Below are 115,476 nucleotides of genomic sequence, written 5' to 3' on the forward strand. Positions count from 1 at the left end.
ATTTATTTATTTATTTATTTATTTATTTATTTATTTTAATAATAATTTTTTATTATGTTATGCTAGTCCCCATATAGTACATCCCTAGTTTTTGATGTAATGTTCCATGATTCATTACTTGCGTATAACACCCAGTGTACCATGCGATACGTGCCCTCCTTAATACCCATCACCAGCCTATCCCAATCCCCCACCCCCTCCCCTCTAAAGCCCTCAGTTTGTTTCCCAGAGTCCATAGTCTCTCATGGTTCATTCCCCCTTCTGTTTATCCCCCCTTCATTCTTCCCTTTCTTCTCCTACTGATCTTCCTATTTCTTATGTTCCATAAATGAGTGAAACCATATGATAATTGTCTTTCTCTGCTTGACTTATTCCACTTAGCATTATCTCCTCTAGTCCCGTCCATGTTGCTGCAAATATTGGGTAATCGTTCTTTCTGATGGCTGAGTAATATTCCATTGTATATATGGACCACATCTTCTTAATCCAGTCATCTGTTGAAGGGCATCTCGGCTCCTTCCACAGTTTAGCTATTGTGGACAATGCTGCTATGAACATTGGGGTGCAGATGGCCCTTCTCTTCACTACATCTGTATCTTTGGGGTAAATACCCAGTAGTGTAATTGCTGGGTCATAGGGTATCTCAATTTTTAACTTTTTAAGGGACCTCCACACTGTTTTCCAAAGTGGTTGTACCAACTTGCATTCCCACCAACAGTGTAAGAGGGATCCCCTTTCTCCACACCCTCTCCAACATTTGTTGTTTCTTGTCTTGTCAATTTTTGCCATTCTAACTGGTGTAAGGTGGTAATTCAATGTGGTTTTGATTTGAATCTCCCTGATGGCTAATGATTTAGCCCACGGAATGGGAGAAGATATTTGCAAATGACACTACAGATAAAAGATTAGTATCCAAGATCTACAAAGAACTTCTCAAACTCAATACACGGGAAACAAATAATTAAATTGAAAAATGGGCAGAAGATATGAACAGACACTTTTCCAATGAAGACATACAAATGGCTAACAGACACATGCAGTGAACATTCTTTAAGTTACTTTATCCCCATATAAGGAGCCAGTACAGTGAGCTCCACTGCCTTCTTCTCCGATATTGTTGGAAACCTGTTTCTCCTGCTACAAGTTCACATTAATTTACTCAGTCTTGAAAAATAGTTTCCAGAGTCTTTGCATGATGAAAGATCTTCATTCTGAGTTTCCAATAACAATTTTAAAAATTAACTCTTCCCATTTTCTCACTAAATCCAGAGATCCTCTAACCATACATCTTAATAATCATACTAGCTACTGGACATTCTGTTTTTTTCCTGTATATAACTAAATACATAACATTTTACATGTTAACATAGTTAATTTCCACAACAACCTTGTAGAAAAGGTATCATTATCGGCATTTTATAAATGAAACCGAAGGTTGGAGAGATTAAGCCACTTGGCCAAGATTACATCTCTAGTACATGACAGAGCATGTGTTCAAACAGCTCTCTGATTCCAAGCCCATCATCTCAGCTGCAAGGATTCACCATTTCTATCCAGGGCTGGGCAGCACCCATACTTCCTGATTTCCAGGGTATTGCTCCTCTACTACTCTTGTGAAGAACTCGCTCTAGCTTTACTTAAATGTGGAACCGATGTGTTGTTTTCTTTCCACAGCTTACCATCGATACAAAGGTGATTCAAATCATAAGCAGACACTGAAAAAATGTTATGCAAATACACGAAAAGATTTAGATAAGGTAGGTTTTAGGAAAATATGAACTAATCAGACTGACATAAGAGGTAGAAAACCTAAGTGGCCCAATAACCTTGGAAGATATTGAAAGTGATATTAAAATGTGAGACAGGAATCCATCAAAATCCTAGAGGAGAGGGGCGCCTGGGTGGCACAGCAGTTAAGCGTCTGCCTTCGGCTCAGGGCGTGATCCCGGTGTTATGGGATCGAGCCCCTTATCAGGCTCCTCCACTATGAGCCTGCTTCTTCCTCTCCCACTCCCCCTGCTTGTGTTCCCTCTCTCACTGGCTGTCTCTCTGTCAAATAAATAAAATCTTAAAAAAAATCCTAGAGGAGAACATAGGCAGTAACCTCTTTGACATTGGCCGTAGCAACTTCTTTCAAGACATGTCTCTACAGGCAAGGGAAACAAAAGCAAAAATGAAGTTTTGGGACTTCATCAAGATAAAAAGCTTCTGAGCAGCAAAGGAAACGGTCAACGAAACTAAGAGGTAACTCACGGAATGGGAGAAGATATTTGAAAATGACATTACAGATAAAGGGCTGGTATCCAAGATCTATAAAGAGCTTCTCAAACTCAACACCCCCTCCCCAAAATACTAATAATCCAGTCAAGAAATGGGCAGAGGACATGAACAGACACTTCTGCAAAGAAGACATACAAGTGGCTAACAGACACATGAAAAAATGTTCAACATCACTAGCTATCAGGGAATTACAAATCAAAACCACAATGAGATACCACCTTACACCAGTTAGAATGGCAAAAATTAACAAGACAAGAAATAACAAATGTTGGTGAGGATGTGGAGAAAGGGGAACCCTCTTACACTGTTGGTGGGAATGCAAGGTAGTACAGCCACTCTGGAAAACAGTATGGAGCTTCCTCAAGATGTTAAGAATAGAGCTCCCCTATGACCTAGCAATTGCAGTACTAAGTATTTACCCCAAAGATACAGATGTAGTGAAAAGAAGGGCCATATGCACCCTAATGTTCACAGAAGCATCGTCCACAATAGCCAAAGTGTGGAAGGAGCCAAGATGTCCTTCAACAGATGAATGGATGAAGAAGATGTGGTTCATATATACAATGGAATATTACTCAGCCATCAGAAAGGATGAATACCTGCCATTTGCATTGACATGGATGGAATTGGAGGGGATTATGCTAAGTGAAATAAGTCAAGCAGAGAAAGACAATTATCATATGGTTTCACTCGTATGTGGAACATAAGGAATAGCACAGAGGACCATAAGGAAAGGGAGGGAAAACTGAATGGGAAGAAATCAGAGACAAACCATGACAGACTCTGGACTCTGGGAAACAAACTGAGGGTTACAGAAGGGAGGGGGGTGGGAGGATGGGGTAATCGGGTGATGGGTATTAAGGAGGGCACGTGCAGTGATGAGCACTGCGTGGTATATGCAACTAATGAATCGTTGAACACTACATCAACAACGAAATGATGTAATATATATTGGCTAATTGAACATAAAAAAAAAGTTTTGCCAAAAACCAACAGGGCCAGACACCCCATCAACATTTAAGAAATAATTAAATAATTTTAGAGCATAGGAAAAGCTTCCCAATTTATGCACATTTCACTCAAACCTGATAAAGAATCAGCAAATATTTATTGACTATCTAGTACATCCCAGGTAATCTGCTCTGGGCCCTGAGGATTGGAGGAAATAAAATATATAAATTTCTTTGTGGCTCTCATAATCCCTCAGAAATAAATCATGTCCCTAGATGGGAAAGCTCAATATTATAATGTTGTCAATTTTCACATATCAATCTCTAAATGTTTTAATTTAAAATCCCAAAGAGTGTATGTGTGTTTATTTGATAAATTGATTATAGGTTTTGTTAAGAAAAATACATCAGTGAAAGTAATCAAGGAAATATTTCTTAAGAAAGGAAAAGTAATAAAGACATGTCCCATGAGATATCAAAAATGTTATATAAAGGATTTTCTCATTAGTGGAAAATAATAGGAAGTTCAGAAATACTTTTGTATTTATTGGAATTTATTTGTTTTTTTTCCTTCAAGCCAATGGTTTCCCTTAAATGATGCACTATTTTTCTTTTTCCCATATGTCAGTGGGTATTCATGATTCAGTACTTGTACAGGTCAGAATTTTGGGGTCTTCAGGCAGTGATGGAAGTAGGAAGTGGATGGTAAGTTGATGTTTCTCCTCCAGGGGATCAGAAAGATTTCCAGGCCAATTTTCAGGACACTCTAAAATGGAAGAAAAAAAAAGTTATCTCTCAAGGGAATAAAACATGTCTTAGCTGTTAGACAAGTTGTAAGGTATGAGAATTTGGGGGATCCTGAGGATTAATTATTATATAGTTGGTAAGACTCTCTTAATCTTCCAGAAGGATCTGGGGTTGGGTTATCTTCCCTTCTGTATGCCAGTGTATCTCTTTACTTATCAAAGGAGAATGAATGAGGGGTAAACACCATTAAATGTAAAAGATGCAGATGGGTCCATTGTTTGGGGAGTAATTCTGTTGATGTCAGCTCTATAGATAAGGACTATAGACAGGTGAGTCCTATCCTGAGTTGTAACTCTGTGCACAACTGATAGTAAAGCATCTGGGTGGAGCCAGGTCAGCAAACTGAGGAAGTGAGACCCATTAGGACCTCTACCAACAAGATGAATCTGAGGCAGGAATCAGGTCCAGAGAAAGGAAAATAATAAAACTCGGGATTTATTGAGCACTCTCCATGTGCCAGGCACATGTCTGTGGAAAGTACTGGATAAGTTGACAAAATAAGAAAACTCTACTAAAAAAGTCTAGTGTGGGGGGGTCAGACACTTGAGAGGCTGTTGATGAGCATCCCAGGTCTGGCTGTTGCCCCTGCTGAGTGCTCCCAGGGCACCCTGCAATATTTCAGTCTCCCCCACTAGTCTCTGAATTCCCGGAGGGCAGGGATGGTGTCTCAGTTTTTGAATCCCAGTATTTAGCATAATACCTTCACACAGTAGGTGTTCAAAAACTGCATGTCAGTGTGGATGCCAGCTTCCAAAATGGCTTTCAGTGATTCTTGCCTGCCCGTTCCCTCCCACACTGAGTAAGACTGGCCTGAGTAACTACTACAATATTGTGGATATGTTGGAGTGGGACTTCCAACGTGCTCTTCCTTGGATCACTTACTCTGAGAGAAACAGCTGCCACTCTAGGAGCCCTAAAGAGAGGTCCACAGAGAGATACTGAGACCTCCTGCCAACAGCCAGCACCAGCTTGCCAGCCATGTAAGTGAGTCAACTTCAAAATGGATCCTCTGGACTCAGTCAAGCCTTCAACGACTGTTCCAGCCAATATCTTGACTTCAGCCTGCAGTTCTTACGATAGAATCCAATCCAGAAAGACTAAGCCAAGCTGCTACTGAACTGCAGAAACTATATGAAATAATATATATTTCTTATAGTTTTAATAGCTAAGTTTTAGGATTAAACCAACCAACTTTTATCAAGTGCCTAGCTTGTGTCAAGTTCTAGGGATCCAAAGATGAATTTCGCTTTGGGCATATGAATCAGCTCCTTCCAGAGAAGGCGGTGAGATGCACGGAGCCAAATTCTTGGCTCAACCTGAGGATCTGCCTCCAGGCCAAGCTGGCAGTGGCCCCTGCACCTGTGTCCATTCTTATCTGCTGGCCTGGCTTAGTCCCAGTTCTAAGGGAGCACAGCTGCTGGCAGTAGCAAATCTATGGCCTCAGGGGCATCAAGGTGAGAAAAAACAAGCCCTGACACCTGCATCAAGGGAGGAAAAACAAGCCCCGATGCCTGGGTAGCGCTGACCATCCTCCCCATCAGCATACTTTGCCCTCCCCTGATCTGTTTTTCCTAGGGAGTCAGGCTCTACCCAAAGTACGTCACAATGTTCCTTACACCCCACTGCCACTACCCTTCCCAGAATGAGGAGAAGGGGGCATAGGTACAAGGTGCACGTTTCTCTGGTAGCAACTGCCCTCTCCTTATCCTTGCCCTGGGCTGGAATAAGGGAAGAGGTTGGCAGCTGCGGCATCCTGTGGCTGCCCTGTCTTTCCCCTCCAGAGCTGTGGCAATAGAAGCAAAGGGTACAAGGAAAGAAGATGAGCAGGCCTAATTGTGCCCTTTCCCTGAACTGGATCCCTTCTAGGACCTTTGCTACTGACCTTGAGTGTAGGGCCCAGTCCTGCAGAAGGAAAATTACCTTCCTCAATTAAATGCTTCAGTATCTCAACTCAGCCCCTCGTGGGCTTTCCTGGCCCTGGGCCCTGGGCTTGGGACCATGATTCCCAGCATGGTGCCCTTCATTCTCTCCTTGGGCTTCCACATCCCTAAGGGGACTTGGCCTCAGTGCTGAATTAATACCTCCAGTTGTAAGCAGTTGTGTCAGAGTAGCCAGGCCTGCTGGGGAGGGGGTTCTGTTGGCTTTCTCTCCCCACTGTGGGGTCAGTATCTGTTCTCATGAATGTGGGATGGGTGGAGATATGAACGTGAAGGCCTTGGGGACCTGTGGTCCTGAGATGGTAGCTATGCTGCTCCCACAGGGATAAAGGGGTCTTCTCATCTATAGGGCTGAGCAAGAAAGCTGACCATGATCAAGGGAGCTGGTGTGGAGGCATGGTGGGGAAGATGCTGCTCTGGGGCTCTGAGTCTCCTAGTTTTTTCACCCTTCTTCCTTCCCACAGGCAGGGAGGGGGCGTTCCCTAGAAATGGGGTGGAGGGCAGGCATATGTTTCCATGAAGCTGCTACATGGGGTCTTCCCCATACCATGCCCTGGGCTCTGAGTAGAGGAACTGGAAGTCTAGACTTGGGAATGATAAAATGGAGCCCTGGGAAAGGCCACCAATAAATCCAAAGGCCCTTGAGCTTTTGACACCTTAGAAGTCTCCTGGGTGGCAGCAAGCCCCAACTGGGAAGCCTGTCTGATGATTCTGTTTTTGTTTTTTGTTTTGTTTTTTTCAGGAGTGGTTATTTAACAGCATGCATAAGGAAAGAGAAGAAGAAAAAGAAAAAAGAAGAAATAGGGTGATCAGAGGAGTCTTCTCAGAGGAAGTCACATTACCTTTGAGCTGTGAAGAATTAAATGGAATCAGGCATGCAAAGGACAGGAAGAAGAATTTTCTCAGGAAATGGCAACTAGCAACAGCATCGGCAAAGGCCTTGAGGCAGAAAAGAGCTTAGCAGGGCCTATAAAACTGGGAGACAAGAACTTTAAAAGGGAGGGTGAAGTCACAATAGGCATAACAGTTCTTGGACCCTCTGCCAGGAGTTCCTCGGCCTTCTCTCCAGAATTGTCATTAAATGTAACTCAGATTCAAGGATCTTAGTGTCTGTTTCTCTTTGTTTCAAGTTATACTTCACCAGAACCTATCCCTGTATTTTAGGGGCTATTTCCAGAAATGTGGAATTGCTATGAACTGGAAAGTAGCCCAAGAGGCACTTAGTATAGAAAATAGACAATGAAGGTAGCCAACAAAATCCCCTTCTCTTCTCTCCCCTGGAAATTCTAGAGGCTTTTGAAGCTGAGGCTAAAGAAACAGGGATACCCAGACTGCTTATCACAGCAGCTGTGTCTGCTGGTAAGGGGACCATTAATGCAGGATATGAAATTGCAGAGATTGGAAAGTGAGTGCACTGGGTCTCTCAGGGCCCCCAAATCCTGGAGAAGAGATTCCTAAGCTTTTTGGTGGATAGTACCCCAAGTCATCATGTAAACATTGTAAAAGGAGATTTCAAAACAGAACAAGCATGCCTAGTTAAGAGAGTCTCTTTGAAAATGGGGTCGGGAGGCCATAAGGAAGGAGGAATTTGTCCAAGTCCTCATCAGAAGAACCAAGAACTTCTTGGCAGCTACAAGCCCTCAGCCTGGACTTAACTTCCTCTTCACCATATTCTTCCCTTGAACAGGAGCCAATGAAGTTTAAGAAATTTCAATCCCTCATTGCACAGTAACCCAACCAATCCCAGTTAACCTAGTTTCAATCCCTGTTTCGCATGGAGACCTAAGTGAGAGAGCCGCTCTCACGGCCTTTCGCATTTACAACTCTGCCTCCTCTTTGTCTTCCTCAGAACATGAGTCAGATTTCTACCTGAATCTGTGTCTCCTAAATTACAATTCTAATTGCCCAAATAAATGCCTTTTTGCTTAAATTGTCAGTGAATTCTTTCTTGGACAACAACACGATGTTAGGGAAGTTGGTACCTTTAGTTGCCATAGAGTTTTGGGAACTTAGTGACTGAAATATGGCAGTGGCCCCTTTAAATCGTCAAATGCTGGACTTTGGGGAGAAGACGAACAAGACTCAAGACCATGGCAAACCCTTATACTAGCGATCCTCATTAGCCATCTCTTGGAAAAAGCTGTAAAATCAAGAAAGCTACGATTGACAAAGCAATAGGAGAGCTACTCCCCTGTGATTCCCATGGCCCTAGAGACATGTTTCTGAGACACATTTCCTAACCTTCTGCTTTGAGTTTGCCCTGTTTCTCTCAGGCAGGTAGAGGAGACATTCTGTTTAGCCCTATGGGGGTCACAGAAGATAACCTGTTCCCTGGAGGCCCTCAGGAAGCCACATTGGTGGAGCCGTTTGGATATCTGCTTGACATCATGAGCTTCCCACTGCTATAATTTCCTCCTCCTAAATAGTCTATAAGAAAATGCCACCAGATCCTGATGGCTTAAAACATCTTGTTCCAGGCTCCTTGATTTAATCGTGTGATGACCTATGACTTCCACAGTAGCTGGAACAGATGTGCAAGACACAACAATTCCCTGTTATGTAGGATCCAAGGATCAAAGTGGCATGCATTATTTCAACCGCGTAACAAAGAAAAGCCTCAAATCATATGTAGAGGGGATATAGGGAGGGGATTAGGGAGAGCTTTTGTTGTAGGGAAAGAGGCTTTCTCTTTGGGAAATTTTGTTAATTAAATGGGACAATGACTGGCAAGGAAATAATGCCTCATTATTCTTCAGGAATATGTCTAAAGTACTGGAGAAACTGTGGCTTCCCTGCAGAGAAGCTCATTATAGGGTTTCCTATGGGTGGACCTTCTGGCTCAGCACTTCTAATCCTCAGTCTGTGTCCTAGTCTCTGGTCCTTACACATGGGAGGCTGCCTTCTGGGCTTACTGTGACATAACTGGCATGGCTAATGGAAGCTTAAAATACACTGAGGGCAATTCTGTCATTCTCTAAGTCATCTTGCTATCCTTTTCTTAAGATACAATATCCTGGCCCCTCACGGCTCTGAACAAAAGCAGCCTAGGAAAAATGGTTGTGGAACACTTCTCACTAAAAAAATAATATAAAAATCCATCTGAATTTCCTTTTTGGGTTTTGAAGTACACGGCCATCATCTTTCCCACAGCCCCAAAGCAAATACTGAATCCTATTACATCCATGTAAACAGCTGGAGAAGGATTTCAATAGTCTAGCCCAGGAATGGCAAATGATTTGATGTTCCTTCCAACCTAAATTGATTGCATTCACTCAAATTCTGTGTGGACAATCCAGAGAGTATTGTAATACTAATACTAATGCTTTTCTGTAGTCACTGGCCGCTTCTCAGTGTTTGGTATTCAGATATATACAGACTTGCCACCTTTCCGCTAATGACTAAGTGGGCACTAAAGACCTTTCAATTAAAAGATAAGATAGACCACACTTAGTGCTCACCTGAAGGAATTATACTTGAGTTATTTCAATTAGTGTTGGAAGGAAAGGGCCTACCTCTCAGGCCAGAGTGTCTAGATAAGTACTTTGAAGGTGGCTGCTGTGTGTTCTGACCTTTATACCTCTAGACTAATGTGGAAGCCTTCTGGGGATCATTCGGATTGGAGAGCAGACCCAGTCCACTAGCCTTCTGGGGAGGTCCCCGCATACTTTATGCCAGTCTAAAGAGCCAGTAAAGGAGTTTATTTTGATTCTGGCTATGTCTCCAGCTCTTGCCACTCTTCCTGACACATGGTAGGAACTCAATTTATATGAAGATTGACAAACGAAACAGATTATATAATGGGAAATTGGGAATCTGGGGTTCTATGAATTTTATGTTAATCTGGGAAAGAAAGGCAAAGAAATCAGGACCTTCCTTCCCACTCCACACCAGGACCTCAGAAACTTGAAAGAACTGGTTTTTTTGTGTTTTTTTTTTTTTAGGATTTTATTTATTTATTTGAGAAAGGGAGCATGTGAGAGAGACAGCATGAGCAGGGACAGTGGAAGAGGGAGAGAGAGAAGCAGACAGCCCGCTGAGCAGGGAGTCTGACGTGGGCTCGATCCCAGGACCCAGGGACCATGACCTAAGCTGAAGGCAGACACTTAACCAACTGAGCCACGCGGGCGACCCAGAAGAACCCTTAAAACATGTTTTCCTCTCCCTTCAAATATCCTCCATTTGTAGCAAGCCCAAATACAAGCCCAAACAAGCCCAAATCTCATTGAAATCCTTGATATGGAGAGGCCAACAGCCCCTGTTCCCAGGGCTAGTGGTAGAATACATAAAACTGGGACCTGGGAATTAGAGCACGAGGACAGAGACCCATGAGAATTTCAGGAAGATGGAGCCACCCCACTGAACACTGGGCAGTGTTCATCTCCGTATGTATACGACAAACCACCACATGGACACAGAGCACTCTGAAGTAGGCTTTCTGTTCTCACACAGTAGTTACGAGCCCCTTCCCTCCCTGGGCCCTGTGCTGGCAGACAAGAGAGCACAGCAGTGCAGGGGGGAAGAGCAGCTCTGTCCTCAGTCCTGGATCCGTGGTCAGGAGGAGCCCGTGAAGGTAGTCCCAGCTCCTCAATTGTAAAACAGGCTTAGGTAGGCCACACGGTTCCGGTGCTTTCTGAAGTCCTTGTCGGTGGCCAGCTGCAACGAGGGAATGTTGTCTAGGGCAATATTCTAATGAGAATCCTCCACTTCCTGTCCTCCTGGCTGTGCAATTAGAAGTGCACATCACCGCTGTCGTGGCCCAGCTGAAGCCCACCCCATAGGAGCCTAGTCTTAGGATTCTGTCAACGTTTGCATGTAGAGCTACTCTCTGTCATCTTACTCTTGTGTCATGCTAGGACTTGGTAAATCTCCAAGTATAACTGGTAAACTTCTCAAAACCAAAGATGTGTGTTTGATTCCCGACTGTTACTCATAGGTCTAGCATGATGATGTTGATACATGAGACATTTAACAAAGAGCTGTAGAATTAAGGACGCCTGGGTGGCTCAGTTGGTTAAGTGTCCGCCTTCGGCTCAGGTTATGATCTCAGAGTCCTGGGATGGAGTCCCACACTGGGCTCCTTGCTCAGCAGGGAGACTGCTTCTCCCTCTGCCCTCCTCCCTGCTCGTGTTCTCTCTCTTATGACAAACAAATGGATACAATCTTTAAAAAAAAATAATTGTAGAATTAATCCAAGTTTCCTCTTAAAAAAATGGCACCTCTGGGATTATGATGGCTCGCATGGATTGAGCGTTTATTATGTTATAGGTACTATGTTAAATGCTTTTCTACATTAGCTTGATCTTTAAAACCTTATCAGATTGATTCTATTATTATATTCCTTTTAAAGAAAGGAAAACTGTGGCTTAGAAAAATTGTCCAAGAAAAATCACCCAAGACTCTTTGCTGTGTTGGACATAGTACTTAGAATGGACACGGAGGCCAAGATTCAACACTTTCACTTCCTTAATGCAACCTTGAGAAAGTTACACTCACTTGCTGATCCTTGGATTTCTCAGGAGCAAAACAAAGATCTTGACCCTTTGCCCCACAGTTCCACACACGCTAAATGGCTTCCTGAAGCACTCGGTCTACAAGGGCCACGTGTTCAGCCCCGGCCCTCCTCCTCTGTTTTCAGTTCCTCCTTGCTCTCCACACTCTAGCCACACCAGCCTCCTCCTTGTTCCTCTCACCAGTCCCTCCCCAGCTTACAGCCTTTGAACTTGCAGCTCCTCCTCCCTGGGAAGCCCTAGCCCAGATCTTCACAGGGCTGGCTCAGTCTAGTCATACAGACTTTCAGATCCAGTGTCATTTCCCCTAAAGACCTTTCTGGATATCCTTGCCAAATAGCACCACCCATCCCATCACCACCTCCCTGTTCACTGTCTTCACAGCACATCTGCTGTCACCACACTGCCCGGTGTGCCTGTGTCAGTCCTGGCTCATGGCTACTGTCTTGCCATAATTAGTAAGCTCACTCTCAGAAGTGGCACTGTCTGACTGCTAAATTATATGTAACCGTCCTTATTACCATTGATTTTTTTTTTTTGAGTGTATTTGCTTCTCATCTATCTGGATTCAAGACTGTAAGTTCCAAAGAAATGAGGAGCCTTGTGTAATGGGTTTAATGCAAAATCTCTGGATGCCTTGAAAGTGCCTGGCAGATTGATAACTATTGATTGAAACCACTATGATTTAGAATTCTATAATGCCAGAGATGTGGAAGGTCAGAGGTAGGCTCTTTAAAGATGGGTGGGTGGTTCCTTATTCAGGTGGCATGGTCTGGATGGAACCCCTCCTTTGTACAGCCTTTCCTATTGCTGCTTGATGAAGTGCTCCTGAAGAGGGGAGACATACCCAGGATAATAAGCGTCCTTTGAGTATGTCCTAAATTGAGGCAACAAGACATTAAATGGAGCAAAATTTTGTTTGTGTATTTGCTCCTGAGGATTTGCAGCCTGGTACATGCCTGGGTAAAGCATCATGACCTATTTCCATGAAACAAGTCAACAAGTAAGCTAGAGGGTGATATATACATAGATATAAAGCCTCTAAGTAGATAAAACAGAATCATCTTTCTGTTGTTGGGAAGGAACGATTTTTTCTCTACCATTCAAAGTCTTCCATCTGGACTAAGAATTAAATTTACATGAAACAAATTAACAGGAATAAAATACCCAAAGTTTTGCTAAGTCACAGGGAGGCCCCATAATAAGATTGAGACCTAAAGAAATGATCAAGGCAGGCAGTGTTTAGACAATGAGAAAATAAATTTGTGAGGAATTGATTGGATAAAGAAAAAAGGTGTTCAGAAACCTGAATTAGGGGATTCTAAGCAGAATTTAGGCTGAAGTAGTAGATTAGAAAAAAAATAACAAGGTTTATTTTTACAGTTTTCTGAGCTTTAAAGTCCCTATCTCTGGTGATAAGGATTTCTTTTTACTTCCTAGTACAGGGAAGGCATTTTTCATATGGGAGATTGCTTTTCTGCTTCTAGGGGGACAGAGGAGTGTCTGAGTGTCCTTGTACCAACTGTTTCTTTTATTTAAAATAATCGATATGCCAAAGTGGCACATTTGGGGGCAACCTGCCCTTGGCCCCCACACTGTTCATGTATCAGCTATGATTTCACTACCCCAGCTATAGAAATAAGCCTACCATAAGGAGAAAACCAAGATGAGGGTGGGGTTCAGCTATCTCAAGACACATTTGCTGAGGTTGTAGAAAGAGACCTACAGGAGGTAAAGGGCCAGGTGACTTGTTGCACCTGCTGCTCCCATAATTCCACCCAGAGATATTTTATAGCCAGTATCCCTTTCTTTGAGCTCGAGTGTCAGGAAAATGTCCAACAAGAGATTAGGATCCTATGCTGAAGACTTTCAGACCTCAAATCCAATCACACAAAATGGGAAAAAGCAGGAATTTGTTTTTAAGTGACAAGATAATAGGATGCATGTAAATAAAGCTTTGGTATTTAACGTTAGCTGTGTCAGGCCTGAATCCTGCCTTGGTACCATTTCTTTTGAGAATTGTTTCCCATTCTCCTGGGACTCTCATACACATTAGAGATTCCAACACCCAGGCTTCTCAGATAGACTTCCTAGTAGCTTTTGGCTAAATATCTAATTTTCCTAAGATCAAGGGGCCCTAGGACCCTAACCTCTGATGAATTCCTTGTCTCTGATGTGCTCTCTTTCCAGATGTGTGCTCTGACCCAGACCTCATATCCCTGAGTGAAGAAATTGAAGAATTTTTCATTTATAAGGATTCTAATAATACCTGCTAAACCCTCCCTCCATCCTGACTGTGTAAACTCTCAATTATTGTGATATGAACAGATGGCCATGACAGTGGTCTTTGTAGACTGTGATCACTTCCCACAGATATGTGGCACATGAGACATAATTTACTTTGGTCTGAAAGAAATGGCATTTGCCAGAGAACAATGTCAATACTATGTCTCCTAATAGACCCAGTACCTTGAAGGGAGGGTCCCTGAGCACTCCTTGAATAACTGCAGATGGAAGCCTGTGTATCCTGCTACCCTCTTCCCTCTCCTGGTAGAGAAATCTGAGTGATGAATCTGAGTGGAAGGCGCTGTGCTGAGCACAGTGGGTTTTATCTCAGGACCCAGGCTTCTACAGGACTTCAAACGCTAGTGGAAGAAAGAAGACAAGTAGTCAAATGATTGATTTCTGATAGAAATGAGAGGTTGCCCTGTGCTTCACAGACATGTCATCTCAGGCTGAGGAAGGAGACTCAGAGAGCTTATGTACTAATGTCTCACTGCAAAGGAGACTTGGTAAGCACAGTAAGACAGCCTGCAGTGTTAAGGGATTGACAAGGGGTCAGAGGCACAGATGTGTGAGGGACAAGTCCCAAGAACAGCTGGCAGGTTAGACATGGGTGGACAAGGGGGCAGGACACAGGCTCAATGGGCACGACTAATGAGCAGGCACCAGTTGTCTCCACACAGGAAAGTGAGTTGTGGACATGCTGTTAGGAGCTTTTGTCACTTTCTCCTTGGACTTTAGGAGTCCCATAAAAGTTCCCAGAACCTTGTTTTTGTGAAGTTAGGAATGTTGCCACCAGGGGGCAGCAACGGACAGGGTTACATTTTCTATGCAGGCAGCAGACAACTAGGAGAGTGGAAGAAAAGCAATTAGAATCCCTTCCTACAGAAAATTAAGTCACACATACATCTCTGTCATTATCGTTAAAGCTGATGCCTTTGAGCACATTAGGCAGAGAGAGCGTGAACACCCCAGGCTTGGAGGAGGAGGCTGTGCTGAGATACAGGTTGAGTCCAGGCAAACAGGACTTGAAGTCCCAGCTCTGCCTTTGATTAACTATGTGATCACGGGGAAGTTAGATCAGCTCCTAAGGTTGTTACAGGGGTTCCATGAAATATGTGCCTGGTCCAAGGTCGATAAGTGGGAGTTGTAGTTATAAGCTTATCTTCTGTAGACCTTCCAGTTTCCCTCTAATAATTTCTTTCTATAAAGAAACATTAAATCGTGCATATGACACTGGAAACTCTTTGGGTTTGTGCCTAGCTCAAAGGCTTCAAGGTAGATTCATGACAACGTTCCAGTAACTTCTCTCATGCCTGCAGCAACTTTACCTAGGGAATCATTTTGTAAACTGGCCTCTTTCACCACATGCTTCTAGAAGGCTACAATCTAGAAACTAGTAACATAGAAGGCATTACGGGTGTCATTCCCTTGATTAAAGCAAATTAATGGCTCCTTACTGCTTAAGGAATAAAGTCCATGTTACTTAGCATGGCATATGAGGTCCACCTCACCATCCAGCCCCCTCCGTGTAGACACCTGGTACTGGGCTCCAGGATATTGATCCAGATGCTCCAGCATGTGCTCCACCAGGATAAGGTTCAGTAATAAATACTTTGATGGAATAGAAGTTAAAACACTGTGGATATTGAATACATGCTGCTTTAGTATAGTTTCGTAGAATCAAGAGTATTCTTATTTTAGCATTACAGTCTTTTCTACTGCAATGGAATCCTGAAAAGAAAATAATTTTCCAGAGCTAATTGTCATGATGAGGACGGTAGAGACCCAGTACAGGTTCTTTGGATGGGTCTTGACTTGTGAGGAGCCATGTAGAAAAGTGCTCTTGTGGCCACACTGGTCACAGTGTTCTCTGACTTCGTGACACCAACTGCACTCTCAGGAGCCATTGTTCAGGCTTTGCTTCTGCCTCCAGTGGCTTTTCCACTTTCCTCACTTTCTCGTCTACCAACCAGGAAGATCCTAACTCAAATGACCTCTTCTCTGAAGGCTTTTCCATCCCCCCAGGAGCTATCACTTCCTGCTTCTGCTTGCTTTATGAATACTGTTCTTATCACTCTCATTCATTCAACACACATTTGGATGCTACAGTGATCATATTGCCTTATAATTAGATTATGTGTCAGTCATTAGGCAGGATGCTGACTTTGCATACAAGGACCATTTCTGAATTTTCTTTGTACTCCCCGAGCTTAGTGCAGAAGCAAGCACAGAGTGGACATTCCATAAATGTTGGCTAATTGTAAACTAAGAAATTGAAAATAAAGATCAGAGCGTCATGGACCATGAGAATTGCATCAGAAGACTATGGATGGGTCTGATGAGAGGAACAGGAAGGAAAAGGAGAAGAAGTGGAGAGTCTACTGTAAATCTCCAAACAGCACATGGACTTTGGAATCAAAGAACAAATTGTTCCATTGTTCTGGAAGAAGTTGCCAGCACCCATTTCACAGGAGATGTGGGCACCAGGAGCCTTTGTCTCCAGTGCGTTTCACATTTGTTATCACATCCTAATCTTTCGATTCCATCAGCAAAGCCATTAATCACTTTTTAAATTGACTACAGAGTGGATATTAAAGGCCATGATTCTTGCCAGGAGGAAAAACAAACAGAATCCATGGATGTGAAGGGGCACAGGTTGGTACAAGGCTAAGAAGCCCACGTGCCTACAGGTGAAAAGTGCAAGGAGATCAGGATATAAAAGAGAGACCCAATCTCTCTCTGTGTGTCCCAACCCTTGGGTGTACCACTGTGTCCTGGTGTGTCTAGAGGCCACTAAAATCAGCACCATGAAGATCCTGGTCTTGGTCTTGATTTGTCTACACCTCTCAGAGGGTGTGGAAAGGTGTGTATGAGGATTCAGCTTCATTTTGAATTCCAGCCCTAAGGGAACATCACAAGCTAGGGTAGAGAAAAGGCCTTCCCCCACAGATCTCATGGAAAGGCAGGCAGATTGTGTCTTGGTACACGAACCCAAAAACCACAGAGACCCTCGACTTGAAATGGATGATGATGATTATGATGATGATGATGATGACGATTGTGTGTGTGTGTGTGTGTGTGTGTGTGTGTGTGTGTGTAAAGGTGGGTTGGTGTTGTGTTGGCTAAGAAAGAGAGATACAGGAAGGACTTTGGATAAACAGAAATTTATGCTGTGGAAACAATAAGTAAGTAGAAAAATCCAAATATACGTTGTAGTGGATTTTCAGAATACTAAAGAGATTTGAAAACTCCAGGTCAGATCATTGAAGGGATTGCTACAAAGGGGAAGGTGAAGCTCACTCCTTTTGTTTGCCCTATTCTCTGCAGAGTCATTCTGAAGAAAGGAAAGTCCATCCGCCAGGTGATGAAAGAACGGGGTGTACTAGAGACATTCCTGAAGAACCACCCTAAGGTTGATCCAGCCGCCAAGTATCTTTACAATAATGATGCTGTTGCTTATGAGCCCTTCACCAACTACCTGGATGTAAGTGAAGGGGGATGTAGTATCCATGACCCTTGGCTAATAACCATCGTGGATACTTAGTTAGACCTCTCATCAGCTCTGATTTTGGACTTTTTACTAAACCTAGGTCTTGCCTTCCTATGAAAAGTATCTGGATAAATTATGAGTTGGTACCACTTAACACCATAGTATTCCCTTTCCTTCCTTCTTTCCTCTCATTACTGGCTCACTCTCTAAATCTCCATTTATACGGTTAAGAGATTCACAGTGGCCATATTCAAGTCAACTGAGAGAGCCAAAGAAAGTCCCAGTGATGGGCTACAGGGGAAAGAAAGAAAGCACATGCAAAGCTGCCAGGCAAAATCTCCAGCGGCTCGAGATGTCATACAGCTCTCTGCTTGGAAACATACACTGGTACTCAGAGCAAGCATTTGAGTGTTCTTGAGGCTGCAGTGTCTGCTCAGGGTGTCTCAACACACTGGTGTCCTATGGACTGTCCTTACTGAGATGTGACATGAGTGTCAGATTTAGAAGCCACCCTAGGAATCTCCTATTTTGACTTCTACTTTCTATAGATGATGGAAGAAGAGGCAGCTAAGTGAGAGAACTGGCCCAAATTCACTTAGAACTGAAACTGTGTCTCAGTGAAGTTCTCTTCTTGCTTTCCATGCTACCTCTCACTCTAGATTTCCTGGCACCTTAGCTCTTGTGTGACCAGAGGGAGGGGAATGGTGGGGAAATATCTAACATTGGAAGAGAAAGAAAGATTGTGTGTATGTGTGTGTGTGTGTGTGTGTGTGTGTGTGTGTGTGTGTGTGTGATGTGGGGAGAGGGGATGGACACTGGGGATGGAGAAAAAGTGATTGCTTCTCTAATTTTGCATGTTCTGGCATAGAATGATAAATCCATTGAGTACCGCCTGATACAAAATAGAAAATACTTTGGAAGAAGAGATTGTCTTGCCAGACTCAGCTCATCACAGGCTTGTAATTAGGGAAAAAATGGGGAATATTAAGAGGAATCTGGCTCCAGATGGGAAGAAGAACTTATTGGAGGAGAAGCCACTTATTCCCCCAAGGAAATGACTTGGGCAAAATGTAGCTTCTAGTGAGTCAACTACTTCCGTATTCTTAGGACAAGGTTGCCTGCTTAATGAGAGTGACAAACTTTTCTTTGCAGAACTACTACTTTGGAGAAATCAGCATTGGGACACCACCACAAAATTTCCTGATCCTCTTTGACACAGGCTCCTCCAACCTGTGGGTGCCCTCCACCTACTGCCAGAGCCAGGCCTGCAGTGAGTATACCACCATCACTACCCACTCCCCATGGATAGGAGCAGAGGGCTGGGCAGAGTCAGGATTGAGCACAATCTCACCATCCAAATCCAGAGTTCTCGGTGCATACCCATGATCTCATCCTCCTTAAATTCAGACCATCTGGAAATCTTGCCCTTGGTCTACATTCTGGAAAAAGACAACAGAAATAGACCAAGGCTTCCCTTCCTTTCTACACTATTAGTTTCTCTAAGCTCTCTCCTGTGGGCCCCAATTTCTGGCACTTTGAATTGATCCATCCCTCAGGAAATGGAAGGAAGGGGCAACATCTGTTTCCAAACGGGGGCAGACATTTCTGGGGCTACAGATTGTCTTCAGCACAAAAGATCTGAGGCTGAGGCCCAATCCCAGGTTTGGTCTGATGGTCTCAGGCCATCAAGAATAAGTGTCCTCCAATATTTTGGAAAGCCATGACTGCTGCTTATATTTCATTCTGTCTTTCTACAGCCACTCACAACAGGTTCAACCCCAGCAGTTCCTCCACCTACAGAAACAATGGGCAAACCTATACACTGGCGTATGGTTTTGGCAGCCTGACTGTGCTCCTGGGATATGACACTGTGGCTGTAAGTGCTCTTCTCATCCTTCTGTGGGTCTGTTCTTTGGCTCCCCTTTTCTAGAGCCTAAAGCTGTCAGAGAGACCCATGATTACTAAATAGGTACAAATTCCCAGAAGCTGTTGGTTGGAAAGGATGCTGAAGGCCATCTAATTAAACCTTTCTCTCAAGACAGGAATTGCTCTCACAGCAGTCCTGACTGCAGGGATCTCTTTACATTGTGCCTCCCCATGACTTTGTTCCCTGACCTTAATCTGCCCTCTGCAGCTACGTGGAACACATCTCCTTCCTCCTGCACACAACTTCATTCTAGATATTTGAAGACCTTCTTTTCACTATTTTCTTTTCCTTACATCAAGCACCGACAGTTCCTATGTCATTTGTGCACGTGGATTGTTCAATATAAAACCAGCCACTGTCCTTTCACTGTCTATGGAAGTGGAAACTCTAACTCCAGAACACAACAGCCTCTGCTTCCCCAACACCCACACTCTTCTTTCCAAGACATACATGGTTGGGTGATACTGTTGTCCCTTCATCTTCCATGCTCCACCCTATGATTGAGCTAAGCATGAAAGACGCCAACTTCCTCTCCCCAAAGAAGGGTCTAGATTCCATTCCCTGGGCACCTAATTCTGGGAAGGCTTTGTCCACCTGAATTGTTAATCTTTTCTTTCTGCTCGTCCCAGGTTCAGAACATCGTCATCAATAACCAGCTCTTTGGCATGAGTGAAAATGAGCCCAACTACCCCTTCTACTATTCATACTTTGATGGTATCCTGGGAATGGCCTACTCCAACCTGGCAGTGGACAATGGCCCAACAGTTCTGCAGAACATGATACAGCAGGACCAGCTCACCCAGCCCATCTTCAGCTTCTACTTCTCTCGGTGAGCACCCTTGCCCTGGGTGGGTCTCAGCAAATGAGGTGCTGTGGGAGCTTTCAGCAAGTCAACATCAGACAGGGCCAAGGTTTTAAAATTTCCTGATACAATGAGTATAACTTGCTATATGCAATTCATGCATCTCTGAAAATTAATTATTTCATTTTGGAAGGAATTTATTTTAAATACACTACAAGTATTTTTAATTTAGGCCATAATCCATAAGATGACTCTTTTCTTAAAAATGAACTACAGTCCCTCACCTTTTGATTAATAAATTTGAAGTTATCGTGTTAGTTTTGTACAATTGTAGAGCTATAGAACAAGCCTGATGATCATTTACTAGTAAAGAGAACAACAATGAAGTGATCACTGCAATATATGTCTGGCTTTCCAAAGTGTTCTCATAGTAATTTTCAAATGACATCTTAAAAATTCTATTGGCTTCTTTTTGCCAGAAAAGAAATGCAGGCTCAAGCACGTGTTCGATGTCGAGCAAAATCACTCACTAACTCACTGGTAGGCGTGAAGCCATGACTCAAATACAAATATCTTGGTCACAAATCCAGTACATTTCTATTGGCCTTGAGCTTTCATGGCAAACTTTACTTACTGATTCTTTTCCTTGAACAATGATCCTCAGGGTACTTGATTCCAAATGTCTTTCTTCAGTGAATGGCAGGCCCAAGGAAGGGAACAGAAGAGGCCTGAATCCTCTTATACTGTCCAGTTACTAACTTGAGAATGACTGGAGCATCTCCTTCACTGCACACTAAAGATCTTTCTCTGTCAGTCCCCAATTCGAGGCACTCTCTGAGGCATTTCTTGTTTTTCTCACTTTGTCCCCAGCAGGGCTTCCCTGGGATGGTTTTATAGTTTCTTTTCAGAGGCCTGATTTCCAATTCCATCTCCCCTTTTATGGGCATAGTTTATATTTCCATGCCTCTGAAACTCTGGGTGTTCCTCTGAAGAGGCTCCTCTCCCTTGTGCCTTGAGCCTGGTGGAGTCTGAAGAGCAGGTCAGAGGACAAGACCCCTCATCCCCGGTTCCTCTGTGTCTGAAAGAGAGAGGGATGCTAAGAGGGGAGGAAGGGGTTGCCTGATCATGTGTGTTGTGGAAACTCATGCACTTCTCCTTTTCTCCCCAGGCAACCAACCTATGAGTATGGTGGGGAGCTCATCCTGGGAGGTGTGGACTCCCAATTTTATTCTGGTGAGATCGTATGGACTCCAGTCACTCGGGAAATGTACTGGCAGATTGCCATCGATGAGTAAGTACTGAAGAAAGTTCCTGTGGATTATGGACACCCCTAGGATGTTCCTCCAGTGTGACAATATTTCCTGTTCTTGCATTGGCACAAACTTCTGAAAGAATCAGCAAACCCTCAGGCTGATTGTTATTGGCACCCAGTAGACTCTGGCATCTAGCCCTTGACTGAACTTTTTGACTTGGTCACTGAACCTTGTCATGTCAGCAGGTTGGTCATTCCTAGGCTTCTGTGAATCCACGTCTTTGTTTCTGGAAGCTTCATTATCCTTAGTAGCACAATCTTTACCAAGTCCTTCATCAGGAAAAGTAAGAGCTGTCATTGATGTTTTCTATGTGCCAGATACTATGCTAAATATTTTATATATATTATTGTGTGTATATTCCACTACAACACTATCAGGTGGTCAGAAGTATATTTCATTGCATAGATAAAGACATCAAGGCTCAGAGGTTCAGTAACTCATCCAAAGTCACACATTTCACAAATTTTAAGCCCAAGCATATCTGTTCCCAGAGCTCAGGACCATGAATCAATTATTTCTACACTCCAAGCCTTCAGGAAATCTCCATCACTGCTAATTAAAGATATACTTTTTTGGCCTTTACTCAAGACCATACAACAGATGGGCACTATTTATTGGTACAGCCTTCCCACTATTTCCTAATGTGCCGCACAGACTTTGCCATGTCCTTGCACCGTGCCATGACTTTCTTGCTTCTTCTCTTTTGACTATATCACCTGAAGCCCCTCACGTCCTGTGTGCATCCTTCACAGCCCAGATGAATTCCTACCTCCCCTGAAAAAGCCTCTCAGGGGCCTAATCTCTCTTTCAGTCCCATAGTATTACTGGCTTGTGTCCCAACACATATCTCCTCATCTGTGGGTAGACACTGGGGAATCAAGCCCAATGTGCATGAGTAGAGAGAAAGGTAAGCAGCTGGATGTCTGACAAGTAGTTTTTTGTGCCTGGAATAGAGGGGTCTTTTCACCTGGACCAGTTACACTCACCCTTTAAGCATCTCTTCTCAGAATAATCCTTGTCTGACCGACTGCCTCTCACCACCAGAGCAGATCAAGTCCCCGCCTCTCTGGCCTCTTGCATTTCTTTCATGGCACTCAGCAGGGCTGCAATTAAACACCATTTGTGCATTTGTGTTAAGTTTGTGGTGTCTGTCTTGTTCACCATTACGTCCAAGTACCTTGATTCACCAACAGTACCCAAAATATAAACGAACTGAAGAGGAAGAGCAGAGCAGCAGAAAAGCCTGGATGAGGGATCAGGGACTGAATCACATAGGACTTTATGGAGATCACCAACTATTGCCTTATGATGTTGTGGCTTAATGTATGGTGTTGTGTCATGTCCATTAGAATGTGCTCTTTAAAAACAGTGAATACAATTTAGTCCTCTTTACATCACCATAATTCTTGTGAAAGTGTCTTGTACATGTAGATTGTAGGTGCCCAATGTGTATTTATGATGTGATTACCAGCTCTAGCTATATTTGGCACTATGTGCTGGGCCTCATATAAGCAGGCAGATTAAAGAGGATAAGACACAGTCCCTACTCCCCAGAGCTTTCAGTCAGAGCTGGAGTAGTTACCAGAGCAAGACAGAGGATATTACTCCAATAGCCACAGAGACATAGAATTATTATTACATGGATTGCAGTGTCAAGATATGGCCTGGCTTTTTGGAAGAGGCATGTTTTCAGAGCTGCAGGGTTGGGAGATTAGGGTGGATGTGGCACTTATTTATAGCAGAAATCTCTCTCTCTCTCTCTTTTTAAAGATTTGTTTTTTAATTTACTTATTTATTTACTTATTTATTTAAAAGAGAGAGGGAGAGAGAGAGGAGGGGGGAGGGTTAGAGGGAGAGAGAGTCCCAATGCAGGGCTCGATCTCACAACCCTGAGATCATGACTCAAACTAAAACCAAGAGTCTAACGCTCAACCGACTATGCCACCCAGCTTCCCCTAGAAATGCCTTACTGTTTTGTACTGGTGTTCCCCTCAGGTTTCTCATCGGTAACCAAGCCACTGGCTTGTGCTCCCAGGGCTGCCAGGGGATTGTGGATACAGGAACCTTCCCACTGACTGTTCCCCAGCAGTATTTGAACTCCTTTGTGACGGCGACAGGAGCCCAGCAAGATCAGAATGGTGATGTGAGTAACCGGAAGCCAGGATTCCTCTGCACTTCCAGGAGGCCTCAACATAGGAGCCTGAGTGCAATGAGTTCATGAGAGACTGGAGGAGGGATTGGTGGAGAACTGAGCTCGTGGTGGGACAGAACAGGTGGGAACATATCATGGCCTTTCAGGCATGAACCCTCAATGCAAGGAGGAATAAGGGGAGGGAATAACACCAACTCCAACGGTGAGTATGGGCTGAATGGTTCTCAGGAGGGGTGGCTGTTCCATTGCAGGCCTTTGGAACACATCTCACCTTGGTGCGGCTGTCATTTGATTGTCTGCAACAGAGCCAGGCATACTGCATTTCTCCATTCCACTTGGGTTTCTTTCTTCCCTAGGAATACTCCTTTGGCTTTTACTCTGAGCAGCTTGCTGTGCTCACCCCTGTTCCCCTTATACCCACTTCTGTAGTTTGCTCCTCCTGCATGCGAGAGTCTAGTTTAGTCAGACTAAATCTTGGTTCCTCGGGATGTGTGTGTGTGTGTGTGTGTGTGTGATGAGTACATAGATAGGTGCACACAAGTGTGGATATGTAGTGTGTGAGAACATGCGTCTACAGGGTGTGCCCATGTGTCTTTTCTCTAAGTGGTACTTTCTCGCAGTAGAAATCTGTGTTCTGGAATGAGATAACTCCTTATGGCCAAATCAGTACAACCAATATCTCAGAGCCGAGATGTGTCCAAAGAGGCCCAGGAAAGCAAAAGCATCTGGTCAGTGTTGCTCCTGGGAATCAGGCTTTGCCTTCCATGCTCTCAACCAGCCTCTGCTGGAAGGTCAGGAAGACGTCTCACAGAGAATGGGGAACTCGGCCCTTTGTCTGGGCCCCCAGTCCTCTGGCACTCTACAGCTCTGCTTCTCCTCTCTCTCAGTATGTGGTCAACTGCAACTCCATACAGAGCATGCCCACCATCACCTTCGTCATCAGTGGTTCACCTTTACCTCTGCCTCCCTCTACCTATGTCCTCAATGTAAGTATTCACTCCAGGCTCCATGGATGTGGGATTGGATGGGCCCAAAAGCTGTTCCGTGTCCACTGGGGAGTCACCAGTGGCAGAGCTGAGGGTGAACAAGAAGACAGAAACCCCACAAGGTATCATGGAATATAGGGTAAGAAGTTCCTGTGGGGAAAAGCCTTTCCATGCATCTGGTTATATCCTCATGTCCTTTGTCTCTTCAGAACAATGGGTACTGCACGCTTGGGATTGAAGTCACTTACCTGCCATCCCCCAATGGACAGCCCCTGTGGATTCTGGGAGATGTCTTCCTTAGGGAATATTACACTGTCTACGATTTGGCTGTCAACAGGGTGGGTTTTGCCCTCTCTGAGTAGACTAGCATGAGACAGCTGTCTCCACCCTCCCAGCAGGACTCTGGGATTGCCCTATTGGTTCTCTGGGCTGACAGCAGCATTTTAGACTAGTCTGATCCCTCTGTGTACTAGAATCTTACTCCCTCAACTAATAAATTAAGAATCTCTAAACATCCTTGCAGTTCCTCCTAAATGTCTTCTTTGTGTTCTATTTGTAGTAGTTTATTATTTTATTTATTTATTTATTTATTTATTTATTTATTTATTTAAGAAGGAGAGAGAAAGAGAACACTGGCAGGGGGAGGAGCAGAGGGAGAGGTAGAAGCAGACTCCCCACTGGGCAGGGAGTCTGACCCAGGACTGGACCCAAGCTGAAAGCAGATGCTTAATCTACCACCCCCGTAGTAGTTTATTCTTAATTGAAAGTTAGCAACAGCTCTTTGGGGGAATCTGTGAATTGACCAATGAGTGAACACAGAGCAGAGGTCTCTGAGTGAGGACCCACAGCACAGACGTTAAGGACACAGTAGTACCTACATGAAGTAATCTGGTGGAGGTGACCAGCCATCCCAGCACCCTCTCTTCCAATACATTCTTCTCTCCATTCTTTTTTTTTTTTTTAAGATTTTATTTATTTATTCAACAGAGATAGAGACAGCCAGCGAGAGAGGGAACACAAGCAGGGGGAGTGGGAGAGGAAGAAGCAGGCTCATAGCGGAAGAGCCTGATGTGGGGCTCCATCCCAGAACGCCGGGATCACGCCCTGAGCCGAAGGCAGATGCTTAACCGCTGTGCCACCCAGGCGCCCCATCTTCTCTCCATTCTTGAACATTAGAGAAGAAAAAGAAACCTTAGTGAACATTCCAAACTGGTGCTCAAAGGTCAAATCTGATCAGACAACAGCGGGTTTTTTTGGGTTTTGCTTTGTTTTTTGATTTTGTAGGTTGTCAAAACAACTTTAATGCATATTGACATTATCTTATATTTTCACAGTACGGTTGGTCTCAGGCTGCTCACATATGTACTTTACTTGTCTGGGCCTGAGAGCTTTTGACTTTTGAATCTCAATCTCATTTTACAGCGGACGAAAGTGGGGTGTGGACAAGGAATCATACTATATGATAAAATCTGCTGGGTGCAAGCCATGGAGGCATGCAATTACAAATGAGACATGGTGTTGGCTCACTAGGAATTTTCTATCAAGTACAGAATATTGCCCTTGAGTATGTTTTCTGTCTGAAGTAAGCGCAGTAGTTGAACTTGCATTCCACAGTAGGTTATGAACAATCATCTGCAGTGGGTGCTTCTAATGCAGTAATGCCACCTGTAGGGAGGTAAAAACTGATATTGCTCTAGGACCCAAAAATTGTTTCAAGAAATGTAATTAGAAGGACGTACCTGGAAAGAAAGATGCAAAGAATTCTAAATCCAGATGCGCCTTGGTGGTGGTGGTGGATGGAGGTGTACATTTTTCTACATCATCGCATCATTCCCCTCCACCATCACACAATGGAGTTGATCTTTTGGAATTGGGTAACGTCTGCACTCTGGCCATTCCGTCTTCTTTCTGTTGTGTTTCTCTTATGGGAGATACTACCTTTTTTTTGTCAAAGGGAAGGGAGCTCAGTTCAGCAACAATTTACCTGCATCCTCATCCCTGCCTGGTCAGCCACTGTTCCTACCTCAGTATCACCTCTATTCATGCTCTGGTGGTTGGCCTCAACTATAGAGAGCAAAGGTCTTGAGATGGAGATATAATTGCTAGAAAGTTCTCAGCACTGAGATACAGCAAATCCAGGTTATCATGAGTAACCTGAAATTCATCAGCAGGGACTAACCTCAGCCACTGGGACAACATAGGGTATTGGTAAAGCCAGAGCTAGCAATTCTGTCTGCTCCTGGATTCTAGAAAACAGAACCCAACAGAAGCCATTGGCCACAGCTTAGGGTCTGTTCCCCTTGTCTATCCTTGTAAGACAGGGACAAGATTTATTAATACGGGAGTGTTCCCTACCTTCCAGTATGCCACTCTGTCCCCACCACACTAATAAAGATCTTGCCTGTCTGATTCTTGTATCTTATGTGATAGAGACTGAGGAGCTGGGGACAGAAAAAAAGGAAGAGAGAGAGAGAGAAGGAGATAGACTAGTGGGTGAAAGAAGGTAAAAGGAACAAGGACTAAATGAGATTTATAAAAGCTGGAGGGTAACAGGGAAGAGAGAAGGGATAGAAATTATGGCTGGGAGAGGTGAACATAGAGATTTGGAATCTGGAGCTTCCTGGGGGAGATGCTGCACAACAACATCTTGGAGGGAACATAGGATGAAGATTCTGAGAACTGTTGCCTATGCTTACGAATTAGAGACTTTTTAATGTTCTGTAAGAGATATAAAGATTGGAATTCCTCTTTGTTTTTGGCAGCTGTAACATGCTTTCTAAATGTGAATTAATGCAGAAAAGGACCACATGGACCTCAGTCTATATTTAGGTTATACTTGGAAAACATGTTCTAGAGTTTTCTTTCCATTTACTGCAATGCCATCATCACTGATGAAGTATCATTAATTTATTCATAAAGTATTTGTTGAAATCTCTTTGTGTAAGTAAAATCTTCCCTGATCCTTGACATCTTCTTGCATGTCCTCTGCCTACACTCCACCCCCTATGAGAGGTTTCTACTCCTCCTTCCCTCCCCCCACAGCACTGTGTACCTCTGACAGTTCACTACCTATTGCACTGTATTGTACCCACTGCACATCTGTCTCGCCAACTCAATTATGATCAAGAGAAAAGAGACTGTTCATTTTTCTCTTGAAGTCCCCAGATCTGACATGTCCTGTGATAACAAGTGCTTAGCAATGCCTGCTATACAACCAAATTCATGATAATACAAGTGACATAAAGACTGGTACAGGGAATGGTGCCTGAGAGTGGCAGGACAGAGGAAGGTATCACAAAGGAAACCATGTTAGATTTTGCCTTGAAGTATGTGTAGGAACTCACTGGGTAGAAAATGTTAGAAAAGAGATCTCATGCAGAAACTGGCCTATGGACAGCACAGAGGCTGGAGGGAGTTTGTGTAATGGTAGAACAGCAGGAAATCCCAACTGGCTGGACGCAAGGTCCCTGGAGAGGATAGCAGGAAACGAGGCAGCCAAGGTGGGTTGTGGTCAGATGGGCAGGGCCTTGCTAAATGTCTGGACTTGAGTCTCCTGTCAAGGGGACCCACATGGGTTTTAATGGAGGAGAGACATATGATCAGATATTTGAGGAAGAGGGCTCTGCCGGCAGGGCTCCTCTACTGTTCCTCAGCCCTCAGCTGGGGTCCGCCAGGTTCTAGCTTCTGTAGAGACTCAACTCCAGATAGAGGCATATCCTTTGTTCCCAGTAGAGCTTCTGCTCTAGAACTCTGGCTATTTTCCTAGATTTGTAGTCATGGCTGAAAGACCTAAACAGAAGTGAAAGACCCTTTTGTATCTGAGCCCTAAATCCAGAATTTAAAGCCAACCAATAGCAGTGAGCTCTTAGCTTCCCCGTTTCTTAGTCCCACTTTGACCCAGCTCTTACTATGCAGATGTCAACAGAAATCTCAAAATCTCTTCTTTGCACTGCCCTGGTGGAGTTTTGATTGAGGCCTGCTTCCGTGTGCCATTCACCATCACAGATACGTGCAGAAGGATATTTTCTTGTTGAGAAGATTTGATGTCTAATGAGTTCTCTGTACCTGGCCACAGCTGGTGGGGGCTCTGACAAGAAAACAGGCTGGGCGATTGGTGGGGGGTGGGGCTCAGGAATGGACAAATGTAGACCCAGAAACAGGCTTTAGGCTGGATTTTTGGTACTCTGCCTTCTGCAGCTGTTCCACTTTCACAGAGAGAATGAGGCCCCTCTAGGCTCAGACCTTATGTAGAGAGCCCAGGGCCCCAGGCCTTTGTGCTGACTGCAGCCAAAATGGGGTGGTGCTGCTTTGAGCTGCTAAGTCACACAGACCCCAGACCTTTCCTCTTTCCAGCAAGGAGCAGGGAGCAGGGATTCAGCCCCCAGCTTCAACAGGCCAAGGCTCAGTTTGGATTTTTCCATGCCATTTCTCTCTTGTCCTGGCATGTACCGCCCCACCAGGCCTCTACTTTTTCAGGCTGTTGTTTTCTCTCCCTTTTCCACGTGCTCAGGGTCCAGAATGTAAAAGCGAGGTTGTCTGTGAGTTGCTAGAAAGTTCTAAAGAAACAAAGCACAGCATTTCAAAGGCCTAGAAGATATGTTCTAGCAAGTCAGGCATTCCAGGAATACGTCTATAGCAGGGTACCGCTTCTGTAGTTTCCAGACCAGGAGATGAGGTTATTTTCATTCCTGCTATAGACCCAGTCCTTGCTACTCTTCCTGACATATGGTAGGAACTCAGTTAATATGATGACTAACAAATGACATAGATGAGGTCATGGGAAGTGGGGAATTTCTGATCCAGTGAGTTGAATATCAGTCTGGGAAAGGGAACAAATTCCCGACCTGCCCATTTCATGCCAGAAACTCAGAAATCTGGAAGAGTTTCCAAAATATAAATATTTCACTCTGCCTGTAAGTACCCTCCATGTGTCGCAAGCCCATGAAGAAGCCCAAGGTAGCCATCCAGTCCTTGATATGGAGAGGCCAACAGCCTCTGTTCCCAGGGCTAGTGGTAGAATACGTAAAACTGGGACCTGGGAATTAGAGCATGAGGACAGAGACCCATGAGAATTTCAGGAAGATGGAGCCACCCCACTGAACACCGGGCAGTGTTCATCTCCGTATGTATACGACAAACCACCACATGGACACAGAGCACTCTGAAGTAGGCTTTCTGTTCTCACACAGTAGTTACGAGCCCCCTCCCTCCCTGGGCCCCGTGCTGGCAGACAAGAGAGCACAGCAGTGCAGGGGGGAAGAGCAGCTCTGTCCTCAGTCCTGGATCCGTGGTCAGGAGGAGCCCGTGAAGGTAGTCCCAGCTCCTCAATTGTAAAACAGGCTTAGGTAGGCCACACGGTTCCGGTGCTTTCTGAAGTCCTTGTCGGTGGCCAGCTGCAACGAGGGAATGTTGTCTAGGGCAATATTCTAATGAGAATCCTCCACTTCCTGTCCTCCTGGCTGTGCAAATTAGAAGTGCACATCACCGCTGTCGTGGCCCAGCTGAAGCCCACCCCATAGGAGCCTAGTCTTAGGATTCTGTCAACGTTTGCATGTAGAGCTACTCTCTGTCATCTTACTCTTGTGTCATGCTAGGACTTGGTAAATCTCCAAGTATAACTGGTAAACTTCTCAAAACCAAAGATGCGTGCTTGATTCCCAACTGTTACTCATAGGTCTAGCATGATGATGTTGATACATGAGACATTTAACAAAGAGCTGTAGAATTAATCCAAGGTTTCTCTTAAAAAACAGAACTTCTGGAATTATGATCGCTCACATGGATTGAGCATTTATTGTGTTGTAGGTACTATGTGAAATTCTATATTAGCTCGATCTTTAAAACCTTATTAGATTGAATCTATTATTATATCCATTTTAAAGAAAGGAAAACTGAGGCTTAGAAAAATTGCCTGAGATCACACAGCCAGTAATATGGGAGCTAGTATTTGAACCCAGGCAGTCTATCCCCTGGATCCATTTTCTTACCAGAACGCTCTACAGCACCCTGATGATCTAATACTCTGGTGGTATATGCAAGGAGCACTGGCTTAGGAGTCACAAGACCTAGATTCAAGCTGTCAACTTGCATAAGTTACTTAATCCATCAGAGCCTTGTTTTCCCCCTCTATCACCAAGGTGATAGAGCGTCCTGTTCCTGCACCAGAAGATGAATGGAGGATTAAGTAAGAAAATGTGACTTTTGTCGGTCATACCCATCTTTAAAAATCTAACAAAACTGTGCAACTCTCCAAAAAGATTCTCATATGCATATCTGCACAAACTGTGCATACATATACTGTCAGGGGAACAAGGACTCCCTGAAACTCATTCAGACACTCCTGGATATGAACCCTTGATACATATGAAAGTACCAGATAGAGGGCTCTACACAAGTCCTGTCTTTTTACCTCAGCTTTTAGGGTTCTCTTCTGTAGACATGGAATCTGAGCCCAGTCTGGAGATCCAAATTTCATTGGCCAGGTGATTTTGGGGGGTGGCTTCATCTCCGGGTTGTATGTACCAGGGCTAGAAACAAAAATACAAAGCATCACGTGTAATGACTTGGTGACCACACACGAACTCCATCAGTACCACAGCTATCCCTGAACTTGGCCTAATTCCTTGAAAAAAAGGCAACAGCCCAATTAGCTTTTTAATGTGGGGCAAATGTGGGGTTCCCTTGCCTTAACGTATTTCTGATTGGCTGTGAGTGTTAAAGCTATCTAGTCTAGGGGGCACCTGGGTGGCTCAGTCAGTTAAGTATCTGCCTTCGGCTCAGGTCATGGTCCCAGGTCCTGGGATTGAGCCCAGCATTGGGGTCCCTGCTCAGTGGGAGTCTGCTTCTCCCTCTCCCTCTCCTGCTCCCCCTGCTTGTGCTCTCTCTCTCTCTCAAATAAATAAAATCTTTAAAAAAAAGACATCTAGTCTTGACATTCCTGTTAGGATTAAAATCGACTCTAGTTTGAAAAATATTTCTGCAACCTGGTATCCTTGTCTGAGAGGCCAAAAGATCCCAGGAGTGCTGGGTGAGAAAAGAGCCTCCCACAGTCATGAATAAGTACTGCCTGTGATTTGAAACTGGGAGTAAAATAGTAATGATAATTCAATCAGCAATCGCAGGACCAGAAGGCAGAATCAGTTAAAGTTAGACTGATGTGGCATTGTATTATAATTGCCTTTGTTCATAATATTTGGTCTTCAGTGTAGACTCTGCTGTGTTGGATATAAGACTTAGAATGGACACGGAGACCAAGCTTCAACACTTCCACTTCCTTAAAGCAGCCATGAGAAAGCTGCACTCACTCCCTGATCCTTGGATTTCTCATGAGCAAAACAAAGATGACCCTTTGCCCCGCAGGTCCATGTTGAATGGCTTCTGAAGCACTCAGTCTACAAGGGCCACGTGCTCTGCCCCAGCCCTCCTCCTCTGTTTTCAGTTCCTCCTTGCTCTCCACACTCTAGCCACACCAGCCTCCTCCTTGTTCCTCCCACCAGTCCCTCCCCAGCTTACAGCCTTTGAACTTGCAGCTCCTCTTCCCTGGGAGCCCTGGCCCCAGATCTTCACAGGGCTGGCTCAGTCTTGTCATTCAGACTTCAGATCCAGTGCCATTTCCCCTAAAGACCTTTCTGGATATCCTTGCCAAATTAGTTCCATCCATCCCATCACCACCACCCTGATCACTGTCTTCACAGCAGTGAAGTGTGCCTGTGGCAGTCCTAGCTCATGGCTACTGTCTTGCCATAATTAGTAAACTCACTCTGAGAAGTGGCACTGTCTGACTGCGAAATTATATGGTAACCGTCCTTATTACCACTGATTTCTTTCTTTCTTTCTTTCGTGTGTGTGTGTGTGTGTGTGTGTGTGTGTGTATGTATGTGTGTATTTGCTTCTCATCTGTCTGGATTCAAGAGTGTACGTTCCAAGGAAATGAGGAGCCTTGTGTAATGGGTTTAATGCAAAATCTCTGGATGCCTTGAAAGTGCCTGGCACATTGATAACTATTGATTGAATGAACCCCTATGACTTAGAATTCTATAATGCCAGAGATGTGGAAGGTCAGAGGTAGGCTCTTTAAAGATGGCTCTTTAAAGATTTATTTAGGTGGCATGGTCTGGATGGAACCCCTCCTTTGTACATCCTTTCCTATTGCTGTTTGATGAAGTGCTCCGGAAGAGGGGAGACATACCCAGGATAATAAGTGTCCTTTGAGTATGTCCTAAATCGAGGCAACAAGGCATTAAATGGAGCAAAATTTTGTTTGTGTATTTGCTCCTGAGGATTTGCAGCCTGGTACATGCCTGGGTAAAGCATCATGTCCTGTTTGTCAGAAAAAGATAAACATGTTAGAGGGTGATATATATACCTATAAAACCTCTACTTAAAGAAAACAGACTCATCCCCTTTCTGCGTATGTATCAGCTGTAGTTTCACCACCCCAGCTACAGATACAAGGCTACAGTAGGGAGAAAACCAAGATAAGCGTGGGGTTCAGCTATCTCGGGGCACATATGCTGAGGCTGGAGAAAGAGATCTGCAGGAAGTAAAGGACCAAGGTGACCTGTTGCACCTGCTGCCCCCACCATCCCACCCAGAGAGTTTTTAGAGCCAGTATCCCTCTCTTTGAGCTCAAGTGTCAGAAAAATACCCAACAACAGGGGCGCCTGGGTGGCTCAGTCGTTAAGCGTCTGCCTTCGGCTCAGGGCGTGATCCCGGCATTAACTGCTATGAGCCTGCTTCTTCCTCTCCCACTCCCCTGCTGTGTTCCCTCTCTCGCTGGCTGTCTCTATCTCTGTCAACTAAATAAATAAAATCTTTAAAAAAAAAAATACCCAACAACAGAATAGGATCCTATACTGAAGACTTTTAGACATGAAATCCAATCACATAAAAGGGTTCAAAAATAGCAATTTGTTTTTTAAGCGGCAAGATAATAAGATACAGACACAAAGCTTTGGTACTTAATGTCACCTGTGTCGGCCCTGAAGCTGGGTCTTGATACCATTTCTTTTAAGAATTGTTTTCCACTCCCCCGGGACGCTCACACCCATTTGAGATACTAACACCCAAGCTTTTCAGATAGACTTCTTCATAGCTTTTGTCTAAATATTTTTCTTGAATTTCAGGGCACATTTTCTGGTAACTTCCCACTCTCCCCGCTTTGCTCCCCGATGCAAATACACGCAGCAACACGGATCACACTAAAATCTAAGCACATTCAAGCCGTTTCTAACCTTGTTGATTGCCTTAAACCTCTCAGCTGTTCTGGCACCAAAAGTGTATCCTTTTCTACTGGTCGGGATCTTAGAGAGGTTGTACGCCAATCCATATACCTTCAGGTAATATATAAAAAGAAAGAAAGAAAATACACAGAATATTATAGTCATCAAAACAGGCCAAACTCAAAATGTTCTTATCTGAATCTTCTGCAGAAGTTGCTCCCTCTTTTTTGACTCCTCTGAGTGAAGACTGAGTAGAAACAATTATATAAGCAAGGCAGGTATACCGGTCTGCAAAGAAATGTGGCTGGCTCGTAGAGTAAATGACATTCCTGTGAATTCCAGTGAATCCAGTCCTCTAAGCCCCACAGAGCTGAATTTGCTGTAAGCCCACCCTCAGTCTGGTGACATTTCATAAACGGATGTAGCAGCACAGCCACATTCCCAGTTTGGACTAACGGGAGGTATTGGTTCGGAGGCTTTTGAAGGTGGGACTGGAGTGGGGACTATATAGTGGACTGTATGAAGAAAGGCTTGCGTTTAGTGGGTGTTGGAAATGGGGAGCAAGGGTCCTTTAATTTCCTACATTGGACCTGACAGCTGGCTGCAGAGGACCAGGGCACTTCTCATGTCGCCACCCCAAAGATCACAAATCCCGTCGAATTTTTCTTCCATGGAACCTAGGTATTCGCAGATAGTCAGGGAACTGAGACCCACCCAAGGGAAGGTGAATACTCACATCTTCTGCTATGTAACATCCAGGCCCTCTGTGGGGCGCTCCTCGAAGAGGGAGAAACTTGTGCCCCAACAAGTTTGGGGGGTGATAGTGAGGAAAGAGCTTCCTCTGTTGACGTGTACCGAAAGGGTAGTTAACCAGCGACTCTGAAGATCAAGAAAGAGCAGAAACTCCACATGAGGAAGGCCCCTGGGTCTAAGGGAGCGCTCTGGGGCCGCGTAGGTTGTGGGGAGGCCGAGACGGGACAGAGCCCGATCGAGAACAAATACCAGACCGAACCCCGTGGAAGGCACGGACCGCATCCCCTCGCCCGCCAGCCTCCCCACTCTTCCTGCGGCCCTCTACCCTGGATTCCTCTATCCCAGCCCCGCGCACCCGCTTTGCCGAAGCACATCGCGCGCGTGGCCGGGCTAGCAGTTGTGTACCGCGTTGCTAAGGGAACGCAGGGGCACGCAAGGGGAGTGGCTACGCGTGCGCCTGCGCAGCGGGGCGGCACTCCCGCCCTCCCGGGTCCCCGGCGGAGAGCATTGTGAACTCTGTGGACGAGTGCAGGTGGGAGGTTTGCTGTTCTTGTGGCTGCAGCGTTTGCGCGGGTGAGGGATCGAGCAGAAGGGCTTTGGAAGTTGGGCCACCGGGAATGCGCTGCTGAAGAGGGAGGGACACTAGGTTCAGAATGCCCCGAAATCTGGACTGCCGGGATCGGGGACCTAGGAAAACGCAGCCCCTGCAGTGACGGAGGGTGGGGTGGGCTCCCAGGACACCGCCTACAGCAGGGGAATTGGGGGCTGAATGGAGCATAGCCTAGGCAGTTCCCTATTAGGCCCCTCTTAGGCCCCTCTTAGACCCATTTTTCTGCAGGTTGCCCCCTTCTGCCTCTAAACGTGGCACGCACGACGCTTTTTTTTTTTTTTTAATTAATTTATTTGACAGAGAGAGAGCGCGCGCACAAGCAGGGGGAGGGAGAAGCAGGCTCACGGAGCAGGGAGTCCGATGTGGGACTCAATCCCAGGACCCTGGGATCATGACCTGAGCAGAATGCCTAACGACTGACTCACCCAGGCGCCCCACGCAGGGACTTTAAAAGGGTTGGAAGCCTTGAGTGGAGCAGAGACTGCAGCGGAATCACAAAAGTGCTTAATAATTGTAAAATCTCGGGCAGTCACTTAAATGTTTAAGTCCCAGTTTCCTCATCTCCAAATTGGGAATAAAAATTCCACTTTATTGGCTAAGGGCAGGATTGAGAGAACCGGGTGGAGGCTAGACACGCCGCAGCTCACTGTCCCATCACACAGTGCATTGTCACGTGTTCTACATAACATTCAAATGTCCTGCTGGGCTTTACATAAATAATTGGTTGTACCTGACTTATATATAATGACACTGAGACAATTTTTTACAAGAAATAATGCATAAAGTCCAGTAATATAGAAGGTTGTATGAGAAACAAAGCTTATAAATGGAATAACGATACAGTCTCAAAGTTATTGTATAATTTGCTCTAAGCATTCTGTCTACTCAAAATACTCCAAATACAATTGCAGTAAAACTGATGATGAATAAAATGTAAAAATATTGGTATTGATTTGATAATTTTCTCTTTCATTAGTATTTCAGGTAATATTAATATTTTTAGATACCCACTGTTTGTTTTGAAATTAGTGTTTACATTATTAGTGACATGAAACATGTCTTGCAAAGTAGTGTGATATTATGGCACCCAATTTCCTCCTTGATAGACTGGATTGCTTCAGACTAATCCTCCAGCTGAGAAGAGGTAGAAACCTGGACAAAATAAGATATGTATGTTTGGAGACATCAGAGATATACCACGGAAGAAAGAATATACAGGGTCAAGACTGCAGAGAGAGGGAAAACCCAAAATGCTGAGCCACAGTGGGTGCTGCTGTTCCCTTTGCATATCTGCTAATCAAAGAGTGTCTGAGAAGCAGAGGATTTGAGTGGAACTTTGGACATGATGCATCTCTGAAAGCTAGGGACCGAAAATTAGGTTGGCCTTGGAGGAGGGGAGACTGGAAAACACCCTGGGCTTTTAGTTGAGACCCTAAAGTGATAAACTTTAGGAATAAGGGTAAATAAGATATAGACCAGCTCTCAAAAAAAAAAAAACCCCGAAGCCCACCTTTGTATCTACATAGTCTCCAGCTGTATTAAGGTGATCTGCTTCTATCCTTATGACACACCAGAAAAAAAAAAAAAAAGAAAGAAAAGTAAATAGTCTCTGAATATAACATCATCCAAAGCTTCAACTAATTTGTAGAATTTTTCATGCAAAATGTTTGGCATTCAATATAAAACAGCCACTTATACCAAAAAAAAAAAAAAAAAGAATAGAAATAAACCCAAAGGAAATCCAGAGATTGGAGTTCCCAAACATGGGCTTTAAAGTAACTGTACTTGGTTCAGATTTTGGAGGAAGCCTCCAGACTGCAGGGTGGACGTGGGAAGCAAGAGAAAGCAAGGAATTTTGGGACCCTCAAGCAAATCCTTGGCTTCTGAGGCGAGAAGCTAAAAGAAAAAAGTGATCACAGCCTCACAACAAGGTCAGTAAAGATCCCAGTGTATTCAAGAAAGAGAAATTTTCGCCATCAATCTTCCTGTTCATGTTACTAATGTAACATACACGTGGGTCCACCGACATCCTGATTGATGCAAATTAATCCACTTTTCATGAAAGCCAATCCAAACATAGTACAAAGATGGGCTGTCTGTCTGCTGCATGCATTTCCTGTACAAGCCGTTATGTCATGGTAAGATTGAGAAATTAAGGTAGAACTTCAGGCAGCTCTAAGGGTTATCAAGGGTTCAATGTTTGGGTAATGATCACTCACAAAGGAATCTAGGCGGGTGATTGTCTAGTACCAGAGAATGTTTAGACACAGGTTTATATTGGGGCCCCTACTGATGAAGACCTTAAGTAGAGACTTTTGCAGTTCCCATCATGTACATTTCTAACCATAGTTATAACATCAAAAGGATGCCTGATGTTTATGCAGATGGTTTTAGCTTTGCGAGACAGTTTATCAGGTCTCCTCATTTGACTACGTATGAGGCCATTATAAACATTATTCTGGGGACGCCTGGGTGGCTCAGTTGGTCAAGCGTCTGCCTTTGGCTCAGGTCAAGATCCCAGGGTCTGGCTCCCTACTCAGCGGGGATCTGCTTCTCCCTCTCCCTCTGCCACCCCCCCACCCCTCTCATGCTCTCTTTCTCATGCTGTCTCTCAAATACATAAATAAAATCTTTTACAAAATAAAAAGAATTATTCTGGGAAACCACCTGCTCTGTTACAGTGGTCTAATGGAATGGGATAAATAGATTTGATTTTTGGTATAATGTTTTAAATAAATTTTGTCTCCTTTAAAAATTTATTGAATTAAGGAATAAATCAGTTCAGCATAGGGGATAAAGCTGGTAATTCAAGAAATTAAATGTGACGTTGGAAAATTTTAGAAACAACAAAAAGGAATCAAATAAAAATTGTATGAATAAAAAAGTGCCATTTCTGAAAATAAGAACGCAAGGCATGAGTTTAATAGCAGATTATAAAAAGCTGAAAAAAAGAATGAAAAGAATTGGGAATTGAATCAGAAGAAAGTATTCAGACTTGAAGCCTGGAGATGCAAAATGACAGAAAATACAGGGGAGAAATATAAGAGACAGATGAGAAACGATGAAAAGTTCCCCTTATATGCAGATTTTTTTACATTACAGCACTGTAAATGGTATTTTCTCTTCCTTATGATTTTCTTTTGTGCTTGTGTGTGTGTGTGTGTGTGTGTGTGTTTGTGTGTGTGGTTTAGGTTTTATTTCATCATCATAAACTGAACTCTTCAATCCAGCTAGAACTGGGGGTAAGGAACCATGAAGCCTGCAGAACTGCAGCCAGAACACAGAGATTCTGGGGTATTTTGAGCAGGTAGGGGTGGAGGGGTGCTCTCCTGAGCTACAGAAGGAATGATCTGGTAGTTAAGATAAAACACAAGTCAAATGTGTTAGATCTGTCCACAGTCAGCAATGGTGACCTTCTGGCTGGTCCGGCCGTTCCTGGATCCATGGCCTCCACGATGTTCATGCCGTCTTTGACCTTACCGAAGACCACGTGCATGCCATCCAACCCCTCGGTCTTGGCAGTGTAGAGGAAGACCTGGGAACCCTTTGTGTTCGGTCCTGCGTTGGCCATGCACAGGATGCCAGGACCCGCGTGCTTCAGGATGAAATTCTCATCATCAAACTTCTTCCCGTAGGTGGACTTGCCTCCAGTGCCGCTATGGCATGTGAAGTCCCCACCCTGGCACGGAAATGCAGGAATAATCCTGCGAAAGCAGGAACCTTTATAACACAATCCTTTCTCCCCAGCGCTCAGAGCACGAAAGTTCTCTGCTGTCTTTGGAATTTGTCTGCGAACAGCTCAAAGGAGACGCGGCCCCAGGGCTCCCTATCCACAGAGATGTCGAAGAACACGGTGGGGTTGACCAGGGCTGGACGGCAGCGTCTGCAAGGCCTCCTTTTGATTTTCTTAATAACGTTTTATTTTCTCTAGCTTACCTTATGGTAAGAATACATTGTGTAAAGCATATAACATACACATTACATGTTAATCAGCTCTTTGTGTTTAATGTGTAGGGCTTCTGATCAATAGAAGGCTATTAGTTAAGTTTTGGGGGAATCGAAAGTTATAGATGGATTTTCAATTGCGCAGGGGGTGAGCATTCTTAACCTCGTGTTCACAGGTCAATTGGATGTATATATATATGGAGACAGAAGAGAGAGAGAGAAGTAACATTTAACAATTAAAGAATTGGGGTAAAGAGGTAAGAGAATTCTTTGTACTGTCTTTGCAACTTTTCCTTAGGTTTGAAAATGTTTCAAAATAATAATAAAAAACAGGTACCATTAGAAAAGTGAGAAAGGAAGCCAAGATATGGAGGAAGACATAAACACAAAAGCACCAAGACCTGCAGTGTCCGTACAAGCCACTACCATATGAACTACTGGGCCCTTGAATGTTTAATTTAAATTGAGATTTGTATAAGTGTAAAATATACATCAGAATTTAAAGACTTAGAATGAAAAAAAAGTACAAAATATTGCATTAATAAATTTTATATTGGTTACATGTTGAATTGATAATATTTTGGATATATCAGGTTAAATAAAACAGTAGTAAAATTAACTTCACATGTTTCTTTTTACTTTTTTATTTTTTTATTTTTTTTTAAAGATTTTATTTATTTATTTGTTTGACAGAGAGAGAGACAGCCAGCGAGAGAGGGAACACAAACAGGGGGAGTGGGAGAGGAAGAAGCAGGCTCCCAGTGGAGGAGCCTGATGCGGGCCTCGACCCCAGGACTCAATCCCAGGATTCTGGGATCACGCCCTGAGCCGAAGGCAGATGCTTAATGACTGAGCCACCCAGGCGCCCCTCTTTTTACTTTTTTAATGTGGCTATTAGAACTTTAAAATTGAACACATTGCTCACATTATATTGCCATCAGATAATGTTGGTCTAGTATATATAAAGCAACTATTACAGATCAATAAGAAAAGAACAACTTAATAAAAAAATAGGTAAAATACTTGAATGGGAAACTCAGAAAGAAGAAAATTCAGATAACCAGGAAACACATAAAAAGTACTGAACTTCAATAGTCATAAAGGAGTTACAAATTTAAACAATGAGCTACCCACAAGATGGCTAAAATTATAAAGACAGGTAACACTGGGTGCTGCCAGGATGGGACACAGCTGGAAATCTTGAATACACTTTTAGTGTAAATGGAAATTGATGCATTCACCTGGGAAAACTGTTTGGCAGTGTTTACCAAAGCTGAAGTAGACATCCCTGTGACCTAATAATTCTAGCTCCTTGGTATTTACTCAGCAGGAACGCATACAAGGTGCACCAAAAACGTGTATAAGAACATTAAAAGCAACATGATCCATTACAGTCCCAAACTGGCACAACCAAATGCCCATTAATGGTGGAATGGAAAAATAAGTTGTGCAATACTTGTACGAGGGAATACTATACAGCAGCGAACAGGAAAAATCTTGCCTGTGTAACAATCTAGCTTAATCTCACAGTGCTGAATGAAATAATTTAGACTTGAACTTTTACATACTGCGTGAGCACATTTACATAAATCCAAGCATAGGCGAAACTAATTTATGTGTTAGAAGTTAGAATGGGGGGTATGTTTTAAGGAGGGTAGAGGGAGTAAAAGAGAGGGGACATGAGAAGGGCTTTGGGAACAATTATATTCCATTTCTTGGACTGGGCACACTGTTTACACTGAGGAGTTCACCTTGCATATTTCATTAATCTGTTCAGTTATGATTTGGGCATTTTGCATATGCATGATAGACCAATAAAATAGTTTATTTTTAAAAATCTGGCAATCCTAGAGGAAGCATATTAACATTATTTACTTCTTTTCAAAAATAACATAGTCATACTTCTTTTCCTGTTTTTTACTTCACTGGTTGTAATTAGTTGAGTATTATCCCTACTTTAACTAAAGCTATTCACCTCTTTTTATTATCAGGAAAAGTAAGTCTAGAGTGCTATTAATTTTCCTCACACTGGTCTTTGTTCTGGCGTCCACTTATAAGTCTGCTTTTTTATTTTCCTAAACTGCTTATACGAGATGACATTTAAATTTCTTTCTTAATTCTAGGCTTATTCATTGTTTATTATATGGTGCAAGAGCCTGACTACTTCATTGTCTTCTAAAGAAGTCACATCTGAGCATTTATATATTGAAATGCATATTATTTTATTAGAAATTATTTTTCTCCTTTACAGTTATGGCATTATATTGTTTATGAAATTATGCATGGCAGGTTATGTTATCCATGAATTTAATTAGGATAATAAAAGGGGTGTTACAAAATAATTTGTTACTCAAAGCAGGACTTGGGTTTGGATTGAGAACCTCTGATCTAGAGAATAGGGGTTCTGCTGGAGAATGGATGTGTCTTCAGAAGGTGGAAGAAGGAGAGGAACATAGACTTTCTAAATCCCACTTTCCAGACTTAAGTTACAGCCTCTCTCATCTGGTGTTAGAGGAATGAACACAGGCTTTGGACACTCTGAGAACTGGTTTCCAACAAGTACTGGTGCCTCATTTGCTAGCGACATGACTTTGTGGAAGCTACTTAGCTTTGATTCATCTATAAAATGGCATTAATTATTTCTTGCCTCCTTAGGGCTGCCATGGGAATTTAAGAGATAACACAAGACAAATATTACACAGCAAATGACTAGACTATAATTGGCATTTAACAAAAGTTAATGCACTTCTGATCTACCACCTCCATGCCCAGAGCCACGGGTAACTCCCAGAGTACCTCTGTGCAAATAACAACAACAACAACAACAAAATTTGCCCTTTCATCTGCATGGGTGCCACCTCTTATTGAGGCTCAGGACTTGGTGAGAAGAGCACTGCCCCCTGCCCTGCCTGGATCAGGGCTTTTATGTAATCCTGAGCATACCCTCTCTCTTTCCAGTTAGACTCCCATACCGAAGGAATAAGTTTTCATAGAGGTACTAGAGTTTAAGAACATGATTACCATTAGCAAAGTTCCAAAGAAATGGGTGGGTGATCCATGGCAGGATTTTGTCATTCATGCACTCAAAAGGATCAGATGGCTTGGACCTTGAAGATCTCCAAGAAGCTCTGTACCAGATGTCCCCATCGGAGGGCCCTTGAACTGGCCTGTTTCCCTCATTTAACAATGGCTCCATGAGTCACCACTTTCATAAACAGACTTTAACCAAGAAGATGAAGGGCGTAGCTCAGACTGGCTGCTAAGCAGCAGCCCCACCCTTGAAGCCTTCAAGTCATTGTGACACTGCTTTCTGAAGGGCAGCATTAGGGTGAGAAGGAAGCCAGAAAGGCCCCTCTTTGAAAGTCAGTTCTTCTAATTATTGACTGCATAATTCTGGGCAAGGTTTTCTCACGAGATCTCAGTTCCCTCACCTATAATGTGGGGGCGATATTCACCACGCAGGAGATAGCCTATATAAAGTACCTAGTCTCATACTTGGAATACTCACCTTGTTCCTTCCTGTCTCCCTTCCTGCCCTCACTGATTACTTATTAAACTCTTGTGATATGCTGGGCACTGCTCTAGGCAATGGGAACGTAGCAGTGCACCAAAGTCCTCATCCTCACAGAGGTTAATTCTACCAAAGGAGGCAGACAATAAAAATGGTAAATACATAAAATGTATGATATGGCAGGTACCGAGAGAAAAGAAGCACAGAAAGGGCAGAAGGAACAAAGGAGGTTTCAATTTTAGGTGGTGCAGCCAGGGATAGCCTTGCCGAGTTGGCTTTGAGGAAGCGCCTGAAGAAAGTGATGTCAAAAGTCAAATGGAAATCGGAGGAGAGTGTTGTAGCTTGTACAAAGGCCCTGAGGCAGTAACTAACATGCCTGCACTATTTGAGAAACAGAAAAGAGGCTACCATAGTTGAAGTGGAGGGAATGAGAAGAGTCAAAGGAGGTGACATTAGAGCCTTCATGGACCTAGAGCTGGATTGTGCCTGTCCTCTTCTTGCATGTAGTAGGGATGCAGTAAACATTCATTTCATTAATTAATATGTAAATGTAGCAGGAAAAATGGGGGGCACCATTTTTTTAGGCTGCAGTGATTTCTGCATTCTAGACATGGTGACAGACTCAATCTTTATGGGGAAATAGTGACATCAGAAGAAGGTATTAGTCTGGGAAACCACTTTGATCTAGCAGCTGGCCACTGTGTTGTTCAAAGATGCTTTTCCTCAGAGTCAATGGCCTCTGTCATGTCCTTCACCAAGTCCAGTTCCCTGCCTCCCCATGTCTCCTCCTCGGTGTTATTTGCCATAGTAGTGACCTAAACAGAAACTCCTTCCAAAAAGTCTGCCCAAATTCTTATGCTCTATTTTACTCTAGGCTTTCTTATTCTTTGGTTAGAAATGTAATTACATTAATAATAATAATACCCAATTTTACTGACTTTTGCCTTCACTTGCATATCTATGTTTTTGCTCTCCAAGGCATGTTGTGTAAGTGCTCAGAAGTCAATACATCAGCTACAATCACAAGTCGATTTCCCCACGTTCTGTAACCCTATTCCAGCCCTGTGTTCTTGATGGTGAATTTAGATCATGTCACCACCTCTGCATACCTGCTATTAACTTCCAATGGCTCCACAGCCCACTTACAATAAAATCCAAACTTCTAGCCATGTTTCAAGACCTTGTGTGATCTGACCCCTGCCTATTTCTTTCCTGTGCCCCCTACCTCAGTGAAGCCCTGGTCTTCTTTTTTCTAATGTGCCATGTTGATATCCAGTTCAAGGACCCTGTAGTTGCTGCACCTGTGCCCAAAACGCCCTCTTCCCAGATCTCGAACTGACTGGCTCTTCTTGAATGTCAAGGCTCATCTCATTTGGGACCTCCCCATAGAAGACTTCCTGGACTGCCCAAACTAAAGTACATTCATCTCCTTATCACTTTCTATCACTGTTACACTTTTTTTCATTTCTTTGTTTGCCTAACACTCTCACCATCAAATTATAACCACCATAGGGGTAGAGCCTTTATCTTATTTACCACCATGTCTTCAGTACCTAATATTACCTGGCACACAATAATCACTAAGTGTTGTGAGCTCATGAATGTGTCATCATTACCCAGAAAACTGCTTGTGCCTCATCACTGTCACCAAAGTGGCCATCTGTACAAGGGAGGTGGTAAAGTACAGTACTTAGGACTGTGAGCTCTGGAACCAGACTGTGTGGCTTGGGACCTGGCTCTGCAACTTATTAGCTGGGCGATCTCGGGCAGGTGATCTAATTCCTCTATGCCTCAGTTTTCTGGAACTAATGTTATCTTCCTCACTTCGTGGCTGGGAGAATTAAATAAAAAAATACATGTAAAACACCTAGAACAGAGTTTGACATACACTAAGCCTCCCAGAAAAAATAGGAGCCGTTATATTAGGATTCTTCTAGTTGCAATAAAAACAAACTTAAGCCAGCTTAGGCGGCAAAGAGGAATTTATTGTATAGGTATAGGGGTGTTTCACAGTGTCCAAAAGCAGAAATGCATCTGGGTCTCAGGAAGGAGCTGGAACTGACGAGTGGAAAGCTGTCAGTAAGTGTCCTCCATCTCTCATGGTAGCTTTTCTGTGTAGCTCCCCTTTGGTCTTGCTTTGTATCCAGAGCAACGGCCCTTCTCCACAGTCTCTCACTACAGCGCCTGAGTTTAAGTATCCCAGCACAAGCCACTCTCAGGGTGACAGTCACTCCTTGTTTTCTGTTGCAGAGTTCAAGGCTTGATGATCTGATTAGCGCTCGTGAGTCTGATGTTCATGCTAGTCAATCAGCCAAGCCAGGGGGGAGAAGATGCAGTATGATCACAGCAGCTGGGGACCATGGCCATGGCTTCAAAGAAGGGGACAATCTCCTGATAAAGGAGCACTGCCAGTCCACAGGCTGGGCAGACATCCCCAAAGGAGTCCCCTGCACAGATCTTCCCAGCGCCTGGTCTACGAGGCACTAGACCAGCTTTGGGACCTCATCAGAGAAGGACAGAATGCCCTGGGCTTCCTCTTTTTTTTTTTTTTTCAAAGATTTTATTTATTTATTTGACAGAGAGGCAGCAAGAGAGGAAACACAAGCAGGGGGAGTAGGAGAGGGAGAAGCAGGCTTCCCACTGAGCAGGGAGCCCTGGGCTTCCTCTTTTTGAGCAAGCCACACAGGCTTTTACCCCCAATCACTCTGGCTCTTTCCTGAGGACAGTCACCAGGCTACGGACCTATCTTCTCCATGTCCTCATCCCATCCCAGCACCAAGTTTTCAAGCATTTCTTCCTGACAGCCTCCAACCTTCTTGCAGATCAACCTAGGGAAACAGAAGACTGTGGGGTTGCTGGCTCCCCCACTTCCTCACACAATCTCTTCGGCCACCCCCATCCCCCAAGCAGCCTGTATTTTCACATCTAGAAGGGTTTCCACCCCAATCACTAAAAACCAAAAAGGCTCATGTTTTGACTGACGGCTTTTACTGCAGAACTCTAGGTAGGAGCAAGACACACCAAGCGAAGGAGACTCAGGAACAGAGACAGGTCAGGTTTATGCCCAGTTGCAGCAATCACAGCTGGTGTCAAAGACAAGCCTGACCGGGGAGTTCTGCTGGTATGTGACTTCATTCAGTCAGTGCCAGAAGGCATTTCTGTTATTCGCCACAGGGTAGAGGCCGTTGACCCCCCCCCCCCACCCCGCACAGAATCCACTGTCCCCAGAGCTGCCTCCAAAGCTGCTGCTTTCGCTCCCACTTCCGCTCCGGGCCAGAGCAGGGGTGGTGCAACCTGAAACAGCACAAAACAGACTCATGGACCTGGAAGAGGCTCCCACCATCCCCTAGAGGTGGGAAGAAGGTCTGGAGGTGGGGTGCTGGATCCCTACAAGTGAGGAGACCACAAGATAACTCCATACTCAGGAAAAGCTGTAATTTCAAGCCACTCTAGTTTTAAATTTAAAAATTTCTCTCTTCCCTTATGATGTCAAAATCATTAAGAAAAAAAATTACTGAGCACCAGTATGTGCAAAATACTTGCCTAAGGTCTGGGTATAAGTGGCAAGCTGATGAGCTCTAAAAAAAAAAATCTGGAAAAGATTTAGGGATGTGGTATTTCCCCTGAATTACAGATTAGAAACGTGAGCAGTACTGAGGATTTCTTGTTCAGTCTCCAGGTGGGCTGAAAAAGGCTTTTAATGAGGGAGGGGTTCAAAGAAAAGTAAATGCTTACATATTGAAGGTCAGCCGAATCTCTTGGGGCTTTTCCACACCTTTAAGACTTAGCTGACGTGGAAAACTCACCCAGATAGGCCTGGTTTCCCATAAGAGCATAACTTTCCTGACCTGGAAGTTTAAGAGTAGGGAAAGAATGGAGCACCTGTGTCTCAGCTGGGCAAGAGCAGTGAGGTGAAATGGGAAGTGACTCCCTGGCCAGTGGGGATGGACAGATGCTAGAGCTGCCATTTGAGCTTGAGAAGGAGCAATTGTATACCCCTGGCATCCTTCTGTTTTCACTTACTTGCACTCTGCAGCCCAACGGCTTTCTTCAGGGTGTTGATCAGGGGGAACTTGCCCTGGTTGCAGAACGTGCTTGCGAAGTCATCCAGGTCAATGGCTGAGACCGTGGCACCTCCAAAATTGTTCTCCTTAAGCCATTGAGCCTGCTTAAGGATAGAGGACGCCAGAGGTCATTTTACTTCCCTGGACTCAGGGCTGGGCCCGCAGCATGTCAGAGGGGCTGACCTTACCTTGATACCGAAGCTCTTGACATCGTCAGAGCCAACCCACTTATTTCCCTGGTAGGCTCAGGGCACATCCCGAGGAGTGTCCCAGGCCTGAGTGCCTCTATTTTTCAGGAAGGTAGAGATCTTTAAAAAACCAAGAGATGCAAATCTTTTAAATAAGATTCCCATGAAAGAAAAAACAAACACGTGCCTCTTTGATTTTTTTTTCTTTCATGTCTCCAATTGGGATTTTCCTGTTTTCTAATTATGGGTTGTTCCTTGAAGTAAATAATATCAAGTTGCATTTGAAATATTCCTGTTATCCCTATCCTTAATGCTTGATTTTGGGAGCCCACATTAATATGAGAGGTATAGTTCTTTTATTCCCTTACATGCTAATAGAAAAGACCTTAAATATGTAGTCTGTTGCTTGAAGGGATATTGTGCATTATAGGTGCTCTTCATACTGCATTAGGTCAATGAATAGGCTACTTAAACACCTGAAGCATTTGGAATGATAGCTGTGTTTTAAGTAGATAAGTAGGGGACAGAATGAGCATTCATTCTGTCCAGCGCAGGGCATGGAATTCACAGAATTGTACAGCCTAATCGACCTATCTCATACTGGGCCCAGAACCCAGCCTACGTGGTGTAGGGCCTGGCAGGACCGCCGCCAGAGGTGGGGGCGCCAATGCCGTGTTGGAGGCATCACTCAGGATGAAGGTGTGGCCATAGGTGGGGAATCCAACGATGAGCTTCTCAGCTGGGGCCCCATTGTCTTTCCAGCAGTTCATGATGTAATCCTGCAATAGCAGCGTGTTGGCTAGGGGCTCCACCCAGCTGATGACCCAGTGCTTAGTTATGTTAGTCCACTGTTCTAACAGGCAAAATTGTATAATGTTAATGACAGATAGATAGTATTTTTTCAAAGCATTTTGGTGAAATTATAGTTAACGAGATATGCTCAGCCACTAGAAAGGATAGTTATCCAATGAAACGTTTGCAGAATTTTCATTTGTTTTATCCCTGAATTTCCGTGTGGTGCACAGCCTCATCTCTGGTCTACAACTGCATGTGTGCAGGGACTCACCACAGAGGTAGGCGTTGGCTGCCAGTGTTAGTCGGGTATGTGTACAGGGGGCTGTTCTCTTCAGTGTAGCCCTCCCAGGAGCTATGGGGGCCATAGGTCATGACGTCAATGTAGTCCAGGTACCTGAGATGGGGTAAGGGATTTAAAAATATTTGTGATAGTCATTTCCCACACCTATGTGGGCAAAAGATACCATTTCCAAAGCCTCCTAAATGAGGTCCCTGAATAGCAAGACAGATTAAGGACAAGTCCACCTTGCAAAAGTGATAACTACAGGAGTTTGAGGATAGGGTGAATCACTCACTAGGCCAGCTGGGGGATCTCATAGCCAGACTGGATGCTGGAGATGCCAGCTGCTACTGCAGCAGTGATCATCAGCCGGGGCTTATTGATCTGCATGGCCTCCTGCTCAAAAGCTTCACACATTTCCTATAGAATAATCCAGTACAGTAGGTCATCTATATATCTGATTTCAGCTCCTTAAGTAAGTAAGTTTGCATCATGCTTTTCTTCTCAAAATGCTTTCATATATTTTGTCTTACTTCAGTCTCTCAATATCCCTATAAAGTAAATAGGATTGATGATATCATTCACTTTTAGAGCTATCTAATGTGAATAGAAGCTAGACAATTTCACCAAAGTCCCACGGCAAGTTAGTAGCCAGGTGATGCGGAGAATCCAAGTCCCAGATGACCAGTCAGATCTCCACTTATAGCACTCTACTCTGAACTTAACAGTTGCTGCAGTAACCTAGAACCAGCTTTTGGCTTTATACATGTGGCTTCCCTTCACCCAGTAAATGAATTACTTTATAGGACTGACATCCCATCACATGAAATGCTGATTTGGTCAATAAGGGAAGTGGTTACAGCCAGGTGATGGGTTCCCATTCAGCACTAGCACTTTTGTTTTGGGTAACTCTAATCTCATTTGGAGGACTGGATTCAGTTTTTTATAATTGTATTAGTAGGGTGTGCCAGAGTGTGTTCCAGTGAGGGGTGGGTCTGAAAATTGTCATGTGAAACTGGTTAAAGGAATGAGGGTATTTAAACTGGAAGAAGAGAAATTATAGGCAGGATGTTACAGCAGTCTGCAAATATTGAGTGATAGATTACCAAAGGTGTTTCATCCTTTGTTATTTTGGTGAACAGAGCTAAAGCCAATGACTGGAAGTTATAAATTATGACTGGAGGCATGTTTTGGCTAAGAATAGAGATGTTCTTTCTGATCTCTAGGGCTGTTCAACAAATAAGTAGATTGCCTTTCGACTAGTGAGTTACTCAATATTGAAACCATTCAGAGGCTGGCTGATGATCTGGTATATGGGATGGTGTAGAAAGAATCTCTGTCTTGGGAGAGGGTAAATCTAAAAACCATCCTTGGCTTTTCTTACTCCATTCACTTTTCCTTGGTGATATCTTAATTATCAGCATTTGCTGATGACTTCAATACAGTATATCAACTCAGCTTCTTTGTTCTGAACCCTAGATTGGTATTCTTTCAGTGACTACTGGCCGTTCCTAGAGGAGGTCCTACAGATTCCTCTCATTCTTGATGTTCAAAGACAAATTAATGAGTCCTTCTTGTTTCAAATCTACTCTTCTTCTTGTATTTACGTTTTAGTTATTAGAACCACAATCAAATCAGTCCTCAAAGTCAGAAAACTGGAAGTCCTCTCATTTCCACTTCCAATTGGTGTCCAAATCCTATTGATTATATCCTCCTAATGTCCCTTGTGTACTTGCCCTTTCTATCCTCACTGTTAGAACCTTTGTTCAGGCCATCAGAACTACATCCCTGCCTTCCTGCCTCCTTTTAACTCATCCTCCATGGTTATGCCAGAGTTATCTTTCTAAAGCACAAGTTTCGTCATATCTCTCCACTACTTTCAAAGCTGCCCCATAGCCTTGAGAGTAAAATCTAAATTTCTTAACATCACCTATAAGTCCCACATGATCTGATTTTTGCCACATATGCAGACTCACAATCATCCACATGTCTTCATTTGTGCATTTCCTATCTTCGTTGCTATCTCCGATTGCTTTCAAGACTGAGCTCAGATGTCGCTTTCTCAAGGAAGTTCTTCTTGATCCTTCCCCAGAGTAGAATTAGGTACCCTCTGTACCCGCTATTACATGCTCAAAGCAAGTATAATTGTTGCTTATTTTTCAACCTGCCACCTCATGTTGTATTCCCTAAAGCCAAGGATTATCTTATTCTTTTTTTTTAAGATTTTATTTATTTATTTGACAGAGATAGAGACAGCCAGTGAGAGAGGGAACACAAGCAGGGGGAGTGGGAGAGGAAGAAGCAGGCTCATAGCGGAGGAGCCTGATGTGGGACTCAATCCCATAATGCCGGGATCACGCCCTGAGCCGAAGGCAGACATTTAACCGCTGTGCCACCCAGGCGCCCCAAGGATTCTCTTATTCTTATCTTCAACCTAACACCTAACCCAGTGTCAGGGACAGAGTAAGTGCTCAGTAATAACAGGCAGTCTAGTGTAATGGTTGGAAGCAGTGGGCTCTGTAGCCAGACTGCGTGAGTAGTTATGACACCTACTAGTTGTGTGATATTAAGCAGGTTACTTAAACCTTAGTTTCCTCTGTAAAATAAAGATTATGATACTTATAATACCTAGATCATAGAATAGATGTACAGTGAAATGAGTTACAATTTTTAAAATACAATAGTAGAATAAAGTAGAATAGTGCCTGGCACATAGCACACATGTGTTCTTGTTATCGTTATGAAATGCTATTGAATGAAGGCATGATATCCAAGAATCTTTGTGATGTAAGTCTAAATTCCAGTTTAGTTGCTCTTGGGAAACACCAGATTCTCCTTGGAAAGAATAGGGTTTGAATTTTCTTGGGTTAGAGATTGCCACTTCCCTCCTCACCTGCACTAGGATGGTGAAGAGATGCTTGTCCTGAGGAGGGCTTCCATGAGAGCCAGGGTACTCCCAAAGTCTAGCCCATCAAACTCATACTGGTGCAGGAATTTGATGACTGAGGCAATGAAAGTCTGGCAGTTCTCAGGAGCGGAAACCATGGCCGTGAAGCTGAGGGAGACCCAAAGAAGGCAGAGTGAGGGAATGCCTTTGTGTTGCCAACACCTTGTAGTAAAATCAAACTTTAAAATTTCTGCCTCAGAGCTCTTCACCAGGACCCACAACCCAGATATAAGTACGCTTCTGGTTTTCTCTTGTCCTTACTTTGTAATCAGTACTCAGCCAGCCATGGGGTTTCAGTATTCTATTTATTTTGTTATCCATCCAATTCTGATTTTTTCCCCTACGTTGCACTTGTGCTTTGAACACCTGGCTACCCCAGCTCACTGTGTTCTCTCTCCGAATAGCCCCCCAAGTTCATATGCCCTCAAAGAAGTCTTCTTGTTTACTTGCATGACTTTCTCTTCTCTTCCCCCAAAAGGTAAATAGAAGTGCTATAGCACTCTCCACAGGGATTGTGCTTTCGAAATACTTTAAGAAGAGGTTGTTTTGAAACCTCTGTGAATGGAAACCCAGAATATCCACCTAAATGTAAACATATAAAATAAATTGTGTTCTACTTTAATATTGAGGTCCTGGTAGAGTAATTTATTCCAGGAACCTATTTGTTTAATGTGCATCCTTCATACCCTGTCTTAGCTTGTGAAGGGTAAAGGAACATACTCTGTTTTCAATAGCAAATGGACATAGGCTCTCCCACAGAGGACTTACGGGGCAGTTCCAAAGTTCCAGTCTCCAATGGCCAGGAGAGTTTAAAGCTGGCTCTTCCTATTAAGCAAAGAATAGAAAAGAGAAACTTCAAAATCCATGAGTCCTTCTATTTAAAATAACATTGCTTTGGTATTGGGCCTGGTCATATACGTTGATGTTGCCTTGATAAGATATTCTGTAGGATAATTTTCCTTCACTACTGAGGACTATATTTATAAAAATTATGTTATTATCCAATACTTAGTATAATACTAAGTGAAATAAATCAGTCAGTGAAAGACAAATGCCATATGATTTCAATCGGATGTGGAATTTAATAAACAAAACAAAGAAAAAAGAGACAAAAAACAGACTCCTAAATATAGAGAACAAACTGGTAGTTGTCAGAGAGGAGGTGGGTAAGGGGATGACGTGAAATAGGTGAATGAGATTAACAGTACACTTATCATGATGAGCACTGAGTAATGTATAGAATTGTTGAATCATTATATTGCACACCTGAAACTAATATAACACTGCATGTTAATTAGCCTTCAACAACAACAACAACAAAATTGTGTTGTTATCATAAATGCACTAAAAATTCTCTGAGGAAATCCAAATTATGGGAGCAGATTTTGTAAAAATAGGTATCTATTGGCAATAATATATATAAAACTAAAAAGCATAATTAAATCATATTCTGTTCCATCAGATGAAATGATAAATGTTGCTTGAACATAATTACTTTCTCAGCCTCCAAGATAATGAATATAAATCAATTGCTTAAAATTATGCACATTTTTCTGGAATAGTGGTTCTCAAACAGTTTATATAAGAATGGAGTGCAAGGGTCAGAGTGGGAAAACATTAAAATTCTGGGTTTATAGCCCCTTTCTCAGAGATTCTGATTTAGTTGGACTGTAGGAGGGATTGACATTTTTATCAGGTGCCCCGTGTGATTTTGATGCATAGTCAATGGATCACACTTCAAGAAATACCACTCCACAGGAGCTTACTTCCTCTATTTATCATAACTTCAATTCTAGTAGCTACATTCAAGATAGTACCACTACTGATGGTAACGATGGCCTGTAGCCCTATTTCTCCTAGAAATAGCTAAACTGAGCAAATCAGAAATTAGAAGATATCAGAGTCATTGTTTCTTTGTTATGCTTCACTTTTACACAAATAGAACTCTTATAATACAGCAGACATTTCTGATTTGGGGGCTCGGTTCCCAGGGCCGATGTCTAATCTTCATTACCATCCACCTCCCGCTCTCTATTGTGAGTAGCTACGATGGCTTGTAGTTTCTTGGGTCATAAAAAGAGATGTAGACAGGGAAAAGGAGAAACAGAGCTGATATATTTTGAATACCTGCTAGAGCAGGCAATGTGCTATGTTATCTATATCCTTGCTACTTAAAGTGTAATTTCCTGGACCAGAAGTATCAGCATCATTGGGGAGCTTGTTTGAAATATAGAATCTTGGTCCCTGCCTCAGACTCACTGAACCTGAACTCATTTTAAGAAGATCCCAGGTGACACTACATCAAAAACTAAGGATGTACTGTATAGTGACTAACATTCCATAATAAAATTTAAAAAAAAGAAGATCCCAGGTGATTTGTTTGCACATTAATATTTGGGAAGCACCAATCTAGGAGATACCAAATTAGATATCTCCTCCATCTCTTACTTTTTTTTCAGGCCACTGAAAGCTTGGTAGAAAGTCACATCGTCCCATTCAATGGTGGTGATCTCGTTGGTCCGCATCCCAGCAAAGGCATAGATCAGGTGAGTACAGAGGCAGGGGTCAATGTCATCAGGCTTGAAGAGCCCCAGGCCTGGCCAGTACTGGACCCAGTTAGTGAAGTAGCATGTCAGCTGGTAAGCAGAACCTGAGAGCAGTAAGAAGTGAGAACAATGGCCTGATTTAGGTGCCACTGAAATGTGCTGTGAGATTTGGCTCTGCCTCTATTTCCCTTCCTTTGTCTCAATGCCCAATCTCTGTGTGGGGCTGTTTAATATAAATATTCTTGCAGATGAGTTCAAAGATTCTAACTTGGGAACTAGTCACTGACTTGGGATTAGTTATTTTTTACTTCAACAGATTCATTGGGGGATCTTAAGCCTAAAGACCACTTAAGAAAAGATGTCCAGTAGCCCTGTGAAGCCCAGCGAATACCAGTTTATAACTCCCAGTGGTCATGCTAAAGAGGATAGCAGTGACAGCCAACCCAAAATAATAGGTTCTCTCAATGCCAAACCCATCTGTGAAGTAGACAGTAGCTCTCTTTCCTTCATAAGGCTTATCTCTTGATATACTTTAAAAATACATTAATCAGACAATTGCATTATGAGTAATTTGTAGAGATTTGTGGTTTCTGTTAGGAAAAGATCGTATCAATGATAAAAGACAGAATTCATGACTTACATAGCTGAGCATTCAGCAGAAGGGCCAGACCCGGAGGGAAAGAAAACACACGTACACTGAACCAATTCTCTATACCATGTGGAATCTGATTCTGAGGCCTTGGGTGCCAGTCCTATTTGCCATAGGTTGTTACAGCCCAGTGGTATGTAGGGATTATGTCAAAGAGTATTCTTTCCAGTGAAGGCACCAATAGACCTACACTTTCCTCCTCTTAGTCAAATATGGCCATGGCACTCTCTTCTTACACCTTTCATGTCAGTAATAAATGTTACTGAATGCAGAGTTCACAGGCTACTATTTTGGAAGATCTACTGAATTTCTACTGAAATTACCCAGAATGTACTCTACTCAATGAGTACATATCCACCAATACTTCACCTCCCTGAACCGGGATGAGTATAGCCTTCCACAGACAAGGCATCCTCTAAAGCTGTGAATTCAATATCTCCTGGAGCATTGGGACGTTCTTGGAGCCATCTTTTAGGAGCTCTTATAGTAGAAGAGAAGTACCAGGAACTGCGAGGCAAGACTCCAGATGCCTCTCCCTGGTTCTACCAGACCACTTCTGACATGACTGTTTTATAAATTGAGCTAGAGGTTTCATTTGGAAAAGGTTCTGAAACTATAAAAAGTTTGTAAATCACAGCTCTAGAACAACTAATAAACTATGGATATAGCTTGGTTCTAAACAATTTACTGACTTAACCCCTTTAAATGATTGAATTTCTAGCTGACCTTGTTATGATACATCAGCAACTCAGTAGGACAGTAGGGGATAAAAGAGAAGTCATTCTGAAAACAGTGGAACAAAGATAACACACATAATTCTATCTCAGTTCCTACTGATTTTCATCCCTGGAAAAGCTAGACCAAGGATGCAAGCATTGAATAAAAATATACCAGTTAAAATGAGGTGGTGCAGGAAGAGGAATGCAGAACAAGAAACAATTGATAAGGGGTGAGAGAATAAGACCAACATTGGAAGAAAATAAGTCTTTCTTTTAGGACCATGCCAATGGGATCAATGAAGGTAGAAATGTTACTAGAGTTGACTGAGATTAAAGGAATAAGAGATAGACTGATTTGTATACGTCAGGATTCTCTTGAAAATTTGAAATGATGAAAGAAGAACAGAAGAGCCCAGAGGTAACATGTGAAGACTGCTTCATGGCTGTCAGATCCAGAGAGAAAAAGAAATCAGGTAAGAGTAAGGATCTGTCTCTGACTGCAGACTCACCTGTGAGGAGAATAAGCTTTGCCACGGCTGTCATTGCTACTGGTCTAGCAGAACCTGGATTTGTTTTTTATACCATCTGAGTCCTAGGTTATTGTTTAAGGGCTTCCAAGTGGAGAACAATGAACTCAGATGTGTATGTAGCTAAGGAGTAAATCAACAGATCTCCTCCCCTACAAACACCACGCCTTAGACTTGCAACCTCTACCCTCCCACCACCACCACTTTTTCTGCTCAATAAGGACAAAACAATGCTGTGACTCCTGACAAGGTCATGGAGACCATTACAATGGAAGCCAATAGCTTAATAGCCTTTATGGCAGTTCCCAGGGCTGATAAGCATCTGTTTAAACATTCTGGTTAGGTTTTTATGTTGTGGACATTTCGTGACTGGCATCAAAGCGTATCTTTATTGGAAAGCAAATAATAAAAACCCTTAGAAGTTATTAGCTGTTTTTAAACCCCTTTTCTTCATGTACTTATTCATGTACAATTTGTATAATCAGTACAAACTTTCCATCTTTAGGTGCTACTTTCTGAACATTTTACCCACACCTGTTCTTTGGAATGACCTTAAGTCATGATTATATGATAATTTTATCTAAGAATGTATGGTTTCCAAAATGTCCCCTCTGAAGGTCAACAAGAACTTTCTATTATTCCATAGTTCCAAATTATGTCCAGATGTTAAAAAAATACTTTCGTGTTGCTGATATGTAGAGATGATGATATTGAGAGGAGTCTCTTTTAATAGAAATATTTGCAACTTGACTATGTCTAGAATTTTATGTTTAAAATTAATTCCAATCTATCTTTCTAAACATTATCCATTACCATTATCCTATAATAAATTTTTGCTTCAGCCAAATGGTCTATTTGTTGTCCCCAAACATGTCTTTCATGCCTTTGCTGCTTATACTCTCTCTCCACCGTTTGCCTATAATGTCTTCTTCTCCTCACTGCCTGCCCCAATGTTACAGTTCTTCAAAGCCCAGCTTAGACCCTCTCTTTGAAGCTCATTGATCTCTTCTTCCTCTGAAATACCCTATATACTCTAGTACCTATTGTCTGTACTGCTTATATGCTACTGCCCTGCACAATACCCAGAAGGTAGGTGTGGGCATATGGGCGCCCATCGTGGGATATCAGCACCTTTGCTGATTCCATGGATGCAGACTGACTTCTCTATCACATTTAGAAACTAAATTGTATCCATTCACCCCACAATAATTAGGTCCTGAGTGCTTAGTTCCCACTTGCAGGACCAGAGAAAGTCTGGTAGAAGTGCTTCCAGGGAGGATTTCAGTTGCGAAAATAGTAGTATCCACAAACACTACAACAAACACTATGTGCCAGAGATTGTTCTGGGTGTTTTATATCGCTAAGAGCTTGTTTTTGCAAGTGGCTAATACCAACAAAACAAGCACAGATTGGTATATTGGAAAAATATGAGAAAGCTCACAGAATCAAAGATTAGAATATAGGACTGCCTCTGATAAGACAGAAATCAAGCATTTCTTGGGGCAGTGGAGTGGGAGGAGGTCTTAGAATAAACCCTAATTTTATTTTTTGCCATGATTCATTCCACGTAAGAATCAAAGTCCCAGGAGAAACTGTAGCTTTGAGCTTGCACTAGACACTTGATTAGGGAAAAAGGGCACTTGGATTCAAATTTCCATCAGGACTGTTGACAAAATTAAATTCTAAAAGAGTAGGGGGCAAATACTGAGTGACTGAAAACAATGAATGTTCATCAGAGGGTCTACGTCATTATTTCATTTAGCCCATAAAAACCATTATTACCGTTACCCCAATTTTGTAGATGAGAAAATTGGTAAAACAAATCAGAAGCACCAGATCCAGCTATTTCTTATGTTCCATAAATGAGTGAAACCATATGATAATTGTCTTTCTCTGCTTGACTTATTTCACTTAGCAAAGAAATAGCAGGAAGATCAGTAGGAGAAGGAAGGGAAGAATGAAGGGGGGATAAACAGAAGGGGGAATGAACCATGAGAGACTATGGACTCTGGGAAACAAATTGAGGGCTTCGGGTGGGGCAAGGGGGACTGGAATAGGCCGGTGATGGGTATTAAGGAGGGCACATATTGCATGGTGCACTGGGTATTATACACAAATAATGAATCATGGAACACTACATCAAAAACTAAGGATATATTGTATGGTGACTAACATAACATAATAAAAATTATTATTAAAAAATTAAAAAATTAAAAATAAATAAATAAATTCAAATAATAATTTTAAAAAGCACCAGATCCAGGATTCAGTGCCAGGATAGTTGCCTCCAGAATGGAAATCTCCTAATCTTCACACTGCACTGCTTCCTTATATTCCAGTTGGTGGTCCAGGTTGAACTGGGAAAGGCATTTCCCTGAGGCATCCAGGAGAATACGGTTGGGACAAAGAGGCAGAATTATGTTACATCAAGGTTAAGTCAAGGATTTGCAAAAATATCAAAGTCAGTAGTCTCAGGTTATCCTCTTTGGCACTATAGGTCTATCTGTTGTTTAGATTTAGTGAGATATTTTCTTTTGAATTTGGTGCCTCTTATCCTACATAAATGACCTGCAGGTAAAACATCCCTTCTTAATAGCTCCTTAGGAGCTCCAGATATGCCCCTATCAAGCCTGCCTCCCATCTGAGCACTTAAGTGTTAGAAAGAATTATCATCATAAGATTTATAGAATAATAAAGATTTAAAAGTGTGGCATTGTGTATCTTTTCATGTTGTTAGATTCTTTTCAATAAGCCTTCATTATTTTTAGATTCTCAAATTTATGGTACAATGTACCATACACATGAGTTTAAATATGCATTTAAAGGAAAATATTAAAAGAAGACCCCTGTTCTACCACCCAGCTTAAATATGAGAATACTATCTTTGAGTATTACTCCATATGCCCTTGCCCAGTTCAATGCTTCTCACTTCCCTGGAGTAAGCAACTATCCTGAATTTTGTGGTAACCATTTCTTTGCTTTATTTATAATTTTATCACATATGCCTGTATCCCTAAATAATATATTCATTAGTTTAATAATTGTTTATTATGATAATAATAATATCTTCATTAGTTTTAGTATCTTCATTAATTTTAATTTTGTATAAGTGAAATAATACCAAATGTATTCTTCTATTACTTGCATTTTTAGCTCAGCATTAAGTTTTTGAGATTCATCCGAGTTGTTACAGGTAGCAGCTGTTCACTCATTTTCTTTTTTTCAAAGATTATTTATTTGAGATATAGAGGGAGAACAAGAGCCAGGGGAGGGGCAAAGGGAGAGGAAGAAGCAGACTCCCCGCTGAGCAGGGAGCCCGATCTGGGGCTTGGTCTCAGGACCCTGGGATCATGACCTGAGCTGAAAGCAGATGCCTAACTGACTGAACCATCCAGGTGCCCTGTTCACTCATTTTCGTAGCTGTACAGTTTTCTGTTATATGAGTGTGGTACAATTCACTTATCCTTTCTGCATAGAGTAAAATGTGGGTTGTTTCCAGCTTTTCTCCCTGTATGCTGTTATAAGCATTTAACATGTTTCTTGGCGAACATTTGCAAATTTCTCCAGTGTTTGTATCAAGGAATATGATGGCTGGGTGAAATAGCATATGTATCTTAAAATTTGCTATTTAGCTAGACATTTTTTCCAAAGTAGTTGTATCAGTCTGTACTACCAACAACAATGTATGAGAATTCCTATTACTCTACATCTTTTTTTTTTTTAAAGATTTTATTTATTTATTTGACAGAAATAGAGACAGCCAGCAAGAGAGGGAACACAAGCAGGGGGAGCGGGAGAGGAAGAAGCAGGCTCATAGCTGAAGAGCCTGATGTGGGGCTCGATCCCATAACGCCGGGATCATGCCCTGAGCCGAAGGCAGGCGCTTAACCGCTGTGCCACCCAGGCGCCCCTATTACTCTACATCTTTGCCAAAATTTGGTATCATTGGATTTGAAAATTTGTGTCATTATGGTGAATAGTTTTAGTTTTTCTCTCTCAGGTAACTAATAGGACTGAGCATTTTTAAACATTTTAAACATTTATTGTCCACTTTTGTTTCCTTTTCCGTGAAATGTCTGCTCATGCCTTTTGCCCATTTTTCTATTGGGTTGTCCACAAATATATTAATCCTTTATTGGAGTACTTTATATATATTTGGGGTTGTAGTTATTTTTCTCCCATTCTGTGTCTTGTCTTTTCACTTTTTTATGATATCTTACGATGAAAAAAGTTCTTAATTTTAATGTAGTCAAATATATACAACTTTTTCTTTATGGCTTGCTTTTGTGTGCATACGTATCTTATTTGAAAATCAAAAATCCCTCCCTACCCTGAGAACATAAATATTCTTTTATATTTTCTTCTAAACTTCTAAATGCTGCCTTTAAATTTAAGTCCTTAATTCGTCAGATTTGTTTTTGCGTATAGCGTATGGACTGATTTCAGTTTTTTTTTCCATATGAGTAACTAGTTGTCCCAGCATCATTTATGAATAATCCATCGTTCCTATGCTTATCTGAAATACCATTTCTATCATAACTCAGACCTGTCTTATGTAATGGTATATGGTCAAATCCCATCCCACCATCCCCACCTCCTGTCACACACACTGCTCTTCACCCTCAGGAACGTCTCAGTCATCATGGCTCTTTATGCTCCTATTTCAATTTTATGATTCACTTGTTAAATTTCATGAGAAACACCATTGCAATTTTGATTGGAATTACATGGAATAACATTGGGGATAATTGTGATCTTTGTGGTACTGTCTTTCTATTCATGAATATGGGTTGCCTCGCAAGTTATTTACATCTTTTAAAATGTCTGTTATAAAGTAATATAATTTTCTCCATAATGGTTTTTCACATCATTTGAAAAAGATGTATTCCAAGGTATCATATATATTTTGTCTCTATTATAAATAGTATCATTTAAACTGCATTTTCTGTTTATTTCTGGTATATACAAATGCAGTTAATTTTTTTAAAAGATTATTTATTTTGAAAGGGAAGAGGCCAGAAGGAGAGGAGAGAGAAAATCCCAAGCAGACTCCCTGCTGAGTGCAGTGGCTGACGTGGGGCTCAATCTCACCACCCATGAGATCACGACCTAAGCCAAAATCAAGAGTCAGATGCTCAACCAATTGAGCCACCCAGGTGCCCCGCAGTTATTTTTTTTTAATAAAAATTCAAGTCCAACAACCTTATTAAACACGCTTATTAGTTTACATAATTTTTTGTGCTTTTGTTTCATTTCCTCTATAGTGACTCATATCATCTGAGAACAATGACAGTTTTATTTCTTCATTTCTAAAATGCGTAGCTAGAGGGCCACCACATAAAAGAACAATGAGAGACTGGCCCATGCAGTCAGTCTAAGTAAGGATGCCAGTTTATTCACACAGAAATATGGGCATGACTGGCACAATAGCCACTGCCAGTCAATTGTATAGAGCATTCTCCCACACCTGCCTGGCATAGTGGTTCCCATGGAACTGAACAAAGTACCAAAGTAGACGCTAGGATCACGGATTTGGGTTCCAATCCTAGTTCTCCTTCTTACTGGATACGTACATTAGAGAAGTTATTTTACTGGTTAGCCTCAGTTTCCTTGCTCATCATCTCTGGATAATAATAGTTCTTACAGGGGGATGCCTGGGTGACTCAGTTGGTTAAGTGTCTGCCTTTGGCTCAGGTCATGATCCCGGGGTCCTAGGATCGAGTCCCCTATCGGGCTCCTTGCTCAGCAGGAGCCTGCTTCTCCCTCTACCTGCCACTCCCACTACTTGTGCTCATTCTTTCTCTCTCTCTCTGACAAATAAATAAAATCTTTAAAAAAAAATAATAGTTCATACAGGGTCACTGTGAGGATTGAATGAAATCACCTATGTAAAACACCTTGCATGTGCCTAGCACATATTAGATATTAAATAAATTTTAGCCATTATGATTATACCCAAACTGAGATCTGAAATCTTTGGATAGCTGAGGAGTAATTATGGGTTCTGGGGGAGTTTGCACACTAAACTTTGTGCATGGGTTAAATGACGTATTTCAAATATTAATTTATTAGTTTTTTAAATGTAGATTTAAAATAAAATACCAATTCATTTGAAAATTCGAGTTGCTTTTTGCTGTATTTCCTCAGTTGGCAGAGAAGGAAAACTACTATCACTATCTTCTATGTGTTTTCAGAGAGGAGTCCATAAATTAATTTTTTTAATTTTAGAAATGGTTCCTCCTACTTGAAAAAGCTTGCTATTAGAATCTGGCAGGGAGGAAACAGACGTTTCAAAAGTCGTGAATTTCCTGCTCTGCAGATGTTTAAATATAAACTGCAAGATATCTGAGGTCACCTTGTAAAGGACTTTGAGGGTCAACAGACAACAGATTTGCTGACCATTAAAGACTCTTCTAACCCATTTGATTCTTACTATTCCCCCAAGAGGGAGGCAAGCTAGACTTTATTGTTCATACATACCGATGAGGAAACGGAGAACAAGAATTTGATGAAATTACACAGTCAGATATATAGCCCAAACTGAAGCTCAGAGCTGCTGACTCCTAGTCTGGTGTTGGTTTCTCTCTCTCTCTCTCTCTTTTTTTTTTTTGCTGAATTCTACATTTCTACTAATGCAGCCTAAGACTGTATTATCTCTTACAACAACTTTATCATGTTGTTGCTTCATATGGAGTTTCTTACATGAAATGGACTCAAATCTCACTCATCGTGTGTTTGAGAAATTGATTTTTTTATAACCCTATGCATATTTTCATTACATACACCATTGTGTTTTGTGTCACTTGTTTACAGTCTATGTCTCCTACTAATAGGTCAGCTCCTTGGAGGCAGGTACTATATTTTATGCATCTTCATATCTCTAGTGAATTGGATAGTTCTTGGCATTTCAAAGATGACACTACAACGAAGTTCAGGAGTGCTATGACTCCTACCCCACAGAAAGGTGACTTCTTTGTATCCAGAACAAATGATGGGCAGAGAGTCCTGGAAGGGAGTACTGGAAACCTAAAAATGGTTGGGTGAACTTTCTACAGGGAGACACTTTTCCAATGAAGACATACAAATGGTTAACAGACACATGAAAAAATGTTCAAAATCATTAGCCATCAGGGAAATTCAAATCAAAACCACATTGAAATACCACCTTACGCCAGTTAGAATGGCAAAAATGGACAAGGCAGGAAACAACAAATGTTGGAGAGGATGTGGAGAAAGGGGATCCCTCTTACATTGTTGGTGGGAATGCAAGTTGGTACAGCTACTTTGGAAAACAGTGTGGAGGTCCCTTAAAAAGTTAAAAATTGATCTACCCTATGATCCAGCAATTGCATTACGGGGTATTTACCCCAAAGATACAGATGTAGTGAAGAGAAGGGCCATATGCACCCCAATGTTCATAGCAGCATTGTCCACAATAGCTAAATCGTAGAAGGAGCCGAGATGCCCTTCAAGAGATGACTGGATTAAGAAGATGTGGTCCATATATAGAATGGAATATTACTCAGCCATCAAAAAGAACGATTTATCAACATTTGCTGCAACATGGATGGGACTGGAGGAGATAATGCTAAGTGAAATAAGTCAAGCAGAGAAAGACAATTATCGTATGGTTTCACTCATTTATAGAACATAAGTAGGAAGATCAGTAGGAGAAGAAAGGGAGGGGTAAACAGAAGGAGTAATGAACCATGACAGACTATGGACTCTGGGAAACAAAGTGAGGGCTTCAGAGGGGAGGGGGGTGGGGGAACAGGATAGGCTGGTGATGGGTAGTAAGGAGGGCATGTATTGCATGGTGCACTGGGTGTTATACGCAAGTAATGAATCATGGAACTTTACATCAAAACTAGGGATGTAATGTATGGTGACTAACATAACATAATAAAAAATATTAAAAAAAAAAGGTAGAGATAGCAGTGACTCAGGTATTCTGTACCTGTCCCTTAATGCGGCAGTCTTGATTTCACAGTTGCTAAGACAGGGTTGGGGGAATAAAAAGAAAAAGGTGTGGGAAGGGATATCTGGATTGGGTCCCCAAATCACAGTTGTTCAGCACCAGAAAACTTCCTGTCCTCAGAATCCTAGGTTCATAACAGATGGCTGAGAACAGATGGACTGTTGCTAGGAATGGCTCTATTTAGGATATTTATAGCATTGGGCAGGCAATCCAGTTAGCACACCAGTTGGAGTGAACACTAGGCTTAAGCAATATGTCTTTGTGGTGACTTTTCTGCATTCTCCTGCTTTCATCCTCTGTGGGTAATAAGAAACATGAAATAGCCATCAGATTAGGTTTGGACATTGTCTTAGTTTGCTCTGGCTGCCGTAACAGAATATCATAGATTGGGTGACTTAAACAACAGAAATTTATTTTCCCGGGGCGCCTGGGTGGCACAGTCGTTAAGCATCTGCCTTTGGCTCAGGGCGTGATCCCGGCGTTATGGGATCAAGCCCCACATCAGGCTCCTCCACTATGAGCCTGCTTCTTCCTCTCCCACTCCCCCTGCTTGTGTTCCCTCTCTCACTGGCTATCTCTATCTCTGTCAAATAAATAAATAAAATCTTTAAAAAAAAGAAATTTATTTTCCCATAGTTCTGGAGGTTGGAAAGTCCAAGATCAAGGTTCCGGCAAGATTCGGTTTCTGGTGAGAGCTCTCTTCCTGGCTTGCAGTCACCTTTTGGCTATATTGTCAAATGGGAGAGAGATAGAGACAGAGACAGAGACAGAGAAAGATCTAGTGTCTCTTTTTTTTTTTATAAGGGCACAGTTCCACTGGATCAGGGCTCCATCCCTGTAACCGCATTTAACCTTAATTACCTCCTTAAAGGCATTCTGTCTCCAGTACATGTGAATGATCCCCTCCTGACCATTTTATTCTCAGGAAGCCCACAACAAATCTAGCAGACCGTAAATCTAGGTCTGAGGGAGAGAGATCCTGGGCCTTAGATGTTGGGGGTTTTTAAGCTTCTTAATTATTAATTAAGAACCAAACTCTTCCTAGTGAAATTAGGACATAGGCTTTAACAGCAGAACCTTGACTTTCAGCTCCACCCACTATCTCAGCATTTATCAGTTGGGAGAACACTTGGTTTTCTCCGGGTATAATCTTAACCCTTGTGATTATAGCACTACTACTAGGTGGAAACTTGGCTGAGGTCTTGATCCACATGTCAGCTCTCTGCCAGGGTGGACTGCATTAAACCCTGGGTCATAGGCTATCATTGGTGTTCAGAGGCAGCCAGCCAACTTCCTTTCCAGGAGGCCTGCCTACGTGGCATCAGTTAAGTTAATCATCACCTCCCAGTTATCTTCCAAGAAAAATTGATGAAGAACCATCATAACCAAGACATATCTGGGTTAAGTTATTGAGTTCTTCAGGCACCAGAGAGAAAAATTTATCAAATAACTTAAAATGTATGGGTTGATGAAGGGCTAGGGGGTACCCACCAGCCTCAAACATCCCACCACAATATTCAATGCCAGAGCACAATGTAGCAATGCCTACTATCTAAGGTTAAATTTACCTGGAAGTAGTTTATGTGAGAGTAATTTATTTGGGAGTAGAATCCAGGAAGCAGGAATAAAAGATAAAAGAATGAAACAGAATGAAAAAATGGAAGACCAATACAAAAATGTATTATTAAGTCGTTCATTGCTAGGGACAACTGGATGCTCAGTCCCTTGGGACTATCTTAAAAGTATTATGAAATGTGCTTCTAGACCATCCAGAGAAGAGAAGTGGAAAGACCATGGTCCCCTGACTGCCCAGGGATGACATTAACTCCTCTACATGGGTAGGTTGTCCAGGCTTTAGTGGAAGCCTATATCTAAGAAGCCTCACGTAAGAAGCCAGAAGTGCAGCACACATGCCTGAAGCAAGGGACTACAACTCCATGAAGGTGATTGAAACTTACGCAGAGCTGGTTGCCACAGTTGTGGCTGACGTTAAAAGGCAAGGCAGTGAGAATTTGAAGTGGTGCTAAGAGGTTTTGTCTACACCTACAGAGTTCTGATGAAAAGAAAGTATTAGCCTGTCATATAATACTCTTCCAAGGAATTTTGCAAGTATCAAAGGAACAGGCAGGCATTCTCACTTGTGAAGGGGCTCAAGGTCTGTAGCAGCCACAGCACTACTTAGAAAAACTGCTGGCAAAATCAGCCAACAGCAATAACAAAAGGTAAGTGAAAAGCACAGGAATAGAAGTATGCAATGTCAGAAAAAAAGGACTAAGACAAATTTTTGAGAAAAAGAGTGAGCCAAGAGTTTTATGTCTAACGAGCTATTGATCAAGTATAAAGGCGACAGTCAGGCATTTTCATACCTGTGAGAAAGTGGAAGACCACAACTTCAAGCCCTTCTTGGCAAACAAAAACAAAACAAAGGAGAGATGGACTGGAGAATCCAATATTAGAGGTGCTGTAGTAAAAGCACTGGTCATGAGCATTGCATTAATTTAAACATGAGTTTAGTTCTATTATCAAATGAAGTGATATTAAAATTTTTGAGTAAATGAAAATAATAACAAAATCTGGAGGTGACAAGTATTGGAAGAGTGTTAAATGTGTTGTTTTCATACCTCTAGCAGGGAAGCATGAGCTTAAACATGCAAGTCCAGCTCCTAGTTTCCATCATCTTTTGTTCTTAACCCATTTCTTTGCTTTCCTTTGAGGCACATCAGATAGGTTTGTATATTCTGTCCTCAATTCTTTTCTTTCCATTCTTTCTTAAACCTTCTCCACTCGGGCTTTTGCCACCAAGCAGAGTTCTACCTTGCTCTTGGTGAAGACCCACATGCTGTTGAACCTGATGGTCAACTCACAGACCACACCTTACTTGACCTATTGGCAGTATTGGACACAGTTGATCACTTTTTCCTCTTTCCAGACTCTTGACTCTCTTGGTGTTCTCCCTCACACATCCCTCCTTCTTTGGTCTTCATTACTCATTGCTACTCTCTCTGCAGCCTCTGGATATTGGAATGCCCAGGGTTTAGTGGTTGGACTCCTTTCCCTTTCTACACTCATTCCCTTAAAGATCTCATCAAGCCTATTGACTTTAAATACCAACTACATTCCAACCTCCAAAACTTTCATGTCCAACTGCCTTCTCAATATTTCTCACTAGAAATCCAATAGGAATCTTAATTCAACATGTCCAAAACTGAATCCATGACCTTCTTCCAGAGCCTGCTCTACCTTCAGCCTTTCTCATTCCAGTCGACGGCAGCTCTGTATTTGCCGTTTCTCAGGTCAAAACGCTGGGATTATCCTTGAATCCTTCCCCCCGCCCCAGCCATAACTCTAAATACAATCCATAAAGAATTCTGTTTAGCTAAAAAAAAAAAAAAGCTTTAAAACACAACCTAAATTCAATCACTTCTGACCACCCTCTACTGCTGCTACCCTATTCTGATCCATCATCTCTCTCCTGGATCACTGCACTAGCCTCCAAACTACATTCTCAGCAAAGCAGCCAAATTGTTTTAAAATAGAAGTCAAATGATTTGTCCACTTAAAATCCTTCAAAGTTCCTCATTGCTTCAGAGTAAAGGCAGAAGTCTTTATAATGCTCTATAAAGCCTTAAACCATGGGTCTGCAAGCTATTGTCTGAGGGCCAAATGTGACCGATTGCTTATTTTTGTACAGTAGCCTGGGAGCTAAGAATGATTTTTACATTTTTAAATGGGTGGAAAAAAACCAAAAAGGACATTTAGTGACACATGAAAATTATACAAAATTCAAATTTCAGCATCCATAAATAACATTTTATTGGAATACAGCCATACATAGTCATTTATGCATTGTCTCTGGCTGCTTTCACCACTACGACAACAGCAGGGGTGAGTGGTTGCAGTGAGACCATATGGCCCACAAACCCTAAAATGTTTACTAACTGGCCCGTTACAGAAAAAGTTTGCCAACTGATGCTTTAAACAATCTGCTCTCTCCTGACCACATCTCTTATGACTTCCCCCACAATTCTCTGCCTTTGCTCCCTTTTCTCCAACCAGACTGGTCTCCTTCATTTAATACATCAGGAATTTTTCCTTAGGGTCTTTGTACGGATCTTTCCTCCGCAACATTGTCCCCAAGATAACCACAAGACTAATATCTTTATTCCTTTATACACTTGCTCAGGTAATTTGTGAGCACTGTATAAAATGGAAATAGGGGACCCCACGTTCAAAAATGATTAATAATCCAACATGTCAACAACAGAGCATTAATGCACATACATAGGTCACACGCTTAAGAAACGGGCTGACCGCCCCTTTTCAAACAGAGACCCCTCCCCTGGAAGCCTCGAGCTCCTCTCCTCTCCATTTTTTATAACACGTTTCAGCATCCAACATACTATATGGTTTATGCATTTGTTATATTTATTAATATCTGTCTTCCTGGTTAAAATGTAAGCTCCATGTGGACAGGAATCTTTCTCTCTTTCCTTCATTTCTGTATTCCAATACATAGAATTGTGCCTGGAATATAGTAAGTACTCAGTAAGTAAGTGTAATAAATTTTATTGAAAAAAGTGTATGAAATTCAGCAATTACCGTGTTCTTATTTTAAACTCAAATAAAATAAAATATTTTATTAAAAAGAATATTTCTACTTGTGATTTACAAAATTATTTCTGTCTGGCCATCTCTTCTTTCACTTGTACAAATAATGGCTGATAGGTACATAATATCAGTAAGTACTAAGAAATATAGTTGATAGAATTAACCTTCTAGGGAACTGCTGTTTTTGTTTTGTAATTGTGTAGTATTTTCAACTCCCAATTTATGTACATGTATTTTTTTGACAAAAACTAAAAGTTCGATTTAAAAAAAGATAAAGGCTGAGAATTGAAAAAAGTAGTGTGAGTCCTCAGATTGAAAGTGAGCATTTAGTATCAAGCAGAAGGGGAAAAAAAATAAAACCACACCTAAACATAAACGTAAAAATAAACTAAAATAGTGAAACTGTGGAACTTCAATGAAGAGAAATGGTAAAATCTTAAAAACAAAAACAAAAACCCTATGGCTAACATCATACTCAACTGTGAAAAGCTGAAAGCTTTCCTGGTAAGATCAGGAATAAGGCAAGGATTCCCCCTTTTGTCACTTCTATTCAACATAGTACTGGAAGTCCTAGCCGGAGACATTAAACAAGACAAAAAAGTAAAATTCTTCACAGAAACACACACGCGCACACACACACACACACACACACACACAAACACAAAAAACCAATCACCAGAATGAAAAGCCAATCTATGGAATGAGAAAAAAAATATTTGCAAACCATAAATTGGGGTTAATGTCCAAAATATATAAAGAACTCCTATAACTCAATAACAAAAAAACCCAAACAATCCAACTTAAAAATAGACAAAAAATGTTCAAAGAAGACATCTAAAGAGTCAAAAGGTACATGAAAAGATGCTCAGCATAATCAGGGAAATGTAAATCAAAACCATAATGAGATATCACCTCACACCTGTTAGAATGACTATCATCAAGAAGAGAAAAGATGACAAGTATTGGCGAGGATGTGGAGAAAAGCCCTTGTGCACCGTTGGTGGGAATGTAAATTGGCTCAGCCACAGTGGAAAACAGTAAGGAGATTCCTCAAAAACTTAAAAATAGAACCACGAGCAATCCCACTTCTGGGTCTGTATCCAAAGGAAATGAAAACAGGATATTGAAAAGATATCTGCACTCCTATGCTATTGCAGCATTATTCACAATAGCCAAAATAATGGGAACAACCTAAGTGTCCATTAACAGATGAATGGATGAAGATGTGTGTATATACACACACACACACACGCAACATACACAATATACACAAATACACACACACACACAAAATGGAAAATTATTCAGTCACGAGAAAAAAAGAAATCCTGCCATTTGTGACAACATGGATGGATCTTGAGGATATTATGCTAAGTGAAATAAGTCACAAAAAGACAAATGGTGCATGATTTCACTTAAACGAGGTACCTGAAGTAGTCAAACTCTTTGAAACAGAAATTAGAATGGTGGTTGCCAGGGGTGGGGGGTGAAGGAAAAGGGGCAGTTGCTGTTCAATGGGTATAGTCTTTCAAGATGAAAGTTCTGGAGATCTGTTGTACAATAATGTGATTATAGTTAACCCTACTGAACTGTACACTTAAAAATGGTTAAGATGATCAATTTTATGCTACATGCTTTTTAAAAAATTAAGAACACTATTAATACAACCTCCAGTTTTTAAAAGTTATTTAAGTTCATATTTTAACTTTATTTTGGATAATAAATTTTGTTTGGGTTCAGTTTAAGAAAGCCTTCTAAACAAAGTCTCTGAACAGCAGGCAGACTAAAGATGAGTGTCTCTTGAACAAGTGACATACAGAGGAGATGGGGACAAGTCATCACTCACCGGGACAACTGGAGGATCTCATAGCCAGACCAGATGTTGGAAATGCCAGCAATTACTGTGGCAGTAATCGTCAGTCTGGGCTTGTTGATCTGCTTGGCCTCCTGTTCAAAAGCTTCCCATGTTTCCTATACACAAGTAGGAGAAAGTCTACGAATATCAAGTCTGAGTTGACTTCCATGACACCTCTTTGAATTGAATTAATCTTTCCCATTTTTCATTCTTCAGCATCCTCACTGGAATAGGGTCCTTCATCTCCAACTGAGATCGTAAGGAGTTAGGTTTTCAGTATAGCCTCAGTGATTTTTTACAGGAGACTGGTTGTAGGCTTTCCGATCAAAATGATATAGAACATGGCTCAGCTGCACCAGGATCGTGGTGAGATGCTTGTCCTGAGGAGGGGTCCCATGAGAGCCAGGGTACTCCCAGTCAAAGTCTAGCCTGTTAAACTCAGACTGAAGCAGGAATTTGATGACTGAGGCAATGAACGTCTGGCAGTTCTCAGAAGTGGAAACCATGGCCGTGAAGCTGAGGGAAACCCAAAGAAGGCAGGGTGGGGGAACTCCTTGATGGTTCCAACACCTCGTCGTAAAATCAGTGTAGGAAGTCATTTCAAAAAGCAATTCTAAAGTTCTAGCCACCAAAAGCCAGGAGAGTTTTCAGTTGACTGTTTCTGAGGGAAAAAAAGCAAAGATTTTTGGTCAGAACAAATGGAAAGGTCATTCATTTCAACAGTAGTTGTTACCGGGATTGAGAAGCCAGAAGTCTGATGCAGCCTCTCATACTGGTTTTCTTCACTCTCATCCTTATTCCTAAATTGTGAGAATGGTTAGAGTAGGTGGCCTGAGGTTGGTATGTTTCAATGTCTCTATGGTTCTAATTACTCCCCTTGGAGTAAAGCCCCTGACTGAGGACACTGAGTGCTTCATCAGTGCCAGCTTTAGGTGGATTCCAAGAGGAAGGTTATTTTCATCGGAGTCCACAAGTACTTGGACTTTGCTAAATATCCTTGGCAACTGAGCTGGACTTTAATTGACAACCACCTCTTGTTAGCCAGCCATTCCTCTTAACGTGAGGGCCACCACTGACCTGGAAATAATAAGAAAGCTTGGAACTTAACTGTGTGCTGCTTGTTGGCCCATTTGGAATTGCAGCCTAGAGGCTGCTCTGAAAGGTTTTGCTCAAACTGCTCTTGAAGGTTAAAAGATTTTGATCCTTGGTCCTTTTATTATTTACTCATTTTCAGGTCATTGAAAGCTTGATAGAGTCACACAATGCACTCACAGACAGTGATCTCATCCCACATCTCAGCAAAGGCTTAGATCAGGTGAGTACAGAGGCAGGGGTTGATACCCACAGTCTTGAAGTGCGCAGGCCTGGCCGATACTGGGCCCAGTTGGTGAAGTAGTATCAGCTGGTAGGCAGAGCCTATTATCTTAAGGGTGAGAAACTGTTGCATAAAAAAGCTCCCCCCGAGAGTCATAAGGAGCTTCAGAAACCACAGATTCCCAGATAGCTTTCCTGTTTAATTCTCAAAGGGAGGGGAAGATCTGCATGAGAACCTTGTGTATTGCAACAAATCCATAATTAGCAGGCAGTTCAGGAAGAGACCTCTTAGAGGTAGCTCTGTCCCTCCAAGAGAGAATTAAAGAACCTTAGAAATCAGTGCCTTAAGCCTGAAATGAAACCTTATAGCTAGTAAACTTTGATTTAGATGTATTCTAGCCTCTTCTACATGCTAATAATAGCAATTACTAATGCTTACTCTGCACTTGTTATATACCAAGCATTGTTCTGAGTAATTTACTTAAATTCACTCATTAATTCTCACCAAAACCCCATGAGGTAAGTCCTATCATTACTTCCATCTTATTCACTTATAAACTAAAACACTGAAAGGATAATGGTAGGAGTCTATTTAGCACTTAAAGCTGTCTCCCTGAGTAATAATTTCACCCAGGGGGAAATGAACCATCCACTAGCAGTCCAGAGTCCTGGCTCCTGGCTTGGATTCTGCTATGAACTCTCTATATTTCCTAGGACAAATCATACAACTCACCTCTGTCTTAGTTAACTGGTCTGTGAGATTAGGTATTAACGCTTTTCCTGTTCACCTCTCAGAGAAGAGTTGTTTCAAAAAGATCCAGTAAGATGAAGATTTGAAAATGCTTCAACAGAGCCAAAGACACCATGTGCATGGCTTCTCCATATTATTTTTAATTGTTAACATTCATTTTTTAAGACCACTACCAGTTGGTTTCAGCTTTGGGACTTTTAGGTCCATGATCCCAATCCTGTAAATTTGGTTAGGGAATTTCAAACTCTCTTAAAAAATTAATATTCCGTGTTTGAAGTAGAAAGACAAAGGGCCAGGCTGAATTTCCCAATTATGAAGACAAAAACAAACAATATGGTGACCCATCCCAAAATGCATACCTATGCCAGCTGCAAGCACGAGGAGCAGATCTTAAAGCAACAGAGAGAATAATGAGCTAGAGGAAGAGCAGCCTTTGTAAACTAGTGCTTCACTTGTCGTAAGAAAATTTCCTCTTTTACTCTTTGAGTCTTTTTAATACTCTCTGTAGACTCCCAACCTACCGAGGCTGATAAACTTCAGGGTTTCCTCTGTAAGCCCACTCCCCTTTGCTCCCACTCACAAGACCATTAAGGTGCCATAGCCTTGAGGCTTGTGAAGGAGGGAGACTGCAGGGTCGTCTCCTATCACTGGGGAAGGCACTATGTCCCCGTACTTTTGCCAAAGGTGATCATCTCAGGCAATTTGTTTGAAAGTTTTAAAGGGGAAAAAAAAAAGAGGGAAGAGTGGCTCACAGGTACAGAGTTGTGGTAGTTCTTCCCAGTGAGAAGGGTGAGGTTGGTTATCTTGACTCAGTGGTAGAGACTACCTCATCCAACCTGCCTTTTAGAGTCTCCTCCTCTCTCATGACTTACCAGATTCTTCTTTATTGTGATTGCTTCTAAAGTAAATGTTGATCTTGGTAGTGCTCAGAAAGCTCAAACCCATTTAAGAACCCGTTATTGGCCAGGAAACCATACTATCTTGATTTCTCTTTATGAAAAAAGATTGGGCGTGAGCCCAGGAACCACACCTGTAAGCTCCATTATGGAGTAGCTTACATAATTCAAAATTGTTTATGTAGTGGGCTATACTCTGTTTGGATAGTGAAGCAACTAATTGACTATTTCACACTTTCTTTGACAGGCAGAAGCATTGACTAAACTTGTATTCATTCATTGTTTGCAGTCATCACTTGCATTCATTCATTGTAAGAAGAAAAGTTCCTCCTTAAGCAAAGGCATACAGGGGTGTAGCCTACTCTGTCTTCTTGCCCCCAAATTCATTACCTCCTTTCCTTCTACTTATTTGCCTGTTCCTATTCTTCCCACTTTGTCCAAGGCTTCTATCCCTGAAGTGGCCCTCGCTTGGTTCCTCCCTGCTCAGGCTCCATCCCACAGTCTTGGCTGCCCCCAACAGAGCATACCTGGCCACCAGAGCCTGAGCCTAATGGGTGACACTTCCCAGGTGGTTATCTCCCCTAGGCCAGCACTCTTCCCATCACTCACATTTCTGTAAGTGGTTTCCAAATTTCTCCTGGTCATTGAGGCTCTCACTGCAATAGTCTTTTTGACTGATCCCTTTCCTCTACTCTTCACAACCCATTGTTCACTGAGATATAGTGGTCTTCCTATTTGGGGCCAGAGTGCCTCCTCTTCTCAGGAAACCTCCATTCCACTCTCCATCACCACTGCTCTTAGAGCATATCATCTGTGATAGTGCACTGTGGCCTCACATTTCCTCATTTCCTTTTAAATCTAGTTGATATATACCCCCAAGTCCCTGGTGGTGGTAGTAGGGACTCTAATGGCTCCCCATTGCCACATAGAGACAGTCCTTTCTCCTCCATCAGTCATCAAGACATGCCACAATTAAGCCTCAACTTACATTTCTAGCCTTGCCTCCTGCTGTGTCCTCAGTATAAATCTTGCACATTAAATTATACCATTCTACACAACCCAAACCACTCATCTTCATGTTTTTGTTGAAGCCATTCCCTCTGTCTAGAATATAGAATGTATTCCTCCTGTACCAACTCCCACTGTCATCTCCCAAATGCTTTCTATCATGACATCTTCCCCAATCATCACCACTGGAAGTGATTGCCTTCTTCATCTCTGCATTTCTGGTATTTTGTTTTACCACTCAGATAACTCATTGCTTATTTTGATGGACCATTTGTAGGAAACAAGTATGTAATTAGTGGAAGGGTCATATAGATTGAGGTTCAGACCCTTTCTGCTACTTCATAAGTGTTGGACATTGGGAAAGTTTCTTAATTTGTTTCTTAATTTGTAAAGGTAGTATGTAAAGGTAGTATGCAGATGCCTACTTTGCAAGGAAGTTCTAAGCATTAAACAAAATACATGTAAAAAATCAAGTGCAATATAAGCACCCCCCAAAATGATAATTTTAATCGTAGAATACTGCATATGTGCCTTATCCCCCCTCTGCTCAAGAACACGAATCAAACCAATGTTGATTCTCATTTCACACCTAAATTCTATTTCCTGTGCAAAATAAGCCCCCAAATAAACATTGAACAGCAAATGAATTAATTTTAATAGGAGTAACTATTGTGAGTATTTTATATACAAGAACAGGCTAGTATAGGGCATCTTTCTGGGTGGGGTATTCTGATCTCTTACAAGTCATACCTTGTAGAAAACTGTCTAGACACACTGTCTGCCTTGGTGCAAGCACTAGGAATTGCAAGATGAACTTCAGTTGAATATTGCAGTCTGAGAAGGGCTGCCATAAAACTTGTAGCCATGAAAGTGAGGCACTGAGGCAGTGTATACACCTGGAGGAAAGGTAAGTGTGGTTTCTCTCATATTGTACTCCAGCTCTCCTAGCTCAGCATTATTCTGTGTGGTGTTTCTCCAGTTGTGTTTCAGAATGTTCAAGGTGTGCCTTTCCCTTAAAAGTAAAATGGGTGAGCTAGGGAGCACTAACAGCATAGCATATGGGGGGCTTTGTTGGTGCCTGTGGGTCTGGACTGAGTCCTACCTCTGATTTATTTTGGGTTCCCAATCTGTTGAATGGCATTGCAGTCCTGACCCTCCCAGATCTTATCACTCTCAGGTGAGTTCAAGAAAGTTCACAATCATTGTGCTAGTTCACGGGTGAGCTGCTTTCTTTGAAAGTCTTCCCAACCTGTTGTGGGTTCCAGGAAAGCCCTAGAGAGCTATTAGTATTCCTTTGTCTGACCTCTCTATCAATGGTAAGAGCAGAACCCAGCCTATAATTCCAGGGCAGTGCCTTGGAATTACCCTTCAAAGAACTCTAAGAACCAGGATCACAGCAGTAATAGCGGTAGGGTGAGGGAGGAGGGCAAGAGTCAGATACAACCTTTAACCCAAGTCCAATGTGTAATTGCTGAGAAAGCGTCCTAGACTTGGCAGTCAGGAGATGTCTAGTGTGATCTCTGCCATTAACGTGCTGAAGGCCTTGGGGGGGAGTCACATAATCTCTCTGGCTTCCTGTCTCATGTATGTGTAGCAAATGGTTTCGCTGGTCCCTTCCAGAAACAAATTAACATAGTCTCACTCTGTACCTCTTTCCTTTTGCCTTTGCTTGGTGCTAGAATATCTAACCCTTTCGAATAGCATAAATGTACAGATTCTCAAATCCCCCATGTACTTTTTGCTAGAATTTATTTGCCTGAAAACTAGCCTGCAATCTGAAGATTTTTCTTCCTTGCTTTCCTTTTCATAATTGTTATTCCCTCCAAAGAGGAGAGAAAACAGAATGTAAAACATCTGGGTCAAAAACATTGTAGATTTAGCTCTTTCTCTTCGGTGAGGCAGTCAATCAGCAGATGTAGAGATGGAGACCTTTGTGAGACTTTGATGGGCAAGACCACACCCTTGAGGCTGAGCCCAGTGACATCACTGAGAATGTCAAAGCCAAAATTCAAGACAGGGAGGTCATTCCACTTAGCCAGTGGCATCTGATTTTTGTCACTAAACAGCTAGAGAATAGCCACACTCAGGCTACAATATCCAAAAAAAATCCACCTTGCTCTTGGTGTTTCACCTATCAGGTGGCATTATTAAGCCTGCCCAGAAAGGCAACTTGAACAAGACGGTCTGTCCCAAGTGTTTTCCTTGCCTGTACCCCCACACTCTCACATATTATAAGCCACACCAACAACCTGTACCTACAAGGGTGGCCTCCTGCACAAGCTCTATGACCCTGGGGTCTTAAAAAAAAAGGATTATAGATTTAAACCTGAATATACCAGTAATTGCATTAAATGTAAATAAGCTAAACACTCTAGGTATATATCAAAGATTTCCAATCTGTTTTTTCATTTTAAAAATGTTTAAGTGATGCTTTTAAGAGACATACCACAAAGATACAGAAAGGTCTGAAGTAGAAGTTTGGAAAAAGTGTACCATGCAAACGTTAACCAAAGAAAGCTGGTATAGCATACTGATATATCAGACAAAGCAGACTTTAAGATAAGAAGCATGCCTAGAAATAAAGAAGGACATTTGGTAATAATAAGTTGATCCAACAAGATACAGCAATTCATAATCTTTATAATACATAAATTGACAGAACTGAAGGTTTACTATCATAGTAGGAAATTTTAAAGAACCTCTCAGGTAAGTGTCTAGATCTGAGCAAATGATTAATTTTAATTGACATCCATAAAACACTATATCCACAGTTGCACAACCACATCCTTTTCAAGTGCACATGAAGGAGTTAAAGGGAGTCAGGGGCCCTTGTTTCCAGAGAGCTCTCATAACTGAAAGCACACATGAAGAAGAAATAGTCTAATGAAGAGACATTAGACTCTTAGGCAGGTGGGACTCATAGGTGTGTACCCAGAATGCTGAGCGCATGACCATAGAAATTCACAGATGGGGAACAAGGCAGGAGGTATTAAAAGAAGGCATTCTTCCAATAAAAGGTGAGTCACAAATTGGAAGGAGGAAAAGGAGGAGGAGCAACTCCATCTTCTACAACCTTCTGGTTTCATACTGTACTCACAGTAAATACCATGGGAATGCACCTGTATCACCCTATCCATTCAATAATGTTCATTCACGTGTTTGATAATGATTTAATGGGTGCCTGCCTTGTGTCAGGTACCACGGGGGTGCTGAGCTGTACAAGAAAACAAGACACAGGGGCTCACTGTCATCAGTGCAGACAGATACATAAGTGGAGAATTAAGTGCTACAGGACAAGTGAGAACAGAATAACTATTAGAGCCAAATAAAAAGGAGTCTGGCTTGAGGAGTGGGCAACTATGCCTCTGTATGTAAAGATTCAAAAAAAAAAAAACAACAAAACAAAACCCAAAACAAAACAAATGAAACAAAACAAAGCAAAACAAAAAAAACAGGTCAGAGGGAGGTGGAGAGAATCAAGAAAACATTTTTGGAGAACATTGTTTTTAGAATATCCAGCATTTGGTACAGAGATATAGTAAAGATGGGGAGAGACAGGGGGGCAAGGGAAGCCCAGCGAAATGGTAATGCAAAAATTCACCCCTGAAAAGAATAAAGCAGCTCTGTGATGCTGGTGAGATGGAGAGGTGTCTGAGAAAGTGAAGGAAAGTAAGGTACCAAAAAGGATGCTTCTGTACATAGGAAATATAAAAGACAGATGATAATGGATTATTCTGGACAATGGGATTATGGGACAAGCGTGGAGCATTATAAAAATGGCCACAGGGCTTTTGAACTCTTTGCACCAGGAGATAGAGATGCTCACCCCACCCTTTGAATCTGAGCTGGCCTTGTGATTTGCTTCGATTAATTGAATGCAGCTGGTGTGACACTGCGTTCTGGGCTGAGTCCTGAACAGGCCATGAAACTTTGGCTCTCACGGTCTTAGAATACCGAGACTGCCACGTGAGTGGGGCTAGCCTGAGGGAAGATGAGAAACATGTGGCCAGTCGTGGTCACGGCCCTAGCTGACAGCCGGGCAACTCCCAGAAGCCCATCTCCTTGACTGCAGCTGACCATAGATGGGTGAGTGAGCCCAGCCAAGACCAGTCGAAGTACCCAGCTCAACCCAGCCCAAAGTGCTTACCCACAGAATTGTGAACAAAATTAATTGCTGCTGGCTTTTTAAAATTTAAATTTAATTTTTAAAATTGTGGTAAAAAACATACAAAATTCACCCTCTTAACCATTTTTAAGTGTACTATTCAGTAGTGTTTTCTATAATCACATTGTCATATAACAGATCTCTAGAACTTTTTCATCTTGCCAAACTGAAACTCTGTATTACCCATTGAACGACTTCCCAGCCCTTCTCCCCACAGCCTTTGGCAACCACCATTCTACTTTCTGTGTCTGTGCTTTTGACTATTCTAGATACCTCGTGTAAGTGGAATCATACAGTATTTGCATTATTACAACCGGCTTATTTCACTCAGCATAATGTCCTCCAGGTTCACCCATGTTGTAGCATGGGAAATTGTGGCTTTTAAGGCACTGTATTTTGGGTGGTATATGATGCAGCCAAAGCTAACATAAAAAGGGTGGTCTCGGGGGTGCCTGGGTGGCTCAGTCGTTGGGCGTCTGCCATCAGCTCAGGGCGTGATCCCGGAGTCCTGGGATTGAGCCCCACATCAGGCTCCTTCTCTGGGAGCCTGCTTCTTCCTCTCCCACTCCCCCTGCCTGTGTTCCCTCTCTCACTGGCTGTCTCTCTGTCAAATAAATAAATTTTAAAAAATCTAAAAAAAAAAAAAGGGGTGGTCTCAAAGAACCGGATTCATTAAGTCTGGGGTAAGGACTTGAAATCAGGTGAAAATACTGGTTCAGATATTAGTTGGAGTAAAAAGCAAGAGGAAAGTCTTCAGAGCCAAACCCCAGTCCATACAGGGAGGCTGAGGGACCAGGGTAAGGCCCCTGAGCTTTTCCTCCTAGCCAGCGTTCCCTCGACTGCCCTTCAGAATGACATCAATGGGTGTTGTGTTCATGATGAAAAGCTAATTGATGATGATTGATTGATTGATGATGTTGAAGAAATGCTAGATAGGAGAAGCGGCTCTTGGAAAATCCCTATTATCATTATAGTAAAAGGCCCGGTGCCCTCTATGCTTATTTCCCAAATGTGTTAATTTATGGAATTTTTTTCAAGTTTGTTACATTACCGTCCTACAGAACACACCAAGAAGGGGCTAACTATAGACAGTGTTTCCAAATTACTAACTATAGCATCCTTTTGTCATGCATATTTATCGATATCCTAGAGTATATAGTTTAAGAAACATTGTAGCTCTGTTCCATAGAAATATATTGGGAGCCACATATGTAACTCTAATTTTTTTAATGTTTTTTTATTATATTATGTTAGTCACCATACAGTACATCCCCGGTTTCCGATGTAAAGTGCGATGATTCATTAGTTGCGTATAAACCCACTGCACCATGCAATACGTGCCCTCCTTACTACCCATCACCAATCTATCCCATTCCCCCACCCCCTCCCCTCTGAAGCCCTCAGTTTGTTTCTCAGAGTCCATAGTCTCTCATGTAACTCTAATTTTTTTAATTGCCACCTTTAGAAAAGTAAAAAGAAACTGGTGAAATTAATTTAATATGTTTTAATCTAATTTATCTATACTATTATCATTTCATCATGGGGCTGCTCTACTTATATAATTTATATGTTGTTGAGATGTTTTACTGTTCTTCCCTTTAGTTAGTCTTCAAAATTTGGGGTGTATTTCATGCTTAGATACACATCTCAGTTTGGACTAGCCAAGTTTCACGTGTTCAGTAACCGTCTGTGACTAGTGGCTACTGGATTGCACAGCCCTGCTCAGAGAGCCCAGCAGAGAACTCAGATATGGCTTTTCTGTTACAGGTTTCTCATAGGTTTGCTTTAATTGGTTGCAGTTTGGACTTAGGCCCTCCCTTTCTTCTGAGGGATGCTATAGGGAGCATCCAAATATAAAATAGTCTTCGCGTTATTGTAAGCGTGTTCATCCTAACATTATACAGTGTTCTCTCTATAAATATCCTGGGGGAAGTATATTTCTGCTCCTAGAATCTAAAATAGTTTTAATTGTCTTGTTGGTTTTTTTCTGATTTTCTGGACATTATAAATTGTGTAACTCATTTCCTATCTTTCATTAGCTACCAGAAATACAGAATTAAATTTGTGGCCCACACTTAGCTTGAATATAGGATAGCATTTCCCCAAATGTGTGTAGTCTATTGCTAGCTTGCAAAACAGTAATGTTAGAACCTATTTTGTGAAATGCCTCAGCTGATGGAGCAGCCACCTGTCACATCCAAATGATAAATCTTTAAAAAAACTGGAGTGAAGGAGTGAGAAAGTAGAGACAGCGGAATAAGAGTGGAGCAAGTGTCAGTGAGGTGGAAAAGTGGGGCAAAGTCTGGGTACCTGGTCTGCCTCCCATCTGGGCACTCGGAACTTTTGACCAGGAGGTTTTAAAAGCCCAGGGCATCGCCCACTTGCCCCATGTTCCTGGGGATGGTGGTGACTGCCCCTGGCTACACCGTGGTGACCCACTCGGGCTGGCGGGAAGGGAACCTCAGGAGCCGCGCCCAGTGGCCTGAAGAGTCCTTAGAACCACAGACAGCAGGCCGTAGGTGCCAGAGGGCGTCTGCACTTCCCTGGTGAGGTTCCTGGGCAGGACCTGACGCTCCATCCCGCCGGCTGGAGGCGCAGTATTTCCCTTGGACTCTGGCCAGCATTTGTTTTGCTTGAGTCAACTCAGGGATGTTGGATGCTCCTACAGAGGATTTGAAAACCTCTCGACAACCTTTGGCAATAGATCACCCAGCCAGCAGGTGGATGAAGGGCGCAGGTGGCTGCGAGAACTGTGAGATGCGAGAGGCGTTGATCACCAACACCTCCAATGCGCTGAGTGTCACTTTACCGTTAATCACCTCCTTAAGGGACAGCGATGGGGATTTCCTCACTGGGCGCACCCCACCCTGTCGCGTTCTATCTCAACCCGCCTTGCCAGCATGCCAGCTTCCTGCGGCCACTTCATCTCTATCCCCTCAGCTCAGCGCTCCTCCACCCGGCCATCCCTCGAGGAGGTGTGGGGTGGCGGGGCTCCGCCACCTGCGGGAGGGAAGGGGTGGAAGAGGCTGCCAGCGGAGAGAAAGGAACGCCTAGTGCCAGCAAGTGCGCTCTCCCGGCACGCCGCTAGGGGTCGCTCTGGCTGAGCTCCCGCTGGGGGGAAAGGACGTTGGGGCGGGGGACCATGGCTGTTGCTGCCCGGCTCTGGGCGGATCGTTCAGCGCGCGCCGGGCGGATGCGGAGGGCTGGCTCCCCGCAGGATGGCACCGAGAGGGGGTCGTCACTCGCGGGCGATGCTCGATTGTCCCCGCGCCGCTTGCGGGGTCCGTGCCCCGAAGTGGGCGACCAGACAGGGGTCAGCATTATGGCTCCAGGATCTGGGTGGGGAGCACTGAAGTCTATGGGTCTGCCTCCCATCTGGGCACTCGGAACTTTTGACCAGGAGTTTTAACTGGTTAATTCCAGGGGATGTAATAAATGTTGGAAACTGGTGCAGAGTCTATTCTCTCTCTCTCTCTCTCTCTCTCACTCACACACACACACACACACACACACACACACACACACACACACACTCCTCCTCCCATACCTTTCCAAGATATGAAAACCAGGAGAAAGAAAAACAAAGCAAAAAGATGATTAGTGACCCACCAACATTTGTTTCTTTCATTTCAGCACCACAGATACAAGAGGCTCAGAATTTCATTTGAAGAAAAGAGCGAGGGCTTTGGAGACAGATTCTCGGTTCATGCACACCTTGTGACTTTCCTTATTTCTAAGATGGGGTAATGACACCACTCTCACAGAGTATTATGAGGATTAAATGAGACCTTTTGCATGGATGGGGCATCCTTCATATGGCAGGGGATTCTAGATCTCTTAGAAAGGAGTGGATGTATTGTACTATCTTCTATCAAGAGGAAACGCGTCTAATCAAGGCAATCTGAGAGGCAGCAGATTATGTTTGTAGTATGCATGCCAATGTCTGTACATTTCATGTATGAATGTATTCCATCATTCATTCATTCATTCATTCATTCATTCATTCATGTCACAAGTATTTATTGAGCACCTCATCCATGCACAGTCATATGCTTGGAAACTTAGAAAGGTGCCTGCTCGTATGAAATGCAGATTCTATATGAGGAGAGATAAATAAAGACAAGTAAAATCCAAAATAAAATAATTTAAGATGTGTAGGAAGTATGAAAAAAGTCAGCTGACAATGAAATCAAGAATGTCTGGGGTACTGAGAGTAGGGAAAAGAGGGTGGTCAGAGAGGACCTTTCTGAGGCAGTGTCGTTGGACTGAGAACTGAAGAATATAAAGGAGAGTCACTTGGTGAGAGGGAAAGACAGTTCAGGCTGAGAAAAGAGAAGGGCAAAAGTCCCTGCCCCTCAAACTGGTGTAGTCCCTCTCACCCCTCTCACCTCTCACTCTTGTGACATGCACAGTTCTGACTACCTAGTTCCAGAAGCCTGAAATTTGCCCTCTTGCCCATGTGTTGCATCTTGGGTGCTAGAATATTACTGGCCACTTGTATCAATGGGTATGATGTTCTTATCTGGGTTCTCTTTTATTCTTTCTGGTATTCAAAATTAAAGTCTCCTCCTTTGAACTTCATTCTCATTTTTCTAGCCAGACGATACTACTACAGAGTCCTAGGAATGCACCTTCTTAATATTTTCATGGACATGGCACTTAAAAATTTATGGAATAAGTAAATTTTAACATCTAACTGTCATACCCTTTCGAGGCTGGAGTATGGCTATGCAAGGCTGGATAGAAAAAGATCTTTAAGATTGGGGTAATTCATTTGATCCTAAGGATCTGGGGTCCCAGGGTTCCTTAAGCGTATGTGATAGTGACTTGCTAATTATAAAAGCTACTATTAGTTTCTGATTTCTACTTTAAATGGTAAAATCAGAATTTCCAGAAGAGGCATATAGTCTGAGACGTTTTTGTTTCAATGGCAGTCTTATCGATAGTTGTTTATTGATGATATGCTGCAGTGGTGGTCCAAGAACCAGTTCTCATAAATATGCATCAATATCGTGAGTGAAGGAAAAGCAAATTAACTTCCTGTGCTAGCGGAAGACTCTAAATGTGATGTGGAGAATGGCGTCAGAGAACCGAATTGCACTTCAAATAACCATGAGAGGTTTATTCAACAGTGAAAATGAATGATCCAAAGTTTATTCTCTTATGTGCCCCTTAGAGTATCCAACAGAAGTAATGTGAATTTTTAAAAAGTGCCTGGAAGTTAATTAAAGATGAGAAAAACAGAAAATGTAAAGACCTTTTACCTACCCGCTTCCAGGCTCCCTCCTTGACCCAGAATGACAGATTAGCCCCCTCCCCAGACACCTGACAGCAAGTGATGGGAGTACAGCGCTGTGTATCTCACACTTTTGATCTTTTTGGAGGCAAGAATAGATGGTAAGAATATACCAACAAGAAAGTAAGAGCAATACAACAGGGTTTCATGGGTGAGTGTTTGCAGTCTGGGAAAAACTGTCACTTTTTAAAGATGCATCTGTACAAGTAACACCTTCAGATGAACTACTAAAGGTTTTAGGGGGCCAGGTAGGGGTTTTTAGGCTCATCTGTGGATCTCGAACATCCGAGGCTGTCATGAAACACAGAGCTAAAAGTGAAGCTCAACTTCATCACGTGGATAAGCCCTCAAAATCGTGCTTGTGTTTCCTTTCTCTAAAATAAAATTCTCTTTGTTCTACTGATCTCATTGCACCCATTCCTTTAACACTGAGCTCCTCACTGTCATATGGGAAGACAGGATCATAGAAATGATTAGAAAATAAATATCTATATTATTCTTTCCTTTCTTGAGACTAGACCATGGGGAATTAAAACGACATGGCGATAAAAACGAAATCCATATTTATTTGAGTTATCAGAAAGAACGTTACATATTTTAGTTTGAGTTTGTAAGTAAGGTAGCTCTATCTCCATTTTCAATCATTATTCATTCATTCATTAATAATTACTAAACACTTAATAGTGTGCCAGGCATTGTGCTAAATCCTGAAGATTCAGCAGTGAGCAAGATAAACACATTCTTCTTAGAGATTATCATTGAGTGAGGGAGACAGAAAATTAAACAAGCATTGAAAATAGAATAATAAATGTTGTGATAGAGAAATACATTTTTCTTTAAGCAGGGTCAGGGGTGGGGTCAAGGAGTGTTCCCTGAAGAAGAATGTTCAACTTGACCTTTAAAGGATCAAAAGAAATGAGCAGGAGAAAAGGGAGGGATGTGAGAACATGGCATAATTTAAATGAGTGAAAGGTGATGTGCTGTGTGTGTGTGCATACACGTGTATGTGCATGTACATGTGTGTGCACATGTGTGTGTGTGTTTATATACACCGCTGCAAATATTTCTGGGACTTCAAAAGCAACAATTGTTAGGGACCTCCATTTAACAGGGACGAATCTGCTTAGAAAAAATAGTGTATATGCTTTGTTGTTTAAATGATTATTTTCTGGGACACTGGCTTTTTTTTTTAAACCTTGACCTACAGTAAGATGTACACTTACTTCATGACTAAGTACACATATATATGAAATAAATGTTTTATAAAACAATACCTACCTCATTGAAGTGTAAGGTACTCATACTTTCTAATCTTTTTCTTATGATAATGATATGTAACAGAATACACACTATGTGAACCATTTTTAAGTGCACAGTTCAGTAATATTACATACCTTTACATTATTGTGTAAGCACTGCCGCAATCCACTTCTAGAACTTTTTTCATCTTTCCGAGCTGAAACATTGTACCCATGGAAGAGTAGCTCCCACATCCCCATCGCCGAGACCCTGGCAACTACCCTTCTACTTTCTATCTCTGTGAACTTGGCTGCTGAAGTACCTCATGCAAGTGGAATCATACAGTAGTTGTCCTTCTGTGAATGGCTCATTTCACATAACACAACGTCTTCAAGGCTCATCTATATTGTAGTTTGTGTGAGAATGTTCTTCCTCTTCAAGTTTTTCTCTAACTTTAAAAATTAGTATTCGAAATGCTTTACATATATAGACTCATTTAAACCTAAGAGCAACTCTATACTTTTTCTATTCTATTCTAAAAATGCAGGTTTAGACCTCCTGGAATTTTCTTGTCCCACCCATGAGTTAAAATTCAAGTTTAAAAATCCCTGATCAATAGTATGTCCTGGAGTGAAGTCTGAATTAAAGTATATGCAAGGCACAGATCCAGGGAAATCATGAGATGAAGAAAAATAAAGGAATGCAAAAGGAACATCTGTGAGGTGGTGTCAGAACTTCTGAGGCTGGGTCCCGGTGAGTGTTGCCAGACCCAGGGCAGAGAGGAGCCTTCCACCTCCCTTCCTGGCGGCACCCTTCCCTTGGACTTTATCTCCAAGTTCTCAAATATTCTGCCACCGGGTGCAGGGTCACGGCTTGCCCAGAGTGTCACACTCAAGCACAGTGGGGGCAGGCAGAGGGCACCAGGAGACATCAAGGGCATTGAGGACGAGGCAGAGGCACGGCGGCAAGCCAGTTCCGAGCCAGCAGAGAGGAGGCAGGCGAGAGCGAGCCAAGGCCAGTGACGTGCCCAGAGCCAGTCAGCTCTCCAAGGCCGCTGGCCCTGCCTGAACCGCAGGAGCGGGAAGCTGACCTGGCGGATTACCTCCTCCCAGACTTGAACTCGGACCAGTTCACCACGGGGCTGAGGGGCACGTGGGGACCAGGAGGCCGTGAAGAAGAGGGCTCAGACTGGGGTTCTGTTCTTACCGCATGACTTTTACAACTCAATTTCCTCGCCTACAAAATCTCTAATACTTAGCAAATGATTCTTAATTAAATGAGCCAGCTTCTCTGGCTCCTGAGAGCTGCCTGGTAAATATTCAGGGATCTTGTGAACTGGCTAACCTGCTCAGCTTGCAGTCAGCGCAACAGCAGCGTTTATACTACGGAAATCGGCACACAGCCCAAATCAGGGCGCCCCTCAAAAATGTATTTTTCTAAAAAATAATATATATGATAGTAAATCAAAAGTTAAAAATCTGAGTAATTATTCTTGTTATATTGCAGTCACTGTGGAAAACATATACTTTCTGTATAGAGGTTCATCAAAAAACTAAAATTAGAAATACCCTATGACCCAGTAATCACACTATTGGGCATTTATTCCCCAAAATACAAAAACACTAATTCGAAGGGATACATGCACCCCTATGTTTATAGCAACATTATTTACAATAGCCCAATTATGGAAGCCCCCCAAGTGTCCATCCATAGATGAATGGATAAAGAAGATATGATGTACATATACAATAGAATATTATTCACCTGTAAAAAAGAATGAAATCTTGCCATTTGCAATGACATGGATGGAGGTAGAGAGTATTATGCAAGTGAAATAAGTCAATCAGTGAAAGACAAAAACCATATGATTTCACTCCTATGTGAAATTTAAGAAACAAAACAGCTGAGCAAAGGAAAAGAGAGAGAAACCAAGAAATGGACTCTTAACTATAGGGAACAAACTGAAGGTTACCAGAGGGGAGGTGAGTCTGGGGATGGGTGAAATAGGGGGTGGGGACTATCACGATGAAAATAAAATAAAATTATTAAAACAACAACAACAAAAATCTGAGTAATTATTCTTGCTATATACTGACAAATTTCATTCCATTTCTTATCCATATTTCTAGTTTAGTATCACTGGTATTTTCTGAAGAGGAGTTTTTCCAGTATGGTTTTAATTTTTTTTTATTTTTTAAATTTTCATTGTATTTTTTAATTTTTTTTAGGTTTTGTTTATTTATTCATGAGAGACAGAGAGAGAGAGAGAGAGAGGGAGGGAGAGGCAGAGAGAGAAGCAGGTTCCCCACAGAGCAGGGAGTTTGATGCAGGACTTGATCCAGGACCCCGGGATCATGACCTGAGCTGAAGGCAGACGCTTAACCGACTGAGCCACCCAGGCGCCCCATCAATTGGTTTTATTATTTTTAATTTTTTTTCATAATATTTCCTGAAATCTTCAAAGTCACTCTTCATAGCTAATCATTTTGAAAATGCTGATACCTTCTGTGTTAGTTTGCTAGGGGTCCCATAACGAAATACCACAGCCTAGGCAGCTTAAACCAGAATTTTACTGCCTCACAGTTCTGGAGGCTAGAAGTCCAAGATCAAGGTGTCTGCAGGATTGGTTTCTTCTGAGGCCTCTCTCCTTGGCTTGTAGACGGCCACCTTCTCCTTGTGTCTTCACATGGTCCCCTGTGTGTGTGACTCAGTCCTAATCTCTTCCTCTTGTAAGGATGCCAGTCAGCCTGGACGAGGGCCCAACCTAATGACCTCATTTTACCAATTACCTCTGTAAAGCTATTGATCTGTTACTCTGTGTATCTAAAAATATTCGAAAATTTGACAATTTTTATTTTTCACAATAGAATATCACAGTTTGTTTTGGACACATCAATGAGTGATTTGTGGTCTCCACCCAATCCCCAGGGCATTTCTGCTTTGTATGTTTTTTTTTAATTTAGAAAAAATATTGTTTTCACATAATGTACTCCACTAATACTTGACTTTATTATTATCACCAAAAAATACTTACAGTGTTGAGCTTTCTCACTGGATTTACAATAGCATTTACAATAAGGTCAGATGTTTTCTCTTTGACAAAATGAACCACCAAAAGCCTTACTTTTATTTCATGACCTGGGTGAAAAAATTTCACCCATTATTACAATTAACTTACCTGCTTTTCTGTTTGAAGCATCTGATGACTTGGCTATAAATTTGATATTACTTAAAGCCTTGTGAATTTGTTCTGTAAACAGAGCTTCACTTTTATACCTGTACAAACACACACACACACACACACACACACACACACACACACTAGAAAAAAAGGAAAAATTAATGTGGCCCAACTGTCACTAGATCTACCTAAATGTAAATTTATGCTTTATGGGATGATATGAAAAACACCTTTGGCAACTACCTTTATTAAGTCACGATCTTGAGGTAAAAATCCCCTTAAAATAATTAGTACTTTTGATGTAGTAGCTGATGCTAAGAGCAGATTTGTTTGGTTTCCACACAGCGTCAGACAGCGCCATGGCAGAGAATAAATGCCAACTAACAGAGGTTATACATTCGTCTCGACTTTCTTGGAAAATGGAAACGGAGTACTGAGTTTTTCATTAAATAAGCATCTTACATTTATTTTCCTTAGCTCATTGTTGACAAAAGCATTTCCTTGCAAAATAAAATGTGTTTTCAAACAATAAAATAAATAAGTGGCCGTAGACTTATGCTACACAATAAATGGCAAAGCATGTAGCAAGAGCATTTGGAATACTCTCCAAGCTCAGTGGCAGGACAGCTTGGCTTCTGTTTCCCTATTCGTAGTCCACATACCCCCAACCTGTAATTTCCCGCATTGCCCACTGATCCCACCACTGGTGGCCTGACGACTCCATGCACCTCGCAGGCTATGTATGCTTCGGGCCATGGCACAGGTGGCTGGTCACCAGGACCTCCCCATGCAGTCCCAGAGAGCAGACAGATAGTTGTCCCTAGTCACTTCCACACGAGCAAATGTCAGTTGATCTGCAAGCACCCTGCTAGGGGTCATCGCAAGACGCTGTAATTTAAGCCTTGTCGGAAAGAGCCAGGAAAGGGAAAATTGGTTGTCCCTCATGAACATTTAGATGCAACCCCGTGTTCAAGGGAGAACTCTGTACGGAACACAGCAGAAAGTGAAAGTATAACATGGAAGTCTATTGAATCCATTCCAGATCATTTTGATGCAACTAGTAACAAAAACATTCTTGTAACAACATTGAAAAACCAGCCAAATTGCTAAGTGAATGGGAGGCTGGAACCACAGTTACCAGCCAGGACCACCCTCAGCAAATGGAGATGGTTACACATCCTGCTTGTACCCCAGCTGAGGGGAGGGGAGGGAGAAAAACTTCCCCCACTGTTTGTATGGCTTTTGTCAGAAGAGCATAAGCCAAAGAACCCTCCACCCCCACCGCCAGGGAACTGGTCAGCGTGGAAGCACCTCCTCGCTTGGTGAGCTGCACCCTTTCTCAGCTTCTTCAGCGGGGACACTGGCCTGGGAACGGGCAAAGGCCATGCTGTCCTGAAGATGGTAGGAACGACACCTCCACCCCTGCTGTGATGTGCCTTTTCTTTTCATTTTCTTGGTGCCTTCCCTGAGGGAACTGAAAGGTAGGTTTGGGTGCGGTGTGGCACTAAAGACGATAAGGAGGTAACTTTTTGTAAAGGTAATTTTGGAGTGAGGGCTGACAGTCTTTGTTCCTAACCTCGCAGGTGTGGAAGTGGAGTGCTCCGTCTATCCCGTCATCATGCTCTGTCCTCAATCAACCAGTACGGCTGCGTGGGGTTTGAGCTCTGGAGTTGGGAGATGTAAACTTGGGGAAGGAAGAGTTCCTGAAGGAGGTGAGGCAGTAAATTAAGTGTCCTGAGTCTCGTTACTCTTCTCGGTCCTTCTCTAAGACCCTTTGGAGGCATATTTGTGGGAAGGAACAAGGACTTGATCTCTCTTTCTTCCCAGAGCCTCCCATTTCCCTTCCCTTCATCCTCAGGATGGGCCACAGAGATGCTCAGAGAGATCCCAGCCACGGCTCCGCCTTCCTTCCAGCCCCAACCTCTGGAGAGCAGGGAGGTGGGCTTCTCCATTATATGCAGGGCAGAAGCATGCAGATTTATAAATCCAAACAGACAGCTGGCGTTCTGAGGCAAAACCTCCATCTAATCATCCTTCCATCCTACAGTCCCCAGTGGACCCAACAGGTGGATGGCTTAAGACAAGTTACAGCAAGAGCAGCTGGCTCAAAGACCAGGCCCGTCTGACAAGCCTCCTCATAGGTGTGCCCATCCACGTAGATGTGGAAAGTGTGACGGGGGAGGGGGGGGATGGAGACCCTTGGACCTCCTGGCACAGAATCCACTATCCCCGGCACTCCTACCCCAGGAGCCACCATGACGATGGGGGCTGAGCTGGTACCCCAGTAAAGGTGGGCACTCTGCAACCTGAAAAGAGTAAGAAAAGGGCCCCTGTGGGTTCTGGAATGGACTCCTTTCCCAGGATGAGTGTTGTGTCCTTAGGGTCACTGGGCATTCCTCTCAGCCAAGGGAACATCCTACCCAAACCAGTGATTAAGTGTTCTGGGCCTGAATCTGTGCTATCCAAGTTCACAGCCCAGCTCTGCCACGAGCTGTGTGACCATGAACAAATCACTAACTTCTCTCTGCCTCGGTTTCCTCCATTTAATGATAGGATAATAGTACTATCTCTTAGAATATTATTATGAATATTAATCCAGGAGGATGGTGGGAGGGGGATGATCCAATCATGGGGAGGAGGGAATGAGAGAGTGGCTTTCTCAAGGTGTCTTTGAGGGACTCATGGACATATTTGTTTCCAAGGACAGATTTTGGGACTGCCAAGTGGGGAGAATGAGTCTTTAACTCCAAGCATCCCTTTCCCCCTGCCCTCTGTTACGACCAACCACCTTTGGAGAAGGCTTGTCTGAGTTGGAGCTTGGGGGGTTTGTAGTGTCATAAGGGACATAGGGCGCTTCACACAACAGGTGCCTGGGCAAAGAGACAGGGCAAAGAGACAGATGGGGAGGTATGGGGTGAAAAGCCCCGGGGTTGGTCAACAGGTACCACCCACACCTGAGCATGCAAAGACCAGGGGCAGATGCCTAATGGCCTGAAAGATCTCTTGCCTCCTGTGTATATTTGACAGAAGCAGGAGGGGAGCAAAGGAGGAGAGAAAACTCTGATCTACACTGTGGTCTTTGAGCTGGATCAGGAGCAGAGCAGAGGAGGAGACCAAAAGGGAGTGTCCAAGAGTTGGGGGGACGGGAAGGTGCAGGAGCTGGGGGAAGGAAGGCAGCCAGCTGCAATTGCACAGGAGCAGAGGGGCTCCTCCAGTTGCCAGACTCTGCAGCTGGGTCATCAGCTCACCTCAAAACCTTGGGGCCTCCCTGGGTCTTTCATCACCTTGCCTTCCCTCTCTCAGGTGTTCCTGGGTTTGTAATTCATCAGATGTTTTGGGAGGCACTCTATCTCTCCCACTGAGCAGAAGGAAGATTGTGGAGGGCCTTACCTTGAGGGTGAAGCTCTTAAGGTTGACATACACAATCCACTGGTCCCCCTTCTAAGCACAGGGCTCCTCCTGGGGGGGGTGTTCCACACCTTGGTGGCCCCTTTCAGGAAGGAACAGTCCTGGGGCAGGTGCAGGAGGAACCGTCCTGACTCCGATGTGCCCTGCTCTGCTCAGACCGCCTTCCCCTCGTCCCTCCCCTTCTTTTCTCCACACCCCACCAATCCTTGCTGGAAATAAGAGTTCATGGTTCCATTTCCACCCCAGCTCCCCTGCTTTGCTTCCAGTCCAGCGCACAGTGAAGAGGTCACTAACAGGAAACCACCATCTTATTTGACCTTCAAGTGATATTCAGAGAAGTTAAGCCATTTGTCTAAGATCACCTAACTAGGAAGGTGGCAGAGCCAAGATCCAAACCGAATTTCTCTTTTCCGAGCTGTCTTCCAGCGCACACCCAGGTCCCTAGAGCTTGACCTTACAACCTGTGCATTGGATTCCCAACAGGACCAAAGTGCCAATTAACCGCTCTGCGCAGGCATTCCTGGGTTCTGCCCCTCATTAGTCTGTGGGCTAGGGAAAGCTTTTAACCTCTCTGTGGTGCCCTCTCTTCAACTTTATTTTTTTTTTAAGATTTATTTATTGGAGAGACAGAGAGAGACAGAGATAATGAGAGAGAGCAGGAGCAGGGAGGAGGAGAAGCAGACTCCCCACGGAGCAAGGAGCCTGATGCGGGACTCGATCCCAGGACCCTGGGATCATGACCTGAGCCGAAGGCAGATGCTTAACCGACTGAGCCACCCAGGCGCCCCTGTTTCCTCAACTTTAAAATGTTTTTTAGAACTTTAATACTCCTGCTTCATGGTGTTCGTTGTGAGGGTTACGTAAACAGTAAACAAAAAGCATCCAGCATAATGCTTGGCGCACAGTTGTCATCTGGTCAATATGCTGAGCGTTTAGCCTGCTCAAGACCCACGTTAGGTAGATCGGTAGCGAGCTCATAGGTGGCTGCGAGGCTGTGCTGCACAGGCAGACTGCAGCGGACGGGGATCCACAATGAGTCCCTGGTGGACGGCACCTCCTGGGACAACATAGAACGCAGTGCTGAGGACCTGGGGAGAAAATAATCCAGAAAAATGACAGCAACGCGCCTGTCCTGGGAAGAGCGATGCTGAGAGCTCGGCTGCTCGGGGAGATAAGTACTCTTATTATCCCCATTTTGCTGATGAAAAAACTGGGGCACAGAGAAGATAAACAACTTGCCCAAGGCTGCACAGCCAGCAAGTTAGCGACCAAGCCAAGACGTGAAGCCCGGCAGTCTGACTCCAGCCTGAGCTGTTGAATATTCTGCTTTTCTGCTTCTTGAGAACACAATGACCGAAGGAAACCACGAAACCGCTTAGAAGATCAGAGAGCTGTCCCAGATAACGTCTACCTTATCGTTAGAAAATCTGAGCACTGGGGCATTGTTTAGGGGGCTTTGGGGAATGAGTTCCCCTACTCCAGCAGAGCTTGCCACCCCTGTCCTGTGGTACGTACATCTGGTGTTTTCGCAGTCATAAGAGAATATTCAAAGCCCCTCAGAAATAAATCCCCGAGTGTCTGGTTCTCACTGCCTTTCGGATTGCATAGACACCCCCAGCCGCTCCTCCGCAGAATTCCTGGTCTTCTGCTCCCTGAGCCCCCTTAGCTCATCTGCAGATCGGGCCTGTATGACTTCCTTCGTAAGCTGTGACGATTAAATAGGCTCATGAAAGTAGGGTTCAAAGTCTAAGTTAAAAATCATTTTTCTAGAAGGAAAAGAAGGGAAGAGAAGTGGGAGAATCAGGGGAAATTCATGCTGAAATGAAGGTGTCTGGACCCAGAAACAGCCTTACACCCTAATAGCCTTAGTGCCTGCTTTGGGCACCATGCTTTAGAGGAAGACGTGCAAACTTTTCTATAAAGGGACAGACAGGAATATTGTCGGCTTTGCAGGTCATACTGTGTCTGTTGTGACTTCCCAACCCTGCCATTGCAGAAAGAAAGCAGCCATAGGCAGTATGTCAACAACTGGGCATAGCTGTGTTCCAAAAAAATTTAATTACAAAAACAGGCAGTGGACTGGATTTGACCTATGGGCGACAGCTGGCTGCCCCCTGCTTTTCGTGGTTCTGCTCTGGTCCTCCTCCAACTGTACCCCTTGCCACGAGACGAGACTCCAGGGCTAAGGGCACATCCACCTGGATCTCACATCTCTCCTCCTCTACACCGTGACCCAGGATCCCTGTTCAAATAGCCTGGTGTCCACTGTCAGGGCTCGCCTAGGCCTTGGCCTTGGTCCCGTCATCCTGAGTGTGGACCCCAAGGCTGGTGTGCATACGCTTGGCCCAAAGGATCTTGTGTGTGTGTGTGTGTGTGTGTGTGTGTGTGTGTGTCTGTGTGTTGGGGTGGGGGTGGGCTACAGTCGAAGCTTGGGTGCCAAGACTGAGGTGCTCACAAGCGTGCGTGTGAAGCCCCTGCTGTGTGAGAAGCTGAAAGGGAGAAGAGGGGAGTTGCCCGTGGGCTGAGCGCCGAGCACATGCTTGTACCGAATTCCCTGGAGTGTGAGAACGCTAAATTCAAACCTGATCTCCTAGGCTGTTGTGAAATCCTGTTTGTTAACATGGGAGTACAAATTATATTTTAACAGTTAGCTCTTTTAAATATTTAAACATATGAAATGCAGACCTCCACGTGTGCCCTAGCTCTGGGCCCCACAAATAGTAAGAACGGGACAGCCTAACACCACAGGGTCAAGATTGCACAAATGAGGCCACACTTGCTGAAGCAAGATGATTTTGTGTGTGTGTGTGTGTGTGTGTGTGTGTGTGTGTGTGTGCCTGCCTCAGGGAACAAGTCAGCAGCTGCAGGAGAACAGAGCCAAGTCCAAGGTCTGGGAGGAAGTCAAGGGAAGGCCCCGAGGGGGCGATTTGGAGGGCCTCATCTAGCCTCCCAAGAATCCCACACGAGAACTCCTGGAGAGGAAGCACACAGTCAGGCCGCCTTGCTGCTCTGATATTAGTGAAGCTTGGAAGCAAAAAGAGATATTTCAAAGCCCAAGTTAGTAACCTGAGGCCTGAACTGAGTCACTAACACATAGAGGCTCAGAAGGCAGCCCAAGTTAGTAACCTGAGGCCTGAACTGAGTCACTAACACATAGAGGCTCAGAAGGCGGCTGCCCAGCCATTTGGTCGAGGAGATTTCAAGATGCTCAGGGCCCTACTCCAGGACAGCATGGCCAGTCCTCTCTAGGAGTCCATCTGCAGGGAGCCCCAGTCCACTGCTCCTCCCCTCTGACCATCTTGGCCTGGCTGGTGGGTCAGCAACAGCCCCTACCTGCCCAAGAGGCCATAGGATACCCATGACCCAGGGATGACAGGGGCAGCCAAACCACCTGCCTCTAGGCAGGAGCAGAGCAGCAATGACCGTGGGAGCTCCTGAATATCTGGACTAAAGTCAGATCAACTGTTGGTGGCGGGGGGAGCGAGCAGTTCCAATGATTAAGACTGGATTTCTCATCAGTCCAGCGAGTTAAGGGCACAGGATCAGATTTATTCTGACTTAGAAAATTAAAACTGATGCTTTTGTAATGAAGGATTGTGGTGGAGTCAGTGTTTACCCTACTACACATGTGGGGGGAAAACGCTCTTAACTCAGACTGTGCTCAGTAAATGGTAGTCAAGATTATTACAGTTATTATTTTAAAAGTCTAGGGGAAACCCACCAAAAGGACAGAACCATGTAATCAGTAAGAAAACGAGGTAGAAGGCTGCAAAGGAACGTAAGAATGGATCAGCCCAGATACGTGAAGATGATCTCCCCCAGGTTCCTGTGTCTCGCTCTGCCCAGCTCTCTGCCCTCTTCCCAGCCCGCCGGGACTGTGTTACCTTCAAGGTCATGACACTTGTTTGCAGACTTTCTGAAACAAGTCGCATTGCAGGTCCAAGTTGTGGATTCTGTCCCAAGGAAGGTTTTTTGCTATTGTTACATTGCCTATCCTGACTCAAAGCCTAAACCAAAGACATTCCTTCCCAGACTTCTGCTCTTTTCCAGTCACGCAGACTGTCTGTTCTAAACTCAAAGCTCCACTGTGGAAGAGGAGGAGAACATGGCTGGAGGGCTTGGAGTCTAGAAAGGGAGGAAGACTTTTAATCACTCAGTATCCAACAAGTACCGCAAACTTCACGGGAAGTCTACACTTGGCAATGAGCTGCTAGGAGCTTCTAAGGGATGAATCCAATCTGCGTCAAGGAGCTTCACTCTACTTAGTGAGGCAAATACCCAAATACAATTAAATAGAATCCTACGGGGAATGAAGGGTACGCTAAATAGAGTATCCGCCTTTAAAATGGGTAAAAGAAATAATGAATCATGGAACATTACATCAAAAACTAAGGATATATTGTATGGTGACTAACAGAACATAATAAAAAATTATTATAAAAAATAAAATGTGTAAAAGAAAATCAATTCAAAATATATGAATGGATGGGGCATCTGGGTGGCTCAGTCAGTTAAGTGTCCGACTCTTGATTTCAGCTCAGGCCATTTTCTCAGCGTGGTGAGACTGAGTCCCACATCGGGCCCTGTGCTGAACATGGAGCCTGCTTGAGATTCTCTGTCTCCCTCTCCCTCTGCCCCCCCCAACACCCTCGCCAGCTTGCACGCACGCATGCGCTCTCTCTCTAAAAAAAACAATATATATGTATCTATAGATATATATAGATATACGTGTGTGTATATATATACACATATCTATAGATATATACAGTTCATATATGAATATATATTCATATGGAGTATTTCATATGTATATACGAATGGAGTATTTATGCCAGCTACTTTATAAATACAATTATGATTTGGTTCCAGCTTTCTAATAACTTACATCCTTAGGGGGAGAGACAAATACGTAAACAAACTGTTCCTTTTTTCTCCAAACCGGAAATTAGAAAAAAAAATAATTGTAGCAAATGTGTGTTGCAACCAAACCCTAAAGAATATGAAAGTATATAAGGCAGAAAATGAAAGTAACTACTCAGTGTCTTAAAAAACCCCACTGTTAATGGTTTAGTATATATTATTCCTAACTTTCTTTTTTCTCTGTCTCTGCCTATCTCTGTACACACACATTCAACAATCTAAGATAAAGCATCCTTACATGTCATCAATTTAGATATATCAATTTTATGCCCTTTTAATGGCTGCAATCTCCCACTGATTTTAGTTGCTTCTAGATTCTACAATAACAGGCAATGCGTTTGTATAAAAGAACGTGCACTTAGCTGTTTCTGTACTACTCTTCGAAATGTGCATCTCCCCTCCACCAGTGTATGGAGTATGCCTGTTACCCCCATTCTAGCAAATAATGGGTATTACCAGTCTTTTGTAACTTGTATATTAAACAATGATGCCTTCTTATTTTAACATATTAACATGAAAGGTTGAGCAAGTTATTTTAACGTATATTAACAATAAAGGTTAACTTATATTAAAATAAAGGTTGAGCAATTAAAGATTGTATTCATCGGCCAATACTATTGCTACTCTGAGTTGCCTGCCCATGCCTATCGGACTGCCCATCTTTCTGGTACTGCTTTTCAGGAGTTCTCTCTGTATTACATATATTGATCTTTTCTCTCTCATATTTATTTCCATTTTCCCCTCTTTTCCTTCATATTTTGTTTATATTGTGTTTGTGCAATTACAAAAATGTTTTTATGAAGTATAATCTGTCAGTCTCCATGTGCGGCTTCTGATGGAACCCGGGAAGGAGGACGTGGGCAGGAGCGATGCAAGGTGCAGGTGGAAGGAGCAGGGGGTTGAGTCCAAGCAGCACAGCAATAACAACGGGTCGGAGATAGTGAATGGAACGAGGGGATGCTCTGGCAGGGATCAGACTGGCTTCCTCTGGAAAGAGCTTTGATGAGAGAAATAAGTCAGTCTGAGAAAGACAAATCCCATAGGATTTCACTCGTATGTGGAATTTACGAAACAAAACAAAAGAGCAAAGCGGGGAGAAAGAGAGGCAAACCAAGAAATAGACTCTTAACCATAGAGAACACACTGATGGTTACCAGAGGGGAGCTGGGTGGGGGGATGGGTGAAATAGCTGATGGGGTTTGAGGGGGGCACTAGTGATGAGCACCAGGTGTTGTAAGGAAGTGTTGAATCACTATATTTTTCCCCTAAAATTAATCTTACACTGTATGTTAACTAACAGGAATTTTAACGAAAATTTTTTTTAAAAACGAGAGCCTTGAGATAGGATTGGAAAGACAGTCTGGGCATTGCCAGGGTGCAGAAGAAAAGTTAGAAATTTTTCAGCACTCAACCATCAGTGAAGTCTTGGGGGCAGGAATGGTCTCCCTGGGCAGACACAGGGAGCAAGAGTGACCGATGAACCTTTAGGGGTGTCACGGCAACTGGGCATTGCCAGATGGCCAGAGATGTGAGGACATCCATTTTTGGTTAATAAGGTCAGATTTAAATGACCGTCCTGGGTCACCTTGATTTACAGGGCCTAAGAAGGCAAGACCTAGCTCCGAAACCCCAGGGAAGACTTGAGTCCCTAAAAGTGGGACCAAACCCAAGGTTTGGTCAGAAACCATATGCTTTAGTGATTTGCTTGAGGAGGAAATTCAGAAGCTTGTTCTGCTAAAGGAACGAATAAGAATGGAAGATGCGTTTTATTAATCAGCGAGGCAACAGAGGCACTGTCACTGTCGGGACAGAAACCTGGGTGGAGGGGCGCCTGCGTGGCTCAGTCCTTAAGCGTCTGCCTTTGGCTTAGGGCGTGATCCCAGGAGTCCCACATCTGGCTCCCTGCTCTGCTGCGAGCCTGATTCTTTCTCTCCCACTCCCCCTGCTTGTGTTCCCTCTCTCGCTGGCTGTCTCTCTCTGTCAAGTTAATAAAATCTTTAAAAAAAAAAAAAGAAAGGAAAAGAGAAGAGAAGAGAAGAAAAGAAAAGAAAAGAAAAGAAAGAAAAAAAGAAAAGAAAAGAAAAGAAAAGAAAAGAAAAGAAAAGAAAAGAAAAGAAAAGAAAAGAAAAGAAAAGAAAAGAAAAGAAAAGAAAAGAAAAGAAAAGAAAAGAAAAGAAAAGAAAAGAAAAGGTAGGAGGCCGGGGGAAGCAGCGCCCTCTGGTGGTAGTTGTCAGGCGGCTCAACACCTGGTGGGCTCCTGGGCAGGGTACTGTCCCCCCAGCCTCTCAGTCTTTTCTTGGGATAGGGTTTGTCTCGGAAAAGTTGGGAGGATGAGTAGGGAGAGAGGAATGAGTCTATAACCTGGCTCACTGTGGAAATAGGTATGGACCCAAAAGAAGGAGGAAGCAGAGGGGGAACACCAGGGAAAGTCAAAGGGGAAAATGCAGAAAAAGAAGAAGAAACGCTCTGTTCTAAATATAGCAAGATGGGTTTTCCTTGCTTGCCCCAACACGCATGCATTCCTAAGGCTTGACACCTCTCCATGTTGCTTTCTGGGACCTGGTTCAGGCCTAAACTTGGTATAACAGAAAGGGGCATTTTGTTTATGTGCCTCCAGGCAGAAGAAGGGATGGGCTTTCTCAGCATATGTCAGCCTTGGGAACACATGGGAAGCATGCTAAGAAAGGCTGGTCTACAAGACAGAGCACTGGGAAGGAAAAGAGGAGAGAGCAGCTTCTGAAAGAGGTATTTGTTCCTTGGTGAGAAGAGTGCACCTGCGAGAAAAGACCCAGCCCAAAAAGAACTAGGGAGGAACCAACCAAAGGAGATGCCCAAACACCCACCTTATCTGAGAACCCCTTCTGCATGAGAAGTCACTACCCCACCTGAACTAAAAACCTCTTGTACGCCCTTCTGGACTTTGTGCGTGAGACTGGACTATATAGTAAAGTAGTTGAATAATGGACTCTAACCCTTCTCCCTTCCCGAGGAATGCAAGGTCAAGACTGCTTCTCGCTCCCACCATTTCGTCAGGATGTATTTCTGACAAAATAGGATCTCAGTAAGTCGTTAAATAAACAAGCATATGAGTAAATGAATAGGTGTTTCCTCTGTGTACTTCCAGCCAGCCCCTGTACCAAGTAGGGCCATCACTGGTTGTTAATTGTTGATAAATGGATGAATGAATGAGTGGCCTCTTGAGAACCCAGATTTGGTGGTTGCCAGACTAGCGGTAAGCTGAAAGATGTTGCATAAAGTCTTGTCTGGGTTGAACCACCTGTGAGAACTTCACTCAGATACAGGATGTGGGCAGAGAGCTTCTCATGTTCCTTCTTTCAAGGGTGGGTGTTGGGCACTGAAAGTGTCTCTGCTTTGCTAGTGGGGCCAGTGCAGGGGCTGCCAGATCTGCAGAACTGAGAGTTGGGGGAGGAAGGAGGAAAGGAAGGATGTAAGCACCAGCCAGAGATGAGAAGGAAACCATTGTCAGGGGCTCATGCTGCAGAAGAGAGGGCCAGGACCCTGGAAGGAGCCTGAGACAGTCATTCATCACCTACCCTTGCACCTGCCCTGACTCTTCAGGGACAGAGGCTAGGGAAGGTCTTTACAGAGTGGGGTTGATAGGGTTACCTTTCCCATGGGATCATTTGTGGAGATTAAATGTGATCATGTGTGTGCGGCACAGTACCTCGGCCCAGGATGTACACTCAATAAATATCTGATATTATTTTCCAATACATTCTGGATGTTCACTTCAATTTTCCATCACATTGGTAAAGAAGGGAGGTGGAAAGTTACGAGGAGCCCACACCTGTGGTATCAGGTCCTATGGCGTTATCACCCATGGCCTCACCCTGAGGCCGTGGCTGCAGGAAACTTCGAACGTATAGCCCAGTGATGGTTCCTGGAGTCACAGATTGGGTTCTCTAGAAACAGATGTGGAGCCATAACTTGGGCACAGATCATTCACCAGGAATTGTCACCTTGTTAAAGGCTTGGGAGGAGGCAGGAGTGGGCAGGGGGAGAAGCCGAGTCATGATGAAGCCCTGACAAAGCTTTGGCCGACCTGGCCAGGAGCTCCAGAACAAGGGCTGTCCATCAGAGTGGTCCTGCTTCAGACCAAAATGCCTGAGCCTCATTCAGTCACCTAGTAAGGACATGACCTTGGGAAAAGGGATCTCTGCATCAGAGCTGACCCTGAGAAAACCAGCAGCTGAGGCACCCCTATGGCTGGGCAGCAAGTCCCTGGAACAAGCCCTTCTGGAGAAAAGAGGCCTTTTGTGACCCTAGCCCCTCATCGCCTGACACACAGAAGCAGATGTTTTCTACTCTAATTATTTTTTGATGAGCCCCATTTGCTTAAGTGTTGATGGTCACAACACATTTTCACAGACATGGTCTCTTGTTGCAGGCTGGTAAGAGGGGCCTTTGGGGGAAATCTGAGGCAGATGTCAAAGTGGGGAGAATTGGAAACCTCATCCCACTGGTCTGTGATGGAGTGGGTCTCAGTCCTTCTAAACTGTCTGATGCACTGGGCTTGAAAGACCTTTCCCAGCTAGTCTGGAAGAAGGTAGGGGGAGGGGGTCAGTACCGCAAGTGTTAGAAGACAGAAATTGAGGGGGAGGGAGTGCTCAGAGCAGCTAAGCCGAGAAAAAGTGACATGGTTTGAGTATAAAGGTCAGCCTAAGCGCCCAAAACACCTGGGCACTACTCCTAGCTCCAGCAACAGTCTTTGTCTTTAGGCAAATTAGTTCCCCACTCTGAGTTTCACTTCCTCTACCACATGCCAATGGACTCACACTCAACTTGGTATCCTAGAAACTAGCATGGAGGCTGAAACGCACTGCGCATTTAAGAAGAGTTTGTGGTTATATGGAGGTTCCTCAAAGAGTTAAAAATAGAGATACTCTACGACCCAGCAATTACACTACTAGGTATTTACCCAAAGGATACAAAAATACGCATTCAAAGGACACACCCTGATGTTTATATTCACATTTACAGCAGCATTATCAAAAATAGCCGAACTATGGAAAGAGCCCAAATGTCCATCGACTGATGAATGGATAAAGATGTGGTCTATATATACACAATGGAATATTAGTCGTCCGAAAGAATGAATTCTTGCCATTTGCAATGATGTGGATAGAGCTAGAGTGTATCATGTTAAGGGAAATAAGTCAGTCAGAGAAAGACAAATACCATATGATCTCATGCATATGTGATATTTAAGAAACAAACCAGATGAACATAGGGGAAGGGAAAAAAAAGAGAGAGAGAGAGAGAGAGGGAAGCAAACCAAAAGAGACTCTTAACAACAGAGAACAAATGAAGGTTGATGGAGGGAGGTGGGTGGGGGATGGGCTGGATGGGTGATGGGGATTAAGGAGGGCACTTGTTGTGATGAGCACTGGGTGTTGTATGTAAGGGATGAATCGCTAAATTCTACACCTGAAACCAATATTGCACTATATGTTAACTAACTAGAATTTAAACAAAAACTTGAAAAAAACAAAACACCAGATATTCTGTCTCTTACACAGACTGAACACATACTTTCTTTTGGTGGTTACTGCACAGGAAGGACCTGGGGACCCCATTCCGGTACTCAGAGTCGCTCTGCTCTTCATAACTTTTTTTTTAAAGATTTTATTTATTTATTTGACAGAGAAAGAGACAGCCAGCGAGAGAGGGAACACAGGCAGGGGGAGTGGGAGAGGAAGAAGCAGGCTCCCAGTGGAGGAGCCCGATGTGGGGCTTGATCCCAGGACTCTGGGATCACGCCCTGAGCCGAAGGCAGACACTTAACGACTGAGGCACCCAGGCGCCCCTGCTCTTCATAACTTTTAAATCCACTCGAGCTCCATCCATTTTCCAAGGAGCTGCGGCCACCTTCACCTCCACCTTCCGCATCATTATTAATTGTTTCATCTGAAGGCAAAAATGGCAAAATGAAATAAAAAAAGCAGAATTCATTAAAAAATAAGTGTGTGTGGGTACTTCCAGTTATGACTGAGTAACCCTCATGCCATAAACTAGAAATCAAGATTAAATCTACGAAACCAGGTTTTCAGATGTTAGGCGACCCATAGTGCAGGACTGTGAACTCTGAGTCCAAGTGGAAAGTGTTGGTTGAGCAGCTAAGAAATTAAGTTGGGATCTCAGAAGGTTCAATGCTTAGTAAAGGACACACTGGCCCTTAAAGACGACTCTAGCCCTTCCCTGACAAAGCTTAAACATGAGCTGCAGAATGCTCGAGTAAGTCTGTAAGTAATTGAACTGCCTGCCCACACACTCTAAACGTTCGACAACGTTACAGTGTTCGGCATCCAATGATAATTATTAGATATGCCAAAAAACAGGAAACGTGACTCAGAACCAGGGGGAATAATCTGTCTAGAAACAGGCCTAGAAGTGACAGAGATTAACCCACAAGGGCCATGAAGCAGCTCTTGTAAGTACGTTCAAGGATGTAAAGGGAGGGGCGCCTGGGTGGCACAGCGGTTAAGCGTCTGCCTTCGGCTCAGGGCGTGATCCCGGCGATCTGGGATCGAGCCCCACGTCAGGCTCTTCTGCTATGAGCCTGCTTCTTCCTCTCCCACTCCCCCTGCTTGTGTTCCCTCTCTCGCTGGCTGTCTCTATCTCTGTCGAATAAATAAATAAATAAAATCTTTAAAAAAAAAAAAAAAGGATGTAAAGGGAAACGTGAGTACGATGAAAAGAGAAACCCAGTTAAAAAAGGAAGTTAAAAAATGAAATACTCAATATGAAAAATTCACTGGGTGGGCATAGAAGTTGATGAGATTCTGGAGAAAAAGATGGCAATAGAACTTCAAAGCAGAGTAATGGAAACTAGAGAAAATGACAAAAAACCAGGAGCTAAATCATGCAGGTGCCCTGTAGGTCACTTTAAGGATTTTGGCTTCTCCTCTGGGTAACCTGGGCACCACTGGAGAGTTTTGATGACGGAAGTGATACCATCTGATTTGTCTTTGAATGGGATCACTCTGGCTGCTGTGTGAACAGACTGCAGAGGGGAAGGTGGCCTGTTAAGGGAATGCTAGTAATATTCTGAGTGAGAAATGATGGCGGCTTAATCCAGGTTAATATCAGGGCAATGAGAAATGATTGAAATCTGGGATATATTTTGTAGTTCTGTTTTGTTTTTTGTTTTTTTGTTTTTTTGTCTTAAGTAAGTTGTGTACCCATCGTGGAGCTCAAACTCACGACCCCAAGATCAAGCATCCCGTGCTCTACTGAGTGAGCCAAACAGGCATCCCCAGGGATATATTTTGATGGAGGAACAGGCAGGATTTTTTCATGCACTGGATTTAGAATGAAGAGTGATGGCAAGTTGTATACACTGAGCCATTGACCATTTCTTAAGAGCAAGAACTATGTATCTGTTAGGACTGCATTTAGGTGTGTGTAACAAAAATCCCAATGACATAAACAAATGGAGGCTTATTCATTTCACATGACTAGTTAGACCAAGGTTGGTCTATTACTCAAGGTTACCATTGGTATTCCAGGCTCTTGTTATCTTTCTGTGAAACCATACTTTAACAGATTGTATCTTTGCCCTTGTTCTTGTGCCTCATGGGCCCAAGGTGGCTGCTGTACTTCCAGGCATAGCATCAGTATTCCAGGAAAGAAGAAATGACAAAGGAACAAAACGCACCCTGCTGGTTGAGTTTGTCCCTTTTTTACCCAAGAAAGCAAAAGCTTTCCTGGAAGCCACATCCAGCAAACTTCTCCTTATATTTCCTTGGGTCACGTAGCCAACTTAGGAGAATGAGATTCTATGTGTGGCCTAGGCAAACTGCAATTCATTCTTTATGGCCAGCGTAGGAGGTCTTCTTTCCTAGAGTCAAAAGATTTCTGCTGGTAGCTAAATGCATGAAGTTCTGTTAGCAGAGTGAAAGGGGCATACTTCATGAAGAATGTTGGATTAGTGATTGACAATTTCTACCATTGATTGAATGCTTTTTGCAATTTTGTTACAAAACAACTTTCCCCACTTTCTGTGTTTGGCAGGTATATATCATAAACATGCACTGCTACCATGTCGGCAGGATGGCATAGTGATTTTGAAAGACTTCACAAATAAGCTAGTTGAGAGAAAGGAGAGATGTGAAGGGGGAAAGGGTGGGCGTGGTTGATCTCAGATTGCTAAAAAAACACAACAACAACAACAACAACAACAACAAACTGGTCTGTGAGAATAGCAATGCACCGGAGATTCGTGAAGTCTGTAGAAGAGGGTAGGCCAGTTTGGCTGTCGGTTTGTCCATCTCATTCATTGGAGGTTATCTTGAGAAACAAGGGAAGGGCAGAGTGAAGAACCAGTAGAGCTGTGAGGGGGGAAAAATGCATGTTCTGTTAAAGCTGGAGGCAAAACCCCTTTTAGGGAACTTCTGCTGTTGTTGTCGTCATCAGCAAAGCACTTGCCTAGCACTCGATTCTGAAAAGTTAGGTCCCAGGATCTGGTTTAGAGAGCAGCACATGGCACAAAGCAAGCAAAATTGCTTTGCCAAATAAAGAAGAGTTTTGAGTTTTGGCTGGCCACACCACAGGAGGGGTAAAGGGATCCTGGGAATTCAAAAGGGAAGGGGAAAATTGAGATGGATGGGAGAGACCATGACCCTCAGCCAGCAGGCATTACACCCTGTCCCCATTTTACAGGGAAAGAGTCCCATGGCTTTCACATGGTAGAGCCAGGATTTAAAGCCAGATATTCAGGGGCGCCTGGGTGGCTCAGTCGTTGAGCATCTGCCTTTGGCTCAGGGCGTGACCCCGGTGTTCTGGGATTGAACCCCACATCAGGCTCCTCCACTGGGAGCCTGCTTCTCCCTCTCCCACTCCCCCTGCTTGTGTTCCCTCTCTCGCTGTCTCTCTCTCTCTCTGTCAAATAAATAAATAAATAAATAATCTTAAAAAAAAGGGAATAGGGTTATTCCATAAAAAAATAAAAATAAAAATAAATAAACCCAGATATTCAAAAGACTGGGAAAAAAACAAAAACAAAAACAAAAAAACCCAAAAAAACCCAAACCCAGAACGAAACAAAAGCCTGGTGCTGTGTCTATCTGCAGCCCTGCCCCAGTCAGGGTCTAAGCGGGAAGCAGCTGGCTGGTCATTCACAAACCCTCGGGGCGTCTCCATCTCTGGAAAGGCTCTGTGGGGAAGGCCCACCTCAGTGTGAACTCCTGTGTCAGGTGCTCTGGCAGGAAGCTCTACGACAACCTTGGGGAACAGGCAGTTTCCTCTGGTTAGGGCTGCGGGTGATGGTTCCCCCACCTTCCCCAGAGAGAACTGGTAAACAACCTTGGCCCTGACTTCCACTCCCAGGTCTCCAGCAGCCAGGCCCCTGTTCCTGGGGCAACTGGTACGTTTCAATTTCCGGGTAAGCAAGGGGTTGGGATCTGGGCCCCCATAGAATAAGTACCACTCTGAATTTGGTTTCCTTTGGGGTTTTTTTTTCTTGTATATCACAAAAAGCAAAAACAATAAAGCAAAAGCAAAACAAAGCAGGTTTAATTTCATAGCCCCGTTCACCCTGGGAACCTGACGCTCATGGTCTCCCACATAGTCACACCTTGAGTGCTGCTCAGACTTCCCACCCGGCATGCGGTCCGGTGGGTGCTAAGTACTGCTTCGCTCTGCTTCCTCACTAGTGAGCTCTGTTACATACACCACTGAACTACCCGGCGTAATATTAGCTCAGATACTCCGCTTATTCAAATCATTTTCACAACTCACGTCTGCCTTGGGCTTTGCAAGAAGCCCACAGGTTACGTTGGGTGTGAAAACTCTGAGCGCTGAGATGGTGCGTCCTTGGCGTCAAGGTCAGGTTTGTGTGGCTCACTCTGCAGCACCCGGCGGCATGCCTGGGACGCAGTAGGCGCTCAGCAAAGGACAGGTGCAGGGAGAGGTGTTAGAGTGACAGGTAGAAATGACGACGTGGGTTTGGCGCACCTCAGCTCTCAGGTCTGGTACCGGTGCCGGCCGAGGCTGAGGCTGACCCTTACCCTTGAGTCGGCGTCTAATTTCAAGACACCAAGTTTGAGTGGCCGTATTCCGTAGAGGATGGTTTTGCAACACGCGTCAGTGTGGTGCCTATAGTTAAATAGACCAGTGCGCACCTATGTGAGTGTGTCTATCAGTCCAGACACACATCTTTGTGCATCTTTAAGTATGACCGAGACGTGAGATGGAATGATATTCTCTGTAGGAGCAAAAGGGAAGAGAAGAGAGCAGTCTCGGAGACCCACGTGGGAGGCCATGGTTGTGAGGGTGATGCCAGTCCTGCCCCCAGCCTCTCTACCCAACCACCTTTCCCTCTTCCCTCCAAGTCCCGCCCACTGTGGCTTTTCCCTTCCCCTCCCCCTCTCTTTACAGGCTTGTCTTTCAAAGTCTTTCATCATTTCCTTAGCTTCCCCCACGATGGCCATGGTCACAGTTGTTCAGCACAGCTCCTTCCTGGGCTGGGCAGGGACAGAGGAGGGGAATTGTGGGGGGTTGGAGGTCCTACCTTCCTGGGCTTTTTTACTAGGGTGAATGTGGACAGCTGGGTGTCGATGTCATTAATCAGTCAATGAACAAATATTTACTGATTTCCATGCCCTAGGGCTGCATTAAGTGCTCGCTGCTCTCTGTTGTCTCTGCTCATTAAATGAATAAAAAGGAAAAAATGGAAGATAGTTATTCATCAGATCCCTTCACTGGGCTGAAGATGGGCTGGGACAAAGTCATCTCGGGTTCTGATCCTGACAGCCACGAACTAGTTGTGTAGTACGAGACTTCCCCACCATCCCACACACACACCCTCCACCCCACTCCCTGCCCCTCCAGGAAGGCCCAGGACTGGCAGACTCTCATTTTCTCAAGGTGGGGATTTTCCTATCCCGGAGACCGTGCCCGCTGATGAGCCAGCATGTGACAGAGACAGCCTGGAGCATAGGAATGCCTCAGACACAGTCCCTTCTGACTTGACAGTCTACAATTCTAGGCTTCTTCTGTCAATAAATGACCAGAATATGGTGGTTAATGAGACAAGTGAGATGCAGGGGGACGAAGAGGGTGTGGAATTCAAGCAGGCAGTAGAAATATTTCACTGCGATTCAGACAAGGAGAAGAGTTGGGTTTCAAATTAGTCAATTAAAATTCATGTGGAAGACATCTTGGTAAAAGGGTTATAAAGGGTTACCATTCAAAAAATCAAAATAGTGATAGAAGATGCACTATATTCTGAGAAAGGCATAGGATTGAGAAGACTTTCTGACTCTAAGAAGGGTTCAGCTTATTAGGGCAGGGCTCATCTAGAATGATCTTGGAATTATTGTGCAAGCCTTGTTTCCCCATCCAGAGTCTCAGACCAAACCCTGACTCTAAAATGTCAGTTACTGCTGTCATGACACTGAGGTGGTTTTTAAGTTGGTCAGATGAGAACATTATGCAGTTCTGGAAAATTGTACAGAGAAGCGGCGAGACAATAAAGGAATGAACACAGGATCAGTGCCTTCATAAATTGTGCTCATTCAGGGAAAGTCATTTGTCTTTGCGATGCTGCTTCGGTTACGTTCTGTCTGCTTACCACATTTAGCAGGATGGTAGGCTTGATTTGCAAGACTTGTCCACCTGCTTGGAGAGATTGTGTTTATTGGATCAGCAGCTGGAAGCGGAGAAAATCAGGTATGTCTCATTTCTAAGTGTAGGTGGAAATGTCTAATGATCTTTTATGAATTACAAGCCCTCCCTGATCTTTGAGTCCCGTTCCTTCCTCCTACAATGGTGAATGGTGGGCTCATTTCTCCAGCATTACAGAACGATGCATCTGCCTTATCTCTGGAGGTGTCATGTACATCTCAGGACTCCCAGCAGCTGTGATACCTATTATGATGAGCCTCTGTCCCATGTATGAAACAACAATGACAACAAAACAAAACAAAACAAAACCAACAACACTCATATGTAGTTTGGGGAATCCCTCAGTGTGGGAAGTATGGCATTTTGGGAGCAGTGAACAGACTGGCCTGACATAATCACACAGGATATCTGTTTGAGGGCATCATAGAAGGCTTTGAGTACTGGACTTCCACAGAAGATTCCATAGCAACTGCTGGTATACTCATCAGCAGTGCCCCACACCACACCCCGGCCCCCAAGAACCTAAAGATAAGGTTCTCATCTGAATGTGAATGAAAGGTGCACTCTCCCTGCTTTGTGACTTTGGGCTAGTTTCTTAACATCTCTGAGCCTGTTTTTTCATCTATAAAGCAGGGATAGTAATACCTAGCTCAAAGGATTATTAGTAAAGCTGATTGAAGTAATGTTTATAAAATGCTTAGCGTAGTGCCTGCACATAGAAAGAGTTCAATCCATGAGAGTTGTCTGTTCCTCTTAAATGAGTGGCCAGGGAGAACTGGGAAATTCCTAAACGTAATCAAAGGATTAGGATTATAGTTTAGTTCAACGAATACGTGTTGTGTGTGTGTTAATGTTATAGTCATACTGCTGGGAATGTATTCATATTCGTTCAACGAATACTATTAAGCAGTTGCTTATAAGAAAATCGGTTCTGCCTATCGGTTGCTCAGAGCCCTGAATAGTGCCAAAAAGATACTCTCAAATTCTATTTCTTTTTCTTCTGAATGTATTCTGTATCTAGAAAGGTTTCTTAAAAAGTAAGTAGACATTGCTAAGTGAAAGAAGCCAATCTGAAAAGTCTACACACTGTATGATTCCAATTCTATGAAATTCTGGAAAAGGAAAACTCTGGAGACAATACAAGGATCAGTGGTGGCCCGGGATTTCAAGGGAGGGAAGGCAGAATGGATAGGTGCAGCTCAGGGAATTTTTAGGACAATGAAACCATTCCATCTGATACTGTAATGATGAATACATGTTACTAGACATTTGCCAGATCCACAGAATGCACGGGACAAGCAGTGAACTCCAAAGTACACTATGGACTTCACTTAAAAATAGTGTATCGATATTGGCTTATCAATTGTAACAAACATATACACAAAGGCAAGATGTTAATAATGGGGAAAACTGTGTGAGGGTGAAGGTGACGGAATATACGGGAATTCTCTGCACTATACTTTCATTTCAATTTTCATATACCTGAAATTTCTCTAAAAATTTGTGTATTACATTTTTTAAATAAATAGAAATTTCTGATTTCATTTTATCTCGCAGTCCCACCTCCTGGAGATTAGACTTTATTTCTTGGGCTAGAATGCACGTTTGTCCTTCATGTCCCTAGATTGCTGTGTGTTTCTCTTAATCCTGGTACTTCTGCATTAAAATATCTTTCCCACAGGAATGGAAACTCTGTAAGGACAGAGACCATACATTATTCATCTTCGTGAGATCATGTCAGTTTTCTGTTCAGACCTCCTAATCGCTCCCCATTCCAAGTGCTTTACATGTATTAACTCATTAAATCTTTAAAACAACCCTAGGAAGTAGGTACCATTCTTATTCCCACCAGATAGGAAAAAACTGAATCACAGAGAGTTTAAGAAACATGTCCAATTTAACAAAATTAATAACTGGCAGAGCTGAGATACCCACTTAGATAGTCTGACTCCAGAATTTGGAGAAAAGTACCAGAAAACCACCCAATTTTTTAAACAGGTCACACACAATTTTGGGGTGGTGTAATCATTTTAAGGTGTCTCAATTATGTCTTTTAATTTTTTAAAAACTTATATATTTATTTTAGAGAGAGAGTGTGTGGGGGCGGGTAGAAAGAGAGGGAGAGAGAGAATCTGAAGCAGATTCCCTGCTGAGTGAGGAGACTGATGTGGGGCTCAATGATCCCACCACCCTGAGATCATGACCTGAGCTGAAATCAAGAGCTGGACACTTAACTGACTGTGCCACCCAGGCACCCCACTCAATTATGTTTTTTTGAAAAATGCAATAATAGAATGGAAGAAAAAAAGGAGAAATACCTTGCACAGAGTAGGAGTGGTATTGTCCTGCGTAAGTTTTGTTTTTTGTATATTACACGCGTGTGCATTTGTGTTCGATGCTACGTAAGATTATTTATAAAGCTCACTGCCTTCATCAGGAGAACTAGTACCTCGTGTAACGAGAAGTGCAGAGTTGAGGCAGCTGCAGGGTCCTGCCAGCCACACCTGGCACCTGCCCCCTTACTCTGAGAGCATGTTGGCCTCGTTCTGTGCATGTGCTGGCTTCATCTCAGCCTCTTCTGTGTCCAAACCCAGTGATGTCCACGGGCAGAAAAATACCATCCCTTCTAGAGAAACCTGTACTAGACATCCCCAGCAGATCGCCCCTTGACTAGAATAGATATCTCCTTACTAGTCAGAGCTGAGTCGTATGCCCCCTATAAATGAACCTCAGGAAAGGAGACTGGGACTTCTATGATCAGATTCCGCCCACGTGATACAACTCTGGCCAAAGACTGCCAGCAAAGATAAAAGGCAGAACGGGTGTTAAGCAACCTAAGCGTTTGCCATGAGTAGAACCCAGAAGAACAAAAACATTTCAATAATTTCCTGTCTCCTTAGAGATGGAAGTTTAGGGCAGACTATCCTTTGATTTATCCATTCATTTATTCACTCAAATATTTACTGATTACCTTGTATGCTCCTGGGACACAGAGTTAAGCCAAAAAGACACAATTGATGCCTCGGGGAAAATTCTAGAAAAGGAGAGAGTAGTTGTTGAATAATCTCAGAAATATATGTTTAACTACAAATTGTTATAAGTGGTTTTACAGAAACAAAGGAAATGGTGTGAATTGAGGCTGTAGCAGGAGGATCTGATTTACATGGGGGAGGGTCAAGGTTTGATCAAGGTTATGCAAATAGAGAGCCCGGATTCTTGTCTAAAAGAGAGATTTGAGAACGGTTGGCTCCAGAAGCTCTTTGCTGTAATCTAAAAGGTCATCTTTGTTTCCATTATTCAGATGTCCTTTACAAATCATGGCCACCAGGGCTTTTTCCTGGTGGATGTATGGGTTATTGCCCAAGTCATTTATCACAGGCCATCAGAAGCCAAAACTCCAAGATGGCTTGAAGGCTAGATAGTTGAGCTTCTGTTCACCTCAACCTATGAAGAGGAATTGTACAGGACTAATGATAATGTTATTCTGTACCAGAGAGCTCCTCCTTTGGAATGGTGTTTTATTTTGTTGTTGCTCTGGTGTCTTTGTGCCAAAGGGCAAGCTCACATCCTGTGTATGGGTCTGCATTCTCCCCGAAGGTAATAAATACTGTCACCTTCAATCATTCTAGACCATGTGGATATGGAGGCAGGGCTGGACTCCAGAGCATTTCCACTGCAGTCAGGTCAGCTGGCCCCTGGAGCATGGGGGTGGGTGTGAGGGCAGACAGAGAAGTATCCAGGAGAGGACCCCGCTGCAGACCCCAAGAGTAGTGATACTTGGGTTTTAAATTCCCTCTTTGGCAATATCCTTCTCATATCGCTAAACCTTCAACAAAGTCCTAACAAACCTTCTTTCCTGATCTTAGCAATCACTGTACGGAACTGGAGATAGGATCAATCTCCAGGTTGAGCAAAATGGCACAGAGGAGAGCAGTAGCAGTCTGTCTTGAAGCAAACGGGCATAACTGCGGAAGGAGAGGGTAGCAGTTTGGATCCCTATGATGATGACAAGCCACTACCAGAATTGGTCTGTAGAGCATAGAAACACTTCTTAAGGGTTTCTCAGGAATACCTGGAAACAGGAGCCTGGTAAAAGACAGTACTTCAAGGCGGGGGCCGGGGGGGTAAACAGAAGGGGGAATGAACCATGAGAGACTATGGACTCTGGGAAACAAACTGAGGGCGTCAGAGGGTGGGGGAATGGGATAGGCTGGTGATGGGTAGTAAGGAGGGCACGTATTGCATGGTGCACTGGGTGTTATATGCAACTAATGAATCATCGAACTTTACATCAAAAACTAGGGGTGTACTGTATAGTGACTAACACAATATAATAAAAAATATTAATAAAAAAAGACAGTACTTCAGCAACGAAAAGAGAGACTACGGTGATTTGGGGCATTAAAGTGATATGTGAGGTTTGGACGTTCAGATTGCAATGTGTGCTTTCTAGTGCTCGCAACCCCCCTGGAAAGTGACTTTATTATCTTAGAGGCAAGTGAGGCTTAGGGGAATGCCAACCTCAGGCTACAGGGCAAGTAAGGGCTGAGTCCAATGTCAGTCCGTTCTGCCACGCTACCTCCCTGAGTAAAACTCACTTGGGAGCTTCCTTTCAAGACCGTCAAGAAAGAAAGGCTCATGTCATTTTCTTCTCCTCCATCACCAGACTCTGGGAGAATAGCCTGCAGAATGATGTGGGGCATGGCATCTACAGGAAGCAAAGAAGGGGAAAAAACCTTTTCTCTTAGCAGAAACTGAGACTTATTCTATCCTGTCACTTCCCACTTCCTCATCTACAAATCAATCAGCATCCATACCCATTGTCATCTCCTTTATTCCCCTTTCAAATAAAGTTCTCTTTTCCCTTTTGAAGCCAGTCTGGTACCTATGCCTTCTCCCCTCCTTTCAGACCTTGATCCACCTGCCACTCTCATACTTTACATCTCGTCCCTGCTGTTCCCATCCCTGGGCTTATAAATACCTTCTAATCTTTCCCATTTTAATCCACCATTCAGACCCATATGTCCCTCTAACCTAGCAACAGTTAACTTTCCTGGTGTTATCTGTACTTCCTCATTCTCAACTGGCTTATATCTCCATTTATGTCACCCTAAGGTCCTAATGAGTATTTTTTAAAATGCTTTAAAATTAAACTCATACAGGGGCACCTGGGTGGCTCAGTCAGTTGAACAGCCAACTCTTGGTTTCAGCTCAGGTCATCATCTCCAGGTGGTGGGATCAGGTCCCGCACTTAGCTCAGGGTCTGCTTCAGATTCTCTCTCCCTCTCCCTCTAGTTCACACACACACACTCTCTCTCAAATAAATAAAATATTTTTTTTAAAAATGAATAAAATTAAATCAAACTCATATACATATAGAAAAATACATAGACGTGTACAATGCAAAGAATGATCGCATAGTGAGCACATCTATGTATCTGCCACCAGGTAAAGAATTAGGACATTCCCAGCACCCCAGAAGCCCTACGGTGTTCTTCCAGTCATTACTTCCTCCTTCCTCCATAAATCTACCATCATCCTGGCTTCTCATACCATATATTAGTTCTGCTTGCTTTGAACTTTGTGTAGATGGAAATTTACATTATGTGCTCTTTTGTGTCCAGTTCTTTGGCTCAAAGTCATGTTTGTGTGATGTCATCATGTTGCGGGCGGCAGGGTTTAGTCACCTTTTCCCTGCTGTATAGTACTCCCTTGTAAGAATGTGCACTCCATCCATTTCACTGTTTTGGGACATTCGAGATTATTTCCAGTTCGAGGCTATTTCAGATAGGATTTCCACGAACATTCATGCATATCTTTTTAGTGTGCGTGTGCACATATCGCTTCATCTATGTCTAAAGGAAGGAAGGAGTTTGGTTGGCACCACCGTAAAATAGGTTGGGAAAATTAAGGCACAATCGTACTCAACCAACCGGACAGGTTGCTCGTGAACAACCACTATACTTACACAGAGAAGCACAAGACACCAGGGCAGCCAAGAGAAGATGCTTGGGGAAGAGATGTGTCCTTGCGTGAGGGTGTAACACACAGAGAATAGGGAACAGAAACAGACCGTGTAATTAAGTACAAAATTGCACAGGCCCAGAGTACAGACAACTTTTAGAACCTCCTGGCAAAGACTAGACAGTGTAATACCAGGGCTGCATTCTCTACTCTTGCTCACTCACCCTGTCTGCGACAGAAGAGGTACCTGGAGGCCATTCATGGGAGAGGGAAAGGAGCTGTAGGTCTGAGGGTCATTTCTGTAGATCCCAGACATATTTCTGGCTGTGTCTTCTGCCCTCTGCCTCCCTCACGGAAATCGAGGCTAAAATCTCTGTGAATGGAGACACTTCAGATCCACTCTGCACACCCTCCACCCTTCCTACCCTACAGATGCAGGTCTGGGAGGGAGACGGGAGCCCTGTAGATGGCCCAGAAGCAAGTGGGGCTTATCAGATGCAAATATTCACCCCTGACAACTAAAGCTTGAAGCCTCTGTGTGTTTGGAAGCCAATGAATATAAGAAGCGCGGAGTAGGAGCTGAAAGGCTGTGGGGGGATTTGGGATTAGAGCACCAGGGTGGACAGTTGCGGCTGACATCATCATCATTATCATCGCCATCACACCACCACCTTCTTCATCCTTACAGTTGTATTACAAAAGAGTCTACAAAGAGCTTTCTGTTCCTTAGCTTTCCCATCTCTGCAGGGTGGCAGGGCAGGAATGACCCCCACGTCGAGGATTTGCCCCAGAACACTCTGGAGGGAATGCAGGGTCAGAACTCTAAGCGCTTCTCCTGTCCCTCCCTGGGAGCCCAAAGGGCAGCCGTTGGCTTGCTGGGTCTTAGGGAAGTGAAACCGGGAAAAGAGCGAGGGACACGTGCCCTGTGGGTGCAAGGACACAGAAGGCAAAAAGGTCTAGAAATGGGCAGAGGCTAAAGCGGTTGCGGGGTGGGAAGCGATGAAAGGTGGAAGGGTGTGCTGACTCAGAGCTCTGTGCCCTCTGAGGTAAGTCCGGAGCCACCTGGAAGAGGCACCGATGTCCACAGGGCACTCCCAGCCGGTGCCGCGGAGGTAGGGCGTGACCGCGTCGCACCCGCGCGCTTGGGCACTGCGGACTTCGGCAAGTCAATCTTCCCCGGGCGCCCCACGGAGGGTGGGAGCGCGGTGGCGCCGCCCCCTCCCGGACGCGCGTCGAGCGCCCTCTGTCACCCCACGCCACCCCGCCGGGGGGCCGAGGGCAGAGTCGGCCCGCCCAGGTGCGCCGGGGGTTGGCCCGCAGTCCGGAAGGTGCGCCGCCTCGTCCCGGGCCTGTGCCCTCGGCCTCCCCGCCGCGTGAAAGCGAAAGTGCCGGGCCCGCGAAGGGCGAGCTTCGGAGGCGGGGCCGGTGCGGACCCGGGACGGGCACCGGGCACTCGCCGGGCCATGGACGGGCTCGGCCGCCGCCTCCGAGCCAGCCTGAGACTGAAGCGCGGCCGCGGGGGTCAGTGTGGGGCCGGGGCGCGGGGGCGGCGGGGCGGGGGCCGGGGGAGCGCGGCGCGGGGGGCGGCTCCGGAGCCAGTCCGAGGGCCACTAGGAGCGCAGGCCCGGCGCCAGGTGAGCCGGGGAGGGGGCGCAGGTGCAGGGGACGGGGCCAGGTGGCGGCGGGGTAGGAGGTCAGAGGAGTGGCGAGGTCCTTGGGGGGGCGAGGGGGAGGCGGCCGGCCAAAGGAAGCCGTTGTGGGGCCCCGGGGCCACGTGTCCTTCCAGCCAGGAAGCTTGCGGTGCAACCGCAGTGTGCTTGAGGCGCCCTCCCGGAGCCCCCGCCTCAGCCCCGCCCCGCCCCGCCGCTGGGCTCGGTAGAAATTCGGCTCCCCGACGTGACCACCCCCAACTGAGGGCGGCGGGGCCAGGGAGAGCGTGGGACAGACCTGGGACAGACCTGCTCTGCTGCTGCTTTAGAGTGTGCCAACCAGACAGGGCACGCCTCCCCCAGCTTCCGACACCCTCCACCACCCTCCTCTACCCCCCCCCCCCCC

General features: G+C 43.5%; 4 protein-coding genes, 1 long non-coding RNA gene and 1 pseudogene across 10 annotated transcripts in view; 3 read left to right on the top strand and 3 right to left on the bottom strand.

The window, feature by feature from the left end:
• Positions 1–16,574: 16,574 nt before the first annotated feature.
• On the top strand, positions 16,575–24,953 carry PGB1 (pepsinogen B1). Its single transcript, XM_008704063.2, has 9 exons — positions 16,575–16,630; positions 17,095–17,251; positions 18,410–18,527; positions 19,015–19,133; positions 19,814–20,013; positions 21,155–21,277; positions 23,295–23,442; positions 24,339–24,437; positions 24,647–24,953. Exons 1-9 carry the CDS (start codon positions 16,575–16,577, stop codon positions 24,797–24,799), a joined length of 1,173 nt encoding a protein of 390 aa, XP_008702285.2. The 3' UTR covers positions 24,800–24,953.
• Positions 24,954–29,599: 4,646 nt separating this feature from the next.
• On the bottom strand, positions 29,600–42,076 carry PIFO (primary cilia formation). Of its 2 annotated transcripts, none has more exons than XM_040626906.1 (6): positions 41,988–42,076; positions 34,395–34,537; positions 33,671–33,769; positions 32,626–32,756; positions 30,847–30,964; positions 29,600–29,830 (listed from the first exon to the last, which is right to left on the bottom strand). In XM_040626906.1, the coding sequence occupies exons 1-6, from the start codon at positions 42,043–42,045 to the stop codon at positions 29,762–29,764; spliced, it is 618 nt and encodes a 205-aa protein (XP_040482840.1). In that variant the 5' UTR covers positions 42,046–42,076; the 3' UTR covers positions 29,600–29,761. The 2 variants fall into 2 exon arrangements, with proteins under 2 accessions (XP_040482840.1, XP_008702286.1); XM_008704064.2 differs by lacking the exon at positions 41,988–42,076 and adding an exon at positions 34,767–34,846.
• LOC103675215 lies at positions 37,679–38,975 on the bottom strand (annotated as a pseudogene).
• Positions 42,077–45,535: 3,459 nt separating the features above from the next.
• On the bottom strand, positions 45,536–50,859 carry CHIA (chitinase acidic). Its single transcript, XM_008704062.2, is given in 9 exon segments — positions 45,536–45,771; positions 46,501–46,642; positions 46,730–46,845; positions 47,320–47,403; positions 47,406–47,528; positions 47,815–47,918; positions 48,100–48,224; positions 50,698–50,765; positions 50,768–50,859. Coding segments are annotated over 9 exon segments (1,080 nt in total). The 5' UTR covers positions 50,850–50,859.
• A 37,675-nt stretch (positions 50,860–88,534) lies between these two features.
• LOC103675030 lies at positions 88,535–100,551 on the top strand. The gene is made up of 3 exons (XR_571776.1): positions 88,535–88,964; positions 89,067–89,195; positions 98,429–100,551. It is a non-coding gene; the product is annotated as an uncharacterized LOC103675030 (long non-coding RNA).
• Positions 100,552–107,224: 6,673 nt separating this feature from the next.
• Positions 107,225–115,476, top strand: part of DENND2D (DENN domain containing 2D) — a 26,304-nt gene continuing 18,052 nt past the window's right edge. Inside the window, exon 1 of one of the 5 annotated variants that reach the window (XM_040626911.1) lies at positions 107,225–107,502. In XM_040626911.1, the coding sequence (XP_040482845.1) occupies positions 107,418–107,502 (85 nt within the window). In that variant the 5' untranslated portion in view covers positions 107,225–107,417. Of the gene's footprint in view, positions 107,503–114,728; positions 114,943–115,476 lie in introns of those variants that run through there. The other 4 variants (XM_040626908.1, XM_040626910.1, XM_040626909.1 and 1 more) reach the window with 4 other exon arrangements.

This window comes from Ursus maritimus, unplaced genomic scaffold (genome assembly GCF_017311325.1).
Source record: "Ursus maritimus isolate PB19 unplaced genomic scaffold, ASM1731132v1 scaffold_12, whole genome shotgun sequence".
Classification (NCBI taxonomy): Eukaryota; Metazoa; Chordata; class Mammalia; order Carnivora; family Ursidae; genus Ursus; species Ursus maritimus.

What these genes read in the sequence shown, in the direction of transcription:
- PIFO (XM_040626906.1), bottom strand. Translation starts at nt 42,045, where the DNA reads ATGAATGACAAAATCCTGCCATGGATCACCCACCCATTTCTTTGGAAC. An exon ending in TCTTTGGAACTTTGCTAATG is followed by an intron (nt 34,538 to 41,987) that starts GTAATCATGTTC and finishes CTTGATCTTCAG; the next exon opens with AGTCGCTGGTTAACTACCCT. An exon ending in AAGGACACTTATTATCCTGG is followed by an intron (nt 30,965 to 32,625) that starts GTATGTCTCCCC and finishes TTTTGTTTCTAG; the next exon opens with CCCTGGTACATACAACCCGG.
- PGB1 (XM_008704063.2), top strand. Translation starts at nt 16,575, where the DNA reads ATGAAGATCCTGGTCTTGGTCTTGATTTGTCTACACCTCTCAGAGGGT. An exon ending in CTGCCAGAGCCAGGCCTGCA is followed by an intron (nt 18,528 to 19,014) that starts GTGAGTATACCA and finishes GTCTTTCTACAG; the next exon opens with CCACTCACAACAGGTTCAAC. An exon ending in TTCAGCTTCTACTTCTCTCG is followed by an intron (nt 20,014 to 21,154) that starts GTGAGCACCCTT and finishes TTTTCTCCCCAG; the next exon opens with GCAACCAACCTATGAGTATG.